This window comes from Mixophyes fleayi, chromosome 3 (genome assembly GCF_038048845.1).
Source record: "Mixophyes fleayi isolate aMixFle1 chromosome 3, aMixFle1.hap1, whole genome shotgun sequence".
Classification (NCBI taxonomy): Eukaryota; Metazoa; Chordata; class Amphibia; order Anura; family Limnodynastidae; genus Mixophyes; species Mixophyes fleayi.
Window position 1 is genome coordinate 287459899 of NC_134404.1, and position 144179 is coordinate 287604077.

The window sequence follows — 144179 nt, forward strand, 5'->3', positions numbered from 1 at the left end:
GTGCGTTCTGATGTGAAATTATTTTACATATGCATGTACGTATACTTCATTCTGTTATGCGTGTCTACGTTGGAAATTACTGTTTATACAGATTGCATTTCAACCCACATTCAAATCATATTTTTGAACTCTTATTTCCCCTCAATTCACAATCTTGATGCTCTAAATAAAATGTAATTAATAGAAATAGACATCTAAATCTGTTCTGCGGGGCTTAGCTCTCAATGAAAAGCAAATTATGGAAACCACATATTGAGCCAAAGTTATGTATCATGGGTGTCTCAGTTTTTCTGTTTCAAAATGAGTTGACTTGATCATTGGGGTTGATAATATGATCTTCTTATCACAAAAACACTATAGGAGGATGGTACATTGGTTAGTATTGCTTCATCACAGCACTGGAGCCCTGGGTTCAGTGCCAACAAAGACACTATCTGTGAGGAGCTTGTATGTCCTGCCTGGGTTAGTGGTGGTTCTTCCGGGCAGTAGGGTTTTCTGCCACAGTCCAAACCCTACTGGTAGGTTACTTGGCTCTGAACAATATTTCCTCTCGTGTGTGTTTGTGTGATAGGGAATTTAGGTCGTAAGCTTCAAAGGGTCAAGGACTGATGTGCACAGTAAACATTCTCTGTAAAGCACTGCATAATATGTTGGTGCTACATAAAGGATAATAATAATGCCTAACCAACATGACTCAACCAATTAACATGATCATAAAATATCTTTCACACAGCATACAGAAATAGAATACTACTGTTAGATTCAACAGAACGTTTGTATATTAACCAATGGGCCAAGAGGACAAAAGAAGGTTAATGGGATTTTTTTAAATGTTATGCTTGTACCTACCTGTAACTAGTGCCCCAGGCATTTAACAAGATATTACAGCTGCACTGGTAAAGGACAAACGGATAATTAAATATCTTTATGAATGTGCTTACCCTGTCTTACAAGTGTCTTTCTTTCCTTTTGTTAATTTTAACTGAGTGATATATAGACTAAGAGGTTATTGTGGGTATAAAGCATGAATACCACATTTGAAGGTAGAAAATTATATAATTTTTTTTTCTTACTGAGTAATTTTCTTCTTTTTTTACATTATTTTGGAAATGTCTCATCTTATAACCTACCATGCTAAAAAGAAAAAAGAATTGTGGCAAAGAGACATATTTGTCACAGTTCCCCTATAAGAAAATAGGTAAAAACACAGGTAGTCTGCAGCAGCAGGCTGTTAAATTTTCCCTGGGATCCTCTTTCAGTACATATACACACAGGTGTTCCTCATGGGTGTAATTGGTTTGTTTTGCTGTGATTTGTTTGTAGTGCTTGGGTGGAGGATAAAGACACTGTATTTGTGGGCGGGACCACCGATGCCAGGTAGTGGCCGGCTACTAGTCAGGGGACTAATGTTTAGGCAGATGTAGGTGGTGGGAGATTTTGTGATACTTCTGCTGGATATGACTGCTGTACCATCGCTGAAACTGTTTAGCCTTCCTGACAACTGCTAATAAACAGTGAAATGATTCAGCAAACCTGTGTGTGATTCCAGTGAATGCCGTACTGTATCACAGAATATTTAGACAAATACAAAGCACCTCATGAAGCAGATTCATCTATTTTGCTAATTAAAGCCAACATAATATTGATTATATTCTAAAGGAAAAAAAAATATTTTATTAACATTTTAAGAACATTTTATTATTATGTGACGTGTCCAATGAAATGAGGATCTCAGTAAAATAGTTTTTATACATGGGGTAACAAAGCATGTTGTCTTTTGGGCAAAGTGCCTAAAATACAATATAAACTACATCATATTATAACTATTAAAGGCCCAGTGTGAGTAGGTAGTTATTCCTCATCAACTTAGATATTTGTTGAATTTAAACAATTTTATGTTATTTTATGCAAGGCCTCACAATTAGATTTAACTATGCAACTACTGAATAAAGCAGCATTGTTTAAGTTGACTTACACACAAAGCTATTAACCCACTTGCAATTAATGTATTCCAATGCATTCTGAAGGGTTATCTTCTATTTCAAAATTGAAATGACGCACATACTATTTTTTTTAGCAGGGTAAACATCGAGAAGTAATATTACCATATCATTATATGCTAAACAAGGGTTTTAAAATATTATCTAAGATAACATCTAAGATATCGTAGATAATAAGTACTTGGTTTCTTTGAAGACATTTTTATAGTTGGAGTAACATAGTAGCACAATATGATAAAAAGATACCACAGCATATTTGAATTCTGAGCATATAAGTAGTACCCTAAAGCAAATACAGAAGAAATTAATGGAAATTCTGGAGGCATTATAATTTAGCATACATAACCATCAATTCAGTCTAGTTCCTCCAGTATAAACGGAGGATCTTCCAACATTATTCGTATTTCGTACCAATTAGTATAACAGAAATACTGTTAGATAAGATGTTGAGTAGAACTTGGCAAACTTAATAAAACTTTCCCAAGTAAGAGAATTTTTCAGCGTAAGTTTTTTTTATGTAACGATGTCTCCAGCCAATCCATCCTAAACACAAAAAATAATTTATTCTTAAATAGAGTAAGAGTGGGGTGCTGATTGTAAATCCACTAATGTAATATACACTTTCTAGCTACCACTGAAATAATCAGAAGTGGCTTCCTAATACCTACTACCTTTAGACATTTTTTAAAGAGGAGTTGGTAACTCCAAGTATCACCCATTCCTGAGTGAGTGGGCTATAATTCAAAAGGTGATCAAAGACATACTGTTGGACATTACCACATACAATGCATAAAAGAAGCATCAGGAGATCCATATTTCAGACACCTATCATTTTCAGATAAGCCCATAGCATAACGGCGTTGGGGCGACAGGTATCCCCGGTGAAATTTTTTAGAAACATCTCCCTATATGTACTGGCTGAGACTGTAATATAAGAGTAAAATAAACTTTTAAGAAGACAATTCATAGAAAGTTCTGGGAATATCGTAAGTCATTGAGATAGACCAGAAGCACTACCATGTGGTCAAATGGTCATCGAAGAAGTCGATACTGCAAAGAAACAGCCCCTCGAGCAACTAAAGATTATAGCAATATATCATCGAGTTCATTAGACCAATCATGTGAAGTTAATTGCGCATCTATTGTAAAAACATAGGGCTAGATTTACTAAGCTGCGGGTTTGAAAAAGTAGGGATGTTGCCTATAGCAACCAATCAGATTCTAGCTTTCATTTATTTAGTACCTTCTACAAAATGACAGCTAGAATCTGATTGGTTGCTATAGGCAACATCCCCACTTTTTCAAACCCGCCGTTTAGTAAATCTAGCCCATAGTGTTGAGCTTGATAAATAGCAAACCAAAGCATTGTTGGTGTCCCATATTTAAACATACATTGAGCAATCATCATGGATTTATACTCTGATTCATTAAAAAACGAACATTGCGAATGCCCTGATTACTCCACAAAGAAAAAGAATAAGAGACTTTACCACTATGAAAGGCTGGGTTCCCCAAAAATGGCAAAAACAAGGATTGGGAACTATTTATCATCATCATCCTCATAATTTATTTATATAGCGCCACTAATTCCGCAGCGCTGTACAGAGAACTCACTCACATCAGTCCCTGCCCCATTGGGGCTAACAGTCTAAACTACCTAACACACACACACACACACACACACAGACTAGGGTCAATTTGTTAACTACCAATTAACCTACCAATATGTTTTTGAAGTGTGGGAGGAAACAGGAGCACCCGGAGGAAACCCACACAAACACGGGGAGAACATACAAACTCCTCACAGATAAAGCCATGGTCGGGAATTGAACTCATGACCCCAGTGCTGTAAGGCAGAAGTGTTAACTACTGAGTCACCGTGCTGCCCATAAATACATTTTTTCCCATACTGCTTTCCAGGTAGACATCAATAAAGGAGTATCTAATATATCCTGAGAAAGATCATCTGTATATAAATGCAAAAAAAGATTAAATCTACCTTAAACAAAAAGGAATGGTCCAACTGAACATCTAAACATGTTGGCACTTGGAGTACCACAAGTGCCAACATGCCCTGACACCCACAACTGGCTGGGACCTGTAGTTCCACAAAAGAAAATGTTAAATAAACCACCACACCCTCATTAAAACCACATTCATTTAATAAAAATAATAAAACCCCAATAAAAACACTAAACACCCTCTTTTATACCCCATATTTTATTAAAAATAATAAATCCCCAATATACTCACCACTGATGTTTTCATCTGCTGTCAGCAGCTTTTAATCCTAAAATGTCTGTAAACTAGAGATGAGCGGGCTCGGATATCTGAAATCCGAGCCCACCCGAACGTTGCCGATCCGAGCCGGATCCCAGACAGAGCCGGGTATTCCCGCCAATAGTATAACTGAAACCGAGGCTCTGAGTCATAATCCCGCTGTCGGATCTCGCGATACTCATATGCTATAAATTCCCCGCTAGCCGCCGCCATCTTCACTCGGGCATCTCCCGCACTTCCCCTATCAGGGCCTACTCTATGGGCTTGTTCCACAACCATGATATAGTCAATTATTTTATTCACCAGGATGTCAGGAAGTTCATCCTGTAGTAAGTAAATAAGTCGCTGGCCTTTTAACGATTCAGGAAACCTGATAAATCGTAGGTTATTGCGCCTATGGCGATTTTCGAGATCGTCGATCTTATCCATTAAGGAATGTATGGTTTGTTTTTGGGACAAAGTAATGTCAAGGATCTCTATGTGGGAATCCTTGACATCACTAACACATCGTTCTAAAGCAGTTATTCGCTAATCATTAGAATCTAGACGGGCAATTATTGATGCCGTAAAGGTTTGTAATATAGATACTGTAGCCTGAATTCCCCCAAACAAAGGCATAACATTTAAAGACATCTCTATAGCCGCTTCAGAACCAGATGGAGCGACCAATAAGGCAGGAGCCTGCAAAATATCCTCTCTATCGGAGGAGGACATAGGAGACGGTGAATTACTGTTTCGTGGTTGAGGATTAGACTGGTTCTGTCTAGGTTTTTCCATTTTAGCAATAGCTTGTATAGATAGCGTTTCATTCCAAAGGAATATGAACATAAAAATAATTTTTTTTAAAAAAAAAAAGATATAAGAGAAAGAATGAAACAAAAAAGAAATCAGTAACAAATGGAGGAAAGAGTGATTAACTTACAATCAACACTTCGCTCCTTATCCGTTTTTCCTTCGATATCAACAAACACTTGCACCTTGACAAAACTCAAGTCAACTCAGATAAATATTTTGATATTTCAAACACAGTGACAACGGAAATCAAATTATAACATCAAAGCAAAGTAACCATACATAGAAAATAAATCACCAATTAAGTTGAGGATTTAAAAAAAAAAAAGATCTATACTAAAGATTTTTTTTTTTTTTTTTTCTAACAAAGCAAAACATTTTAATGAAGACAGTTAGTGGGTTGCTAAGCTATAAATGATTATCATTGGAGCTATTGCTGGTATGAGCAGTTTATGTGAGCAGTCTCCTGAATAATAAGCTGGTCTGCCAAATACTGAGTAAATGTACAGCTCACCTAACTGTCACAGTGTATGTCCTTTACCTGGAGTTGTAGTAATAGAATGATCAAATAAATTGCATCCTGAAGTCAACTGAAGTCGTTGGTTTAAGGTTTCCACCTTGGTTAACTGCAGTGTAAAATTGCCTTACATGTTTTGTTGTGTAACATAACTTCAACAGAGGGTAAAAAACCATAGTGTATTGTATATACACATTTCCAAGCATAAATGTGTATATACATCGCAGACATAGGTCAAACTCATATACACAAGTGCTTTTAAATTTCAATTCATTTTATATTTAAGAACTAGCACCAAAGACAGTTTAATATAAAAAAAATCCCTATCTATACAGAGATCCAATTATTATTTGATCTCATACAAAAACAAATAAACAATTCACAACCTATACAACCCCTGGTGCCTTAAAAAAATTCCATGGCAAAGGACTATATCCATTTTTCAGCACCTCATCAGATATATATTATCCACTTTTCTCAGCCCCTCAAATCTGTGACAACTCAAGTGGGTATCACCCCATTTTCATGGACCAATCGTACAGGAGTATATATTATTCTTGGCGTCTAGAAGATTCACTATGGTTGAATGAGAACTCTTTTATAGGTATTAAAGCGATCACTGATAACTTCCAGTGGAATTCGTCCTCTGAAATTGTGCCAGGAGTACACAGCATCCTTGCACCGAGTTAAATTCTCATTGCAGTTTATGTTTGCTCAAGGTCTGTGTTGGAGCATGTCCACATTCTGTGACCATTTGCATTGATCATTTGCATTTACCAATATTTGTATTGATTACTGCTACTGTTCTGGCCAGAACATATTCTTGTATAATAAAAATGCATGATTCTAAATTTTTAAATCATTCTGTTCACATATGGTATGTTTGTAATAGTAACACTAATTATTTGCACCCAGGGAGCAGATATTTCTAAGTTTGAAACTTTTATTTGCAATGTGTGAAAAATATAAAGTAAATTGAAAGATTGTCTTTCATGTCACATTTAGCCAATATATAACATAACGTCTATGAAAAATGATATCTTCCAACCCACAGTAGAAAAGTCAACAAACCCAACCTGTGTAACTATTTCCAGAAGATAAACTTCAATGAAAATCAATAAATTGAAAGGTAAAATGCAACCAGGGGATAAATGTATCAAGCTGAGAGTTTTCCGGCGGGTTTCAAAAGTAGAGATGTTGCCTATAGAAACCAATCAGATTCTAGCTATCATTTTGTAGAATGTACTAAATAAATGATAGCTAGAATCTTATTGGCTTTTCAAACCCGCCTGAAAACTCTCAGCTTGATACATTTACCCCAGGTGTAAAAATAACAATATAATTATTGAAGGTGCAAATACCTTGTGAATCATGTAGCAGTAGTGCTATCCCCATTTATCAATATACATACAATCAGTGGCGGAACTACCATTGGTGGGGCAGGTGCGGTGCACCAGGGGCCATGAAGATAATGGGGCCCACTGCACGGCAGATGCAGAGGGTCAGAACTAGCTAGCTGTAGGCCCGGTTCCCTCCTTCCAGATTCTCTAAATCGGGGCCCACAGCTCGCTAGTTCCGCCTCTTCATGCAATGTACAATTTAGGATACAAGTTAGAAAAAACTCAAATACATGCATTGGTTAGAGCAACATTTTCCTTAAGATACAATTCCTGGGTCCTTCCAGATTCTCTAAATCGGAGCCCACAGCTCGCTAGTTCCGCCTCTTCATGCAATGTACAATTTAGGATACAAGTTAGAAAAAACTCAAATACATGCATTGGTTAGAGCAACATTTTCCTTAAGATACAATTCCTGGGTAAAGAATCATAATATTTGAACTAGCAGACCTTTCAGAGGCACTAACTCTGAAACCCTGACCCTTTGCTTTGCATGAGGGAATGGACAGCAAATATGTCTCCTCATAACCTCTCATCTCTGTCTGTGATCTAGTTGTTGAGTAGTAAAAGAACAGATCACTATGGACTCCATAGGTTTACACTCCTATGATGGTTTAATCTGAAGCCAGGTAGTGCTCCTAAGCGAAAATCAATCCTTACACATGTATGGAACTTTTTATGTCTGTGTTTCATCCTCTCTATTAAGGAATGTAGAGTGGATGCTTGCCCAGGAGGAAAAGGAGGTGTGGTCTTACCCATACAGCAGCAGTTAGAGATGGTGGTACAGTTATGGCAGGTAGTGCATCGTGGATGGATTTCCTTTGCACCAACCAGAGGCTGCCTTGGTAAGCCAATCAGGGATTTCTGCAATGGACCAATCAGAGCTCACTGTGGCGAGCCAATTGGGGCATGCTGGGTCATCGGTCCACCCCCTATGCACTGGGAAGTTTGATAGTGGAGGTTTCAAGAAAGGGACCACAAAACACAAAAAAAAGACAACAGGATCGCAGACAGTGCCAAGAAGAAAAAAGATAGCTGATCAACAAGCAGCGCTGAGAACAGAGAAGATGGTGGGATCAACTTGCAGTATTGAGAGAGAAGAATATGGCAAGATGAAGAAGAGGTGGTTTGCCTGGTTGAGCAGAATGGTGACAATGGGTTCAGGAGCAGTCAAGGAGCAGATGAGGGTGAGTAAGGCGAAAATTAATCACTGTGCCCTCCCCTGACTCCTGTCAAGTTGTTAGACCAGGTGAGTGTTCTGTGCTTGTTTGTCTAGAAGAGTCTAACTGCCATTACTAGGCCCCAGGCCCTGCCATTATAGTTAGGCAGTGTGCATCCCTATCTGTGTTTTGTATTCATATTGCACTGCATATTACTATTCTGCTATTGTTGTTGGGAGCACCAGAACTTGTCCTAACGCCCGGTGTTCGGCGCACTCACCTGCCCAGGCCCCCTGAGCATCATGTTGGCTCCATGGCACGACAGCTTCCCCTGAAACCACCAGCCTAGTTTTCTGGACTGCGCATATGCAAACCCAACTTTTCATCACCTCCTCCTCCCATTCATTGGGAGACTAATTATCCCTCAGGATATTTAAGGCACCTGTTCCACAGGTAAGGTGCCTGTACTTTGAGTCAGATCTCTTTAGTACTCAGACGTGGCTCTGCTTTCTCTCCTGCGCCGCGTCCTATTGCTCCTTGTCTCCTGCAACTCTGCAGCTAACCACAGTAGTCTCCATACCTGCTGCAGACTGTCGCTCCTTGGCTCCAGCAACTCTGCAGCTAACCACAGTAGTCTCTATACCTTCTGTAGAATATAATTTCTTGGCTCCAGCAACTCTGCAGCTAACCACAGTAGTCTCTATACCTTCTGCAGAATATCATTTCTTGGCTCCAGCAACTCTGCAGATAACTACAGTGGTCTCCATACTTTACGCAGACTATCGCTCCTTGTCTCCAGCAACTCTGCAGACCATCAGGCCTTCCTCAGTCTCTATTGATCATCACTTTTTTCCATCCTCTGGGATCTCTCTACTGGTCTCACCTAGCACTCACTCAGAGGGCTGCGACCTGCAGGGCCGCAAAGTCCATACCTCCTTGCGGGGGTCCCTGGTGAAAATGCTCTGCCTCGTTAGACTCTGCACTGAGTAGCGCCTAGTCAGACAGGCTACAAGGATCTGATTACCATAGTGACTGTGACACTTGTTAATTGGTTGTGAAGTTAAGATACCCATTTTAGCAACCATTGATAAGATTTGTTCCCAGTTTTAGTGGTTGTGACATAATGAGTTAGCCTACGGTTAATCTATTCCTCAGTAGGAGACAGAAAACAGTTTTAAAAGATTCTCTCCTCTAGTTTTTGAGAAAAGTTGCTGTTATACGCAAGCTCTGGTTACAGTTACAATAAGGAATCATCATGTATGTTTATTATACATATTTATTTCTTAGTAGTGTTAATTGTAATGTTAATGCTGTTGCCTCTATGTACCCCTTTTACTTCTGGTCACATGTCTGTCGTGTGCTTAAAAATACACTACCTTAAATTACCACTTATCTGTGATATAAATAGATATAGGATACTACAGGTGCCATTGTGAATATTTTGTGTGAAATTTGTATGTTCTCCCTGTGTCTGCGTGGCCTGCGTTGCATGCTCTGTACAGCTGTGTAATATGATTGGCGCTATATAAATAAATGATAATAAATTCACATTCTTCTCCCTCCCTTCTGTAAAAGCACTATTGAGATTGTGGACATACCAAACTTGCTGAAAAGCTTACCTACTGAATAAGTGAGACTAAATGAACTGTTTAAGGAAAAACACATTTATTTAATTTATATTTAATAGATATAGATACAGATGAAAGAGATAGCACAGTATGTTTAATTGAAAAAAAATAAATCATGTATTACATAGGTAATTTTATGATCTACATAAAATATATAAGAAAAAGACCAACTAAAGATGGAGAAAAATTTTACTTAGAACACAACAATAGCACTGGATTGCATGATCAGAGGAGGGCAGTGCTATCAACGGTGTGATAGATGCTCAATTGCACCATTTACTTAAGTAAAATTTGCCCCATCTGTACATAGATCAACTGTTCTTTTCTGCCAAAATTTTTATTTTTCCTATTGTATTTCTTTCCATGGCAAACTTTAGTATTAACGATGAGTGAAAAACTTCTATTTATCATGGCAAATAACATAACATAAATGTAACTTCACATATCACTGATGAGAATAAACATATAATACACTGCCTTATTTAAGGAAACATGGATTCAGGGATCCAATTAAAAACACACATCTACAGAGTAAAATATGGTCAAATTCGGGTGTTTGTTACACTGATAAAGTGAAAAGACATGTTACCTAAAATATCTATTGTATCTGTCTATGGATTGAGTGCTCTTAGGTTGTTTGTTCCTTTGGTTTTTTATTATGCATACAACATATTGTTCATGGTCAAGTACCTCCTCTCAACTGTGTTTAAATATTTCATTATCTATTTTGATGCACAGATATTTTCTATTACATTGCCATATGCAATCAACATTATACTACGTGTTCTATTTTTGTCAATTGCAGAATAACTATGAAAACGATCTGCAAGCATCCGGATTGACTTATTCTATGTAGACATAAATTGCTGGTTGAATACTTTACATGAAATAATTGTTGTATTTATACTTAACTTGTCCACCTTGCTTTCTTGCATCCCCCTGCTGCAGGTTGTCACGTTAGGATGGAAGCGCTTCTCAAACACAGCAGACTCAAAGGGTCATTTACAAACATGCAAAAGTATAGTGCAAATACTCTTTTGTGACATCACATTCCTACTTTTTCACAAATAAAGCCATTTTTAGGCAGAAGTATTTATGGGCCAATATAGGGACTTCTGCTTCTAAACTATGAGGCTTTGGATGCATCATGGACTTTCTATGCACAGTGTGAATTAAGTGCATGAGGGTGCCTAATTTTGTATTTAGGTGGAATAAGTGGGTGGGTGCTGCCTTGAAATACACCTGGTGCACAATTATGATTTGCAGTTCACAGTTGAGCCTTATAAGAGCATACTTGACAATTTTTATTACTTCCCCTTCGGGAGTTCCCATAAGTGAGGTTAGGTTTCAAGTGTGAATGTGGGTGTGGTGACACAATGATGTCATCGTGGCCTCGCCCCCTCCTGTTCAGTGCCAGGATTCCAAGTGCTGCACAGCTGGGGGCAGGGCCTGATTACCTGACCATGCAAATTGTGGAATTAAACCCTGTCCAGGATCAACAAATGTGTCTGCATATCTGGGAGTCAAGAAGGACTCCACGGAGTTCGGGAGATCCCCAAACATTCTGGGAGAGTAGGCAACGGCAAGTATGCTTGAGAGTGACTGACAGCTTGTCAAATTTGCTTTGCAGAAATGTAAACACGTCCAGCAGTGTCACAAAATACCCCTCAAATGACTGCTCTCTAAGCAATGTATTTTAATTTTATTGTTTATATCAGAAAATGTCAATATTGAGGCTCAATGGTCCTTTAAAATAAAATACTGCATTTGACTATGCTTTCATTATGTCCCGCTACAGTATGCTAGACAGCAGCTTTTTGAACAGGAAATGAGGCGTACAAAATAACATTGCATATAGTACAAATATACATTGAAATACATATCACTGATTGTTACAAGCTGTTGTTGCAGCTAGATTTCTTATTTAAAATAAAATAAAAACACAGCATATTTTGTACCATTTGTTTCCAAGAACTTTTGTCATTGTTAAGGATTTTCACATTAAGTAAATTTCTTCCATCTTAATAGGGAGGCCACTGCATGAACCACATAAACCAATGTAGCAAGATAGGCAAACACCTGCAAAATAAAGTCAAATCTAAGTTGTAAAGAAATAATTGTGCAGTTTTAAAAAAACAGGTCACATTAGATCTTTTTTTACCATACTTAATTAATAGAAGGGAACTTTGCATAATGACATACCGTCATTTGAGGGCGAGTCCATGCAGACCAGACTCTGCAAGATGCTGCCCTATGCCACTGCACTGATGTAGCTTAATTTAAAGGAGCACTAAACACAAACTACAGGTTTCTGATATAAAAACTATACTAAAAGATTCAAACAAATACAAAATAGCCCCCATACCTTAAGAGAACTTTTGATATTTAATTTATACTTGCTATGCAGCTGAGTTTATGTTAATATTCTCTGTTATCAACCACTACAGAAAGAGTCCCATTTTCTATTTCCTTCAATAGATTTAAAACCATCCTGTGCATTGGAACAAAATCTTGGGCAATCATCATCATCATCTTTTATCTATATAGCGCCAGCAAATTCCGTAGTGCTTTACAATTGAGAACAAACGCAGTAATAAAGCAATACTGTAATACAAGCAGACAGGGAGGTAACAAGCTTACAATCTATGGGACGATGGGAGTTTTATACATGAGTTTAAGTGCTACACATTGCATATTGGTCCAGCCAGATTGCAAAGGTAAAACGTGCTTTGTGTGCTATATGATTCAGTCATGCAGCAATAACAACTTTAACTGATGTATCTTGCGTTCAAGTCCCTGCAATGTTTAGCCCTATATTTATGAATAATACCAGAAAATTTTATATAAAGCACCTTGTGTTTTTAGTTTAGGGGTCCCTTAACATAATTTAACCAAATGACAGTACAAAAGTATTTCCACTACAAAAATCAATCACTCCAAAGTACAAGTATGAATGTATATTTATTCTGCACTTAGAAATATAATATCCACATTTGGCAAATATTGAAATAATTTAGAATGAATTAAAAATAAACTGCAACTTAATGTACAGTTTTAAAGAAGACCGGATTCTCTGGGGTTCTTTGCATTTAGTTTGAGAATAGTGAAAGTCAAACTTGCAAAAGATTGCAACATAAGATATGTTAATATTCATGGTGTATATATATTTATCTTAGAGATGTTCAGGCTCGGTTCCCCGAGAACGAACCAACCCAAACTTAACAGATCCGAGTCGACTCTGTACTTTTGTGCGCCATAAGAATTGGAAACGAGGCAAAACGTCATTGATACGTCATCGGATCTCGCAAGTTTTGGATTCTATAAGTGCCGCCCTCCATGGCGATACAGCGCCATTTCACAGAGAGACACAGAAGGGGTAGCATGGTTCTTGGCAGTCTCTAGCGCAGTTGGGCAGCGTCATAGCTAGAGAAGAAAGAGGAGGGATAGCAGTGTTTTTCAAAGCCTCCACTGACATTCTACTGAGTTATAACTCACACAGAAACAGGAGAGCTCCATTGCTAATTGTTATTGCTGAAATAGAAATAATAGGGCTGGCAGTCTTGTTCTAAATCTGCAGTCACATTGTACTATGTTATCTAGCTAACACACACACTGGACAGCTCCATTGCTAATTGTCATTGCTGAAATATAAATAATAGGCCTGGTAGTCTTGTTCTAAATCTGCAGTCACATTTTACTGTGTTATCAAAATGGATTCACAGCAGTACACAAAAGACCATGAGCCCCTGGCACCAGTCATGATGATAGTAATCCCTCTACGTCATCTGCTAAAGCCTATTTTAAAGTGCATAGTGTTTTTAAGTAAGGGAAACAAAAATGTAAAAAAACACCTTTTACCTTGGTAAAGAAAAAACCCCCTGCAATTCAGGTGTAAAGGGGAGGGCACGGTGTGCGCGCACGTGGCGACCATACGTACACGTACACGTACAAGGTTTAACTGTGCAGCAGCTGATTCAGATACAGAAATATGTGTAGCTTGTAAGTACACATACTGGCCAAACAGGACAGTCTCATGTGCAGTCACTAAACAGACCCCACACTCTCCATTAACCCTTCTACCCCAGGACATGCTTACTGGTGTCTCTTAACAGAGGTTGGGGAGATGGATAATGGATTTGAGTGGGCGCAATCTCAAAGCAGGTCACAAGGCCAAATATGTATTGTCTCAACTCCTAAACACAGCAGGGACAGAACACGACTGTGGATAAATGCCATATGATGAAACAATGACTATGTTTAGACAAACAGCACTTCCGGATGATCAATTTATCTTTGTTGATGGGTCTAGGTCTCACACAGATGGGAAATATGTGACAGGTTATGCAGTCTTGGATAAGACTACAGGGCTTAAGAGTCTTGTTAAATTACCTGGTCATCTGCAGTAAAGGAAGCATTACTACTCCAACATTCAGGACCATGTACTATATATAGCGACAACTCATATGTAGTTCGGTCCCTGACATTACACTTTGATACGTGGCACAGGCGCGGATTCGTGGACAGCCAGAATAAACCCCTGGCGCCCGTTTCAATGCTCAAAGAGTTATGGTAATGGGGAATGATGCATCCTGAAGAGTCTGCGATCATTAAAGTTTCTGCTCATCAAAAATGGAATGATCCCTTTGTCATGGGTAATAACTCTGCAGATTGTCACACAAACAATGAGGGTTCAGAACCCCTGCCAGTTGTTCCTGCAGATCTTCAGGTAGAGCTGACAAGACTCAACCATCAGCTCCACGGACACCCTGGCAGAGATAAACTCATGTCCCTCTTAAAGGACAAATTATACTAGTCAGGGATGTCAAAGACAGTGAAAATTGTCACACAACAGTGTCTTGTGTGTGCACAAGTGAACCACAGAGCTCCAGCTCTCAAGCGGGTTCTACAACATGTGCCCCCTGCAGAAGGACCACCGGCTGCCCTACAGATTATTTTATAGGACCTCTACCAGCCAGCAGACACAATTGTCGGTATGCCTTGATAGTTGTGGATATATTTTCAAAATGGGTTGAGGCCATTCCAACTGTAAATGACTCTGCTACTACCACACCAAGGGTCTTATGGGAACAGATTCTGTCACGTTGGGGAGTTCCCAGGATCATTAAATCTGATCAGGGAACACACTCTACTTGCAAGGTCATGTAAGCGCTTTGTGAACTACTGGGCATAAAACAGCGATTTCATGTACCTTATAATCCCCAGTCAGCAGGAATAGTAGAACGAATGACAAGACACTGTTAGAGAAGGGCTCCTCTTGAGTTACAGCCCTGCCTGCAATACTCATGGATATTCGGGCAACTGAGGCAACTTCAACAAGGATCATTCCATTTGAGCTCATGACTGGTCGCAAAATACCACTTTGTTTCCCCAATGAACCACAGTTGTCAAACCCCATCAAAGAGGCGATTGCCAGAGATATATTCTTACAACAGGTGCAAAATAAACTGAAAGAACTGCTGCCATACGCAGCCATCGCAACAAACCCTATCTACAGGGAGAGACTTCCATGCCTCTAGTAGATTGTCTCGTAATAATTAAGACATTCCGAAAGGCAGGTCCCTGGGATGCAAACTGGGAGTGACCATATCAGGTCCTTGAAATTCTGGGTGATACAATGCTAAAAGTACAAAGGCCAATGACTACAAAAAAAGACTCTCAGAGAAGACATAAAGTTCTCTGGGTCCACATTGATCAAGTGAAAACCACACAAGCCTCCTTAACTCAATAGAGTGCTTCTGTGCTTATTGAGACGGGTGGATTAAGAAATCATACCCCTATCAAATAATATAAAAAAAGAAGAAGTTTTAACTGATCGTTGAGAACCATAATGTAAGGAAAGGAAAATCCTAGAGCCCTACCCTGATTACATCTTGCACCATATATGCAACTAACTGCGCTCAAAGAGGGACACTCCTCCGAGGAGCATATTATACTCTTTCTCCCACTCTAGGTGTTGATGTAGTGGAGGTGATGGGAAGAAAACCAGTGATCGCAGAGAAATGACTAGGTACTCATCCAGATACTACTGTGAGGCTTCAGAAAATTCCACATGGTTTTGGTTCAGAGCTCAAAAATTGGCTGCTCGACTTTGGGAAGGAAGAAGACATACTGCAGAACCTTTCTAGGAATTAAGCTACAATCAAGCTGGAACATAATGCCAAAGTATACTCTTCTCATTCATCCCATAATAATTCTCATTATATTGGTATTAGTCACGCATTTTGTTTTAATAAAAGACTGGCTAAACAACACAGTGAACTGGCATACTGAAGAACAACATATGAAGACTAAAAGACAACAAAAGATGAACTATTAAGGGAAGGGGAGTATGAGCATTATGGACTTTGCAGGCTTCAGGGACTTTGCGGGTACAGGAATTGCTTTACGTGAAAGTCTGTTTTTTTTATTCCTTTGTGCCTTTACTTTTTACTTCTCCATTCTTCTCTCTTCTTTTTTTTTTTCTTCTCTCCTGCTCTTCGCACTGTTGGGAAAAGGGTGTTTTTGCACTATGGTTTCCCCTCTAGGAGGTTTTTTCCTGTTGTGTGCCAAGAACACAAGAGGTTTTTTTTTTATCTCCTCCATAGTTGGTAGGGAGAGGAAGAGAGAGTTGAAAATTATTGGGGTCTCTCTCTCTCCCTCTTTACTTTTTTTTTTTTTTAGTTCACCACCAAATCTAGGGACAGGTAATTTTTACTTGTAGTGTCGGGCTCCCGATAACAGGGGGACTGTGAAGGGGGGTGTACAAAGTTTAAATGCACATCGCGAGTTGCGCAGGCGCAGTACATACAGTGCATGTGCCGAGATCGGTGCATGCATGCGCAATCACACCAAGGAACCCCACTGTGGGTGCAGGCTCAAGTTGGCACGCACACAGTGGGGGAAGACACCATGAGTGATGACATCATCACTCCTGGCCCACACACAGCGTCCATGTGTGTGTGGTGAATTACCACACACACATTGCCGCTGGGGAGGCTGAGAGTTTCGGGGTCTGGACTTTAAAAGCCAGACCCGGAACTCCCCCTCGGTCTCTACCTGCCTGCCTGCCCCTGGACAACGAGCACTACAGTATACTACATAAAACATACACTAAACTACAGAAAAAGGGTTACTAGGGACACACTACACTACAGAAAATATATTACACTACACTACAGAAAATATATATTATACTACAGTAGACTACAGAAAAGGATAGAAATACACTATACTACAAAAAGCCTACACTATGCTACAGAAAAGAATTCTATACTACAGGAACATTCCCTACATTGCAGATAAAGTATTGGATCCAGGATACAAGGATTTGATAATTATCATTGATAATAATAATATATATGTATCTATAAAGCTATATGTGTTTGTAATGTTGATTTGACTATTTATATACATATATTGTTTGATATCTGTGATAGTTAAATCAATATTATAAATACTAATTCTTATTAAGGATACATATGTAAAGAAAATAGTGCAAGTATAGTGTAAGGGATAAAGGTGGTGAACCTAGGGTTAATTTTATATTGATATACCATGTTATGTTGAACAACATTATGATATATGTGTGAACTGTGAAAGCAGGGTTTTCTGTATTAACAGTAAAATACTTTGATTTAAATACATACATATGTTGTTAGTATTGGTTATTTATAATGAATATATATTGTGAAGTACTGCTGAGATTCAGTGGTTATTAGATAAATAATTCTGTAAAGCTTATGCGTTATTTAGTGTGGAGTAAAGCAACATTGCATAAGGAAACGTGTATAAAAATGCGAGTTTTATAATGAGTAATTCTGAGAACAGAATAAGAGGATAGCATGCGCATTTAAAGCACAACCCCAAGTCCCTTTACACCAGGCAAAGTTATGTGCAGAAAAAAATAAAATTGCCAACATGCCATTCTACACACACAGTGGCAAGGAAAGAATGAGGCCTTCGCCTTTCTCTATGAGTGCTAGTTCTGCAACTGTCACTGAGGCATCTTCTTGTAAGGTTAGTCATGACCAAGCAAGACCTTGTCATTCTGACCCAAAAAGTGGTGTCCAAATGGCTTTTACGTGTAAATGCCAAGCTGGAAGAAAACAGTAAGACCTTTCTGATAGTGTACCCATAAAGAAGGCCCTTTTCAGCATTTCTGCAGATGTGTGCATGAGCAGCCCAAGTGTAGCTGATAATGCACAAATTGAGGATGCCACTTTGGAATTGCAACAGGATGAGGGGGATATTTGTGTAGCTGACGAGGGCGCAAATGAGGATGTTGATGAGGATGATGTTGTTTGTGTAAGTCCTGCACCATTGGAAGCAGTCTTTGCATGTGATAAGAAGAAGGCCATTGTCATGCCTGGGCATAAGACCAAAAAATCCACCTCTTATGTGTGGAATTATTTCTACCCAAATCCTGGCAACAGTTGTATAGCCATTTGTAGCGTTTGTAAAGCCACAGTCAGTAGATGTAGGGACCTTAACATCTAGGAACCTCATCCATGTTACGCCATTTGAAGCGAGTTCATGGCAAGCTGTTGGGAAAATCGGACACTTATGCTAAAAAAATAACAACAAGCAGTCCAGCATCAGCTAGGTCTCTTTTCTCAGCTGGATCCCGACACCTGCAATCTACACCCATAACACCTTCCTAATCAATATCCTCAGTAGCGATCGGAGTTAGTCCTGCATCAAAGTTGCTAAGGTTAGATGACTCCTCCACTATCCTGGATTCCTCAGAAGAATTCTAGAGCGTTAATCCCACTGCTGCTGCTGGGGTTGGATTTTCATCCCAGAAGCAGACCAAGAAGAAGACTACTTTTAGTTTACAACAATTGACTGTTAAACAATCCTTTGCAAGAGGAAGCAAGTATGAAAGCTGTCACCCAGTCGCAAAGCGGATCACAGACGCCATGGCGACTATTCTAGTATTAGATCTGTTTCCAATATCCACTATTAATACAGCTGGTTTTAGACAGTTACTTGAGGTCTTGAGTCCCCGTTACCAAATTCCATCACGACACCATTTTACTAGAAAAGCTATTCCTCACCTCTACCAGAAGGTTCGTAAAAATGTAATTATCGGGCTACAAAATGCCATTCTACCCACTATTCACTTAACCACAATATGTGGACAAATGTAATTGGGCAAACTAAAGATTATATGACTGATAGCCCACTGGGTTGGTGATTTGCCTTCACCAGCAATAACAGCAGCAGCATGTACCCAAAAACGTCCCATTTTTCAGAGGCAGGCTACTCTGTGTATCACCGGCTTCACTAAGAGGCATACAGCTGACAATCTGTTACAAAAAATAAGGGCTGTCATTGCAACATGGCTTAACGCCACCAATATTGTGAGAGCACTACAGCTGGGTGAATTCCATCACACTCCCTAATTTGCTCGCACAATAAACTTGGTGGTGCAGAGCTTTTTAAAAAATGACAGGGACGTGCAGGAGATGCTGTCTGTGGCCCGTAAAATATCTGTACATTTCCGTCATTCGGCAACAGCATGTAGGAGATTGCAGCAGCGACGAGAACAATTTAATTTGCCCCGCCACCAACTGAAGCAAGAGGTGGTGACAAGGTGGAATTCCACCCTGTATATGCTTCTGAGGATGGAGGAACAGCGAAAAGCCATCCACGCTTTCTCGCAAGCCATGACATTGGGAAAGAAGGGGGGATGTATTTTACTCAAGTTTTTTGGGAATTGGGGCCGATTCGAAGCTCAGTGATGACCTTGTTTTTTGCTGTTATTTTCAATGACTCTTTTTAGTGCATTGTCTGGACAAGATCCAATATACTGTTGTCAGATTGATCACAACCAATTTTTGGACACCTGGGCGTAAATGTATCATACCCTGGCTTTTGAAACTTCCCTTTACAAGGCAGCGCCGCTTTAAATTTAAGCTGCGAAGACGCCGATCTCCCGTGAGTTGCAAAAACCGGGGTATGATACATTTACCCCCTGGCGGATTTACCCTTCTGAAGTTTGTTTTCAATCATCCTTTGAATTGCTTGTCTCTCGTACGTGTGACCACATACTTTGTTTTTCACTGGGATCACATCTCCAACCCGAGGGGCCACCTGGATTGATCTTGATCTGATGAATGCACGCATCCCGGTCGGGAAGTGCACGTTGCCATGTATTAGCTGTAGAAATACCACAGTTATCCAAGGAACGGGTGGAGCGATCAAATGAACCATAATTGATTTCATAAGCCATTCCCGAGTTTCACTGTACCGGCCGTGTGCTCAGAGTGATGACAATCTTCCAAAGCTTAGTCTGCAGGGGCCAGTGACACACCCATTTGTTTTCTCAGGTCTCTTAGCTGTTCTTTAAACTGGACATATTTATCGTTCTGCCTCAGGGCTTCCTCTGTATTATTCTTCTGAAGCGTAGTGTATCTCTCGTGTACAAGCTCTCTAAAATCCGGGATCTCATCCGGTGGGTCACGTTTTAGCTGAAGTACGGTCTCCTCAACTGCGTCTATAAATTGCTTTAAATCTCTGTTCAATGCAGCGTATTCCAACATGGTAGATTCCATACTGCCCACATATTCAGTGTCACAGTCTGTCTGAAGCAAATCTAATGCCACTCTAGTTGTAATATCCATTCCTGTGTCTACATAAGTTGTGTGGCAATGTTTCCTAGATGTGCTATGAACTGCCGTGTGTTTGTGTCATTGCTCTGTCACTTAGCATCCAGTCAGGTCGCTGCAGTCTTTGTTTGAAAGTGTATGAAAATAATATTGTGACCTGTGAGGTGGTCAAAATTGACTGCAAATGACTTTAAATTAGTGTTATTGAGGTTAATAAGGAACAAAAAAAAGAGCAAAATTATGTGATTTTAGCAATTTTTCTTTAAAAAATACAGATCCAAAACCAAAACTAAAACACATGAGGGCGGTTTTGCCAAAACCAATACACAAAGTTAATCCAGATCCAAAACCAAAACCAGAACATGGGGGTCAGTGAACATCTCTAATACATATGAAGTACAGGAGGAGCTGAAGAAACATTTTTGTAAGTACATATAATATACAAATTAACCCGTGCATGATACTCATGCATTCTAGTCAAATCAAGCTACTTAAGGTGTTAAAAAGGTTCTTGTCATGCATTTGGGCCATAGCTCAGGCCTCCTCAGGGGAAAAGCATTACTTCCTGACGTAAGGGCCCTTTTTTTACCACCTCATCATTCTTCTCCATCACCTCATCCTTCATTTTCATCGCCACATCTATCCAGATGTCTATCCAGACACAGGGATCTCTCTCAGCGGTCCTGAGTATCACACTCCTCTCACTCTGTCACCCCCGGCAACCACCAACCACTCCCCACTGTCACCCCCGGCAACCACCAACCACTCCCAACTGTCACTTCTCCTTCAAGAAATATATATATATTTTTTAAATCTTTATAAACACTTTTAACAATTAACAAATTAAATTAACAAATTAAAAAAACATCTTTGTATACCAAATTTCAGCCCTTTCTGAATTTTTTTTCCACACACACTAAGAATTTAGTAGGTCAGTGTATAACTCCGCCCAGCAGGTGGCGCTGCAGCTTGGTTTTATTTTTTCCACACACACACAGACAGACTAACACACGCCACTAGACATTTATATTATAGATTTTCTATCATTTACATATTCTATCATTTAGATTTGTATGTAAACATTAGTATTTTGCTTATTAGGAAGCCATATGGCACATATTCAGTCTAAATTTGATAGATCAATACCTTCGATGCACCCTGCTCTTATAATGTATTTAAAATTTTGTTTGTAAGCTAATGTACTAAACACCAAAGGGTAAATGTATCAATCTTTCTTAAAAGGAATAGCTATTCTACCTATCATTTATCTAGTACATTTTAGAGAATGATAGCTAGAATCTGATTGTTTGCTATGGGCCAGTCACTCCACTTTTCATTTTTAGAAGGTGTGATACATTTACCCCAAAGATGTGTTTAGGGACTGATTTATGAAAGGGCAGAAAGTGATATGGCTCTTTTCGTTTCACCCAGTACATCAAAAGGTTACCTCTTGCCTTTCCATGGGGAAGCCTATTTAATAGAGCAAAATAATTTTAAAACGGATTTATTCTTTGAATAGATTTTAGGTTGTCTCTGACTCTGGTGGACTTGGCTTATATCTTTGACTCGCCTATTTTAGTCTAGTGTCAATTATTTCATATAATGTTATAGTGTCGTAGAATTTACACAATTGTGTTTGTTAGTCAAATAGATAGTTACTTAGGTTTTTGAATAATACTGGTCTAAATAATTCTTTTTTTACATATTGATTATAACTGTTGAAGTTTAATAATTTGGATTAAAGTGGTAAGCAATATTTTCTGTACACTAATATTAGTTGCAATGCGACTAGTATGAAATCAAATAATTATTTTAGCAAATAACATGTAAATAAGTTTAATCTGTTTATTTTAGTTAATATAAAATATAATGTGGTGAAAAGGCTAATTAATGTTTCTAACATATTAATTAAATCGAGTTTGGTCTCATTCTGTTCGCAATCACATGAGAATATTTCCGGTATTATGTAGCGTACGCACTTTGCGAACGCTAGTTATAACTAATATTACTTTTCATATAACCAATATCAACTCCGGAGAGGTCATAAAAGAACCAGTTTATGCAGATCCAGGGCGGGAGCCTGAGGAAGGACACCTATATATCTCAAGGAACACTGACCCGAGGAATCAACCAATGGCACGTAGAGTTCTTGGGAGGTCATGACCCATCGCCTTATGAATGTAGCCCTTAATACTGTAACTGTGTATCTTTGTAAGGTCACTACTTTTTACAACTGTACAGTGTTTATGTTGTTCACCTCTGGCTTTGAAAACCAGAGCATTCTGATAGAAGCTTGTGTTAGTGCTAACAGCGCAAGTGTACATATGCCAAACTTTACCTTTATCTAAACTATGGTTTATTCCCATTGTGCTTTGGAACCACAGTGATCGCATCAGAGAATCTTTAATTTATACAATACTATGGAAATAACACAATACATGAATTCCACTTTGTAATCATCACTGAAATTTAACATCTACAAAAATACTTATGTCATAGTTACCACTGCAGCGATGTTCTCTTGGTAGATCTTTACATCTCTTTTCACTGCTATCGTTGTGTAAGCCTGTAGCACTGATGCACTAAGGTAGAACAGTGCAGCAACTAAATGATAAAAGGCATCCTGGAAGAAAAAAAATATTTATATCTGTGTAAACTTTTAAAAACTATTAAGGCTTGTTACACTTACATACCATCTAAAATTTAGGACACCTTTTCCACTCAAACGCTAAAAAAACAATGAAATTACAACGATTACGGCAGAAGCTTTTATGGACATGTTCCTTACAATATGGTATGCCATCACATCCCGTGGTTAGCTGCAGATTCAGCACTATCATGTTGTGAGATTGCTGTCACTCACAAAATGGTGGTGTTGCTAATTCACAGATTTAACGACTCCCCCTGCGCACCAATTTTTCTTTCACATTTCACCCTCTGCACAATAGCTTTTCTCTCATATGTCACCTTAAATTCTTACCAGATTTTCACTCAGGTACCACCCCACATGCCCACCAGCATTTCTCTCACATGCCACCCTTTATGCCTGACAGATATTCTCACTTGCCATCCCATATACACACACCAGCTTTTTCTCACATACCATCTGCCTTTCTCTGAAATGCCACTCCATATGCCCTCCAGCTTGTCTTTCACTTTCCAGTCAATATGCAACCCAGCTTTTCTTTAAAATGCCACCCCATACGCTTACCAGATTCTCTCACATGCCATCCCATATGCCACCAGCTTTTCTCTCACGTTATCCCATATGCCACCAGCTTTTCTCTCACGTCACCCAAGCGTACCAGCTTTTCTCTCGTCACCTCATATGCAAACAAGCTTTTAGTCCACATGCCACTCCATATGCCCACCATATTTTATCTCAGGTGCCAACCACATATGCCGTCCAGCTTTTCTCTCACTTTTCCCTCAATATACTCACCGCATTTTTAACATGCTACCCGATGCGCAGACCAGCTTTTCTTCCATATGTTATTCCATCTCTTATCAGCTTTTCTCTCACATGCAACCCCAAATGCCCACCAGCATTTCTCACATAAACCCCTGAAACTAACCACAAACTATGACCACAAACTTTTCACTGGTATGCTAACCCATATACGCACCAACATTTCTGGGGTTGGCTCTGTAGGGTCGATAATTGAATAAACAATAATATTATTTTTCTTAAACGCATACCGCCCTACAAATGTTAACCAGTCATAGCGCTGCCAACCTGGACTATGACCTAGCCAGACTGGCACTTGCGAAATTGGGAAGGGGAGGGGGAAATATGTGTCTCCCTGATTTAACAGCAGTACACACTACTCCAGCCCTAACTAGCAAAGCCTAGTGCTAAACCACGTTGCAAAAATCTGCAGCATGGGGTCAACCTGCCATAATGCTGTACCAACTCCAGACTGGTCAGCACAGGGCTGGATTCTATAGTGAGATAGGGTTCACAAAAAAAATCCATCCTCCCCCTAGGCTTAACCAGCCCCATGCTGATAGCACTAGGGCTCTTCCCACACCCCTGGGGCGGTGAGGGTGGGGTGGTAATAATTGGGTTGCTTGTAGTACTGCAAGCCCCAGCATAACAAAGCAAACTTAATCTCTGGCGCTAATATGGAGCTCAGATATCTGTATAGAAAAGACACAGTACCTTCCAGGTATCAAATGCAGCAACTCGCAATAGGAGGTAGTGTTAACCCTCCCAACAAGGTACACAAAAAAGAAAACAGAGAGTTGTGCAGAAGTACCTAATCGGCATTTAATAACAAATTCTTTAAAAAATATACAGAATGCATATATCACATACAAACAACCACAAAAATTGTGCCATAACATATATTTCTGTGTATACACTTGCCCTTCTTAAAAAAGAGTTATGAACTCCAATGAATCTCAATAAAAGACAGACCACATGACCTCATAAACATACATATACATGCATATAAATGAATACAACCCAATAAACCTATGTATCACCAGCTGGTAAAAGTAATTGGGAATTTATATCTTGCAGGATATGGGAGAAAAAACAGTCTCTCTCTTCAGATGATTTGATAGAAATAGATGATTACATGTACATGCAAAACTATTGCTTTATAAAGTTGGATCCTTAAACACCGTCCTTGTTAGGGTCAAATATTGATGATATCCGATATATAGGCATATAGTCACCGAATAGAGTAAATAGGAGCAGTTTTCAACAGGATAAAATCTCTTACCGCAGCCGCGGCTGAAGTAAAGTTATAATCCCGTATATAAAACCACAGTGTGTTTGTTAAACATCCAACGGAGGCATAACTTCTTACCGCTTCAGCGGCTGTCAAAAATCAAAAGACCACATACCTCCGGGAGTTGCAGCGGTTCCGTGATTAAAGTCAGCAGATGGCAGATGCCTGTCAGCAGTAACAAAGGTAAGAACTTCTTATCGTATAAAAGAGGGTCCAGATGAAAAACAATTCCTTTGGTGCGCACCGTAGATCCGGATCCAGACACACAGCAAACATGTAAATGGAAGTCCCACTAGTAGTAAAGTTACCAGACCGGTACTAGCACTCAAAATGCTCGGGCACTCAGGATACGGCAGGCAACATAAGACAAAGGCAACGCGTTTCACATGACAAAATTGCAGAATACTGAAAAAAAATAGCTGTTAATAGCTGCTGCTGATAGACAGACTTTTTCAAGCAATATTATCCCATCTAGGTAGTTGCCCTTTTTAAAGGGAGTATTCCTTCGTATAATTACAATCATCTGTTGAGGTCTTTAGAGTCTTAAAGGTGCAGGTATCGCTTAATTCATTTAAGAGAAACATATGTATTTACCCAGTCTTTCCATACACATATATGAATAAAATCAAGAGTTAAACCCATAATTATAAAAATACAGAGAGAGAGTGTTTGTGACCCTTATATGTATATGAATGCATGTGAATTCACAGAATCATAAAAATATAATTAATAATAATACAAATGCACACTAGTTGAAATCGGTATGGGCAAAAGCAAAAACTAGTGCATATGTGCGCCCGTGTATAGCCCAAAAGAATGGTGCATATACATACAAACACACATATACATGCATATATGTACGCAAAACAGCACATATGGAATAAAAAATACCTTAATAGGTGCATAATCCCTAATAGTCCACTTTCAAAGTGGGGGATATATGCCACATATCAGGAAGGGGGGAAAAAAACCTATATTGGAATAAAAAAATATTAATAATAAAAGAAAATATATATATATTAAAATAAAATATACTGTACACCCCCATAAAAATAATAATTTTTAATATTATTTGCCACATACATTTAGATTTAGGAATCCCAGTCATTAAATTCCATGGTTTCATTCAAACCTTCTGGACATAAGGTTTAGAGTTTGAAAATCCATGACACTTCGTTTTTACATAGCACTGTGTTTTATTATAGCCCTTCATAACATTTTGGCTGTGCTCTCTAAAGCGACTCTTTAGCGAGTGGGTGGTACGGCCCACGTACTGGAGTCCACAAGGGCACTCCAGCACGTAGATTACAAATGTTGTCTCACAATTAATATATTGTGAGATGGGAAAAACCAATTAATTTACTGTGGACCTGATGGTAGTAACTGCTTTCTGGATGAAGTCACATGTTAAACAAACACTCTTATTACAACCATAGCACCCTGGTTATTTAGATGGTAGCCAAGATTGAGCAATTGTTTTTTTATTGTTTGGATCATTTTTTTTAGATCTTAATACACTTGGTGCTAATAAGTTTTTTAAGTTATTATTTTTCTTATACACTACTGTTGGAGTTTCATCCAGAATATTTTGCTCAGAATATTATCCTGATGTAAAATTGTTGGTTATAATACACTTTATCAAATGAGATTTATTATTGTATTTTGAGATATAGATAAGAGAATGGTCTTGATAATTCTTACATGTCCATGTAATTAAGAGTTTGGCTAGCATAAATCCACAATGTGGTATAAATAAATCACATGCATGGTTTATTCCTGAGCTGAGGAAGTAGAAACAAGGCTAAAGTACTGTCCCAGTACCATTGAATTCAGTAGTAACAACCCAGTGTGCAGGGTTGCCTTTCACTGAACAATAGATTCTAAATCTAGTTTGCTTTTTAGTGTTGAACTCTCATTAGATTAAGCCATTAATTGTTCTTTCTAGATTCTTTATTTTAGAGGGAAGAAGCTGGGCATTTGACTGATGGTTTATAACTTAAAATGGCATTTATGTTATACCTTCATGAGATTTCACAATTTGTGTCAATTAACCTGTACATAGTGTGTAAATGTACTGTAGTGCAGTGGCGGATCCAGGGGGGGGGGTCGATCGGGGCGATCGCCCCCCCCCCCCCTAGCAGGGGCTTGCTGCCGGCGGCTGCACACTATGTGCAGATCCGTTCAGCAGAGAGAGTTAGGGAGAGAGTCCTGCCCAACTGCTCTGATTGACACAATCAGAGCAGCTGGGCAGGACTCTCTCCCTAACTCCCTCTGCTGAACGGATCTGCACACAGGGGCGGATCTAGAATTTTTTTCTACCCCGGGCGATACAGGGAGGGGGGGCGATTTAAGCCCTGCCCCCTTCCTAACTTCTAAGGCTGCCGGCGGCTGCACAGTATGTGCAGGTCCGTTAGGCAGTGATAATGTGCTGTCCCGCTGCTCTGATTGTGTTTAAAACACAATCAGAGCAGCCGGGCAGCACATTATCACTGCCTAACGGACCTGCACAGTGTGCAGCCGCCGGCAGCAAGCCCCTGCTAGGGGGGGCGATCGCCCCGATCGCCCCCCCTGGATCCGCCACTGCCTGCACATAGTGTGCAGCCGTCAGCAGCCTTAGGTGTCAAAAAGGGGGCAGGGCTAAATCGCCCCCCCTAAATCGCTCCCGGTACAATTAACTTCTGGATCCGCCCCTGCTGTAGTGTTGATCACTGAGTCATTATTTTTAGGGACCTAGGCTGGGTGAAACATTACTTTTGATACCTACCTAACCATTGTATCATTGTCTCCCTGAAAAGGATACCAAGCACTTTTAAGAGGAGGTTACTGCAACTGGTGTGCCTGATATCTGGGAGGCTTTGCTACGAATATACTTCCACTGCAGATCACCTCCTGGTGGCTTTATGTTAAAAGACAGCTGACATTAACAGCTATCTTTTTTCAGTTTTCTGCAATTTTGTCATGTGAATCAGGAGAACTGCATCAACTGCAATAAAAACATACTGAAACACATTCACAGCCTGGACATTTAGTCATTGATAATAGGTATTAGCTCCTAGCAACATTTTGGCAAATGTCCCTCTAATAGTAATCTCAATGACTGTGGAGCCCTGTACACTAATGTCATTTGAAAGATATCCGTGTCAGAAACCAGGAACGTTTTAGAAATCCCCAGAGTACCATGGCTACCATTATAATTTAAATGTATTTTTTTTGTTATAAAAACATATGAACTGAGGTGATTGACTACTCATTACTAAAATATACTGCTTCCTCTTACCAAAGTTGCCCAGGATGGTTTTCCTCCATGGACTCCCGCACCGTACAACAGCATAAGAATGGTTGTAAATAAAAAGCAAGTGACAGAAACGAACATGACCCATCCTTGAAGTATTTCAGTGTAAGGCAATGTGGTGGAAGCTATCAAAATCCATACTAGTCCACCAAAAACCTAAAATGAAAGAAATATTATTATTTTTTGTTTTTTTCAGATGTGTCACTGTGGACTGTACCAGAGACACATTGCATCCCCTCGCCTCTAATGAAATCTGCCCCCAAATGTTGTGATTCCACAACAAACACTTAAAAAGAGTAAAAAAAAAAAAAAAAAGATATAAACAGAAAGTTTGAGCATATTTACATTGTAAAGACAAATAAAAAAGACAAATAAAAATTAGCAAAAAAGCAAAGAGAAAAGTTGGGCTAATATCACAAATACTTTGGGCAATCAGACCATAAGAGATTTGCGCTCTGAGGATTGAAAGCAAGCGTGGGCTGATTAATATAATGTCAGGAAAACTTGCATAGTATAATCTCCCTAGCCACATTCAACAGCAGCAAAGCTTTTCAGCACAGTCTGGATGCATTTATTTGGAAGAGGAAGAGCAGCTTCTATCAGAGGCAACTAGCAACTGTACTGAAAGAAACTGATTTTCTTCTAAAGCTTTAGAGCCTTGGGGTAATAAGTAATTGGGACTTCAGAATTAATCCCTGTATAATAGATTAAGGATCGGTGTGATTCCTGTCTGTTTAAAGGTATATTTAAACACAGTAAACACAGTTAATAAAAAAACATTTTATTTCTACACACACTTCTTACCCATTCTCGTTAAAAAAAATATAGCCCTAAAGAGGATCCAATGCTAATGCTTCTTTTTTATAGACCATTGTAGATAAATAAAAGGAGCTAAAGATTGAGGAAGAGGGTGTTGCTGGATTGTGCAACAATCCAACATCACAATGCTTTAATGTCACTCAAGTACAATAGACCGGCCAATTTCATTAGTTAATTCATTAACTCATTCATTAATGAAACCTGAGATCATATGATGAATTCCTGCTTTCTTATTGGCTCAATTAGAAAGATTCCAAAGTTCAGGTTAGATTAAAATATTACTTAAGCACTCAGCAAATTATGTACTCCAATAAAGTCTTTGTGCTTGAAAATGTGACTGAAATGTCATATATGTGTTATGCTAATTGTTATCTTTCAACAAAAACTGATCACCCAGAGGAAACCCATGCAAACAAGGAGAGAACAGAGAAAGTCACCAGAGATTTAGTATCCCAATTACCTGTGTGCTGCTTGTTTGTGTGTTCCCCATATTATCATATAGAATTTTGGGCTTCGGTACATTTTCATATTTTCCGGTTTACTCAGGCAATTCTAGATTTTGCCATTTTGTATCTTATTTTTTTCAACATTACTATAATACGGGTAAAGACTGGACAGTGTGTGGTGGTTTACACTACTAGTAGAGGATTGAATAAGAAAATTCTACTAAGCAAAAAAGGGTTCCATTTAAGTAGATCTGGAACTGATATTATATTGATAGACACCCAGGTCTCTGTTTCAGCCCTGTGGCAATAATCTGTACCAATTTAACAAACTGAGTATTCATATATGGATTATGAGGTCTCACTCTACACTGTTCATAAAAAGTTGGACATTGTCCCATGCATCGCAGGGCATTGACACACCCCCCTATAATTATGTATTATGATTTACCATTTACAAATCCAAGCATTGCATAATTACTCAAGGTATAAAAATGAAAATAATAAGTATGGGAGAAATGAATAAAAGGAGATTAGTGGGTATATGAATGGGACTGGTAATGGGTATATTGAATAACAAATCAAGGCTGCGTCACCAACCATGCGAATAAGAGGATAAACAAGTTTTAGGGTTAATGAAGCATAAAAATGAAAATTGATTTTAGAGTTTGTGCTTCCATGGGCAATTTATAAAGAGACTGCCAATTTAATAGTTGTGTACAACACAAGCCCATTGCATGTTAACCAAGGTCTAGTGGCATAGCAATTCAGTATGAGATATTGTGGGGGTAATTTGTGATGGTCAGGTAAATTAAATTTTGTATTAAGCATATACTTGGGGTGACAGTATGTGAGGGACAACTCTGAGGCATCACAGTGACAAGGGTGGAGAAAGCGATAGGAAAGAGTGGGATAATGCAATAGGCTAGGGAGTATGACATTACGTAAGATGGAGGGAGAGTGAGGTGCATATAATTAGTCATTCCAGTTTCTTTGCTCATACCTCCTTAGATTATCAGAATTTATTTGTATCAGTTATTAAATTTATACTTAATTTCTGTTTCCTTTTCATTATATTAGCTCTGTCATGAACTACCACACTATCACACCCAGAGGCTTCCACACCCTGCAGTTGCAGAATATAATGGGCAAAATAATTTCAGTTGTAGACTATCTGTAAGGCTTCTCATCAAGTATATATATGCATTTATCAAGAGGTGGCTAGAACAATAAAATGTTCTGCAGATATTTAATATATTAGTAAATCAATAACAAAAATTAAAAAAACAAAGGTATCCTTAAAAATAAAAATATGGGGCCTGAGTCATTAAGGCAAAAAATGGGTAAATGTTCTCTGGGACAAACCATGTTACAATACAAGGGGTGCAAAGTAGTTTATTATTTTGCGCATAAGTTACATACTGGCTGTTTTTTCATCTAGCACACAAATACTTAATAGCTTTATTACTACACTGAAATTTAAAGTTGATCTAGGACATGCCCTACCCCAACTATAAATCTGTCCCCACATTTTAAATTTACCTCCCCCTTCAATGCAACATGGTTTTGCCCAGGTGCAAATGTTACTCCTTTTTTATGCTTTGCTCTCCTTAATGACTCAGGCCCACGGAGTTTATCTATGGGATAAGTGCTTATTCTTGTTTTGTCAATAAATAAAAGGTGTGAAGATAACTTTTAAGAAAGAAATGTGATTATTATTATTTTTTTTTGGGGGGGGGGGGTTGATTTTCTCCTGTGCTCAGATAAACTGTTTTGGTTATTTTAATCTACGAGTTTCAACATTCATTATATGTACCTAGCCCTCACAAGGCAAACCAAAGAAACATAACATAATTAGAATGTGCTTATTAGATATATTTATAATAAAGCTGACACAACGATACACTCCAAACATGTAGTAGGTGAAAAAAGCAGCATGCAATAGTAATGTGCGTTGGTGTGCAGAATGCAAAGGATAGTGTGGGGAAACACCTTTCTCTTTACCTATATGTTCCCTAAAGGAACCTGTAACATAAAGAAAGAACTTTTGGAATATTGGAATATTCATACTTACAAATTCAAGTATCATTAGAAAGTCTGGAAAAGTAGACACAGTTTTCAGTCCTGATGGCAATACCGAAGGATCCCCATACACAGGTGCTGCATTGGTTGATGTCATTGTGTAAAGTCCTCTTGTAAGAAGTAACTGAAACAGACTAATCTGTACTTTTAAGAGTGCCCTGTATAATACTCATGTGACACTTCTACAAGTTCCAGACTAGTTATTCATTTATTACTCCACCTGGAAGTGAAGGTAAATTTACTACACCACTCCCTGAACAATTACAATATATGGGACAATGGGAGTGTGATGCATGAGGTGCTAAATATATTGCATAATGATCCTGCAGATTGCAATTGAAAAAGAGTTTAGTGGGCTATATGATCCAGTCACACAGCAATGAGGGTCAAAAGGTTTTTGTGTTGTGTGAACTGTGTAAAGGGTTGTAATAGGTTAGGGAGATTAAGAGGGTGGTTGAGGAATTTTACAAGATTGCCTGAAGAGGTGGGTTTTCAGGGAACAATTCAAGTTTTGAAGACTAGAGGAAAGTTTTAATGTGTGTGGGAGGGAATGCAACAAAGTGGGTGCAGCCCAAAAAAGTCGTGTAAGTGGGAATGGGAGCAGGTAATGAGTGTGGATGAGAGACGCAGATCTTGTGCAGAGCCGAGGTATCGCGTTGGCAGATATTTTCAGACAAGTGAGGAGATGTATGTTGGTGCAGTTTTGTTGATGGCCTTGTATGTTGGTAGAAGTATTTCATATTGGATTCAGCGAAAACCAGGCAACCAATGTAGAGACTGACAGAGTGGATTGGCAGTGAAAGAAATATTTGCAAGGACACTCAATCTAGCTGCTGTATGCAAAATATATTGTAGGGGCTCGAGTCTGATTCAGTGAAGACCAGTAGTGATAGAATTGCAATAGTCAATGAGGGAGATGATGAGTGCATGAATTAAAGTTATTGCAGTGACTTGTGTGAGATATGTGCGTATCTGGAAATGTTTTTTTAGATGTACATAACATGATTTAGATATACATTCAACGTAGGGAACAAAGGATAGTTCAAGAGCCAAGGATTGTCCTGTTATCAACAGTAATAGAAATGTCAGGTAAGCAACTTCTGTTGGCGGGTGGGAATATTATTAACTCTGTTTTTGAAAGATTGAGTTTTAGTTGGCAAGAAGACATCCAAGATGAAATGACAGAAAGACAGTCAGTAACATGGGCCAACACAGATGGTGAGAGATCAGGAGAGGAAGGACAAATGTGAGTGTCATCTGCATAGAGATGATAATGAAATCCAAAGGAGCTTAATGATTTTCCAAGAGAAGTGGTGTAGATAGGGAAAAGAAGAGGACCTAGGACTGAGCCTTGTGGCACTTCAACTGTTAATGGAAGCAGGCAGGAGGTGGATCCAGAGAAACTAACGCTAGAAGAGTGATTATATAGGTTGGATGAGAACCACTATAATACATCGGGTGTGACATCAGAGATGACGTACGTTTCGCCTGTTAGCTAACAGGCGAAACGTACGTCGTGAATGTGACGTCATCTCTGATGTCACACCCAGAAGTAACCACTGCCACGGACACATAGTCCGCTTCTGAGTTCCCTAGTTCTCCCTGCTGCCGATATTATTTTCTCCATGACAGCGCTGCTACTCTTATTTTAGTGCAGGTTTTTCAACCTATGCATGTTAGGCTATAGAGAGATTCTGTGTATATGTACCTAGCGTATTCTATCAGCAGGAGGCATGCTATAATTCATCGATTGTGTTCAGTAATTAAATGTATTCAACATACCGCTGCCCCTGGATCCGGGCTCTTAGGATTATTAGGCTATAGTGTACTTACTAGCCAGTTAAATCCATATATAGGAGCTTAATCATCCACGGCGGACACTTATATCCCCGCTAGCGGTGCCTCTAGTACTGAGACTTACGCCTCTACTATAATTCTAATTACAAAGGAATAATTGCGATATGATTCTAGTGATATAGGTTTATAGGAGGTATTAACATAATTATTTCATTTAGCTTCGAGACTAAAGTCCGTAGGAATCTATCCGCAGGAGTGCACATACACCATACACTTGACGGACTATGTAGCTATTATTAAAGCGCTTCAGATCTCTATAACACAATGTGAATATTCATTTGCTGAGACACTAGTTTTACTCTACAGTGCATAATCTATAGCATAGCCTCATGCAGTACATTCCATGGGAGACCTCACAATTATGACCTCATAGAAATAACGAGATAAGGGATTGAGACACTATCATATGTCTAAATCTCCAATAATACTCCTCTATCGGCTCGCTGAGTCATATAAGACAATTATCAGGGACACTAGGACAGGTACCCAGCATCATCTTGTACCGTTTCAGTATTTCTCCCTATACATACTAAATTGGAGAATATACTTAAGAACACATAACATGATTGTATGATTTACCTATACTTTAGGTTACCTATCAAATCTCGATGTATTATTAACCTATCTAGCAGTGGTTACTGAAGGGTTTATCTATTTTAAATCTATCTTTCTATCTCTCTATGTGTTTTTATCTCTATATTTCGCCGATTACCTTATATATGTTATAATAAAGGCAAATGCCCTGATACATGTGACATACTCATTAATACAATTTTGGAAACCAGAGTGCCCTTGCTCTTTGAGCTACAACTTCCTTTGTTCTTCCCTTTGATCAACAGTGTCATAAGCAGCAGAAAGAAGGTAAGACAGGTGGTTGTACACTAATCACTTATGGGGTATGGGGGCAAAGGGGAGGAGAGAAATAGGGTAGTAGTTGGAGAGAGAGGCTGGATCTAGATATTTTTTTTAGATTTGATGAGATGAGCACATGTTTAAAGGAGGATGGAAATGTGCCAGTGGAGAGAGACAGGTTGGAAAGGTGAGCAATCAGGGGGCATACAGTGGGGGAGAGGGAGTGGAGAAGTTGGGAATGGGGTTGAGATGACAGGTTGCAGGGTGAGATGATGAGATGAGAGCAGAGACTTTGTATTCAGTTACTGGAGAGAATGAATTATGGATGGATTTGGAAGTGTAGATGAAGGTAGGATGAGTGGATGGAGTGTGTGGAATTTGGCATTAGGAAATGCCTTGTCAAATGGTGTTGATTTTGTATTTGAAGTAGGTGGCAAAATCCTGGGCTCTGAGGGAGGAATTGTGAGGAGCTGCAGGTGGGCAGAGAAGTGAGTTGAAGGTGGCAAAGACTCTATGTGGGTTAATAGACTGAGTGGATATTAAAGTATGTTTGTTTAGAAATTCAAAGGCCAGTAATGAAAGATGAAAGGATGAATTTATAGTGGAGAAAATTGGGATAGGAATGAGATTTCCTCCAGAGATGCTTTGCAGTGTAAGAGCACTTTTGCAAGTAGCATGTCTATTTGGTGTGCCATGGTTGGGGTTTGGATTGTCGGAGGCTATATGTGGTAGCTGGAGCTACAACATATAGGGCTGAAGTAAGTGTTTTGTAGAAATAGGAAGCCTGATTAGGGCAGGACAATGCAGTCATAGGAAATAGTTATTTTATTGAAAATGAAAGGTGGATTGGGTTAAGAGTACTTAGGTGTCGCTGTGTACGTGTGAATTTGAGTGCAAGGCATGAGGTAAGGTGAGGCTGAAGGGAAGGAGGATGTGGCCAGAGAGTGGGAAGGCTAAATTGGAGAAACTAGAGATGGAACAGTAGTGGGAGAAGACAAGGTCAAGGGAGTGTGGGTGGGAGATGAGGTCAACCGTAGAAGCCAGAGGAAGTAAAAGAATTTTAGTGGCAGCAGAGATAGTGAGATTATCATTTTCAAATCGCCTTGTATGAAAGTAGACAGGATAGGAAATAAGTGAGCCAGGCAGCAAAGTTGTTAAGGAATTTGGAAACTGGACTTGGGAGGGAGGGGTGGCAATAAATGACAGCAACACAAAGGTGGGGGGGGGATAAAATAGATGGATAGTGTTGACTTCAAAAGAAGAGAATGAGAGAAAGGGTTCAAAGGGTATGACTTGAAAGGCACATCTTGGAATGCTTACGCCACCAACTTATCTGTTTCCAGGTCTGGGAGTATGGCTGAGGGAGATTCCCTCATAGGACAGAGCTGCAGGGGATGTAGTGTCAGAGGAGGTGAGCCGAGTTTCTGTAATAGTAAGGAATTTGAGGGATTTAAAAATGAATAGATCATGAATGAATGAATGCAAGTTTGTTACAAATCTGGTATTCCATACTAGACCGGAGAAGTGAAGAGAGGGTAGTGAAGATATGTGGATAAGGTTGGCGGGATTGGAAGTACAGGGTAGATGGAAGATTTGTGGGGGAGCGAAGAGTGTGAGCATATAGTGAGGATTCTACAGGGCCCAGGCTTGCGTGAGATACCACCAGCAGCCATGAGAAGGAACAGGGTGACAAAGAGGATTATTTGTGGGTGTGAGGTTTATTTCTGTTAATGTAGGCTCGTGATTGGGGTGGATGCAAGAAGCAAAACAGTTCATGTGTGCAGACTACCAAGGAGGGAGGAAGAGAAGGAGAAATAATAGGGGAGGGAGAACTAAGATGATGGAGAGAGCAGTAAATAGGAGAAAGAAAGAGTGTAAATTGAGTAGGTTGCTGGTGGAGAGATGTGAAACATGTGGATAAATGTGTATTAGCTAAGGTAGGTAATAAGAGAATGGAAATGAACAATTGATCCAAATTGTGCAGGGCAATTTAAGAGAAGAACAATACTTTACCATTCGTTGGCCGGGGTTAATAGAGTAGGCAGCTCTGACATGACGAGGTCCAGGATGCTGACAGTTAAGTGCAGAGGGTCCAGCAACCAAACAGACATGGCAAAAGTAGTCACAATTAAGCTCATTGGTCAGCTGAACAAATGTTGAACAAGCAATGACAGTTGACATAAGTGGCTCCAGCAGCTGTCCAGTACATCCTAAAACAGTCTTGTTTTTGCGATGAGATCTCCTTTAGCAGGTGGAAGCTAGATTAGGCCTAGACCCTGTGAGAGGAGAGCTTAGTACACATCTTGCCAACATCAAGGATCATGGCATGAACAACAGAGAGGTATTAAAGATTATATCTATCAATGCTATGGCCCTCAATATCCCAGAGAGACAGTCCCAGATTCTACAATCCCTATGATCTGATAGAATTGATATTGGTTTTATTCAGGAAACCCACTTTAAACAAGGTGAGGCCCCATATTTAGTAATTGCTACTATTAGCAAGTCTTTCTTAGCAATAATCCTGAATGGAAGGAGGTAGGGATTAGCTATAATATTATCCCAGCGTCTCCTTGTTACCGATCTTAAATCATATGTTATTGTAAAAGGAAGATGCCTCGCAGTGACTGAGAAAATTTATAGCCAACTTTTCACTTTAATAAATGTTTATGCTCCCAACCAGGGCTAGACGACCTTCTAAATGAATATCCTGGAACATGCAGAGAAATGCCAATAAGGTAAATAGGAATTTTATCTGGACTCTGGAACTGACATTAGACTATTCTTTTGTCCCTTCCAGACTCCCTGGCATGGATCAAGGCAAGGTAAGATGATTTCTCCATGAACAGCAGCTGGTTGACACATGGAGACTGTAAACCATCAAGAAAAGATTACTACTTCAACCCAAATCCACATCACATTTTTCCAGAATAGACCTTTTCCTGTTAAGCCAAAAACACTTAAACTTACTGCTCGAATCTCATATAGGGCAGATCACTTGGTCATGCCCCTGTATAAGTCTTTAGTAGTTCCTGACTCTACATCCAGAAGTAATCTCTTCTGGTTTAATGAGCTCTTAATCCAATACCCTAAATTAAAAAAAAATGCAATATTGAATCTGCCATCGACGAGTATGAGGTGACTAAAGACAAGTCTGATACTCCTAGGATCACCCTTTTGGAGGCACACAAGTGAGTATTTAGAGGGAGGCTTATTCAATTTGTGACAAAAAGCAGAAGGAGAAACAAAAAGAAGCTCTCCTGCTGAAGATCAGAAATGTAAAAACACAACTACTCTAGCTAATGTGAAATTAAAGAAAGCAAGAAAGACTGTAATGTTTTTATGTTGGATAGAGTCTTACATGCACAATTCTTTCTTAATTTTATCTCTAAAGTCAAAGATGATCAGGAAATTGAACATAACACTTCGGAAGTAATAGTTTACATCTTCCATAAATACTACACAAAACTATATAACCACGCAACTACCCTGTCCCAAACTCAGCAGGATGCTAGAACCTTGCGCATAGATACCTACCTTGCCAATACAGAATATCCATTGCTTACAGCTGATATAAGATCACAGTTAGAACGACCTTTTACGATTATGGAGCTTAAAGCAGCAATAGACTCAACCCTTTTGGGAAAAACACCGATCTAGACGGTTTTACAATTTTATACTATCTAGACTTTAAAGAACCAGGTTGCGTATATTTTTCTCCAAGCTCTAAATGAGATCTCAGAAACCCCCAAATGTTTCTTGCCAAGTGTTTAAAGCACATATTTTGGTTATCCTCAAGTAGGGAATGGACCTGGCCCTATACTCAAGTTACAGACCCATATCATTGCTTCATGTTGATATTAAATTACTTGCTGAAGTGATTGCCATATATGTATTGAGCACAACTCAAAGCATAGTATTAATATATGCACAAGATATTACATCAGAGATATATACTCTGAGCCTATTGAACATGAGTGGTAACCTAAGAATGGGTCTTGTAATATTCTAACCATTAGTGACTTGTCAATGTAGAGATCTAATAATGTCGAATACATATCAACATTGTTAGCATACAGAATTGAAGTGGATAGGACAGCAAATCAAATGAGACACTGTATGTATTTTAAACAAACCTAATATATTTAATCATGCTAATGTCTAAGACATTTCCATATTCTTTGTTGGATAGGGAAATAATCATTTTAGACAAATATGTGAACAATTGAAGCTAGGAGGAATAGGACACAATACTACACGATTGAACACAATTGAATCTATCTGTTAAAAATGTTATAATGTCCTATTAGCAACATCAATTTTAATCTGGACCTTTATTATTATGACTGCCTAGACAGAGAATATAAGATATATTTATTAACTTAATATTATTGTGAAGCAGATTTCTGTGTTCTCAGGACATTTTGAATCCCACCCAGATATACAGGATCAAATCTCCTGATTTGAATCACTTAGTTGCCATCTTTCTAACACATCTCAATCATTGTTTTAATATTTCACTATTGTTCAAGTTGCAACATTATTTTAACAGAATTAAATCAAGATTAATACATTTTAATTCATATCTAACTCCAAAGTACACGGTACATACATAAATACGAGATGCAACCCACCCTGAATCATTCTTTTATTGTCCACTTTTAATCTCCTCCAAACAATTCTGACACTGTCAGGATTCTCTCCTCTCCAAAGTGCCATGAATTCTGCTACCCACTGAAATAACCCCTTACATTTATTTGCATGTTCTTCTCTCACTCCTCCCTACATTTCGTCATCATGCAACCCTACCCTTCAGACTTTGAAAGTTACATTGTCTGAATTTACAACTCTTAAAACTTTTATACTCATTCCTCCCCTGTGTACTACTTAATTGTTTTCCAAACTTGCCTTGTCTAATGCTTACCAATGCCAAAGATTACTGTAGTAAGTTGTTGTGGGGGACGATTATTATTCTTCATATTCTATAAAAGTCTTAACAATAGCAATATGTTTTCCCAAGGAATTCTTTTACTGTATGAGTCCCCACCACAGCTGCTGGGAGACTGAATCTATCAGCATCTCACTAAAAAAGTTACCTTCCAGTCTTCCTCCCTCTAATTATGGAGTATAGTTATAAGCTCAGTGGTGACTCACTTCCATCTCATACTTTTCTGTCCCAAGCATGCAAACGTCCCAGTCTGGCGGTGCTTCCCAACAATAGTATGCCATTGGTCCAATGCTGTGTGGCCACTAATTTGTGCTAACTCATGTTTTGGTTTTTTTTGTATTGATATCAGCAAGACCAGATTTAATTATGTATCACCACAGTAGCCCATAACCCCAGCCTCCACCAAGTCATATATCTATATGAAAGAACACCAAAATTAAGGTAGAAAACAAAGGCATGTTGTCACTGCAATTCTACCACTCTGCCCTACGTGGTCTTTTTTTCTGTATTGGGCCCAGTGTGTGTGGAGTTCATATATTCTCCCTGTGTCTGCGTGGTCTACGTTGCATGTCTGTACAGTTGTGTAATATAATTAGCGCTATATAAATAAATGATAATAATAATACATACACCTACTTTACTTCTGTACAAGCACTATTGTGAATGTAGACATGCCAAAACTGCAAAGCAAAGCTACTAAATAAATGAGCATTATTGAACTGTTTAAGGAAAACACATTTATTAAAATATGAGATAGATAGATAGATAGATGAACAAAAGAGATAGAACAGTACACTTAATTAACAAAAAGCATGTAGTACATAGGTAGTATTGTAAGGTCTACATAAAAGATATAAGAAATAGGCCAACTAAAGATGGAGAAAATGTTACTTAGAACACAACAATAACCTGATTCCCGAAGTCAAGAGACTGCACCGGATTGCAGGATCAGTGATCGACAGTGCAATCAGCATAGATAGATGCTCAATTGCACCATTTACATAATAAAATTTGCTCCATCTGTACATAGACCAACTGTTCTTTTCTGTCACAAGTTACATTTTTTTGTAACATTTCTTGCATTGCTTTCCATGGAAAAGTTTAGTATTAACATGGTACATGTGAAAAACTTCAATTGATCATGACAAATAACATAAATGAAACTTGTTTTCGCATGTCATTGACGTGACTAAACATATAATACATTGCCATATTTAAGAAAGTAAGGATCCATGGACAGTCTGTCTAATTAAAAACACACCTCTACAAAGGAAATTCTGGTGTTTGTTACACTGATAAGGGGAAAGACTTGGCACTTAAAATATCTATTGTATCTTTCTATGGATTGAGTGCTCTTGAATATTTGTTTTTTTACTATGTATACAGCAAATTTTTCAGGGTTAAGTATATTGTACTATCTATTTTGATGTGCATATTTAAGCAGCATTTTGCTGCATAATCTATTTTTGTTAGTTGCAGAATAACTGTGAAAACTATTTTAAAACTCAATAAACTAAATGCAATGAAAACTATCTGCTAGCATCTGGATTGATTTATACTATGTAGATTTGCCTAACACTTGTCTTGCAACTTGTATATGATATTAGTTAGCCAACGGTGGTGGGTTATAGTATTATAGACAAAATTAAAAAGAGCCAAAACACTGGTGTAAATGCAGAGATCTCTCCAGCCTTATCCCCATTAGCAGAGCTTACCGTCCTCCCCATATACCTCTTTTTGGAGCACTACGTATTGATAATGAGAACACTGAGTTCATAAATAGACTCCTACGCTTTTTTACATGCATCAGATCCCATCAAGATATTGGCATGTTGTCCTAAAGTTGTGTGAGGATCTTCAGCTGGAATGTGGATGTAATACTTTAGTTTTTGAACATTTAAATTTTGGAGTATAATGGTCGTTTAAAGTGATATGCTGTATTTGACTATGCTTTCATCATGTCCTGCTACAGTATGCTACACAGCAGCTTCCTCAACAGGTTATCAGACATACAAAATAACATTGCATATCATCATCAGCTATTATATAGTGCTACTAATGCCACAGCACTGTACAGAGAACTCACTCACATCATTCCCTGCCCCATTGGAGCTTACAGTATAAATTCCCTAACATACACACACACACATGCACACAGAGACTAGGGTCAATTTGATAGCAGCCAATTAAACTACTAGTATGTTTTTGGAAAGTGGGAGGAAAGCGGAGCACCCGGAAGAAACCCACGCAAACAATGGGAGAACATACAAACTCCACACAGATAAGACCATGGTTGGGAATCGTACTCATGTCTCCAATGTTGTGCGGCAGAAGTGCTAACCACTATGCCCCCATGCTGCCCATATGGTACATATATACATTTAAATACATATCAATGAATGTTGCAAGCTGTTGTATTAGCTTTATTTTCTTTTAAAAATAAAATAAAAACACAGCATATTTTATGTCATTTGTTTCCCAGATCTTTGTTACGGAATTTCAATTTAAGAGCATCTCTTCCATCTCAATAGGGAGGCCACTGCATGAATCACATAAATCAGTGTAGCAAGATAGGCAAACACCTGCAAAATAAAGTCACATCTAAGTTGTGAATAATTATGCAGTTCTAGAAAAACAGATTGTATTAGACTTTTTTATTAATCATTATTATCAGAAGGGACCCTTGCTTAATGCATACCACAAATTGACCATTCAGACCAGATTCTCTACAAGATGCTGCCCTATGCCATTGCATTGATGGGGCATAATTTAAAGGATAGCTACCTGAACTACAAGTTTCTGATATTAAAGATCTAGTAAGACTCACAAATTAATAAGTAAAAGTCCTTGTACCTTGAGAGAACATTTGATATTTTATTTATATTTGCTATGCAAATATTTGTTAATATTCTCTGTTATTAGCCACTTCAGACTGAAAGATTACCACCATCTATTTCCTCCAATAGATTTAAAAGCAGGAAGCATTGGAACAAAATCTTGATCAATCATAATAACTGTATCTAATGTCTCTTCAGTTCTGATAAGTACCTGTAATGTTTACCTCTATATTTATGAATATTGTTAGAATCCTTTATATACAGCAAGTTGTGTTTTTACTTTACGGGTCCCTTAACATAATTTAGCCCAATAACGAAAGTATTTCCACTACAATAATCAATCCAAAGTATGACTCTATATTTATTTTGCAGTTAGAAATACAAAACCCACATTTAAATAATTGTTTAAATAATTTAGACAACAATGAATGAAAACGTAAACTGGAATTTAATTTATTGTTTTAAAGACTAGATTCTCTGGGGCTCTTTTCATGGGTTGGGTACTAATGATCGAGTAGCGGAAATCCGACCATCCGACTTTTTGCGACTACCAAAAAATCCGACAGCACTTTCTCCTATAGGAGATATACGACTTTGAAGTGTCCCACCTTCACCTGACAACAACTGGTTGGAAAAACTGCTGGAAACAATTCCGGCCAATGAACACACCGCCCTTTAAAAATAACATCATGCTTAAGTGTGACCCGCACATTCTTCCTATTAAGGTGGTCATTTAAAGAAGCGCTGCATCTACAATGTACAGTAAACATTGTACACGTGGCGCTCCCTTAACTGTCGACCTTTATAGGAAGAATGTGCGGGTTGCACTTTAGCATGTAGTTATTTTTAAAGGGGGGTGTGTTCATTGAATTGTTTCCAGCAGTTTTTCCAGCCAGTCGTTGTCAGGTGAAGGTGGGACACTTCAAAATCGCATTTCTCCTCTCGGAGAAAGTGCTGTCGGATTTTTTTGTAGTCGCGGAAGCGACTACCACCACTTTTCATTTAGTGGGAGAAATTTATGTTCCAATACTGAAAGTCAAACTTGCAAAAGATTGCAACATCAGATATACCAATATTCATGGTGCATTTCTATTTATATGAAATACAGGAGGAGCTGAAGAAACATTTTTGTATAATAGATTTTTATATCATTTATATATTCTTTTTTTTTTATTTTTATGTTCGTGCTAGTATTTTAAAATAAAGTTTGCAAGCCAATGTTTCAGAGTACTAAACCCCGAGCTGTATTTAGGCATTGAATTATCGAAGGGGCGAAAAATAAAACAATAGGGCTTTTTTCATTTCGCCCTGTGCATAATGGGGAAGCTTATTTAATAGATTAAAAATTTTTAAAAAATGCTCGATTCTCTGACGGAAGCAATTTTAATGAACACGTTTTGTTTTGGCTTTAATTTTGTAAATAAATTTAATCTATTTTTAAACTTTTTTATTGCTATTTTTTAGACACATTTTCTACACAAAGACTGGCCTGGCTAAGTGGTAAACCCTTACCACTATGAACCAGGATCGATGAGACAGCTGAGTATCCCTAAGCTGTCATAGCAATAGTTTTTTTTAAATTTCAGAGATATATGATGTATTAAAAAATCAGCATTTTCACTGAAGTAAGAGGCATATTGGTAAATAGGCCCCTCGGTGTCCTGTAAATGCAACTAATAAAGCTAAATTAAATTTTTATTACAGGTCCACTGGGCAAGGGGATTACAATACTGTTGTGTATGTTATTAACTGTTTAAGTTTCAAAACATATTATACCGGCCTCAAGTGAATTTAACTTTTAACCAAAGTTTACATATTGCTCTCCCTCACCCTTCTCATCAAAAAGCTTCACAGAATCTAAGTAATCTCACTAAAATAAGTTATGTATATATATCTTTCAAACAACAGTGCCCTATATTTTGTTCCTAACATATTTTTATCAGTAGACTGCTATTTTTAGTTACTTTAGTGTAAAGTTGGAAAGAGTTCACCCTTGTTGGTCTGGGAGAGTGGTTAGCAAAAAGATATTTGTCAATGGTGTTACAAGTGGCTCTTGGTCCCAAAAGGAGCAGCACACTTTGCAGAGAAACAATACATTATATTAAGCTTGTGAGCAGGGCCTCTTACCTCTTTTTTTACCCAGTGTTGTATATTACTGTGTTTGTTACCAATTGTAAAGCGCTACTAAATTTGCTGGCACTATATAAGTAAATGTTGATGTTGATGATGATGATATTAAACTGCCAGGGTGATATGTTAACACAACCAAGAGGGTAGTTTTAGCCCAATGTCTGTCCTAGCGAGGTTGTTGAAAACCATCCAATTATGAATGAATTCACTTAAGTACATTGTCTACTTTATGGTTTTTTTTTCCTTTTTATTAAGAATTACAATTATTATTTATAATGCTCATCAACAACAACAATCAACAATCACCACTGGTTTTTTTATTTGAGGCAGTCTCTGACTCTGGCGGGCTCGACTTTTATGGTTGATACATCTATTTTAGTCCAGTGCTAATTATTTTACATAATGTTACAGTGTACATATTTGTACATTATGTTTTGCAGAATTTATACAATTGTGTTTGTTAGTCAAATAGTTAGTTAGTTAGTTAGTTAGATAGATGGGCCCCCCAGCAATAGGTTATATAACATCTTTGTAATATACAGTATGCCTCATGCACAATTTTAAACATGATAATAATATAATTCTAAAAATGTCTGAAACAAATATTAAATTCTGGGTAATTTAAGATTGACATATACCCTTTTATATGTTAATTTTTTTTACACATACACTGAGAACAAATATCGTGAGAACGTCTGTACAACATTGGACACAGCAGCAGATCTAATCAGATTATACTAGTGTAAATGAAGGCTCATCATCAAATAAATAAAAAAAATGGAACGCTAAATCAAATGTTCTTGTTTAATAAACAGCAAAATATGCCTGAGTTAATTTTTTCATGTTGGTCACAAACAGATACATTTCACTGATTAATCATTACTTAAATTTAACAAGTACAAAAATATTTATGTCATAGTTACCACTGCAGCGATGTTCTCTTGGTAACCCTTTAGGCCTATAAGCAGTCCACTCGTGAATATCGTTGTGTAAGCCTGTAGCACAGATGCACTAAGGTAGAACAGTGCAGCAATACAGTGATAAAAGGCATCCTGGAAGGAAAAACATATTTATATTATGTATCCCATTTAGTGTTATTGTATATATACCAGAGTTTGTGATGGCTGCACAGAGAAGACATTGGGAGAATATTTGCATTATTGCTTTTTCATACCTTCCCTAATACCACATTCTTTCCCCTCCTTTCTCTCTCTCTCTCTCAACATCATAAACAAGTCCAGCACTGAAGCAATTCCTGCAGGTTTTTACACTTTAAATTGTATTGTGCTGTTATCCACCTTTACCAGGGAAAGGGCTGGCATATTTTGGCCCGGGGGGGCGACTCGACTAAGCAGCCTATTAGGCACATTTTAAAGAAAAAAAAAATGCAGGTAGCCCAGTGATCCAGCCCAAGGTAGCCCACTATGGGACCGGCCCAGGGGGCAAATACCCCCCTAGCCCAGCCTGCTCCTGCCCTTCACTATATTAGGAGTGTGATGGGGTCCCTAAACTAACTGCCACCATCATTCATTGCATTAAGCAGGGTACCAGAACCCACAAATAGCCAGTTTTTCTACTAATCAGCTTTAGTGGTGCTTGGGAATCTTCAAAGCAGGAAAGAACCTGCGCCAACCTGAATGCCAATTGTTGTATGGGAAGCACTCAATAGGTGGTAATTGGAGGTAATACTATTTCAAGTGCAAAATCCCTTTAAATAAACAGACAATATAAGACTACAGTAACCCATCTCTTACTCAAACAGCAGTTATCATGGATAGCCTCATCGCCAATGGGTATGAGCACATTCACCTCAATACATATGAGTCAATTTGAGCATATATGTTCTTAACCTCCCCCCAGACACTACATTCGTTTTAGATTTATACCCGTACGACTCACAGGGATTTAGATTCCAATTTACCATTAAGCTGGTTTTTATACATGAGAGAAAATGTAAAATGAAGTAGCAGTATTTTTTATGTAGCTGTGTTGCAATTCATGTATTCAATCTTTTAATTTTTTATTTTTATCTATGAAAATTTTTCTATTGGTGAAATTCTATTCTATAGGTGAAAGAGTAAAGTATTGTATTCCTCAAGTGTTGCCTGTTAATGAGGATGAGGCCCCACATGCCTGGGAAGTTTAGGGGCATATTCAATTGTCAGCGGAAACACCGAAAATCCCACGGTCTGCGCACGATTACCGTTATTACGGTAATCGTGTGCGAAAAAACAGTTAATACAGTAATTTACTCGCTGGATTTCAGCTCGCAGCTCCCTGAGCCGCGAGCTGAAATCCAGCTAGATTTTACCGTATTAACTGTACTAGTTTTAACGCAGCTGAACTTTTTAACAATTGAATATGCCCCTTAGAGCAAGCAAACTATGATATTAAATCTGCTTGGGGCAGCTGAGCTAGTGTGAGACACCCTTGGTGTATAACTTATAGAGCGAGGCAGTCATTAGCAGCCGGGTAGATTAATTCTAAACAATAAGAACATGTTATGTACTTTGCGTCTTTTATATGTAGCAGATAAAGTAATTCTGTGCAGCCAATCAATATAAAAATTTAGAATGTTGTTAGAGGTCAAAGGGTTTAAGGCAAATTGTCCTAAAATCGCTAGGGGCTATCCCTGGAAAGCAGGGTGTGTACACAACTATGATTATCATGGCATTACTAACCAGTTCTGTAGTTGCTTTAAGGCTATATTTCCGCTCACACCCTAACCCTGACATCTGAAGCGTGTTAAACTTTTTCCTAATTGGTTTTGGTCTTCATCTTCAAGTTTCTTGATCTTTATTGCTGTATTTGTAAAGCTTATTACCTGACTATTAATTTGTACAGATATGGGAAGCTTGAGAACCCACCTATACTACTTTTACTATAGTTGCACAAATAGGTAACTAATTGTGTCAATTTTATTCAGTGGAACAAACCTGTCAACGGAAATTACACAATTTGCTTTTATTCATCCTCAGATACTGTTCCATGATGGAGTGCAGGGAATGGGAAAGATACTTAGATTTTATCATGAATTAAGAAAAAAACTGTTCTTCCAAGAAACCAATACAAGTATGACAGTTTAAACACCCCCCACTCTCCCTCCCCCAATAAAAGTATCCACATTTGGCCAGTTTAACAGTATGACAATATATTAGTTAAGGGTTTCGTATACCTGCTGGACCTGTTTCAGAGACACTTTAGTGTCTGAAAACAATGCGCTAGTCTGGGCTGCCAGTTGATATGACCCAGGAAATGTGCCACATGATCAGCTCACATACAATCATATGTCATTCTTGGCAGCAAGACAGCCCCGCTAGTATCAGACATGTACCTGTAACATTCAATGATTATACTTTATCTAGGTGGTAGCCCATTGCCTTAAAACTCATGACCTTATTGTTGAGTTATTTAAGGAAGATACACGCAGGGCCTGAGTAAGGGTTAAGATCACCTTAGGCTAATATGCCTATAATGCCCCCTTGCCTTCCACAACAGGCTAATAAACGATAGAAAAACATGAACTTGTCCTTGATTTAAAATCAAGATTCCTTCAGCCCAACCTCCACCAATTATGGTTACCTTGTTATCAAAACTCAGCTCCACTTCAATTTATAGTAAAATGAGAAAGGAGAAATAAATAAGTGCTACTAAGGGTGATGTAAAGGAGATGTAAGGGATGTAAAGGAGGAGGGGCTGTCAAGTCTGGCCCTTTCACCATCCTCGTCTCTCCTACTCTCTTTTTGTCAAGCTCCCAAGGAGGACTCAATGTCTACCATGGGATTACGTAATTATTAAAACCTTACATTTTACTTTCATGCTTTTTACTCTGGAGAACAACTATTCTATAATATTTTAAAATTAATTCATTTTCTGCCAATCCCTGTCACAATTTTCAACCCCAAAATATTTTGCCCCCCTCCAAAAGCCTTGCACCCTAGGCTGCAGACTAGTCAGCCTATTTTATAATCAGGCACTGGATATATGTAAGACATATCAATGGTATGATACAACTGCTTTAAATAGATATTGTAGCCACAGGAGGCATACAAAATAAAGAAAACACCAACATAAAGTTTTAGCTTAGCAAGGTGAGCTACCTCAATTCACCAGAACATTTACCATGCTTCTTGGCATAGGTTCAAGTGCTACAAGTGACTTGAATACTATAGGATGGATGCAACACCATTCTTTCATGAGAAAATGCTGAATAGCATCAGAATCTCCCATAAGTGATAAATTGGGTTGAGATCTGGTGACCGGCCTGGCCAACACATATAGTTTATATTGTTTTTATACTCATCACAATATTAAGTTACCATTAATTCCCTGTGGCTACATACTCATGTGGGAACATTCTACTCCATTAGGATATAAATGTTTCACCATAAAATGAAAGGGACCATTTAAAATTACTTTGTATTTATTGACATTTACCGTGCCCTCTATTGGGATGAATGGACCTAAATTATGCCAGTGTATATATAAACTACACACCATTAGAGCTGCCAGAACCATTTACCATGGGAAACAAGTACTGGAGTATGTAGGTTTCTTTGGGAGTGTGCTACCAACTTGCTTGTCTGCTTGTTTAGAGTAATATGAAGGATGAACCATCTGACTCTATTAGTGTTTTCCCTTGTTCACCATACCATTTTCTTTGATCTTTTTATGATTTCACTAACAAAGTGAATTTTTAGGGATAATAAGGGGTTTATGCCTATCTACCCAACCATATCCCTTATCTTTACCCAGACTGGATTTCATGACATTCCTACTAATCTCTATATAGATATTAGCTGTATTCCATGTTGAACAAATGCGTTAACATTATATTTCAGGATTAAACATTTCTTTATTCAGTTCCCACAAATTGATGATTTATTTCTCTCAACTTCCATGCCATCTCACCTTAATCGTTGCTGTTTGTGAGAGTTACCTATAGATAGGTGTTTTCATAACAAGAACAGGTGGGTTTAATTCAGTCTACAACCTTATGGGAGTATTCCTCAAATTCCCTATCATGAGCGATTTTTGTGGACAGCACATATATTATCCATGCAACTCTAAGCTTGGCTAGCATAAATCCACACTGTGGTGTACATAATTCACATGCATGGACAATGCCAGAGGTGAGCAAGTGGAAACAAAGCTAAAGCACTGTTCCAGGATAGTTGATCTCATTAGTAAATACCCATTGTGGAGGGTTTCACTAAGCAGTTCTTTCTAAGTCCTGACTGCTTTTTAGGGTAGAATTCTTATTAGATTAAGCTTTTAATTCTTATTTCTAGGCTGCTTTATTTAAAGGGAAAAAGCTATAAATGTATTTTATACCTTCAGGAGATTTCACCTTTTCTGTTAGTTAACCTTTACATTTTTTATAGTGTATAAATGTACTGTAGTGTTGATCACTGAAGCTGAGTCATTATTTTTAGGCACCCGGAATGGGAGAAAGATTACTTTTGATACCTAGCCATCCATCTTATCATTGTACCCCTGAAAAGGATATCAAGCACAAGAAGCAAGTGGTGTGCCTGATATCGGTGAGGCTTTGCTGCAAACATACTTCTACTGCAGGTCAACTCCTGGTGGCTTTAAGGAAAAGGCAACAAAAGTTACCAATTGTCTTTTTTTCAGCAATCTGACATATTTATTTTTTCCATAAAGATGATAATTTCACCAACTGCAATAAAAACATTCTGCAACACATTCACAGCCTGGACATTTAATCATTGGTAATCAGTATAAACTCCTAGCAACATCTTACCATATGTCCCTATTATGGTGATGGCAATGACGGAGGCGCTCTTTACTTGCAAGCCATTTGGAAGATATCAAGGGCAGCAACCAGGAAAGATGTAAAAATACCAAGAGTAACATGGCTACCATTATAATTGTATTATATATATATATATATATATATATATATATATATATATATATATATATATAAACTTAGATGATTAGTTGGCTACCTCATTAGTAAAATGTATTGCATTATCTTACCACAGTTGCCCAGGAAGGTTTTCCTCCATGGACTCCCGCGCAGTACAACACAATAAGAATGGTTGTAAATAAAAAGCAAAAGACAGAGACGAACATCACCCATCCTTGAAGCATTTCAGTGTAAACCAATCTGGTAGAAGCTACCAAAATCCATACTAGGCCACCAAAAACCTAAAATAAAAGAAAAAAATACTTGTTTTTTTGGATTCATTTCAGTGACTTCTTATTTGCATTACACATAGTGATGACAGATAAGAAAAAAATTGCATGGTTTACATAAAGTGTACATAAATCCCAAAAAGAGTAAAACCAGCAACAGTTTCTACACATTATAAACAATCAAACCCTCAAAGCAACTTGTTCTGTTTAAAATGCAAATTTACATTTTCAGCAAAAAGTAAAAGAGAACCATTGGGCTAGTATCACAAATAGTCTGAGAATTAGAGCATAAGGGATTTGCTCATCTCTAGTAATACATAAAACTTATTGTGCAAAAGTATAACTCACCAATATTTTAGCAGCGTATGGTCTGTTGTAAAAGCAGATTTTAACCAAAAATAGCTCAGATTTGTGCTCTGATGATAGCCAGAAAAACTAGCAACTGCACTGAAAACTGTTAGATCTCTTCCAGAGTGTTTGGCCCTTGGGTCAGTGGTGGAAGTGGGGGTGTATATGGTGGTACGCCATACCGCCACTCCTCCTCCTGTCTTCATTGTAAAACTATCAAATTCCATTCACTTACATTCCCATTACATTTTTCATACCGCCACTTCTAAATTTCAACTTCAACCACTGCCTTAGGTAATAAGTAATTGGGACTATAGAGTTGGCAACTATGCTGCTCTGAGAGTCCCTGTATAATAAAGTAAAGATCTGTATGACTCCTGTCTATTAGTCCTTTAAAAGTTTAGTTAAACAAAATAGACACAGTAAGAGCATTATATTTATACACACACTTCTCACCCATTTTTTACCCATTCTAAAAAAAAGGGTCCAATATGTACAAATACCTGATAAGGTGGGGAATTTTATTAGTGCTTCTTTTTGTAGACCATTATAGATCAATAAAAGGTATCTAAATATTGAGAAAGAGTGTGTTGCTGAATTTTGCAACAAAAACAACTCCACAATGCTTTAATGTCACATGTGAACAGTAATATGGCAAATTTCATTAGTTAATTCAATCTGAGATCATGTAATGAATTCCTGCTTTTTGATTGACTCCTGTAAGATCCAGCCTTTCAGCACTCAGCTTTAATGGTAAGATTCTCTGGACACAGTGCAGTCAGTAGAGGACATGATGAAATGTGGTTATCATCCAACCACATTTTTTTCAGCAGTCCCAATCAACATCAGAATGATCCTGATGAGATGTTGAGAAGAATTTACCGGATCCCATTTGAACCCAGAGCAAATTTAGCTTGCAATCTACAGATTGCAGAATAGGACAGATGTCACTTCGTCATTCAAATTTCCACTTCACCCACTGTTCTACACTATATTGTATTTATATGTATTCTAACATGTACAATATGTTGAAACAAAAGAAGATTCCAAATGGTAAAACCCAGAAATGTCCTGAGGAAACTGTAAATTTTATCTGTACATTGCTGCGTAATATAATGGTGCTATATAAATAAATTATAATAAATAAATATAGGTAAAAGAAATGCAGACAAATAAGATGGTTCAAGAAGAATGTTAAACTGACAAGATCATATTATTTTTAACATTTAGCATAACATATATATGACATTTCAATCACCTTTGTCAAAGGAGTATATCATCTGTCAAGTGTTTATGTAGATTTTAATCTATCCAAAGCATTGGCATCTTTCTGCTTGGATGTCAAGAGCATGTTGATGTTGTTTTTGGAACAATCCAATGTTTTTGTGGTTCTACAAGATAGCAACATTTGTGCCACATGTTCCAGTTACGTGTGATGACCTTTGGAGACAAAGATGCTAAACTGCTCATGTAGCATTTCTATACCAGTTACGACTCCAAGCATAACATAATTGCTCAGGGTAGGAAAAGCCAAAGTGTTAAGTATAAATGAATTGAGTAGAAGAGGATTAGTGGATATATTCATGGGAATAGTAATGGGCAAATTGAATAACAAATAAATCAAGGTTGTGTCCCCAACCATGCTAATAAGAATGTAGACCAGTTTTAGGGTTGATGAGGCATAAAGCTCAGAACCGTCTTAACACATGGGCACACTGGAGAGTTGCCTGTGGGTCCCACAAGCATAGTTGCCCTACAGGCTTGCCAACTGTATGGTATATTATTCCGGGAGATTTATTCAGAACCTTCAAAACCTCTTTGTTAAAACATTTAGGTGGACTAACCACCAAAGTATCAGCTGTTATCTGTACATGTGATCTTGCTGTTGCGAATACATATCTTGACCTTGACAAAAACAACATACATGTACTCAGGTGCGGTGTGGCCAATTTTTCCCATTAGGCTAAGGGGTCTTGGGCCCGCTGAAGACGTTTTTTTTAAACTTTTTTTCCTGTTCTTTATAAATATTTACAGAAGGGACCCGGCATGGTAGTCTGTGTGGCCCAAGCTAAAGGGGATGGCCCTACCCTCCCAACATTGATTCGCTTCCTGCTGGCAGGCTCCTCCCCAAGAATCAGCCACCTTAAAGCATATGCCGTGCGGATCAGCCCAGGGCTGCTCCATCCCCCCTTCCTTATCCTTACCTCCTCGCCTCCTTCTAACATCTCTCCCCGGCTCCCGGTGAGTGCACACATCTCGGGAGACTGCCTGCCTCTAGGTTCAAAGGATCAATGACAGCTGCGGCTTCCTCCTCACGCAGCGTGCCCAGTATAAGATCAGAGCACAGGTTACTAGGTATGTTATTGTATTTTCTCGTATGTAGTGTATGTTTAATAACTCATTAACCATCCTTTCTTGTACTATGATTTGGGGGCAGTAGTGTGGCATAAAATTAACTGGAAGCAATATTGTGGCATAATATGAACTGAGGACACTACTGCGTGGCATAATATTAATTGGGGTTAATACTATGTGCATAATATGAATTGAAGGAACTATTATTTTGCATAATATGCACTGGGGGCACTATTGTAGCATAATATGATTTGGGGGTACTATTGTGGCATAAGATGAACTGGGGGCACAACTATATGGCATAATTTGAACCAGGGGCACTACAGTATAGCATAATAAATTCTGAAGATCATTAACTTCAAACCAATTTTAAAGCAATTCTCTGCAAATAAATTTTGCAAATGTTTATGTTGGACACTTTATTAATAATAAATACTTCATAGTACTTTTGTACTGTGCCATCTTCGGCTATATGATTTATCCACTGAGTAGCATTTTTATGTTAAATTTCTTGAATTTCTTATTTTTCAACTTCAGGTTATATTATCCAAACATATATGTGGCTCAATCTCTGCTGTACAGCATGTTTTTCAATATTTAAACACTTTTTTTGTTGGAGGTACCAAAATATAAGCTTAATTTTATCGATAATTTACATGTTTATTCCTGTGAGTGGCTGTATAGGTAGGCTCCAGTGCACTGCTTTGCCCTGGGGCCTATAATGCTGTTAAGATGACCCTGATAAAGCTAACACTGTTTTAAGAGTTTATGCTATCAGTTTTATATTTGTGTACAAGCCCATGGCATGTGAACCAAGGCCTAGTGGCATAACATTTCAGCATGGGATATTGTGGGGGTAATTTGTAAGGGCCAGGTAAAAAAAAAAAAATTTATGCATAGACTTTATTTTAAATACAATAGCATTGATATCCTGTTGACATCTCAATCTTAAGGGGAGACAATCCAGAGCCAAATAAACAAAAGACAGCAATGAGGTATCCCAAAACCATGAGAAACACAGAAATGCATACACAACTAGGCAGAGAGAAGAAATAGATGGAGGGTGCGGTGGAGAAAGTAAAGGCAAGGGTGGGGTTAGACAAGAGACTAGGTAGTATGACATTAAGTAAGTTGGAGGGAGAGTGAGGTGCACAGAATTATTAAAGGGGATGTGGCTGTAGGGCATTAAGGAGACTCAAGATCAGATTTTGCAGTGGGGGCACAGAAGCCTTCAACTTTTCTACTGTTAATAAGTCTCTTTTTGTCTCATAAGTTAGACAAACTAGAAAGCAGACAAAAATATATAACAAATATAAATGAATTAACATGCAATACCGACTTGAACAGTGGTGTCATAGACCATTGCACTGAATTTATCGAATGCATAGTTAGCCATTCCATTTTCTTTGCTCAATCCTCCTTAGGTCATCAAAACATATTTGTATCAGATATTTAAATTCATAAGTATTTTCAATTTCCATTTATTTATATTAGCTCATGTCTGTCATCGACTCTTACATTTAGTTGGTGCTACCTCTCCATTCTCACGTTATTACTTTTGAAAAAAAATAATTGTGTATTTGTATTAGATCTCCTTATATAAGTAAAACAAAAACTCATTGCCAGATTTGTTGTACACTTAAGGGGGAAGGGCAGCTCAAGTGACTTTAGAGAGGATTAAAGGAATCTGAAATTATCCCAAAAGTACGATATATTGTTGAAAGTTTACTACATTATAATTTGTAATATGTTTATTCCATGGAGATTAGTGAAGTGTAATATTTTTGCTGTTAAGCTATTTAGGTGGATCCACACCTGTTTTTGTTAGTGAAACTGTTTAGGTGGAAACACCCATGAAAATGCTGTGTTTGTCCCTGGGACAAGAAAGAAGTTACCTTCAAGGGATAGAAACCCCCATGCGCATTGCAATTGCCCAGGGGGCTCACCAGCATCAAGGTGCACCTGGCCAAAGAGGGCCTCCTAAGGTAACATGTGAGCCAATCATGTGACTCAAACATCCAGTCCTGGGATGCTCTCTTTATCCAGGTGCACTGCTCTGCTGCTAAGTATGGTCTATCTCAATAAATATTATGATACACCCAGAGGCTTCCACTCCCTGCAGTTATATAATGTTCAAAATCATTTCAGTGATTTGACTATCTGTAAGGCTTCTCATCAAAATATATGCATTTGTCAAATGGTAGTTAGAGAAATAAAATGTTCTGCAGATATTTAATAGATTAGTAAATCAATAACAAAAAAATTACAAAAATAACGAATTTAAAAAAAATATATATTATGAAGATCCTCTATGGTATAAGTGTTTATTCTTGTTTGTATCAATATCGAACAGTGTAAAAATAACTTTTAAGAAAGAAATGTGATTTTTTTTTCCCCCGGAGGTTTTCCTGTGCGGAGATAAATTGTTTTTGTTTTTTAATAAATCCTTCTACACAAACTTCAGCCATCATTATATGTACCTAATCCTCACTAGACAAAGCAAAAAAAAATAACATAATTAAAATGTGCTTATTAGATATATTTACAATAAAATTGATACAATAAAACGAGCAACATACAATACAAAACACTTGATTTTTAAGCAAGTGATGTACATTGGTGTACAGAATTCAAAGGAATGCAGTATGGGGAAACACCTTTTTACCAATATGTTTCCTAATGAAATCTGTGATTTAAAGAATAATACTTTGGAATATTAATACTCACAAATTCAAGTATCATTAGAAAGTCTGGAAACGTAGACAGAGTTTTCAGTCCTGATGGCAATGCTGAGGTATCCCCATACACAGGTGCTGCATTGGTTGATGCCATTGTGTAAAGTCTGCTTGTAAGAAGTAACTGAAACAGACTAATCTGTACTATTATGAGTGCCCTGTAAAATACTGATGTGATACTCCTACAAGTTCCAGACTAGTTATTCACGTATTACTCCACCTGGAAGGGATGGTAAATCTGCTCCACCCCTCCCTGAACAATTTAGGGCTTGCTTGTCACGTATGTCACAGATTAGTTAGGAGAAAACAAAACTTTATCCCCCAAGTGAAACAATAGCCTAGCTATACAAGAAGAACAGGTAACGATGCTCTGCCCTGTTTTAGAGCGGTGGTAATCGTAACACGATTACCACAATTACAATACCCAGGAGACCTACAAATAAAAAATTAATGTATTAAAAACCGATGTAAATATTAATAGACTTACCTGAAAACCGACTGTGCAGATCACCGATGGAGCAGCATGATGACCGCAAGTGATTTTGAATGAAGAGCTGTCCTGCACTACAGTATAGTGTCATCGCGACTTCTATTAATGTTAATATAAAGCGGCATATATATATTATTGCAATAAAATGGATTTACTTGCACTTTAAGATATGGGAGATTTAGAAAACCAATATTTCATTTTATGGAACAGGATAATTAAATGTGGTGGTACAGGTGGAGATTCTGTATAACTGAAGGGTGACTGCCTTATAGGATGCTGCAGGGCATTTTCAACCTGTAAAAAGGCCTGAAAAACCTGCCACCAAAAAATCCTATCCAATCACATTTAGGCAAGAAGATACAAATAGATGTAATAAGCATTACAAAAAATATATTTATTCTATGGATGAAATTACATAGCAAGTTATATTTTGCAAAAGTAAGAAGTAAACTGAGCAGTATTTTATTAGAGATTTGTAAAATGCAAAAAATAATGAGGTGGGATAATCTGATTGTAGGCAGAACTGTGAGGTTACGATTTCAATTCAACATGAAAATGGCAAAAGACTGGAAGATATATTAAGCTTCATAAAAGCTACTGACTAATGCTGCGTATATGAAATAGTAGATTTAGTGTACAGTAGGTGCCCTCAGACTTTTAAATAGGCTAGAATTCATTTTTGTTGTTTTTCTCTTTTGTTTTTTAAAGCAAGAATATTTTATGGCTATTTATCGCAATTCAATTTTACTACATCACAACTCCATAAAGTACAAGTATATTATTTAAAAGTTTTCTGGAATCTTTCAAAACAGTATCCAAAAATATTGCAAGCAGACATCTATCTCTCACAATCTCTCTCTCTCTCTCTGTCTCTGTCTCTCGTAAAGAAAGACTACAGTAACCTATTGAAGTGTATGGATAGGGAATTATTGCCTCTAAATCAACAAAGTAGATAAACAAAACACACCGTGCCATAGACACAAACAGTTCACCTGTTTCCACTTATGGCATGTGAACTTGCATGTCACTTAAATATTCTAGCAGTGCAAGGTTATGCATATGTGTCACATAATTGTGGTATAAAAACTCATAGACATGTAAGACATATGGGTCTTTTTATCAAGACCCTCTTTTAGGAATGCACTCCCAATATCCCTGATTTTGAGATGTTTACTGTATGGATTTCCGCACGATTGCAGCACTCAGCCTTACACTCACCTATCACACGGTTTATAGATTTGCTGAATCGGCCCCAACCAGTACTCTCTCACACATACACACCTATGATCTGCCGCCACCTATTGAATAAAGGCAATAGGACCCCAATATACTGTCACACACTGGCACACACTATGCTCCTTGTTACATACAGGTTAGCAATGTACACACCAGCAATTAAAGGGTTAACACATCAAAACTCTGTTACTCAAATGTACATCCTGGCACACACTAGTCATATGCATTAAAAGTTCACACTCCAGCATTGAAAGGGTTAACATGGTCAAGAAATATTCTTCATAAAAGGCTAAGGGATTCCCTAGAGCAGTGTTGGGTAACCTGTAACACTCCAGGTGTTGTGAAACTACAAGTCCCAGCATGCTTTGCCACTAAATAGCAGCTTATTGCTGTCATGGTATGCTGGGACTTGTAGTTTCACAATACCTGGAGAGCCGCAGGTTGCCTACCCCTGCCATAGAGTATAAGGAACAAAACTTACTACATTTTTGATTTATTATACAAAAGTACAGGGCATTTGGATATAAATAAAAAGGAACATATAATAAATGGCATACAATAAATAAATGTAATAAAGTTGTAAAAACAAATGGGATGAAATTGCAGAGAATAAAACTTACATAAATGACTAAATGAATAAATGAATAAATAATGAATAAATGACTGAAGGGGAGCTGATGAAGTGCCTGAAGAGAGACTAATTAAGTGGCTGAAGGGGGGCTAGTGAAGTGGTTTAGAGGGGCTGGTGAAGTGTCTGAGGGGGGCGATTAAGTGTCTGAGGGGGGCGATTAAATTGCTGAAGGCGGCATTTAAAAATAGAGTAGATTTGTTTTGGGAGGGAATAATCTCTCTATTGTGTGCCAGTTACAAGAATGCTCTCTGGGGTTTCTGTGGTCACTATAATGCTAAATATTAATTACATGGGGCTGACAGGTGTTTGTATTTGATTATAGCTCTTTGCCAACAATTTTTCACATATATTTTTATATATATATGCCTGTGATATGGGGTAGTTTTAATTGCCCATAATGGATTTGGAGTGTTGTGTTTGACCTAAATAACCTAATCATTTAGGGTTTGTTAACATTTTGTATTATGATACAATTTTTGCAGATTTTCTAAACAGGACCCCAACATTCCAGGAGCCAGCAAACCGACAATGCAGCAAGAACCAGCAAGAGATAACAGCACAGTCTGTCTAACTTTGAAATCTGGAGAATACTCTTGTATATTCATATTCAGATATATCCCTATACACCTATATAATGGTGTGTGTGTGTGTGTGTGGGGAGGGGAGGGGGTGCTACGGGTGTATTAGGGTGTCAGGTTATTACAACCAAGTCTGGCTGAAATATTAGATTTTCGCACAAAGAAAACTATGTGTTTGTCAGGAACTTTATACCATGTTATGAGCAGATACTGGGCAGCCAGGAAAAAATTACCGGCTAGTAGCAGCTATGGGCAGGAATCTGTAGTGTTGTGAATGCAGTGGGCCCTTTATGAGGACTGTGTCACAGTGCAGAAACAGCTTCTCCGACATCAAGCCTCACATAGAAAATTGGCAAGAAAAGAAGGGATGCTAGAGGAACAGGTGGTGGGCCACCCCAGGTGATACAAGTTATTACGCATAAGGAGTAGCCAAGACATTTTCTGCCTATGGAGACCATAGAAGGAATTCATGTGCATGACACAAACAGGGCCCCAGCATAGCAGCATTCTGGTGAGTACATTATTTTATTTTATTTTATTTAAATACAATAAGAAGCCATGATAATTTTGTCCAAACCAATGCAAATAGAGTGACAAACATACGTATTATAAAATGCCAGTCTAACATTATAAATTCACAACATAAACATAGCTAATATTCAAAATTTAAAACATTGTCCCATGGTTCAATCAGCAGCTTCTTAAATACAAGGTTTGCCACTCTTAACTCATCAAACACGAGGGCTGTCACCCTAAACACAGCAAAGAAAAGGACTGTGACCCTCAACACAGTAATCCAGAAATGGGGAGGTAGCCGGTAAGTGCATCTTAATAAAATGCTAATTCTGATATTGAACTAATCTAGTTTGAAGAGACTGTGGTGCAGTCAACATAGCCTCATGCATGTAAAAATGGATGAGGTTACTCTGGAGTGAAGCAGTGATATGTCTAGTAGAGGGGGGAAAGCTGGGAATAGGTAAGCCCCCATCCCATCACAAGTGCACGCCTGCAATGATACAGATACATATTAACAACTAATACATGTGAAGCAAATTAATTCTTATTGCTAGCACAGTAGTAAGCAGCAGGGCCGGACTGGCCATCTGGCACTTCTGGCAAATGCCAGAAGGGCCGATGACAGTGTGGGCCGGTCCCACTACCTGTGATCCCCCGATTAAATTAATTTTTTTTTTTCTGTGTGTACCCGTCATGACGTGTAACGTCATGACGGCTCTGTGCGCCAGCCCGGCTCCCGCTCTTCAGTTTCCTGGCCGCGCAATGTTGTCAGTGCTGAGGTCAATGTATGTTTTATTTTCATTGAGAAGGGAAACCAAAAATGTCCGTGCGGGAAGGGGGGGAGAGAGAAATCGAATATATGTGCAGGGGGGAAGGGAAATCAAATATTTGTTCAGGGGGGGAGAGAAATCATATATATGTGCAGGGGGGTGAGAAATCAAATATTTGTGCAGGGGGGGAGAGAAATCAAATATATGTGCAGGGGGGGAGAGATATCAAATATATGTGCAGGGGGGAGAGAAATCAAATATATGTGCAGGTGGGGGGAGAGAAATCAAATATTTGTGCAGGGGGGGAAAGAAATCAAATATTTGTGCAGGGGGGGAGAGAAATCAAATATTTGTGCAGGGGGGGAGAGAAATCAAATATTTGTGCAGGGGGGAAAGAAATTGAATATATGTGCAGGGGGGGGGGAAGGGGCATTAAATGTGTGCAAGGGGGAAGGGGCATTAAATGTGTGCAGGGGGAAAGGGGCATTAAATGTGTGCAGGGGGAAAGGGGCATTAAATGTGTGCAGGGGGGGCAATGGCTGGAGGAGGGGGAAAATAAAAATGGCCATTGTGTGTGGGGGACAGTATATGACTATAATGTGTGTGGGGGACAGTATATGACTATAATGTGTGCTATTAAGTGAATTTGGGACTGTTTAGGGAAAATGAGGTCTATTTATTAAATGTGATTATGAATTATTTAATGCCTGGGATGGTTGTGGGAAATGGTTATTTTTATTAAACATAAATGCTATTTAATTTCTTCCTGAGGTTGTTTGGAAGGAGGGAAATAGATTTATTTATTAAATGGGAATACTATTATTTTAATGTTGGGGCTGGAGTGAGGCCTAATTTTATAACGTGGGTGCTATATTGAGTTAACACCGGTGTTGGTTGGAGTTTTCTAAGTTTCATGTACCCATTTTTTTTTTCCCCAAATAGGGCCCCCAACATTCCAGGATCCAGACAAGCAGCAACTGATCTAAAGACACGAGCAGCCACAAGTGGTGACAATGACAAGACAGGTAGGAGAGACCAGGACAGTTTGCCAACTGTCCTGAATTTGGTGGGTGACTGTCCTGCTTAGTCAGGATTTGGTCTCACTGCAAGGACAGTTGGGAGGTATGTCCTACTTCACATTGTACTGCTTGTGAAGGCAGAACTGTGTGCACCTAAAAGTAGTGCTCAACAGTGTTGCCTGTGTATTTTTTGAAAATGTGTCTAATAACCATATAACATCATAGGATCCCCCTGTCTTAAGTGCCTAGGGCCTCCTGAGCCTAAATCCAGCTCTGGTTAGCAGGAGGGAGCGGATAGCTACTCCCAGTCCCTGGATAGGACACAGCCTGCAGAGCAAGCCGAGGAGCTCTAAGTCTCATGAGATTTATTAATCTTGTGAGACTAAGAGCTTCCCTGCTCACTCTACAGGAAGTTCCCACTGTGATGGATGTCAGCAGCATCAGAAGCATAGATAAGTACAGTGGACTGGGGGTGTTGTAATGTGTTTCTGGGGTGGGAGGGTGGCATGATAGGGAGGGCCTGATAAATCTAATGTTTTATTATAATGTATGTAATGTATGTATCAATGCCCCATGTTGACCACGCCCCCAACATAATGTGGCCACGCCCTTGGCGGCACCGCTGCTGCGCAGCGGCACACAGTTTTTTCATGCTCATCAACAGAGATGGGCCTTTATGCTTGAAAGGCCAGGGCTGATTTTTAGTCCCAGTCCGGCCCTGGTAAGCAGTATAGTATCTCTTACAGCACAAGACACTTCAGATACTTTCCTGTGCTCGTGGAGATCCTTGGATGTTTGTAATATTCTTATAACATTCAGATGGTACTACATCATCCCATTATTAAACCTCAGATACTGAAGTTCATTTGTTGCCATTGACACTCACTAATAAAAATACCTGCCAGGTATTGAATTACAGGTTTGTAGCTCTGACATTAGATTTTATCTTTAGATGGAATGTACAACAGTTATCTTTAAATTCCTTTTATATTAGATTCTAGCTAGGGGTGGAACCCATCTATATCTTTAAACATTTATACCCTGGCCAAAATGAGAACAAGATAACTATTTTTGTATGCTACTATAACTTCAAACAACTTCTAGGTCATTTTAAAATACAGAAGGCAGTCAAAAACTAAATAGCAATATATTTATCTAACTACAGTATCTATCGATATTGTGTACAGATGCGTGTTTAAATATTTTTCTTATGTAGAAAGCATAGCAAAATACAATAAACATATAGAAAGTTATATAGTTGATAAAAAAACTACAATCTCATTACAATATTTCAATATTGTTGGGCATTTCCATTAGTTGTGAGTTAGAGTAGCCTCTTGTTTGCATTTTGGGCTGGGCCTGATATATTAGCAACTAAATGTTTGCTCTGAGCCTGGGAAACATAAGCCCTATTTACCATTTTTAAATGTACCTCCTGAAGTCTAGCTGAACTTAGTGCTTTCATAGTTTTCCCAGTGTGAGCTAGTATTTTAGCTGGTTCTCTGACCTCACGGAAATCCACTTTACATGCAGACCACACCCAGGACCACAGATGTTCTGTGTTGGAACCACTTAAGTCCAAATAAATATATCTTATTTTAAATTTATTTGTGCGCGAAAAGCTAAGTAAAGATTCCAACTGATCTGGTTGTGAAATACCTATTGTTAATCTCCACTTGTGTTTAATTTGGATATAATGAAGCATTTATAGATATAAATAAAATGCTTGATATGTTTATTCCCTATTTGCTCAATGATGTTGTAGAGATGCACTTTCTTTTCTTGGTAGTTAAATTTATTGTAAGGTGTTGGTTTCTTTTTCATAGTCTGGAATGCTTCGGTAAGCTCCATCTGCGCTGTTTTATTTTATTTTTTGTAAATGATATAATTTCCCATAAGGACTGCCTTGGCTGCCTGCCAATATAAGATTGGATTAGTCAAATGTTCTAAATTGTTTTGCACAACAACATGTGTTTAAATTTTTGAAAGGAAGCCAACACAGTCACCACATTATCTGTGGTTACCTGGTCAATTGGCAGTCTCTAATTGTACCCAAATCAGGGCATGATCTGACAGGCTAAGAGATTCAATTTCAGCTATAATGGTTTTGGTGGACAATGTTTTGGAAATTAGAGGAGACATATGTATATCCCAGATCCACTGGATGTCATACTCTCCAAATGTCTACAACTTGTTTTTGGAGTGTTTGGAGAAATACTAATAGCCTAATGTCCCAATTCTATTTTTAAGGTACATGTCAAAATAGTGAACCATAAAAATAATCTAAGGATTCAAACAGTCACAAAGGTGACAATCTTAAATGCTCAAAGTCCAGTCATAACACTTAATCAAGCATATTTAGCTGTCTGTGTGCAAGCGTTCATGATATATACTGTGCATCATCAGATGTTATATATCCTGTGTATCTCCAGACTTGGCGGGTCTCTTTTACTCTTCTTCAGCTATGAATGCCTCAGTGTCTTCTGCAGAATTAAAAAAAAGTCCTTACCATCAAAGATGAGTAGGCGCGCTGGGTATAGAGAGAAAATTTGTGCCAGTTATGATCATACAGGTGACATTTATGTGCGGGTCCTGGATACCTCCTGTGACGATTATGTAGTATATCTAATGACTGATTGTTATTTCATGAGACCTATGAAAGTCTTTTGAAACTAGCCAGACCAAGGATAGATAAGGATCTTGGAGGAGTTTGAAGCCCCAAAGTTGTAAACCATCTAGCCACTTAAGCAGCAGAGGTGAGATTTCAAAGTCCTGTGAACATTCCTTATCTCAGGACATCCCTAGCTCACTTTGAAAGCCCTGTGACATTTGGGAGATCAATCTGTCCTTATTGACAGCTAAACTCCAAAGGTGGTGGGTAAGAGCTATGTGGAAAAAAGGTTTAAAATCTTCTGCCTTAGACAATAATGTGTGCATTTTCATGAGGGGATTTACCAAGACTGAAATGTCTCATAGTTCTCAATTGTATTCCCTCACACACCAGGTCTTAAAATCAGAGTCACTACTTAGTAGTTATTTCCTATTTTATTTTCTGAAACTCATTTGTGCAACATATTGCATGTATTGTTACTACTTTTTGTCATTAAGCCTTGGAAACATTTTTCAGATTAAAATAATTTAATCTAGTGTGTTCTCCGTAATTCTTTGTGAACTTGCGAAGCCCAGGGAGGCACATGCTACAGGTGTATATGATTTAAGTGTGAAACATTAATAAGTGGTCCTGGTGAACGTAAGGACACCATAATAAATCTTTTGTGGTGGTGTATTCATTACTAAGTGACTAAGATGACGTTAGTCACGGCCAGCTGTTCAGATTGCTGGATCTGGGACAGGCTGGGCATTCCTGACACCTCTGAAGAATAATCTTGAAATAGAAGAAGGTGACTGTCCATCCATTTTATTTTACCAACATGTTTTGCAGCAGTCCAAAGATGAACTTTATGAATATAATTTAACCTTTTTAAATGATAGTTTGTGGCCTTGTGTCTGTATTGTCTCTCATTGCACCTAAGCGGTGTGCCTGCTCAATTTCCACTTCTTTCAAATCTTCCAATATATTTAAAATGTCAAGAAGGTCTGTCATGGGGAATCTAAAGACAGCTGGTTCTTTAATATTTTCAGTGAGATCAACCAGACGGAAATTGTTACGATGTGATCTGTTTTCTAAATCATTGATTTTATTTAGCATCTGTTTTGCACTTTGTAAGGATGTAACTTGTTGCTTCAGGGCAGTGATATCTTGCACAATCTTTCGCAATGTGTTGTTGACCTGTCTGATGGTCTGAGAGACTTGATCTTTAGGTTACTTAAAGGCATATGTAAATTTTGTTGCTTGAATCGGCATGAGAGGCTCCATAGTCTCTTTAGTTGCGCTGACTACCTCATTATATGATATGGGTGTCATGGTGGTATTGGAATTAGATGTCAGACCTGACAGAGTGTAGTCAGATGGTTCATTAAAAATTGCGGTTCTTTAAATTCCGCAATAGCAGATCTTTCAATAGTATTAGAAGAATGATCTCCCCGACGTCTGTCAGTTTTTGTGCATTGTGATTTTGGATCAGTAGACGAGCTCATAAATTTGTTCATGTTCAAGTGGGAGAAATTGTATTCACACTGCTAGTTTTACACTAGAGACGTTTTTAAGAGACCATATGCAATTTGTCACATCACCATTAGCCTGAGCAAATGAATCCTAGTTTCATCATTAATTCAAATGATATCTGTTATGGAGAGACACTAAACAGCAGTATATGGTCTCCCGGTGACAATACTGCTTCAGAAATATGAGAAAGATAATGTTCCAATACAATTTTATGGAAACACATTATTTAGTGTAAATAATCAGATCAGTCAGTGATAATGAATTTTGTAGGATGTATGGCACAGCACTAATAGAGAGAACTGTGGAATCACTAGAATAGTGAAAATCAATAAAATAGATCGATGGCTGTGTCAACATAATTTAGAGGGTATGGCTTGTGTGTGCTCCCTACTAGAAGAGAACAGGCTGCTTAGGAAAACAGAATAAAGTCCATGTGAAGGTAGGCAGATGTAAGATGTAAATGTTGGCTAAAGTACCCTTTATCTGCAGCATGGATGTATGGCACAAAATGGCAGTATCTGGTGCCGATTATTGATCTAGGCTTGTTACAGTAATCACTCTCTGCTTGTCTGCTCCATCGATGGTCGCCCCAGAAAAGTTGCAAACTATGAGCTATAGCCAGCGAGCTGCATGGCTGGTGGGGGACCGATAGAGACAAAAGTCAGAGTGCATCAAAGCCAAGAGAGGCTACCCTGACATAGGAGCCTGAACAGTAATGGCTGCTATGCACCTGAAGTTCTGCCACCATGGGGGCTATCATTCCACGGTTCAAGCGACCAATTAATAGTGCACAGTTTCGCTCTCTTCACACCTTGGCTATAACCAGAAAAAACTTTTTTTTTTAATAAAGCATTTTTATGAATTAATGTTTTAAATTATTGAAATCATTTTTTAAATAAATGTTTTTTAAAACTTTATTTAATTTACTTCACTACATTAGTGAAAGCTGACTCACTCATGTGCTCTGCAAACTATGGCCTAGTGAAGCAGAAAGTTAACCCTTACTGCTCCGGGCCAGCAGGGCAACTGAATATTGCTCAGTGGCTGTAGCAATATTTTGTTCATAAATACCAGAAATAAATTATTTGTTATCACTACAATAAGTCTGTTTTGGTTTTTTTGCGCAGTTAGGGTTCTGATAATAAATAGATTATGTTACTGTATTATCGCTCTTTTATTCATTTAATTATAGTTATATGTTGCAAAAATGATGTAATTATTATTATTATTATTATTACTATTAAAAAAGACTAATGTCTGATTAATATGATTATAGGGTTATACTATATTTATTATATTTACGTTATAAAATAAAATATTAAGAAAGCAATATTGTATTACATTTGCAGTTTACTTCCTGCTGTTCATTTAAAAGAAAACATTGTTACAACAGGAATGTTATCACCAAATATAAAATCTCGATATTACAGGAACCACACATACCTCATAAATATTGTAGTAATTTATGAACATGGTATGATATTGTTAAATATGTATTTTTAGATTTAATCAAATATTGGTACTGATGTTTTGATGACTAATATATTTTTTATCAGGCTTGTGAATTTCTTTTACTACCTGTAACATATTTACATCTCATTCCTGCTCTCTGTTCTGTGGGATAATACTTGAATGAATGCATTGTTTTAATGTTGTGCAATAAAAACAAATCACTTGAAGGCTTATTACACACAAATCTTTCCATAGGTGTAATAGTGTGCACAGGATGAATGCAGTTTCATCAATAGGCTTAAGTCACATGAAGCTGCATTCTAGATACTCCACTCTTCATCGTTAATTTGATGATGATGCTTGGCAAGTAAAATAAATGTAAAAAGAAATCATTTTTTTCTCCCGCCAAGACATCCTGGAGGTGAGGTGAAGTGGAGTGCGGAGAAGACTGGGCCAAAATCAAATAATTTCATCACAGAGGACATGGGCAAAATGAAGTGCTTCACGGCAAAACGCATCATGGAGGCCCTCATCCAGCCCATTTCACTAGGAAGTGGGCAAAATGTTGAAGAATGGACTCCCAGGAGTCGTGGAGACCTAACCGGAATTCGTGAGTCTCCCGGAAATTCCGGGAGAGTGAGCAAGTATGTTTATAATAATAATTTAATAATGTAATGTAGGAGGCCAGTCCAGGTGAGATGATAGTGCAGTCCCACAGCTCGAGAGACAGGATATTAACATACTAGGTTCTCTAAGTTCTGTTTTTTAATTTTTAATTATGTGTTAGGGGAACTAGTATATAGTATATTATACATAAATACAGTATAGATACCTCCTAAAATGACAGGTCCAAATTAAGTTTTTTGACGATGTATGTAATAGTTTTAATTATGTCGTAAAACATATTTCTATATTGGCAGGCATTTAGGCATCAAAATTTTGCCTGCAGAGCACTTAAGAAGTGGTATATTTTTGGTGTGCATGTTGAATTTCTGGTTACCCCACAATTGAAAAATGCTTTTAACCTAATAACTTCATTTCTGTGACAACAACCCCTATACTACTGCTCCCACTATCATTGTTTTCTGCATTTTATAAGGTATCTGCGTTTACATAGATAGTCTTCAAAATTGCTATGATTCTCCATTTCAACTTCTTTGCTTCAAGGTAGGGTATTTATAGAGTGCAAACCCACCTCATTAGTATGTGCTCCTAATGTCTGCAGGGTCCTAAAAATAAATCTGCTAGAGATGATTGGTTCAGATTCGGAGAAATCCAACGAGTTCCAACGTTGGGGATCCAAGTTGAACCAGAACACAACTCGGTTTTGTGTGCCAAAATCAGGGACTACTTCATTTGCAAGGATAGTCGTGATGTGTGTTACGTGTTCTACCGTACTGCTCTTTAAGGGCCAGCTGTGTGTACTATTGTAAGATATAAGCAGCTCTGCCATAATAATCAGTACAAGGGGAAGCGGGACATTCCTCCCAACTATCTTTTCAGTCCGAACAAAGAGGGACAGTCACACAAAATTGGCTGAGAAGCTGTTGACTACCATTGCCTGTGTCTTTGAAAGAGATGGGAAGAGTTGGAGAGCAGCCTAGCACTGCCTCAAAAGATAGTCACGCCCCTTGCATACACTCTGGCAGTATGGCATATAAACCCCCACTCTATAAATCCTGCGATTGCCCCTGGCAGTGGCTACTGGTTGTAATAGTATAATATAGTATATATAGTATAGACATCTGAACTATATAATGGAGAAAAAGCAGGGTGTGGTATTACTCTGAGTAGTACACCTTAAAAAACAAATATAGATTTCTTGCTTTTAAAATCGTATGTGTTTCACTCTGCAAGCAATTGTGTGAGAGGCAGTATCGGTGACATCTGAAGTACTTAGTGGACAAAAAAAATCAGCTTGCTGTTAATGACCTGGCACTGTGTGCTAGCTCTACTATGCTTAAGGGATGAGGAGGAGGATGATGATGGAACAGGCACTGTTACTGCTGAAGGCGATACACCTACCCAGTGGGCTGTCACGGTCATGTAGTCTTTTTTAGACCAGTATTGCTTGTCCACATATCCGTGGTTAAGTGGACAGTTGGTACAATGGCATTTTCTAGGGACTGAATTACTTTTTATTTAACCTTCCGGTACAGCTGAAGAATTGCTGTTTGGGAGAAATGGAGTCGAGATGAACTTTAGTAGCGTGGATACATGACTCATCTGTTAAACCTGATGTATTGATTGTGGAAATTGAGCACACATCCAATGGTAACATAGCTGTCATGGCTTTAGGGATCCTCTGTGCAATAGGATGCTGGCTGTCATGCTTAGAAACGCTTGCTTCACAGATTAGAATATTCACCAGCAGCAGCCGTAGTGCACAGGGAGGCCTCTTGGGAGTCATGGAATTCAATAGGGGACTCAGATTGCATATGAAAATTGGATGCTGGACTACGTAATAACAATGAGGAGTTTGATGATGAAAGTGTTGACGGTGAAGATTGCATGAGTTGTCTATCCATTCTGCGGCTAGCTGATGTTGGACTGCTTGTTATTATGTAGGAGCAAAAACAGCTCAAACTACATCATTTTACCTATTTTTCACAATTTATTTTATTAAATCAGGATTTTGGGGCAAAACCAGAACCAAACCAAAACACAAAGAAGTTTGAGAGCCAAAACCAAAACACAAGGGTCTGTGCATATCTATTTGCTTCACAGTCCCCTCTTCCTTTTCTTCAGCTGGGTGCATTACCATGCTTAATGAGCCAGTTACAGTGTATGCACTGTTTTCTCATTGTATTTATATTGCCATTTAAAGTGACAATACATTCTTATTGTCATCCTTTATCTATAGCATTATATATGTAGTGTTAGTTGCATTCAAATAGTACTTCATCTTAGAGGATTGCATTGTCTTCTAATACTGCATTGTTCAACTAATATTATTCTTCAAGTGTTTTGCATTTCATTACTACCACCCATTATCCTGTTACGGTTATATTACTCTACACCTTTCCATCACCAGTGTTTCAGGATTAAAATATTTGTTATTCACTGTCCACTACTTACAAGGTTTCAGGCCATATTAGGTCTTATTAATAAATGTGCCAAAGCCTTGTCCCCTTTACTTGTGTCCCTACAAGTTGTTTAAGGAGTCAGGACACACATCTTGAAGAGATAGAGAGCTGAACTCAGGTGGAGATGTTGAGAAAAATCAGGACAACTTAACCGTGATGTCTACCAATTCCCTCCCCTCCTGGTGCGTTGAGATACCTAGTGGTCCAGATAGCAACAAAAATCAACATATTAGCCTATATCTTTGCTGGTGTGAAACTACCTTCTAGTGCATACTAGATGGTACAATTATATTATCCAGAGCAGTGGGCGAAGTGGGCTGGTATACAGTGGTATACTGTACCACCACTTCTGCCACTGCTTTTATTTTATGGATAAAATTAGTGATTGTCTATCCTCTGTTCCCTCTACCCTCCCCTTCCCATGTCGCCATCATGACCACCGGGCACCTAAGGCGTCTGCACCCCAACACCCCCCTTCCACACCAGGTAAGCCCCTAGCAGTGCGGCCACGATTGTGCCCTCCACCCCAGCAGTGCGGCCTCACATTACATAGATGTACCTTTCCTGCTCCCGTATCATGGAAATAGGAAAGGGAGCAAGCATTCCACTCACTCTCGCTAAGGAGGCACAAGTAAGAGGAATATAGAAATGGTGAATAGAGAAAAGGGAGAGCAGCAGAGAAGCAATTGTGAGTGGGACTATCCAAAGACAGAACAGTGGGAAGCAAATAAAGGAAAATATATAAATAAGATGTAAGCTCTCATGAGCAGGGTCCTCTTTCCTTGTGTGCTCCTTCTACTTTTCCATCACCCTCTGTACCTCTTGGCCTGCTTTGCTAGCCCTGTTTTCCCTGTTTTCTTAAGCTTCAGCTTTCTTCTCGCTGATTTCTACCTTCCCTTTCACTATCTGTCCCAGAAATAATCTGATTTGCTTTACCCTGTCACCTGTGTTTGCATATATTTTTGCATCATGTTGTGTCTTGGTTCTCTGTTTTCTGCATATGTAATGTACATTGCTGCAGACCCTTTGTGGCGCCTTATAAGTCAAAGATAATAATAATAATAATAATAAAAAAGATGGAAGAATCCTAAGGAGGCTAGGAAAAAGGGAAAAGAGTGATAAGGGAAAAGATGGTGCAGGAAGATAAGTGAGATGGACAGGTCAGAAGATGGTGCAGGGGAATAGGTTAGAGTAACAGGGGAGAATATAATGCAGGGGGATAAGTAAGAGGTAAAGTGTGACATGAGAAACAGCTTAAGAATAGGAGATCAGGGAAACAGCCATCATTTTGAGAAAAGCTAATAATGTTTCATAGTGATAGATAGGGATAAAAGGGAACTAAAAATTAAGTAAGAGAAATAAAAGAGATGTATATGAAAAATGTGCTTGAGCAACCTATGGCACCAAAGTTGTTTTGGAACTACAAGGTGGGCTGGGAATGGTATTCACAGATGAAAAGCTACAAGATGTCTAAATTGGTGGTAGAGGAACATATAGTTCAGGACTGGAAATATCCCATTAGCCAATGTGAATAATGGCTGCTGGTGGCAAACTTTTTTTGCATGATTTATATTGATTATTCAATGGATGCACATCTTCACTGGATGCTTTAAAAATCCTACCAGGTGCCATGTGCATGTGAAATCCAAGAGTGGGGGATCAATTCAGGCAGAAGGGGACAAGTGTTTGAAAAAAGGTTCAAACTCTTAAATTCCATCTACTTATATATTTCATACCACCACATCTAAATTTACACCTCGACCACTGATTCAGAGTAAAAATCAGTAAGAAAAAGAATCCTTAAAAAGTTTTTCACTGATTTAAGCTCGCTTCTTTCCACATACTAGTACTTTGGTCACACAATAACACAGATTTCCAATTTAATTTTTATACATAGTTCCTAATTTCTTTGGGCAGTTTCAGGATCAAGATTTGTATATACCTAACATACATAGGTGAGTTCTTTTTGTAAAATGTTGAAAACGAAGTTTACCCGCATTCTTCATCCACTACAGCACACCATCTATACTCTAGAAAGAACAATGGTTAGATTCTGTATACTGAGCAATGAGGACATGGTAAAATTTGGCAAATTAAACAACAGAAAAGTTAATAGCAAAGCACTTTCCAATATTTAATAATGATATATGTATGATTAGCTGTAATAAATAAATAATTGATTAAAAAGTTTATTTTCGTGACTTCCCTGGAATCATAGACCAGACTCAGCCTCTTTATTTCCCATGATACTGTTCACACTAGATTTATGGGACAGATTGCTAAAGGTTTATAATATCACTGATTATCCTTCGCCTCTTATTCCAACTTGCAACATACACTTTTCCCCATGAGAAATTCCATGAAATTTGCACATTTTGGGTGAATTTTCTTCCCCTTAATTTCCGGATTTGTGCAAGAAATCTGCAAAGCAAAGACTTCTACAAGTCAAAGGTTTTATTCGGGCCGAGCTTAAATCTACTAAACTCCGTAAACCGGCACTTTTGGAAAGACAGTGTATGTCTCCTTCATGTATCATGCCATTTAATTTCCCATGGATTAACCATTGGAACTCTTCAAAACGGCAGGAGAGCTCTGAATCGAGAGGGATGGTCACTTACTAAACACCGTATTGCAAAGACCTCTATAAATACGTTGATAAAAGAAAATGTCTATAAAATGTACACTAGTTGGTACATGGTCCCATCTTAACTTCATAGAATTTTACCTCTAACTTATGCTGGAGACAATGCAGAAACATGGGATCCTTCTACCATATATGGTGGCAATGCCCCCTTATTTCCACTTTTTGGAGTTTGCTGTTCTCATTGCCAAGAATGTAGGTTATTGAGTGGCTTTAGAGCCCCTTGTCATCTTGTGTTCTCCTTGTCTCTCAGGCATTATGTCCCACATTTTGGTACATAGCCTCCATGGAGTGTATTATCTGCCTACTACACAACCCTGTTGATGGCTTCCACAAAGGATGGGAACCATACTACACCTTTAACCACTTCTCCCTGTAAATTTGAATCCTGTTATTTTTTTTATTTTTTTTCACTTCAGACCTAGGTCTGTTGGGACTTCCCTCCTGCTCCCTCCTATCTCCCTTCTGCCTTATCAAAATTCCTCCCCGACAGGCCATTTAGAGGATTTAGAGGATTAGATTCCTGATCCCTTTATCCCCCTTTCTTTCTCCTTCCTCTTTCAGCAGTTGATTTATGTCTTCCTTGTATTTTCGAGAATGCTATCTGTACTGCTCCCATTCTTTTGTTTGCTATACAGCATTTTGTATTTTGTATTTTATAACAGTGTTTTTATTTTGCATTTCTTGTACTCTCTGTTGTTGTTATAAATAAAAAAAAAAAAATTTTTGTAGATGCTTATAAATTATTTACAATTATTAATATATAATTAATCCCATTAAATAGCTAAGATATATTTATAATGATAATTCATCAATGAATAATGCCAATGCCAGTGTTAGAAAATAAGTTCAGCAGTAAAAACTCAAAATATATAATTAATTAACTACTTAATAATTCATGTTAAAACATGAGTGTATTGACAAGAATAATAGCAAAATTTATACTAGATAAGCAATATATATATATAAAGGTAAAAAGTCACCCGAATCTAGAGGTGAGATTCCCAAACAAAGATCTCAGTTTTCAGATAAAGTGTATATAGGCATAAAAACAGGTTTTTCTGTCCTGAGAGGCCCTCTGACAACTGATGATGGAAAAGTACACTTGGCATGACTCGTAAGGCTATGATCCATGCAGATGATGTAAACGTCTAAAAAAAATAAAGAAAAAGAATGACAGAAGCGCAGCCACTGTAGCAAATTATCCCAATAATGTAATAAATATTAAATAACTCACGAGTTGAGTTACAGTCAAATATTAGCAAACTGCCAATTAGGTTCACTGAATAGCTGAATGACTGGGACCTCAGCACGAAGGATAGCCGGATGTAGTGGTCAACCCAAAGCTGATTAGGCAATTCATTTTAGAGCTATGGTTCTTTCATCTGGCATAGTCAGAATACATGGGAGCACTGATTAAATAGTCGCCAATATAGATGATTGAAAACTTTGAAACGGTCCAAAGACCCAAAACATATTTACAATAACATCATTTATAGAACCAAATTTGAACTTGCACTTCAAATGTGTGACTCTCGCTTGCACTCGCAGTTCAGTGTCTGCAATTCAACATTCAAGGTTGCCCATTTGAGTTTTTAGGTTTGAGGTTTGTTGTTTACAGTGAAACAGTATGTTAATATTATTTTTAAATAATATATTTACATTTTTTTGTAATGCACATTGTGAACACTGGTGTGTTCTCTGTTGTAAGTTTGTCATTCACCATTTGCTTTCAAAATTCACTGTTTGTCAAAAAATCTTTCAAAACTTATCAATTAAAGCTTGAACATGTTGGAGCCAGTTCTCACATGTGCAAATCAGCTAAATTATGTTTGAATCGGCTCTATCATGTACAAACCATTTAGACCAGTGGTTCCCAAACTGTGTGCCGCGGCTCCCTGGGGTGCCTTGGTGATCTCACAGGGGTGCCTCGGCCAGGGCCAGTGGTAAGCAAGGCAGGGGACTCATTGGTAATTATTTTGACTTAGGGGTGCCTTGAAAAAATTATGGAGACCCTAAGGGTGCCTTGAACTGAAAAAGTTTGGGATCCACTGATTTAGACCATGGTTGAACCTGTTTTTTTTAATGATGATAACATTTTGTTGTATTTATAAGATATAGGGCATAGCCATCTTAATAATTAACATTTCAACAATACATAACCCAAAGGATAGGGTAAGGTAGGGCTGCTAGACTGTGTTTAAGCTGCTATATTTGCATTCTAATTATAAACTAAGAACAGGATCTATGCTATCAATTTACACACAGGTTGTCCAGATTTTCTTAAGCACTTCCCGTAGTGACCTTTGACTTTGAAATTGATGTAGCTTACTAAAAAATGTAATGCTAGCATCTTTACAACCAATAAGATTTAAATATACATATCCTAGGGGAGTTTTGGGTTGTGTTTTTGGGAAAGGCACATACATTAAACTCAACTTAAATGTCATTAACCGACAAAGCATGAAAGTAAGATATTGTGGTGGGGATCTAGAATTAGGGCAAGATAGCATTCAATCTATTGACAACATTACTGAAGACCAGTTGTATAGGTATCATTCTATTCTTCTGCTTAACTCCTAAGGGTGTGGTATTAATGGTGTTCAGCATTGTCACCTGAGCTATATGTAATATTTTAAGAGGTTTGGCATGGAAAGGCCTCCTTCTATTTGGAACATTATTCCAAAAAGATAAGTGGAATATGCTAAATTGCAAATTTTAGTTTGCATTCATGGTGCATTCCATCCTGCAATAACTGTAATGTAGGGACTAAAACCTTGAGAGGAGTAGGGACAGGAGAGAGATAGGAATCATTCTCCTTCTCCTGCCCCTACTTCTCTCTTTCTCAGTTACTGCTCATGCACCCATAGTGAGCGGCCAATTAGAGTGAAGGGGTGGCAGTGTACAAGTGAGGCTTTGGGTGGCAGAAGAAGGCAGAACACCCCAGGAGATGAGTTTCATGTATGTAAAACTATTGAAAATTGTTTAAGAAGAGTGTTATAGTTCCACTTATATACTAAGTCAGTGGTGGTAATAAAAACTGATAACAGTAATGGTTATTCAAGACAATACTCCCTATGAAAAAAAAGGAAAAGAAATTAAGATCTATTGTTGAGTTTGTTGGCTAAACTAAATGTCAGGATTTGTATGTTCACATTTTGTAGTGATATGGGATCGTAATTAGTAGGGGAAAGAGCATCTATTGATGTTTTGGGTAAAACAATAATGTTGGTCTGATTCATTCTAGGTAATATAGGCTTCACTTACATTATATGATTGCATAACGCTATTATTTGGGAGGACAATCTTTCTTGATTGTTTATCAAATATGGTCAGGAGTCTTGGCCAGAGGCTTTATTTAAGTACAAATATTTAATCATCAAACTACTTTGTTCTTTCATAAAGTCCTTAGAAGCTCCCCATACAATTGCAAGGATTTGTAGGAATCAAGGATTGCTCAAAGGATATATTTAAAAAGAGAAAGAGAAGCAGTAATTTAGTTGGCTTGGATGGAATTGAACTATGTTGTCCAAAACAATGTAGTTAATACTTGTTTTCCTTCTTACCATAATGTTAAGAAAAAGTATTTATCAAACTGACTTATCTATCCAATGGACCAACAGAGCTAGTGACTATAGTTTAGTAGTTACAGCTTATGTTCAAATTTCTACAGTTTTTGTACTGTCGTTTTCTGCGGATCTTACAAAAATCTTCTCTGAGCATGCCCAGAAAAGGGAGATAAGAAGGAAAATCCGTTGCGTAAGCTAAGAATTTCTTAAGTTAAGATGAAAATCCTTGTTAGCTACACTTAAGAAGCTCTCCCAACACTTAAGAAAAAAGGGTTGGGGAAGGGAATGGGTGGAGATTGGGCAGAAATTGTACTGACTTACAGCACGGTGGCTAAGTGTTTAGCACTTCTGCCTCACAGCACTGGGGTCATGAGTTCAATTCCTGACCATGGTCTTATCTGTGTGGAGTTTGTATGTTCTCGCCGTGTTTGTGTGGGTTTCCTCCGGGTGCTCCGGTTTCCTCCCACACTCCAAAAACATACTAGTAGGTTAATTGGCTGCTATCAAAATTGACCCTAGTGTCTCTCTCTCTGTCTGTCTGTGTGTGTATGTTAGGGAAGTTAGACTGTAAGCTCAAATGGGGCAGGGACTGATGTGAATGAGTTCTCTGTACAGCGCTGCGGAATCAGTGGCGCTATATAAATTAATAGTGATAATGATGATGTAGAGGAGTAGGCGTTTACCTCCGGATCTGTCGGATAAATAAGAAGATATGCTCAGAGTTTTTCTTAACTTCTTGCTTAAACTTAAGATAGCTTGGGGTCATGTTTAAGTCCAAAGCAGCATTAGCAGCAGTGCTGAATAACAGCACTAAACTGTGCAAAAAGCATTGCTTGTTTAAAACACTTACAACTAAATACACACAACATACATCTTAATACACACTAATTTTTTATTTTTTTTTATTTTATAATAATATCAAACATTAAACAATGTACTCTTTGTTAAAAACAACCAGGATGTATGCACAGTTGTAATAAATTGCAATGTAATTGCAATTGATGTGTAATATCTATTAATAGTCTATACCAGTGGTTCCCAAACTTTTGCAGTTCGCGGCACCCTTAGAGTCTCCAAATTTTTTCAAGGCACCCCTCCAAAATAATTATTGAGCAGTCCTGTTTTAGAAGTAGTTGGGTCAAAAAATTGTAATAAGTATTTAGGTCAGGACAGAAATACTTATTTAGTTGTATGAAAAAATGCCCCCTCTGCATCCAGACACACTGCCCTCTCTCACACTGCCCCCTCTGCCCTCTGTCACGCTGTCCCCCCTCCTCTGCTCTGTCACGCTGTCCCCCCTCCTCTGCCCTCTCTCACAATGTCCCCCTCCTCTGCCCTCTCACACGCTGTCCCCTCCTCTGCCCTCTCACGATATGTCCCCCTCCACTGCCCCACTGTGCCCCTCCTCTGCTCTCTGTCCCCCTTCTCTGCCCCGCTGTCCCCATCCTCTGCCCCGCTGTCCCCCTTCACTGCCCCGCTGTCCCCCTCCTCTGCCCCCTGTCCCCCTCCTCTGCTCTCTGTCCCCCTCCTCTGCTCTCTGTCCCCATCCTCTGCCCCTCTGTCCCCATCCTCTGCCCCTCTGTCCCGCTCCTCTGCCCGGCTGTCCCCCTCCTCTGCCCTGCTGTCACCATCCTTTGCTCTCTGTCCCCCTCCTCTGCCCCGCTGTCACCATCCTCTGCTCTCCTCCTCTGTCCCGCTGTCACCATCCTCTGTCCCCCTCCTCTGTCCCACTGTCACCATCCTGTCCCCCTCCTCTGTCCCACTGTCACCATCCTCTGCTCTCCTCCTCTGTCCCGCTGTCACCATCCTCTGTCACCAACCTCTGTCCCGCTGTCACCATCCTCTGCTCTCTTCCTCTACCCCGCTGTCACCATCCTCTGTCCCACTGTCACCATCCTCTGCTCTCCTCCTCTGTCCCGCTGTCACCATCCTCTGTCACCAACCTCTGTCCCACTGTCACCATCCTCTGCTCTCCTCCTCTGTCCCGCTGTCACCATCCTCTGTCCCGCTGTCACCATCCTCTGCTCTCCTCCTCTGCCCCGCTGTCACCATCCTCTGCTCTCCTCCTCTGTCCCGCTGTCACCAACCTCTGTCCCACTATCACCATCCTCTGCTCTCCTCCTCTGTCCCGCTGTCACCATCCTCTGTCACCAACCTCTGTCCCACTGTCACCATCCTCTGCCCCGCTGTCACCATCCTCTGTCCCCCTCTCACCATCCTCTGTCCCCCTCCTCTGTCCCCCTCTCACCATCCTCTGTCCCCCTCCTCTGTCCCGCTGTCACCATCCTCTGTCCCCCTCCTCTGCCAAGATCCCTCTCACTCTGCCCCGCGCCAGGCGCCAGCCATAAAAAAAAACCACAGAAACTTACCAATCTGTCGGGCGCCGGGACCCAGCAGCCTCCTCTCTCCTGCAGCTTGTTACTGATGTCGATATTCAGTGACAGCTGCAGGAGAGAGGAGGCTGCTGGGTCCCGGCGCCCGACGGATTGGTAAGTTTCTGTGGTTTTTTTTTTGTCTGGCCCGCGGCACCCCAGTGACAGCGCCGCGGCACCCCGGGGAGCCGCGGCGCACAGTTTGGGAACCGCCGGTCTATACCTTTTTTGATATTGTAAAATTATGGCTAATAATACGCTAATAATAATATGAAAGACATAACAGGTTAATTTGTTAAAAATGAACGGATAACTTGTAAGAAATTAAACCAAGCGTACTCTTCTATAAGGGACACATAGGAAATCCACACAAACATGGTAAGGATATCTAAACTCCACAGAGATAAAGCCATGAGTGAAGATTTGAACTCAGGTCCCCACTGTTGAAAGATGGATTGTCTAAACACTAAGCCAACGTGCAAATGGAAACAATTTGTGCATGATAGAGACTAGAACGAAAAGCTGAGCATGAACTTCTCTCAAAACAATTTTTTATTTTTTTTATTTTTTATTAATGTCAATCATTATACAATGAAATATTAAAGCCTTAAATGCTTGAATGCACAGTTAAAATATTTGCCTATGGAAATTTATTCCTGTATAATACAATAATAATAATAGTAATAATAATAACAATAATAATGATAATATGACTTTAAATTGATTGTCATTTTTTTCCTTTTTTTGGGGGCACTTAGGTTTTTTTGGCTTTTATCTGTGAATATTTTCTATTTCTTTGGATTCAAGTTATTTTGAACAGCTGCTTGTCTGTGTTGTAGCTGCACACAAAGTTCAAAATGCAATTTAGGCATATTCCACAAAATGGGTCAGGAATCAAACTCATGAACCCACTGATGAAACGGGGATTGTCTAACCACTAAGGCAACGTGCAGATTTAGCATTACATACATTGCAATACACAAAGACTTGAATGACAACCACCATGTCTGAAAGTTCTATTAGGTAAAATAATAACATGTGAGTAAAAAAAACAGAAACCAAGGTAATAGTGCTACTAAAAATCATACAACACAACACAGGCACAAGTGGCAACATGAAAGTTTAAGAATAAACAATAATGAACTGCAAACACATTTGTGGTTGCAAAATCAACGGCTAATAATTCGCAATCATAAAGATACATGCATGGTACAATACTCTATAGACAGAGCTTGCCCCAAACACATAACACTATCACTATCACATAAACACTAGCGTACTCTTCTATAAGTGACACAGTCAAGTAATCTCACAGAGACATGGGGATATACAAAGTCAACACAGATACATGTATGACTTTGGATTTCAAACTCAGTAACCTACTATTGACAGGTGGAATACCTAACCACTGCAGTAACGTTCAGATTGAAAATTACATACACTATATAGAGTAGACCGACCTAAAAATAAATAAAAACATGTCTACAAGTTAGAGAACTGATACATTTCACATAAGGAGCAACTAAATGTTGTTTAAAACTAGAGATGAGCGCACTCGGATTTTGTGAATCCGAGCCCACCCGAACCTTTCCGATCCGAGTCGGATCCGAGACAGATCCGGGTATTGGCGCCAAATGAAAACTTGAAACCGAGACTCTGAGTCATAATCCCGCTGTCGGATCTCGCGATACTCGGATCCTATAAATTCCCTGCTAGTCGCCGCCATCTTCACTCGGGCATTGATCAGGGTAGAGGGAGGGTGTGTTAGGTGGTCCTCTGTCCTGGTAGATCTCGTGCTGTTCAGTTAAGTTCTGTGCTGTGCTGTTTAGTTCTGTGCTGTGCTGTGCTGTGTTCTGCAGTATCAGTCCAGTGGTGCTGTGTCCTGTGCTCTTTCAATTTTGAGTTCAGTGGTGCTGCTGGGTCCTGTGCTGTGTCCTGTTCAGTCCAGTGGTGCTGTGTCCTGTGCTCTGTGCTTCTAAGGGCATAGTTATTTCCCCATTATTCCCAAGTGTTTAAAAAAATAAAGGAGGATAAAGTAGGGAAAGATCCAGACCCACTTCCTCCTAATGCTGAAGCTGCTGCCACTAGTCATGACATAGACCAGTGTTGGCTAACCTGTGACACTCCAGGTGTTTTGAAACTACAAGGAGGTTGCTTCCTCATAACGTTGAAAAAATGATGTTTATAAAAATGAATAATCAATTCCTCAATGAAGTACAGCACTGCCCTCCAGATAGTACAGAGGGACCTGTGGTTGTGGAGTCCAGCGGGGACGAATTGATAATGTGTGAGGAGGGGGAAGTACACACTGTAGGGGGAGAGGAATCAGAGCTTGAGGATGAGGACTACATCTTTCCTCAGTAGAGCCTGTTTAGTTTGTACAGGGAGAGATGAATTGTTTTTTTTGGTGTGGGGGCCCAAACAAACCAATCATTTCAGCCACAGTTGTTTGGTAGGCCCTGTCGCTGAAATGATTGGTTTGTTAAAGTGTGCATGTCCTAGTTCAACAACATAAGGGTGGGTGGGAGGGCCCAAGGACAATTCCATCTTGCAACTCTTTTTTTTGCATTATGTGACCATTCAACAGTCGTTTGCCATGTTCAAAAAGTAAAAGAAAATGTCAACAAATTCAAAAAATTAAATCAAAAGTTAAATGCCCTGTCATTATTTAAAACAAGAGGTATTGACATGCTAGATTTAGTGTAGTGTTAATATGTTCTAAACACTACACTTGGAAGTTGGAGGAGGTATTGTGGCCCCGGTACCAAATTTAGTAGCGGGGCCACCCCACTACGCAGTCCAGATACTTGTTCGGTGGAATTTTGACCAGTTGAGGGTGTATTTATTATATTGTGGCCCCGGTATCAAATTTAGTACCGGGGCCACCCCACTACGCAGTCCAGATACTTGTTCGGTGGAATTTTGACCAGTTGAGGGTGTATTTATTATATTGTGGCCCCGGTACCAAATTTAGTACCGGGGCCACTCCACTACGCAGTCCAGATACTTGGTTGGTGGAATTCTGAGCAGTTGAGGGTGTATTTATTATATTGTGGCCCCGGTATCAAATTGTGTACCGGGGCCACCCCACTACGCAGTCCAGAAACTTTTTGTTTTGGAATTCAGACCCGTGGAGGGTTTTTTAATTATATTGTGGTGACCACTCCTCTACACAGTCCAGGTACATTTTTTGGTGCGATTCATACAACTTCAGGGTTTTTAAATTATTTTGTGGTGACCACTCCTCTACGCAGTCCAGGTTCATTTTTTGGTGCGATTCAGACCAGTTGATGGTTTTCTTATTATATTGTGGTGACCACTCCTCTACGCAGTCCAGGTCCATTTTTTGGTGCGATTCAGACCAGTTGATGGTTTTCTTATTATATTGTGGTGACCACTCCTCTACGCAGTCCAGGTACATTTTTTGGTGCGATTCATACAACTTCAGGGTTTTTTAATTATATTGTGGTGACCACTCCTCTACGCAGTCCAGGTACATTTTTTGGTGTGATTTAGACCAGTTGATGGTTTTCTTATTATATTGTGGTGACCACTCCTCTACGCAGTCCAGGTACATTTTTTGGTGCGATTCATACAACTTCAGGGTTTTTAAATTATATTGTGGTGACCACTCCACTACGCAGTCCAAAAAAGATACCTCGTTGCAACGTTTTGGACTAATAACAATATTGTGAGGTGTTCAGAATCCACTGTAAATTAGTGGAAATGATTGTTATTGAATGTTATTGAGGTTAATAATAGCGTAGGAGTGAAAATAAGCCCAAAAACTTGATTTTTGAACTTTTTTTGCTTTTTTCAAAAAAAATCCGAATCCAAAACCTTAAATCCGAACCAAAACCTTTCAGTAGGTGTTTTGCGAAACAAATCCGGACCCAAAACATCAAGAAAATCCGGATCCAAAACACGAAACACGAGACACCAAAAGTCGCCGGTGCACATCCCTATTTAAAACGAAAAAAAACAAAGAACACAGACACTTACTACAACTTCATTCATAGTTCTTGTAATATAAGCTATGCGTTTGGTACTTTTCAAACATACAAGGGAACTGCACTATCTTACCACACCTTTATCTGCCGTCATCTGATCCACGGCAGCGTGTACACCTGTAGAGACTTCTTTAATTATTAATCAGTGTAAATCACCATTTGTTGCACTTGTTTTCTGCTGGGAGTTTAGGCTTTGCATTGTGTTTTGAAGAGTGCTGGCAGGAGGTATTTTTTGCAATATCTTCTGTACACCGCTGATTGCTTTTCTGGCCATTAAATACGCAACTCTACCTTTCAATGTAATGTGTTGAAATTTGTTACTTTTTGTATGTTTTGGTTGGTTAGAGTTTATTGAATTTATTTATGTTTATTGTAAAATATTTAGAATTGTGAAGCTTCTTGCACTGTGTCTTGTCACTTTGACTTTGGTCTGAGTATTTATGCAAGCTTTGTTTTTTAAAAATATTTCCCCTTTTCTTGTCTCTCTTTCTCACCCCAAACAGATTTGCTAAATTGTGTTTTTGTCCTGTCCCACAGTGGAAATATTAAGTTGATTCATTAAAGGTCCCCTTTTCTTTTTCCTGTGTGGTAAGTATTGACTCCCACCTACTATTCTGTCTGTTGTGTTTCTCTTTCTGTATCTTTATGGTGATATTTTTTTCTGATGTGGTGTTTGGTCACTTTGACTACGGTCTGAGTATTTACTCAAGCTTTGTTTGTTTTTTCCCCCTCTTATTCTTGACTGTACTTTAAAAAATGAAGGCTCAATATGATGCGCGATTTTGTTGTAAGTATGATTTCCATGTTTGGAGTCTACATAGGAAATACAAAGTGTCACGAACACGCTCCCAGCTGCCGTGACTTTGGGGTGTTTGTTGTATGAGGTCACACAAGATTTCAGCCTGCAGTCTCTCTCTACCTATCACACAGGTTATAGACCTACGGAATCGCCCACAACACAGCGCTCTCACACCCCCGAACACTTCAGGTTTGCCACCACCTATTGAAAACGGGCAATAGGACCCTAATACACTGTTCCACACTGGCACACAGGTTTCTAGTTATCCACAAACCGAAAAGACCCACACCAGCACATACAGGGTTAACTCTTCACACCTCCAGACTGTTACACAAATGTAAATGCAAGCAGACACAGCTTGTTAATCAAATGTATCAACAAATCACACACTGGCATTCCTAGGGTTAACTTGGTCGAGCTCTGACTCTTCTAAACAGGCTAATGGATTCGTTAGAGTCTCAAGGACACAACTTATTAAATTATAGATTTAATATACAAAAATACAGGGCAATCAGATAAAAAGAAAATGAATAACAATTAATTGACATAACAAGCAAAAACAGTTTAAAATAAAAGGGGTTACATTCAGAATAGCACTTACGTGAGTTGCATAATCTGCGCCCTGGGGAATTGACTAGGAAGATGGACAGCTTATCAATGTAACTTGATTTCCCCAGAAAGTCTGACCATTTGTCCTTTCCAAAACACAGGTTTTTAGGCAAATTCAAATGGGATGGTCTTCACAGGGGCAGTGTTTAATGCTAATAGGGGCAAGGATGTCCCCTGGGTGTCACTATACTTTGCTCACAAATATTCCCAAAGTCTTGACCTGTGGGTAACTCTTCACAGATATTTCTCAGAGAAAAAACTCCCCCTTCAATAAACCGGTCATAATCTCCCACACATTTAAATACCAAACATGATGGCATTATGACAATGTGACATACCTTTTTCAAAGATAAGTGGCTTTAGCTGTTCACGGATACCCCCCATACCTGTCATTCACAACCCTGGTGTGATTTCTGCTCCTCAGTATGGAGGTACACCCAGATTTCCCGAAATATGAACTATGACAACATTTTCCTTTTGAAGGTCATATTTCTATATACCTATATAGGCTTTCACATGCTGCCTGCAAGGATCTCCAGCTGGGAACGGCCCCACACAGTCTATTCAAGTGTCCAAAACTCCCTCACAAGCCAGGGTGTCTCACAATAGGAGCCATTTGAAGATGTCCCAGGTGACCCACTTATCTTTTCACACTGGAATGTGCAAAGCCATCAAACACACTTACATCAGACTCTCTGTCTCTAAATTGTACACTTTAACTTATCAATGGATTCATTTGATACAACCTATTTACACTGCAGTTATGAATTATCCCTTATAAATTACAGCTTTGTGTCATGAACATAGAGAGCTTGCATTTAAGGCCTCAGCTAATTAGTTTATTTTTTTAATAATTTTTTCATCCTTTTGTCACACATACAGGAGATTCTGAAGTCTGATGAGGATCCATTTGTATAGTAAGCAGTAATTTTGGTCTTTGGATATTAGTGTTGTAAGTTATGTTGACTCAGTGTACTGATTTAACAGTATACTCACAAATAGCAATATGTTACCATTTTTCATTTCAGCATAATATTAACACAATAAACTACAAACAAACATTTTAAATTGTACGTCTAATTTTATTAGCATTAGACTTCAGGAAAAAATTTAAAAAAAGGAAATTAGCAACAAAAAAAAAATCAAAAAAAATTTTTCCCCCTGTTTTTTAGCACTTTGACAGGCAGGCATTTTACACACAGGTGTATAAAAAATCCATGAGTAACGTGAGCCCAACCACATGTGCACTGCGAACCAATCACAGAGCAGAGTATTGGAGAGTAGATTGTGGAGAAAGACAAAATGAGGAGAGAACTGAGGGTGCTGACCGAGAGCATGGATAGCATGCCCTTTGGTCGGTACATAACAAATAAGGCCAAACTGCGTGTGTACCAGAGGGTGCGCCGCTACATCTGGTGGCGATTTAACCGCTGTTGCACAATAGTGCAATTACAGAGACGCTGGAGCGATATGCCGGCGCCAGCCCCAGCTTTTGGCGCAGCTCAGGGAAGAGATAGAAAGATGTGACTTCTCTATTATTCGGATAATAAACTGTAATACACATACTTGTTTTAGTTTTAGAAACTATTTCAAACTCTTCCAAACACATGTGTGAGGTCAAATATAAATCTGCCTCCATATTATTAAATGTAACTTCCCCTCGAATGGCACATACTTAGGTTCCTCTATCATAATTTTATATTGGAACATTTACTTTCCTTATTGATTTAGGCCCAAACTCAAGACTAATAAGCCATGTTTGGGATTCAAACCCATGACCCCAGTGCTGTGAGGCAGAAGTGCTACCCACTAAGGCAACGTGCTGACATTACCTTACAGACATTTAGGAGGAGGAGGAGGAAGAGGTGGAGACAGTGATAAAGACTCAGGGGGAGGAGGAGGAGGTGGAGGCGCCTCAGGAGGATGAGGTCGCAGAGGCGATGGAGGAGCCTCAGGTGGAGGAAGTCGCGTAGGCGGTGAAGGCGGTGGTGGAGCCTCAGCAGGAGGAGGTTGCCGAGGCGGTGGAGGTGGTGGTGGAGGCAGAGGAGGAGGAGGTTGCGGAGGCGGTGGGGGAAGAGGAGGTGGCGGAGGTCAGCCAAAAGGTGGAGGCCTTGGTAGATGGTAAGTATTGACATTAAAGCCTTTACATTATTTTCTCACATTTAGACATCCATTGTATTGGTAATAAATCCCTGATTTCACACATGGTCAATTAAAGTAGACATACTTATAAATGTCACAGGTTTCCATCATGATGGCCCTACTAAGTGTTTTTTTAAAATACACTCTCCACCCCCATCTTTCCCTGACCACAACAGAAATGTGTAGACATATAAATCTGGAACCAAAAAGCCTAAAGCCTCTTTCTCCAAATGTATTTTGCATCCTATTAGACATTGCTGTAAGTCATGTAGCAGTACACGTCTCTGCTAACTCCTATATGTTTTCAACATTCGGTAAGAATGTATTCATTTTTTTTTCTTTTTCAGCTCGAATACACCTCCATAAGGCCGCACCAGCCGCCTTCGGTTCGGGAAATCTCGGCGCATCAGGCGCTATTCAGCAAAGATTGCCAAATACGAAAAAAATAAAACAAGAGCTAAAATTATTGGATGAGCTTTATGGATAATTTTTTGTTTACAAAATTACATATGTTTTTTTTTTTTTAAAAAAAATTGGTATTAATATTTTCTAATTAAACACATACATTGGTTTGTGTGTTTTTATTAATTTATTTCAATTGCACAACAGGTGGGTATTAAGACAATAAAAAATGGAGATTTCAATAATACAATAATAACATTTAAGGTTGATTGATTTGTTACTACTACATCATCATTTCCACATTTATATAGCACCACTAATTCTGCCTCAATGAACAGAGAAGGCAATCTGTCCCAAAAGAGCTTACAATGTTAAAGCCATAACACAGACAAACTCTGGTCAATTTGCTAGCAGCAAATGAAGCTACTAATATGTATGAAAGCCAGACTACATGGGGAGAACACTAACTCCACCCAGATAAGGCAAGGGGCAAGAAACAATTCATGGCACCAGCACTGGAAGGCAGATGTGCTACACACTAAGCCATCGTGGAGACCCAGTGTTGGCTGCAGTGTTTTTCTGTACAAGATGGGGACATAACATACAAGCAGGAAATGATGAAAAAAATGTTGGCAATTGCTAATTGCATTTCACAAAAAACTACCAGTGCCCTCAACCAACACCCCCCCCCCCCCAAAAGCTAGGCCATTCATAGTAATATCATACACATAAGGTACTCTGGGGGCCTGAATCATTAAGGAAGGTACATTGCAAATGCCAAACCAAAGCCATCTTGCATTGAAGGGGGAGGTAAAGGTTAAATATGATGCCAGATTAAAATTAGAAAAAGAGCATAATGTACATCAATTTACAATGTCAGAGTAAACCCACACAATCATGGAAGAGAACATACAAAAAGTCCACACAGATAAGGGCATGGTTGGGAACTGAATTCATGACCCTAGTGCTGTAAGGCAGTAGTATGAGTGACTAAACCACCGTGCTCCGCCACTTTGGTCTGCATTGATTTTTGGTAAAGCTGAGTACATAACATAACACATACAAGGCATACATGGAGGACAAACAAGGTTTCAAGACAATGTAGCATTTTACTCCAAGAAAGTCCCCTTGAAAACAAGCCTCCCCCCCACCCCTCTGAGTCTTAGGCCATTCATAGTAATAGATGTCAGCATGCACATAATAATGTGATTGTGACCTGTGGGGCAGAATCCATTTTGAAAGGAAAACATTGTAATAAATCAAAAATGCACCTTGCCCTAAGAAAGTTGCATTTGAGAGGGAGATACATCTAACATATCAAGTCAGATTTAACATTGTGGTAGACCGTATAGTAGATCACGTTTGAATGACAGAGTAAAAAAGAAGCTAACAAGTGTTAGTGTGTTACATGAAAACAAACCATTACTTTCCTTATTAGCTAAATACTATCCTAATACTAGCCCTTGCAAAAACAAAGCATAGGCTGGTTTGGTCAAAGTTCATTGTATTAATGAAGGGCCACACGCTGCGCACAGACGCTATGGCCATGCTTGGTATTCAAACTCATGATGCCAGTGTTGTGAGCTAGAAGTGCTAACCACTAAGGTACCTGTACAGATCTTAACTGGCATATATTTTTGGGTAATAAAGAAGAGTACTATTGTCTAGCTCTTACATCTGTTGCACACATGCTGTATTGTTGGGCTTCTCGCTCTAGTCAATAGAATGTATTTATATTTCGAACTGAATGTTGCCTGGTTAACCCATCCACCTTCCAGCAATGGAGTCATGAGTTTGATTACTGACTCATATACTTTTATCTGTGTGGAGGTTGTATGTACTCTACTATATAACGATTATGGAAGAGTACGCTACGTATTTTGTAAAGTTAATGACATAAACTTTTATAATATACTAATATTTATTGTAATATGCATGTTTATTTATGCTAGCGAATTATTATGAGAAGATTTTGCATCCACATTCTTAGTTCAAATCAAACTCATTATACGATCTTTCATGTAGGTGTATTAAGTTAGCTGATTAACACTTCAAAGTCATTTGTCCCAGGTTATATTAATATGTAAGTGTTAAAACGAATAATTAGGTTAGAACAGTCCTGCATAATACACTCCGATTGTGTTTTTTCATGTGTAAACAAACCCTTTGCACCTCCCACATTAGCCATTACGGAACACCTTCTTATCTTCAAATAAGAAGCGGATCTTAAGATGAACTAACAGCTTATGATCCGTTGCTTCTTATTTTCCATTGCGTAAAGGACTTAAGGTGGACGTGTCTTTGGACTTTACGATCCATTTTGAATTGCGAATTTCTTATCTCCCCATTTCTTCTTAAAATACGCATTGCAACTTCCACACAAGATAAGATCAGTAATGAAATAGGCTCGTAGAGAGGGATTTTCAAATGTATTAGTTAGAGCTGAACAGAGCAGAATTTTTTTTGTTGTTTTATTTTGTTTTCCTTTTTAATAAAACTAGCTGTGGCTAGTTGTACCCTGGCATTGGACTGCTGTGACCTTTGTGGCTGCTGTGTGGAAAAGTGCCCCGTCTTCCCAGTAATTGACATCTTTACCCTGATCTTGTGACATATGGTGGAGAATGTGAGCAGAGCACCAACATTTGCAGCCATAACAGTTGCAAGAAAAACTTACAGTGCAAGATACCCACTTATTTGGATTTGGGAAACTATTGTGCTACAGTGCCCTAAGATGGAGGATGTAATTAAAGTCATAGTACTGACTATACTGCACAGCAAGAGACCACCAGGATGCACAAATAGCTATCGATCAGTAGCAGAATGAACCGTGGCAAGACCGCAAAACCTTGAAAGAGGTAGGACAGCAGCTAACAATGGTGTCTTCAAACCTTTCCACTGGCTCCATGGCTAGCTCAAGCTTTGTTCGCACTAGTCAATTTTGCTAATTATATCTGTAACTGATGATGTTGAATCTTATTTTACCACCTTTGAGAGAAAGAACAGTGGGCAGGTCTGTTGATACATTTCCTTTCTGGGGAAACCCCAAAAGGCTTATTTTGGCTTGAGCCTTGAGGATGCTAGGGACTATGTCAAGCTAAAAAACAAAGATCTTGACCGGGAGTAAACGTATCTGTTCGAGCACAATCTGTGCACCACAGGGTGTATCTACTGTGCCTAGATGCATGACTTCATCCATCTCACCAAGCAATGGTTACAACCAGAGACTCTAACTGAACTACTGATCGTGAAATGGGTTGTCATCAGGGCCTGATCAACCACTAGGCTGACCAGGCTGCAGCCTGGGGCGCTGGGTCCCGGGTGGCGCTGCACTGTGGGTATTTTTAAAAAAAAAAAAAAAAAAAATTTTTTTTTTTTTTTTTTTTTTTCCTTTAATTTTTTTTTCGGGGTGGGGGAGGGGGGGTCGCCACGGGGGGGTGGAGGGCTCGACAATCAAAAGCAATGGTGGTCAGTGGTTAGCAACACACAGCCAATCGCCAGGCTGCCTGTTGCTGTGCAGCAGACAGGAAGCAGGACGTCTTCACTTCCTATCTGCTGATCTGAGGAGAGGAGCGACGCTGGCACAACTACAGGTAATTGAAGAGGGGAACTGCCCTGCATATCTGTAGGGAGGGGGGGGAACTGCCCTGCATATCTATAGGGAGGGGGGGGACTGCCCTGCATATCTATAGGGAGGGGGGGGGAACTGCCCTGCATATCTATAGGGAGGGGGGGGAACTGCCCTGCATATCTATAGGGAGGGGGGGGAACTGCCCTGCATATCTATAGGGAGGAGGGGGGAACTGCCCTGCATATCTATAGGGAGGGGGGGGGAACTGCCCTGCATATCTATAGGGAGGGGGGGGGAACTGCCCTGCATATCTATAGGGAGGGGGGGGAACTGCCCTGCATATCTATAGGGAGGGGGGGGACTGCTCTGCATATCTATAGGGAGGGGGGGGAACTGCCCTGCATATCTATAGGGAGGGGGGGAACTGCCCTGCATATCTATAGGGAGGGGGGGGAACTGCACTGCATATCTATAGGGAGGGGGGGGGAACTGCCCTGCATATCTATAGGGAGGGGGGGGGAACTGCCCTGCATATCTATAGGGAGGGGGGATACTGCCCTGCATATCTATAGGGAGGGGGGGAACTGCCCTGCATATCTATAAGGAGGGGGGGAACTGCCCTGCATATCTATAGGGAGGGGGAGAACTGCCCTGCATATCTATAGGGAGGGGTAACTGCCCTGCATATCTATAGGAAGGGTGGGAACTACCCTGCATATCTATAGGGAGGGGGGGAACTACACTGCATATCTATAGAGAGGGGGGGAACTACCTTGCATATCTATAGGGAGGGGGGGGACTACCCTGCATATCTATAGGGAGGGAGAGGGGGGAATGTCATGCATATGTATAGGGAGGGAGAGGGGGACTGTCATACAAATCTATAGGGTGGGAGGGGGGGGCTGCCATGAAAATCTATAGGGAGGGAGAGAGGTTGATATGTATGAAGGAGGGCAGAGGAGGAGGGCTGATATATGTGACTGGGGGAGTTTTGATGTGACGGGGGGGGGGATAGCTAGCTAGCAGAGTGGAGGTAAGGAAAATAGCTGCAAGGGGGATGGATGCAGGATGGGAGGTAAAGAAAATGGCTGCAGCAGGGGTTAAGGAAAATGGCTGTGGGGGGGTTGTGGTTAAGGAAAATGGCTGCAGGGGGTATTTAAAAAATACAGCAGCTTTGGGGGGCAGAATCTCATGATTGTGTGGTGGTCACATGGGTGGTCTCAGCAATCACTAGAATACTAAATATTAGTGAGATGGGGCTGGTAGAGGTTTGTATTTGATTGACAACAAATATTCAGATATTGCTTATATATGCCTGTCCAATGGGGTACTTTTAGCTGGCCATAATGGAGTGTTTTGTTTTAACTAAAGGGCCTAATCATTCAGGGTTTGCATTATAATACATTTTTGCATTTTCAAAACAGGACGCCAACTTTCCAGAAGCCAGCGAGAGGATAACAAAGTTGCAAGAGAGAAAAGCTAGAACAGGTAAGAGACAATGGCACAATCTGTCTAAATTTGAATGCTGGAGAATACACCTGAACATTCATATTCAGGAGTGTTCCTATACACCTATATATTCGGAGGAGGGGGGGGGCGCTGCGGCCGTATTAGCCTAGGGCGGCCAGAACCCTTAATCAGGCCCTGGTTGTCATGTACCGATATCTGAGATCTCTATCTTTTTGCGCAAATGGATGACCCACGGGGACTCTACAATAAGAGAAAAGCTGATAGAAAGGATGGAGAGGTACACAATGGCAGAATAACTATTGAGTTTATTGCAATGCCCCCTACCCCTACCTTTAGTGGCTTCTGGTAAGACTATTCCAAGGGAACAGGGAAAAGGTTGCCGGGTGGTGGAATGGACTTAAAAACAGAAAGACTGTAGTCACAGGACTTGAAAACTGGCCAGCTATGCCAGGAAGGTCCCCGTCTCGTAAAGAACTTAGTAAAAGCATGATAAAATGTTTCAGGTGTGGTGTGGACATGTTGTTGCTAATTGCCCAGTCACTGATGAACCCATGCAATATGATGCTTATGTAAATCCCAGAGTGTCTTTCTTAGCCAAGCTAGCCTGCACTCCAGTGCAACAGGCCAAGCCAGACAAAAATATGTGTGCAACTACTGTGGAGGGCAAAGGTGTACAGGCTCTGTTTGACTCAAGCAGCCTGGTTACCCTTGTGAAAGCATTATCTTATAGCTAAAATGAATAGAGAGACTTCCTGTGGTTCAACTGCTGTTACTGGATGATTAGTCCCTTTCTTAATGCATGATGCTGTTATAGGGAGAGATTTACCCCACTTCTGGAAGTTGTGGGAAACCTGTATGTTTACAGCAGTGAATAACCCAGATCCAGTTGATAATACTGTTGATACAGTGGCAGTGGGCATGTCCTCTGAATCCTCTGAGGCATTTCCTTTTGCAAGTATGTCTTGGAAAACGGAATGATGAGGCCAACAGTGTGGCTCAAAGTGATGCACCCCCTCCTAAAGAAAGAGATGTTGGTGAACAGGTTGAGAGTATGCCTGATATTCAATTGAAGAATGAGGTTTTTTGTCTCAAAACAGTTAAAAGACCCCACTTTAATAAAAGTTAGAGACAATATAAAAGTAATTAATGTGAGTCAGTAGAACCTTCCTATAAGCGTTCATTCCCTCACATGGCAATACGCCAGGATTTGTTGTACCAACTGACAAAAAAGGGAGACACATAGTGGAACAACTGATAGATTCTAAGCCACATAGGAGAACAGTGTTAGCCTGGCTCATGATCACATATCACATATAGGACATTTAAGGACAAAGCCACTGAAATAATTTTACAGTGTTTTTTTCTTGCTAAGGGTTCTGAGCTTTTTGCCTCCTGTCCTGAGTGCCCCAGGCCACATTTTATGAGTCCGCTAGTGCCATTACCTATTGTAGATATGCCATTTGACAGAATAGCTATAGACCCTGTTGGGCCGCTAAAAAAGTCTATTCAGGGTCAACAAAATATGTTGGGTGTAATGGAAGCAATCCCATTATCCAACACTTCAACCAAGACAGTATAACAGGTGCATGTCTTTTGCAGAGTTAGAATACCTAAAGAAATCCTAACTGACTAAAGAACCCCCTTTTCAAGACCCATGAAGGATTTGTGCAGATTTTGTAAAGGTTACTCACCTAAGGACCTCAGTTTACCACTCTCAGACTGCTTGGGGTAGAGAGTGTCAAAACCTTAAAAAGCATGCTAAAAAAGGTTATATACAAAGATTGGAACAACCGGGATTTTTTGTTATTCATATTTGTTCTGGCAATTAGGGAGGTTCCACAATTTTCCACAGTTTTCTCCTCATTTGAATTGATGTACGGGACCAGAACTGGATTTAGACCTCATGGGGCCCTAGGCAAGATATTGGTTTGGGCCCCCCCTCCCTCCCTGAAACAATTCATAGCACTATATTTTTTTAGCGTAGCATATACTCCTATAGTTAAGTAGAAGGGTAAGTTATGTTCCGCCACACATCACGCTGCTCCTCCTGCATCACCATGCGGCCCCTCATTATTGTCCATCTCATCACACTGTGCCCTCCTTTATCATTACACTGCATCACACTGTGGCCCCTCATTACTGTCCCTCTCATCACACTGTGCCCTCCTTTATCATTACACTGCATCACACCGTGGTCCCAGCAGTTAAAGAATAATGACCATGGACCCCATATTTTCTCAAAGGATCTAACAGAATTTTGAATTATACTGGTCATATACTCCATACGATGAATATTAAGCTCAGTGGTCGAAGTGGAAATTTTAGAAGTGGCGGTATGAAATATGTAATGGGAATGTAAATAAGTGAATGGAATTTTATTATTTTACAATGAGGGCAGTATGAGAAGTAGCGGTATGGCCTACTACCATATACACCCCACTTCCACCACTGCTTACCTTTCAATTCACACAAATTGTACCTTATCTTTAACTAAATTTAGGTATTAATCATAATTAACATGTCAAGAAACTGCAGTTCAGGGCTAGCAAGCCCAGTAATAAAAAAAAACAGCAGTCTCCTATCACTACTATTAAAGTAATTTTATCTTTTTCAAATAAGCATTGCCCAAGCGATTGTATTGTGTTTCTAACGCACAAAGTGATTTATTTTAGCAGATGTAAATAGTCAACAATTCAATACATTATTATATTATGATACAGTACAGTACAGCCAATACCAAAAGATACATACATACCGCTGCTATCGCATGCGCTTGCTGCGCTAACCACGGGCACCCCTGGACAGTCATTCATCCTTGAATACTGTGATCAGTGAAGTCTGAGCACTGGGTGCACAGCTATGATCATATATACACAGTCAGTGTTACAGAGAACAATGTAAATGACGTGGCTTGCTTCTATAGGTCCAAACATCAAATGGGTCCAGGCTAAACAGGTCATAGGCTGATTCACTCTAAGGAATCCAAAGGTGGGGGTCGTGTCTCCAGGGAATGAGCTCCTTTCTTCCCGCCAATGCTCCAGTTACAATTAGCATTCCATAGCCAGCATCATACAAAGGTTTATTCCCTAACATCAATAACTAGAGTATGCAATATGCGATCTCTTCGGCGATGGAACCGGATAGCTGCTGATGAATAGGGTTTTAATATGATACTAGGCATGATACCTTTCCTATAACCTGAACCTTGAATATCACTGAAGTGTACATATAATCAATATATATATATATAGACTAATAATAAACCAAATACTATCTGCTCATAAATTACAGTGTAACGGAACCAATATGAATATGAATTATATAAATAACTAAATGTTGTAATGCGAGTGTGTGCGTGCATATTTTACCGTGCGATCGCACCATGCCACGTGTTACATGCCGTACGGATCGCAATCGCACGGCAAAACAATATTAACCAATATACTTTTGTTCATCTAATTATACGACTTCGACACTACCACGTCACAGACCATCCGCCACTACAGTTACTGACTGCAGTCCTCTACCTACAGAAACATGAAAAAGAGCTAGAATGTAGTAATCATGTTAATATGTCAGTCTTCTGCATGAATCCCATAGTGCAAAATGTAAACAAGTCAGACCTCCTCATAATATAAATCCCACCAGATTCAGGATAGTTGGCAGACGGTCCTGCTCTCTCCTACCTGTTGTCGTCACTTTCACCACTTGTGGCGGCTGTGTCTTTAGATCAGTTGCTGCTTGTCTGGATCCTGGAATGTTGGAGGCCCTATTTGGAAAAAAAATGGGTACATGAAATTTAGTAAACTCCAACCAGCCTAAGTGTTAAATCAATATAGCACCCACATTTTATAAGTAGGCCTCCCTCCAACCAAAACATTAAATTAATAGCATACACATTTATTAAATAGACCTATTTCCCTCCAACCAGCTCCAACATTAAATTATTAGTGTTACTATTTAAAAAATAAACCTATTTCCCACCCCTCGCACAAACACACAATGTACATTCACTGACCCCTTACACACACACACACAATGTACATACATTGACCCCTCACACACACATAATCTACATACACTGGCCCCTCACACACACACATAATGTACATACACTGGCCCCTCACACACACACATAATGTACATACACTGGCCCCTCTCACACACACACACACACACACACATAATGTACATACACTGGCCCCTCACACACACACATAATGTACATACACTGGCCCCTCACACAAACACATAATATACATACACTGGCCCCTTCACACTCACATATTAAATTAATATACTACCCCCTTTTTCCATCTGCACGCGTTGTGCAGTCTTTTTTCTCTTCACACATAAGACGGCACCTGTCATGCTTGGAATGGGGAATCTATCGCTGGTGTAACCTGATACAGATGAATCCCTGTCTATAGGAAAAATACCCATTTTCTCCCGAGTTATGGCTTTTTGCTGTTTAATAAATAAAGCCCTTAGTTGGTTAATGTTAGGTTTAAGTTATAGCTTAAAATGCAATATGTTTTAGGGAAAATGGGGAAAATTTGTGGAAATATTCAATCTAGGTGGTTTGGCTTTGGATTAGTATTATTAATTTATTCTTAAGGTTAGTATATTTCTTTTCTATGAATTACTTTTATTCTCAGCTTAGCAACTCATGTTAAAAAGCACAATACACTCTTTGACCTTTGAGTCTCTTATCTGCCTAAGACATCAGTGGGCTGAAATAGAATTTTATTTAAGGTCTCTCTTATCTTATCCAGGATCTATTAATAGGAAGATTGATATTGTGTCCACTTAGTTTCTTTATTAAAACTCTAACTGCATGAAAAATTATAGTGTATTAAAAATATGCACTGATTTAGAGTTGTACTTAAGTGCATTTCCACAATGTAAAGATATCTATCACTACTACTATACAGCAGTGTGAAAAAGTTTTCCCCCTTTCCTGATTTCTGCTATGTTTGCATATTTGTCACACTTGTTTCAGATCTTCAAACTAAATTGAATATAAGACAAAAACAACACAAGTAATCACAAAATACAGTTTTTAAATGGTCATTTCAATTATCAGTTATCGAACATCAATTAGCCCTGTGTGAAATAGTAATTGCCCCCTTAATTACTCATTAAACCAATGAACCAAATTGTGCTCAATTAGACTAGACACAATTAAGCTTGATTACTCCCAGCACTGTTGAATCTAAACATCACTTAAATAGAACCTTTCCTGCAATGTGAATTTGGCTAAATTTGGCTACAAATTTTCAACAAACAGCACAGTTTGCTGTTATCAAAATAAATTTCAGAAGAGATGAGAAAGAAAGTTATTGAAATATATCAGTCTGGAAAGGGTTACAACGCCATTTCTAAGGCTCCGGGACTCTAGCAAACCACAGTGAGTGCTATTATCTCCAAATGGAGAAAACTTGGAATAATGGTAAATCTTTACAGGAGTGGCCGACCTATCAACAACTCTTTGACTCATCCAGGAAGTCACAAAAGAACCCAGACAAATATTTAAGGAACTGCAAGCCTCACTCTCCTCAGTTAATGTCAGCGTTCATGATTCCACCATAAGAAAGAGACTGGGCAAAAATTGTATCCATATGAGAATTTCAAGGTAAAAACCACTGCTAACCAAGAAGAGCATAAAGGCTTGTCTCTCATTTGCCAAAATTTACATTGATGACCCCCAAGCCTTTTGGGCTAATGTTCTATGGACTGATGAGACAAAAATGGAACTTTTTGGAAGACAAGGGTCTCGATACATCTGGTGTCAAGCTTACACAGCATACCACAATAAGAACTTCATACAAACAGCCAAACATGGTGGTAGTGTGATGGTGTGGGGTTGATTTGCTGGTTTAGGACCTTAGTGACTTGTCAATTTTTTTTGCAAACATTGGTTTAGTGCAGTGCCTGATGTAGTGTACTGGGACCTGTTTTTATTTCTTTGTTTTCATTGGTCTCTGTCAGCTGTTCATTTATCCAGTCAAGGAATATTAGCATGCTCAGTGCATAGTTTGATGTGTAGCTTATGTTTTACCAGGACAGTACGGCAAATTCATCTTTGTCCTAGTCCTATCCTGTTACTCAGCTTAGCAGTGATTATGAGCCAAATTCATTAAATCTCTTCAGTTTGCCATTGACCTAAAACTTTTGCTATTCTTTCCCTGATGAGCTGTACATGAAGGGACTAATGCAGAGTGGGACATACACCAGTTTGTGTAGCTTATCTTGTGTGAAACCTGTTCTGCGCATGCCCAGAATGTGGATGCTAGCATTTGTGTCTTTACAGACTTGCGCAATTCTGGCACTTATACCCATCTGCTCCTGGAGAAGTGGGACAGGAGAGTGAGTGGGCATGAAAACGTAGGCCGAGTACAGTAAAGCTGTGTTTGCGCAAATGTGACTCAAGCAGACCTGTAGAAACAGAAGGTGTATCTTTTGCACCTGCAATAGGGCGATGACGATGACTTGTCATTAACCAGGTACATCTATTGCCGATGCAGAGGTAGACACATCTTGAGATGTGTATGGCTCTGCACACGGGCAGGAAAACGCTATTTTTCTATGCTAATGCTAATGTTTAATAACAATTTACTCCCATTATGCAACCAACTCTGCATAAGCTCAAAAGTGTCCACACAGGTTAATGACAATTTCACTATATTTGCTGACTGTCAGTAAATTTACTGAGATTCACAAATACTAATTCACATACTAAAAAGGTATAATGTAAAAATTATAATTTTCTTGCATAATATTATATTTCCATCAGGCCTGGCACAACAGTTAGGCAGCTTAAGGCAGTTGAATAAGGTGCCGGAACTTTTGGGGTTCCACTGAGGCATAGTTGAAAGGCTGCAGCCTGAACTGTTCTACCTGCAGTTCTTTTTCTCTTTCAGTTAGTATTTCCACTTTCAAATGCCAAGTTTCCTGGTCTCAACCTGTTTTTCCTGGTCAAAATGTCAAATTTCCTTGTAGATTTTCCTGTCAAAATCTGCAATTAAAAGCTGTGGTACATACATAAAATTATAAATTTTTAAAGAAAAATAACAGTGTGAGACCTAGAAAACTAAGAAAGAATCCTGCAAGCTGTTAGGCTGACGGTCTGTTCACAACCTTACAGAACTAGTTGGCGGAGGTCTTCACCTTTAGCAGCCGCCTTTCCCATAGAGCTTTATACGCTCACCAGTACTCCGATGCCCCCAGGACTTAACTCCGGACATAGTGCAAGTTTGTAATACAAAACCGTAGCAGCAGGGCAGGAGACAGAGTAGATGGCAGCGGATGGTCAGGCGTAAGCTGAGGTCAGAGGTCACTAGCAACCAGAATGGTCAGATAACACGCCAAAGTTCAGGGTCACACGCAACACAGTGGTCGAAGGTACAGGCCAAAGGGTCAGGGTCACAGGCAACACAGCGGGATCCAAGGTACAGGCAAAGGGTCAGGGTCACAGGCAAGCAGGCAGAGTCCAAGGTACAGGCAGGGGTCATACACAGAAGTCAATCCAAACGGTTATCACCAGACACAGCACAGGAACAGGTTAGCTAACAGCAAAACTGGATGCTATAACCGGCAGGGAGGCTAAGCCCTCCCTGCCTTAAATAGTGACGTAGACCAATCAGGGCTTTGCCCTGTAACAGACCACAGGAGCAGGTAATTGGACACTTAGTTAATTAATCAGCCCACAGGCTGTACTTATTTCAGCGCATGCGCCCGGCTGATCTGTAATGCTGGGGCGAGCTGATTAGAACACTCGGCATCCGGCCGTTGCCTTGGCAACGGTCGGGCCCAAGAAACAGGAAGTGACATCCCGGTCGTCATGGAGACGGCTGAGATGTCGGGCTCCTAACACAAGCTCATCTCCAATACACATATATCAGAACACTACTGAAATCCAGCAAACCTAAAACACATCATCTGTCTCCTTTCTCTTCCGAAGTCCTTGAAATGTGCCCTTTAGAATGCACGCCACCCATACACAACATTTTCATCTCAAGCAGCCTCAACCTTCTTGAAATTACAGAGACATGGCTTACGCAATCAGACACTGCCACACCTACAGCCCTTCCACATGGTGGCCTTCATTTCACCCATATCTCCATCCCTGGAGGCAGACACGGTGCACACAGTGCACATTCACAGCTCTACCAACTGTCCGATCATTCATGAACACCTCTTTTGAAGTACATGTCATTCGGATTTGTAATTCGTTCTCTATGAGTGTTGCTGTGATCTATGGCCCCCATTGACCACACCCATCTTGGATTATCACATTATAAACTACAGACTCACTACCAGTACATTAATCTCTCTACTGTCAAACCCTACTAAGCCTTCTCATACCCGCAGACATCTTAACTCTATTAATGTTGAACAGTTTTCCACCTGTCTCCAATTTCTAAAATCTCCTCCCCTAATATGGCAGTACCTAATTTTCACCAAAAACTTGATTAAGTGGCTCCAGCGAACCTCCTTTCTCAGTGTCGACTTCAATGTCAGCCATGGCACACAAAAGTGACACAAATTTTTCAAAATCTTTCTTATAAAGCAGAGCGCCACTGGCGTAAATTTCATACCTCTAATGATTTCCTCACATAAACTTCTATCTACCACTCCTTTCGAAATGCTCTGAACACTGCAAAACAAACATGCTACCAATCTATCATCTCTGCTCAAGCCTCTAACTGCAAACACATTTTTAATACATTTAAATCTCTTTTCAAACCTCAACTACTATCAGTACCTAGGATCCCATAAATGAAGATGAAGTATTTACTCTCTTCTCATTTTCCTACTCTACCTCCTGTCCTTTTGATCATATTCCATCACAAATCGGCAGATCCCTGTCTCCTGTGCTCATTCTACCTCAAAAACTAAACTAAAATCTGTAATCTCTCTCTCTCTACTGGTAACTTTCCATCATTATTCAATCATGCAGTGATTACGCTTATTCTGAAAAAATGAAATTTTGACCCAAACTCTCCTAAATTATCGCACCATCTCACAGCTACCATGCCCCTCCAAGCTTCTAGAGAAAATTTCCTACACTCGCCTCACATGCTTTCATTCTGCAAACAATTTCTTCAGTCAGGCTTTCGTGCTCAACACTGCCCAGACACTGCATTGGTGTTAAGAACAGAGTAGCATGAGATCCTCAACTGCTAGAACCTCTTCACGAGATGTTCAACATTAGCAGCCCCCTTTCCAAGGAACTAGTTTTTTTTCCACAGTACTTGGTTGTCCCCAAGACTTAAGCTCAGGTATTAGCAGATGTTGATCCAGCATTTGCCCAGTGGAGCGGACGAAACACTGTAGGAGGTAGTGAGCAGCCAGGATATTGTTGGCAGAACTCAGAGCCAGACAGACAGGGGTTAATGCAGAGTAGTTTGGCTCTTGTCTGATGGAGTGGACAGCTCATGTTAGTAGATAGTGAGAAACCAGAATGTATTTGAACTCAGAAGCAGGGATCCAGAGTGGATAAGACAGCAGAATCCTTTAAACAAGCCAGGGATCAGGGCAGGTAGAGATATGACAGCAAATCTGTTTAACAAGAGTCAGGAGTGGAGAAGACAACAGAATCCTTAGAACAATCCGGGTCAATAACAGAGAACAGAACAGATCAGGAGACAACTGCTTGAAAAAGTCTGTCTATCAGACGAAACGCGTCGCCTTGTCTCATGTTGCCTGCTATATCCTGAGTGCCCGAGCATATTGAGTGCTAGTACCAGGCTGGAAACTTTACTATTAGTGGGACTCCCCATTTACAGGTTTGCTGTGTGTTCGGATCCGGATTTATGGTGCGCACCGAAGGAACTGTTTTTCATCTGGACCCGCTCATATGGTAAGGAGTTTTTACCTTTGTAACTGCTGACAGGCATTTGTCATCTGCTGACTTCAATTACAGAACCGTTGCAATTCAATTACAGAACCGCTGCAACTCCCGGAGGTATGTGGTCTTTTGATTTTTGACAGCCGCTGAAGCGGTAAGAAGCTATGCCTCCGTTGGATGTTTAACACACACACTGTGGTTCTATATACGGGATTTTAACTGTGTTTCAGCCGCGGCTGTGGTAAGAGATTTTATCCTGTTGAAAACTACTCCTATTTACTCTATTTGGTGTCTATATGTCCACATATCGAATATCATCAATATTTGATCCTAGCAAGGACGGTCTTTGAAGATCCAACTTTATAAAGCAATAGTTTTGCATGAACATGTAACTAACTATTTCTATCAAATCATCTGAAGAGAGAGTCTATTTTTTCTCCTATATCTTGCAAGATTAAAATTCCATGGATATCCCAATTACCTTTACCAGCTGGTGATACATAGGTTTTTTTGAGCTATATTCATTTATATGCATATATATGTATGTTTATGAGGTCATGTGGTCTGTTTTTTATTGAGATTTATTGGAGTTTATTTACTCTTTTTTAAGAAGGGCAAGTGTCTACCAAGAAATATATGTTATGCCACATTCTTTGTGGTTGTCTGTATGTTATACGTGGATTCTATATATCTTTTAAAGAATTTATTATTAAATGCCGATTAGGTACTTCTGCGCAACTCTCTGTTTTCTTTTTTTGTAGATCAGGATACAAGGCTTATTTTCAGGGCCTGATTAAGGGTTCTGACTGCCGTAGGCTAATACACCCGTAGCGCCTCCCTGCCACAAATCATTAAAGGAAAATTCAGACAGATTCTCTTACCTGTTCTTGCAGCTTTGTGGTCGTTTAGCTGTTTTCTGGAAAGTTGGGGTCCTATTTTGAAAATGTGCAAACATTACAAACCCTCAATGATTAAGCTTTTTAGAGAGCAGCCTCATGAATGCCACACAATACAGAGATCACCCCCCCCCCCCACAAGCAGCCAATTCATGAATCCCCAGCCATTTCATCACAGCACAGCAGCCAATTCATGACTCCCCTTTCTAATCCTAAAACTCTATGACCTCTCAAAGATGCTACTTTTCCGAATCCATATCTATCCCAATGGTGGCACACAGTTTGATCTATTTCTTGCATAGCTTGTACATTGCACTCTGTCACTCCTCATTACACTGTCCCCCCTTCAGCACACTCTGTCCCCCTTTATGCACACTGTCTCCTTCAGAACACACTTTTTTCCCCCTTCTGCACACTCTTCCCGTCTCTGCACACTGTCCCCTTCAGAACACATTCTGTCTCCCTTCTGCACACTGTTCTCCTCAGAACACACTCTGTCCCCCTTCTGCATGCCATCCCCCTCAGAACACTCTCTGTTCCCCTCAGAACACATTCTGTCTCCCTTCTGCACGCTGTCCCCATCAGAACACACACTGTCCCTCTCAGAACACACACTGTCCCCCTATCTGCACACTGTCCCCCTCAGAACACATTCTTTTTCCCTTCTGCACGCTGTCCCCATCAGAACACACCTTGTCCCCCTCAGAACACTCTCAGTCCCCCTTTCTGCACGCTGTCCCCCTCAGAATACACTCTATCCCCCTCAGAATACATTCCGACCCCCTTTCTGCATGCTGTCCCCCTCAGAGCACTTTCTGTCCCCCTTTCTGCACACACTGTCCTCCCCAGAACACACTCTGTCTTGCTCAGAACACACTCTGTACCTCTTTCTGCATGCTGTCCCTCTCCGAACACACTATTTCCCCCTTTCTGCATGCTGTCCTCCTCAGAACACACTCTGTTCCCCTCAGCACACTCTCTGTCCACCTTTCTGCAAGCTCTCTGTCCCCCTCTCTGCACGCTCTCTGTCCCCCTCTCTGCATGCTCTCTGTCCTTCTTTCTTCAGGCTCTCTGTCCCCCTCTCTGCACACACTCTGTCCCCCTCTCTGCATGCTCTCTGTCTCCCTTTCTGCACCCACTGTTTCCCTTTCTACACGCTGTCCCTCTCAGAACACACTCTGTCCCCCTCAGAACACTCTGACCCCCTTGCAGCACGCTGTCCCCCTCAGAACACACTCGGTCCCCCTTCCTGCACACTCTGTCCCCCTTTCTGTACCCCCTTTCTGTAGGCTCTTTGTTCCCCTTTTTGCACCCCCTTTCTGCACACTCTCTGTCCCTCTTTCTGCAAGCTGTTCCCCTACATAAACACAAATCTACTTACCTGTCTTCTTCTCTTCTGCTTGCAGCCGGCTACTCTCACTGCAGCTCCTCACTGACACTGTCGGGATGGAATAATGACATCACACCCGACAGCCAATGAGGAGAAGGGTAGCGGGGAGGGGGAGGGGAGCAGTGGGAAGGAGAGGGGAGGAGGGAAGCAGGAAGTGACAGTGGGGAAAAGGGGGAGGGGAGACTCAGAGTGCACAGTCATTAGTAAAAAAAAAAATGTAAAAATAAAAAATCTTGCATTCTGCCGGGGCTGCGCCCACCCAGAACCCAGCGCCCCAAGTTGCAGCCTGATCAGCCTATTGATTGATTGAGCCCTCCATACTTGGTCAAGCAGGAACTATTATCAGCATTGGTATGCAGCCAGGAAGAGGTTTATAAAGGAAGGAACACCAAACAGAAACTGCAGGATAATTAGCTGCATGGATGTGGTAAGTAATAGCACAGCTGCCAGACTAGGAGCTTTAGAGAAGCTTGCTGCTATTTACCTAGCAACCAGCTGAACTGCAGGATTGATCCTACCCATGGTTGCAGCAGTAATGTACAGCTGACAGCACCGATAAACAGGAGATATCCTATTCCTTAACAGTTGGTTGAGGTTGTCAATGATGTGATCACTTCTGAAACTAAAGGTCATTACTTTCATCTAATTCTCCTGGATCTCTTTGCTGCATTTCACACTGTTGACCACACTCTTCTTATACAAACGCTATAACCCCAAGGTTTTCTAAACACTGTACTAACCTGGCTCTCATCCTACATATCTAATTGCTCTTTCAGTGTTAATTTCTTTGACTCCACCTCTGCTCCGTTTCTCTTATCACTTGGAGTACCACAAGCCTCGGTACTAGGTATTCTGCTTCTCTCTTTCTATACCACTTCTCTTCAAAAACTAATAAGCTCCTTTGGATTTCAGTATCATCTCTAAGCAGATGATACCCAAAATTCTCTGTCCTTTCTTGATCTCTCACCATTTGTGTTGTCCTGCATTACTGACTGTCTTTCTGCCATTTTATCTTGGATGTCCTCTCGCCAACTAAAACTCAATCTTTCGGAGTTAATAATATTCCCACCCACCAACAGAAGTTACCTACCTGACATTTCTATTTCTGTTGACAACATGACCATAAATACCACCACACAAGCAAGCTGCTTAGGTGTGATCCTTAACTCAGAATTATCCTTTCTTCCCCACATCAACTCTATATTTAAATAATTTTGCATATATCTAAAAAACATTTCAAGACTACACACATATATCTCACACAAGACACTGAAATAGTTTTAATTCATGCACTAATCATCTACCTCATTGACTATTGCAATTCCCTCCTTACTGGTCTTTCCGGAATCTGACTCACCTCTACAATCTATTTTGCACACAGCGGCTAGATTGATTTTCCTTGCAAATTGTTCTTCCTCTGCTGAGCCACTCGGTCAGTCTCTACATTGATTGCCTGTTTTTACCAAATAGAATATAAAATACTTATATTACCACACAAGGCCATCAACAAAACTGCACCACCATACATCTCCTTACTTGTCTCAAAATATCTCCCAACTTGACACCTTCACTGTGGCTGCTGCAGTAATATGGTATAATGTGGGAGACGGCTGCTACAAATGTTCTTGTGCACTGGAGGAGAATCAAGAAGGAAGAAGGGTGTCACGGGCACTAGGAGTCTTTGCCCAGGATATCACCAGATGTAGTCTTACCAGAGTAGTGTAGACACACAGTGGTCTTTTGATAGCAGGGTGACTAGCGGAACAGGAGAATCAGCAGATGGTAAGAGGATGCTAAAGGAAAGTCTATGACTAGCAGCAACTGGTAATGGATTAGACAATATGAACACGAGGATCTTGATGGACGTGAAGACGTGAGGAAAGTCAGTGGTCTGCGTACAGCAAGTTGTACCACTGCTATAGTGAGAGGAATGTCCAGAGATAGATAGGAGGTAGTGAAGTCAGTGGTCTGCGTACAGCAAGTTGTACCACTGCTTGTAGTGATAGGACTGGTTCCAGGTGCAAGTAGGTAACGGGGAAGTCAGTGGTCTGCGTATAGCAAGTTGTACCACTGCTTATAGTGAGGAAACTTGTAACTGGTGCCAATAGGAAACTGGGAGTCAGTGGTCTGCGTTCAGCAAGTTGTACCACTGCTATAGGTGAGGATAGGCACTAGTATAGATGAGTGGAACATCAAAGGTAACACGGAGAGCACAAGGAACTTGATTCCAAATGGTATATATAATACAATAGCAAATGACAAGCGCTGCTTGAAAGATACAAAGTCACTACTGAGATCCAAGTCAAATGAGGCAAAGTCAATAGCATCTATAACTTCGTGAGATAGAGGACTCCGTAGATGAGCAGAACACAGTCCAAGTGGATATGCAATAAACTGGTAAAGTCAATAGAAGGTAAGCATACCGCGATTCAGTTGAACAGGCTGTCACGAGAGAAACACAGGGATAGCTGAGCGGCTGAACGCCGACACGAGTAGAGGCCACAGGAGAGTGGTAGCGGTAATCCGTGTCTGTGTAGCACACAGACAGAGAACTTGACACGAGTGGAGCAATGATGATTCTTGCGGAGGACAGCAGGAATAGAAGACACGATGAAACACAGGAGAGTTGAAGCGGTCTGGAAACCGGCAATGCAGCAGTCAGGAATCAGCTGGGACTGAAGACACGATGAAACACAGGAGAGTTGAAGCGGTCTGGAAACCGGCAATGCAATAGTCAGGAATCAGCTGGGACTGAAGATACGATGAAACACAGGCGAGTTAAAGCGGACACTGGTGAAAAGAGGGCATGTGGGGAATAAAGTGATGAGGAGGGAGCATGTGAGGGAAAAGCTGGTAGGCAAGATGTGGCATCTGTGAGAAAATCTGGAGGACAGATGGGAATTTGAGAGAAAAGCTAGTGGGCAGGGGGCATATGTGAGAAACACTGGTGGGCAGGGGGGAATGTGTGGGAAAAGATGGTGGACAGATGGGCATGTGTGAGAAATTTTAGTGGCCAGATGACTATATGTAAGAGAAGCTGGTGGGCAGGGTGTGGCATATATGAGAAAAGCTGGTGGACAGGGGACATGGGTGAAAAAATCTATTAGGCAGGGGGTATGTGAGGGAACAGCTAGTGGCAAGGTGGCATGTGAGAGAAAAGCTGGTGGGCAGAGGACATGCGTGCAAAAAGCTGGTGGCCAGTGGATGAAATATGTGAAAAAAAGCTGATGGGCAGACAGGTATGTGTTATAGAAGCTGGTGGACAGGGTGTGGCAAGTATGAGAAAAGCCGGTGGACAGGGGGCTGGTGAGAAAAGCTATTAGGCAGTTGGCATGTGAGGAAACAGCTAGTGGCAAGGGGGCATGTGAGAGAAAAGCTGGTGGGCAGAGAACATGCAGATCAGTCTGTATCAGGTGTGTGATATCAGTGTGAACTGTGTATAACAATCAGTGTGTACCAAGTGTGTGATGTCCTTCACTGAGCCGTATAGCAAGGTACAAGGGAGAGTAGTCAGGCAAGCCGGGTCTGCAACATGCTAGTAGCAGAGGTACAAAGGGAAGAATCCAATAGAATGGTCAGACAAGCCTGGTCGGTAAGGAAACACTGGAGAGCAGAAGGAATGGTCAGGAATAGCCCAATGGCACACTGGAATGCTGAAGCAGGATGACCCAATGCTCTGGCACCATCATGGTGTCAGGGTCTGCCTTAAATAGTACCTGTGGCCAATGAGGTGGCAGCGGCGTGATGTCATCGGCCTAGCAACGGGACACGCATGTGCAGAGGAACCAGCGGCCCTGATGGAAGTATCGCATCTGGTAGCCTGGCAACTAGACATGGCGGGGGAACTGAAAAAAAAAAAAGGAGCCTTGTGAGACCTCAATAGAGAGTGAGAGTGGAAGGGAGAATGTGCCAGAGGTGGGTACACTACAGGAGTGGTTAGAGAGGCAGCAAGTGACCCAGGAGAGAACTGTCAAGATGGACAATGGAGTGGAGGATCTGTAGGAGAAGAGGGTGTTAAACAGTGTCCAAAGCAACAGAGAGTTACAGGAGAATGAGTACTGCAAAAAAATATTAATATTTGTTTATAAACACAATTTCAGTAATCAAAATCAACCACAAAATAAAATCAAGCTGAAATGACTCCTCTGTTAAAAAAAATTTTGGAATACAAAAAACATGCATGTTGTTTTTTTCCCATCTGTTGGAAGGTAGGTCATGCTGGAACCCATAATGGCTGTCTTCTTTATCAGTTTAAAATATTAGAGAAAAAGTGAACAACCTTAGGCCATTTTGTATCAAAGTATTACTTGAATGTGTGTATTTTGTACAAACCTGTACTTTCAAGCTGTAAAAACTACAATTTCTGATGCCTTAATTGTAACACAGGTCCCCAGCATGTAAGTATCTATAGTTAACAATGTTATTCATTTTAGGTTAATGGGGGACTAACCTAAAAGGAATAACATTGGTAACTATAGATAATTACATACTGCAAAAGGCAACTCCTTCATGTCTTCTCTTACTCCATGAAATAATCCTTGCCTCATCTCCTTTGCGCTCCAGCTGACAGCTGGGGCATAAGGTCTGTTGGAATAAATTACAAATAATTAGCTATTTAGTAAAATGGGATCTGTTTCTCACTTATCCTGAATATGAAAGAGAATGCAAGGTATCTCCATAAGAAAACAGTGACAAATCAGTGCCTTAAAATCAATACACATGCAACACTTAGTTTATGTACTTTACCTTGGCAGAAAAGAAAATTCACATAGTGAGTCAGATATATGATTAATAGACTATGCTTAATTTCAGAATATTTTTCAGGTAAGGCAGACATGTCCCAGCTATGGCCTGGTAGTACATCAATGAAAATCTTTAGTTTGGTCTATTTTAAACAAAACTCTAAAAATAAAGCTCCATCATTATTTGTCTACGTGCTATGGCTATAAAAGTCACATCTGATAATCTCAGCAGGGGCAGAGGCAGCCCTTACCAGCTGTTTTCAAAATTGTACATTTCAAAGTTAAACATTTTTTAAAGTCCAAACAGTCTGGTGCATGCATTTGTATATGTTTCAAAAAAAGAAACAAGCCTTTACTTTCATTACCAAATCATTTTATTTTTAGGATGTTAGAGAATTTTAAAAGTGTGATCTAAACCATAACTGAAAAAGATTATACCTTGCAAATCAGAGTTGAACCTAAAGTGGCCAAGTAGCCTGCCTCCATGGTTTCAGGAGGGCTGGGGATATGTTGGATAAACATGAATCATGGGAAAGTGCAAAAACACACAAGAATTCTCTTAATAGATATTAGATTGAAAATCTTTTCAACACCCCCCCTCATAAAAAAGGTTAAAATTTATAAGACAAACAACACACATGTTAAAATGCACATTAAGTATGAAAATAGGGATGCACTGTTATTGAGTAACAAAAAATATCTTACAAACACAAACATTTAAAGTGTCTATAAAGGAATAAACTAAAATATAACTCTCAATTCAAATAAATGACCACTATAGAAAAACACACTATAGAGTCCTAACCAACTTCAAGTGTGCATGAAGCAGTCTTTTATAGTGGATTGTAATGAGACAAGTGCATACAGGTGTATGGGCCACTGTGGTAGCAGATGAACCTGTTTACAATTGTTCATTTAATTATGGTCATTAACACTTTAGGATGCCACTAGGTCCTGTGTTGTGTTGTATGCTTGGTTCAATCTGAAGTATGCCTTACTGGTTAGACAAATGAGTTGGCAACAGTAAGATCAGGAGTTTGAATCCAGAATCATGCCTGTATCTGTGTGAACTTTGTATATCCCCATGTTTCTGTGGATTTGCTCCACTGTGTCACTTATAAAAGAGTACACTAGTATATGTTTTTGTGCTTACTATGGATAGTGTCGTGCATAGTTATGATTGCAAATTATTAGCCGTTACATCTGCATCCACGGTTATTTTCAATTCAAACTTACAGATGACACATTTTTCATGTTGAAGAACAAGAGAATGTGTGTGTGTGATTCTTTATTGTTTATCCTTAAACCTTCATGCTGCCAGTAATACATGTGTTATGTTGAGAATTTCCATATCCAAATATTTAAACTGTGCATGTACCAAGGATTTAGGCATCTAATATTTCATTGTAGAATTGATAATAATATTTTAATTTATTGATTGTTCATTAATTACAATTATTAAAATAAAACAGTTTATTATGAGAGACATGGATGCTCAGCATTTCTTTTTAACTATCCAACGGATACGGAGGTAGCACCTACTCTTTACTCAGTACAGATAACGTCTACTCTTCTTAACTTCGTACGAATCTCCGCCCATTCCCCTCCCATTTCCATCCCTTTTTTCTTAAGTATAGGAAATCTTCTTAAGTGCAGTTAAGAAGGATTTTCATCTTAGTTAAGAAATTCTCAGCTTACGCAATGGATTTTCCTTTTTATCTCCCTTTCCTGGGTATGCACAGAGAAGATTTCGTAAGATCCGCAAAAAACGGCAGATCCGTTTGCTAATGAATCAGGCCCATGGACATGATGGTTATGAGAAAATTCTGCCCAGGGAAGGAGCTGAGACCAGTTGTTCTGATTCTCTGAAGAAAAGCACTGAAGGAATGTCTCCAGGTCCTGATTTATTCGCTCAGTTTGGCCGTTAGTTTGGGGGTGATACCCAAATGAAAATTTTAAGTCCATGCCTAGATTTTTACAAAATGCTCTCCAAAAACGAGACGTGAACTGGACCCCACGATCAGAGATGATCTCCTTAGGACATCCATAGATCCTAAAAATTTCCTTAATGAAGATAATAGCTAATTGACTAGCCTAAGGCAAACCACATAATGGGACAAAGTGAGCCATTTTAGAGAAGCTGTTGATGACAACCTAGATGGTATTAAACCCAGCACTGGAAGGAAGGTCTATGATGAAATCCATGGAGATACTTTACCAGGGGAAGTTAGGAACGGGTAGAGGGTGAAGAAGACCCACAGGAACTCTCCTGGAAGTTTTCTGTTGAGCACAGGTGGTACAAGCAGCAATAAACTTTTGAATGTCCGAATGAATAAAGGACCACCAGAAACAATGGCATAACAATGCAGAAAACTTCTTTATTCCCGTATGACCAGCAATGCGAGAAGAATGAGCCCATTAAGCTTTCAGTCTTAAATGGGCTTCCAGGAGGATGAATATATGTGTTTGCTCGAGTAAGAACTACAATACTGGAGGGGTCGATGATAGGTTGAGGCTCCAAAGGCGTCAGACAATCAGGATCGTCCAAGAAACGTGACAGTGCATCTGCTCAGCCGTTCTTTGCTCCAGAAGGTAAGGACTAGATTGAACCATGCAAAAAAGGAGCCTGTTGAGGTTTAAGACAACGGGCTTCTCGAATGAATAGAACATTTCAAAGATCCGTGAGAATGGTGACTGTATGAAAAGCACCTTCCAATAAATGACGCCATTCTGCAAGTGCGGATTTGATAACTAAGAGTTGTTTGTCACTGTTTCCATAGTTGTTTTCACTGGGGAGAAAGCATCTAGAGAAAAATCCGCAAGGAGTGTCAATGCCGATCGAAGATTTTTGAAAAAGTACAGCTCCAATCCCAATAGATGAGGCGTCTGCTTTAACGAAAAAAGGTTGTTACTGATTCGGTTGGGCTAGTACAGGGGCAGAGAAGAAGGCCTTCTTTAAAGTAAGAAAAGCTGTTACCGCCTTCAGGGCCCAGATCTTAGGATTGGTAGACTTCCGGGTTAATGCCATGATTGGTGCATTGATGGTCGAGAAGTCCTGAATAAATTGTCGGCAGTAGTTGAAAAAACCGATAAATCTCTGAAGGCCCTGGGGCGGAGGCCAATCCAAAATAGAGGAGACTTTAGCCGGATCCATTTGTAACCCCTTGCTGGACACAATAAACCCAAGGAATGGAACTTGAGACACTTTGAAAATGCATTTCTCTAGTTTACAGTAGATGCGATGTTTACGTAATCTGGATAAAACTTCTTTGACATGAGCACGATGGGAGGAGAGGTCCCTGGAAAAAAACAGAATATCATCCAGATAGATAACTACAGAAGTATACAGTAAATCTTGAAAAATGTAGTTGACAAATGATTGAAAGACTGCAGGGGCCTTACAAAGGCCAAAAAGCATCACAAGGTATTCAAAATGCCCATCTCTAGTGTTAAAAGCCGTCTTCCATTCGTCTACTCTTGGTATTTGAATCAAATTGTAAGCTCCTCGTAGGTCAAGTTTAGTAAAAATCTGAGACCCACTGATTCTGTCAAACAGATCTGAGATAAGGTGCACTGCGCACTATCCTACAGTGAGATTACCTTGGCAAAGGTTTAATAGGCCAGAAGCCGCAGAAGACACTCGCCCAGGTGCGTCAAAAAGCTTCTTATTCAATGAAAGATGCAAAATTTTCAAGAAGAGGATCATTGCGCTCCCAGAGTGGAGAGGCCCAAGCAAGAGCTTGACTGCTCATAAGAGAAATGATAAAATCTACCTTTGTCCGCTCCGAAGGAAAAGCACCAGGTTTTTGAATTGTATAGCACATTGGTTAAAAAAACCTCTGCACCTTTTAGGGTCTCCATCAAACTTTTCTAGAGGCGGGATATGCAGACAGGAAAAAGAGGAGGAAGAGGCTGTGGATACACTAGGCGATGCAGAAGTGGTAGAAACTACTGCCAAAGTGACTGCCAGGGAACCTTTTAAGCCCTCCAGTCGAGTAACTATCCCTTGAACACACTGAAGCAGGCGTGCTTGATCAGTTTCTTGCTGCTCAACTCGCTGCGCTAGGTAAAGAAGCAGATCGCGGGCAGACGTTTCACCTGTGCCCTCAGTGGTCATTGCCAGAGCATACTGTCACAACTCTGATACAAAAAGTACCTGCTAACGTTGGCGCAGCTCTAGTGGAAGGTGCGGAGTCTAACGTGCCTCCGGTCTTCTCCAGGAGCCCCTGCAAGGAGGTATGGGTTTTGCCGCAGGAGACACGCAGGTCGCGGTCCTCCACTGAGCCGTATAGCAAGGTACAAGGGAGAGTAATTAGGCAAGCCGGATCTGCAACGTGCTAGCAGCAGGGGTACAAAGGGAAGAATCCAATAGAGTGGTCAGGCAAGCCATTCGGTAACATCCAGGAGAGATAGAAGTTCACAGGGAGAATGAAATAGAAGGGTCAGACAAGCTGGGTCAGTAAGGAAACACTGAAGTTCAGGAGGAATGGTCAGGAATAGCCCAATGGTACGCAGGATCACCCAATACTCTGGCACCAACATGGTGTCAGAGTCTGCCTTAAATAGCACCTGTGGCCAATGAGATGATGGCGGCGTGATGAGGTGCCTAGCAATGGGACACTCATGTGCAGAGGAGCTGGTGGCCCTGCTGGAAGTACCGTGGCTGGTTGCCTGGCAACCAGACGTGGTGGGGGATGTGACAGGCAGCCGTTCTGAAGGGTCAGAGGGTCGGCACCTAACAGCTTTCTTCCAAAATGTACCATTTAGAACCTTCAACCCCCATCTAGGAATCCTGTGTTTGCCCCTGGGCAGCAGTGGAGCATCTTTATTGCAGCCCTGCCAGCCAGCCAGGAGGCAGTAAGTTATTACTTTTATTTTACAAAAATGAAGCATAGTTGGGGCTGTGAAGTGGGTATAGGTGGGAGGAGGGTCAGTAGGCTGGGGCTTTGCCTGGGGCACAGAGAGACCTTGTACTGGCCCTGGTTTCAATAAAATTCATCAGATATAAATTCAGCTGACATTCTCACCTTTCATCACATGCATGTATTGCTTTAAGCTATTCTCCCTTCTGCCTGGTACTAAGATTAGAATGAATCAGCTATTGTTAATGTAATATAACAGGACATGTAGATAAAGGTTCTCATGAATTCATTTTCAACAGAATGTTTTCTAAGAGATGTCACACCAGTAAGTCTGGTTTTCTATGTGTAATTTGCACAGCCACTACAAAAGTTGTGCAAACAAAGAGCACATTCCTTTCTTGCATTTCACCTGTTACAGGAAAATGAAAGAGAAGTGTAATGTTGTGAATAAATGATAGTAATAATAATTAGCACTTTTCATACATTTTTATGATTACCGTATTTTTCGCTCCATAAGACGCACTTTTTCCCCCCCAAAAAGTGGGGGGAAAAGTGTGTGCGTCTTATGGAGCGAATACTGCATGCCAGGAAGGAAGGAAGAAAATAAATTTCACATGTCCAGCGTGGAGAAGCGGGTCCTGGCCAGGCTGCAGATCCTCCTGAGCTTCCGTCCCTCCGCCTATCTTTGAGGACCTAGCTATCACATGGGACGTCCCATGTGATAGCTAGGTCCTCACAGATAGGCAGAAGACGGACGCTCAGGAGGATCTGCAGCCTGGCCGGGACCCGCTTCTCCACGCTGGACATGTAAGTTTTATTTTCTTCCTTCCTTCAGGAGGATCCGCAGCGCTGAAGACACCTGAGGGAATAAGATAAGGCTATAGTGTTTGTGTGTGTGTGCTGGAGGCTATACTGTGTGTGTGCTGGAGACTATACTGTGTGTGTGCTGGAGACTATACTGTGTGTGTGTGCTGGAAGCTATACTGTGTGTGTGCTGGAGGCTATACTGTGTGTGTGCTGGAGACTATACTGTTTGTGTGTGTGCTGGAGGCTATAGTGTGTGTGTGCGCTGGAGGCTATAGTGTGTGTGTGCGCTGGAGGCTATAGTGTGTGTGTGCGCTGGAGGCTATAGTGTGTGTGTGCCAGTGTGCTAACATGGCATGTGTGTCTAAGAGTGGGGATCAGTGTGTTAATATAGTGTGTGTGTGTTGGTGAGTGTGAGTGAAGGGGCCAGTGTATTTTGTGTGAGTGAAGGGGCCAGTGTATGTTTTCCTTCTCTAAAACTAGGTGCGTCTTATAGTCAGGTGCGTCTTATGGAGCGAAAAATACGGTAATGTCTAATTTTGGAGTCAATTTAATATGCATTCTCTTTAGTGCACTAAATGTTTATAAACTGGAATTCAGACTACACGTGTGTGAGTGAAACAGCTGTTAAAGTAGTGCTATTTTTTAACTTTAACTTTTTTCAACCTTAGTTATGGATTGCTTCTGGAATAGAAGCCACCAAATTACCTTTTATAATGCAAAGGATTTAAGCAAGGACTAAAGATACCACCATCGCGGATCACTTTATTATCTTTATATTAGAACACCAATGCATTGGCCTGAACTTCATCTATAAAAATAAACAACATATATCCTCAAATCTGGTTGCAAATACATTGAATTATGTGAATCGGTTATACGATATTCTACCTCACATGATACTGTGTGCATACCTCACAACTTCCTGATATCCACGGCTGGGAATGTTTGGGAAAGAGAGGTATGTAATGGGCAGCCTAGTGCTTTACAGTGCTAGGCAGCCCTCTGGGGGCTTGGTCACACCCCCGTTGTGATGTGGCCATGCCCCTTGTCCCGCTGCCAAGTATAAGCATGTGGGAAGATATGCTGTGTTAAGGAATTTGTCGTGAAGGGAGCATAAAACTGAACCAGGGTATTTGAATGCAAAAATTTTCTATGTTTTCCTATGCTGTTTTTCTGTCACTGTTTCTCTCCTGGGTAGAGATAGCATAAAAACACTGATAATTTACTTTACACACATAGGGGCATACTGTCAAAAGTAACACGGCCTGCGCACTATTACTAATTGCCGTTAGTACAGTAATTTCAACAACGACTGTTTGCTTGCCACTCCCCAAGCCGTAACCAGAAATCGTTGTTAAAATTACCATATTAACAGTAATAGGTTTACCGCTGCGTTAATTGAATTCCCATTATGGAGCAAAAAACATGAGGCAAAAATGCAATCTACAAACTTACAGGCCCTCTTTAAGAAACAAATGTTGGAATAAGCAGCATTTTAGAGTGGAGCAGTTTTTACATGCTCTAATTACAACATTATTTTATGTGACATCAAAGGGGTCACTATTAATTTATATGGCATCAGAGGAGGTACTATTATTATATAAGGCATAAAATAGGGGCACTATTATTTATTACGACAAGAACAGGGGCACTTTTATTTATATAACGCACATCACCAGTGGTTTCAGATTACACCTTGCAAACCTGGACGATTCATAGAAGATACAGCGGCTTGTAGGGCAAAACCAAGGGCAATATGTGGCAATGTGTGTTGGTTTACAAATCACATTGTTATTAACTCTACCCCTCTTGACTCTCTATGCTAACAACTATCAACTGCCTTTCAGGCATCTCATTTTGTTTGTCGCCATGGTCCTTAAAGCATCATTTTTCAAAAGTTTTACTTTTTCTTGTCCCCACCTTCCACAAAAAAATCTAAATTATCTTGAGCACTCCACACTCTTCACAATGGGAACAAATGTTTTTCTGCCCTTTTTTTCTCTGTTCATTTAAATAATCCATAATAATAACATCTGATATATTTGCAATTAATTTACGCAAAACACTTTTCCGTGTGATTACCAATCATTACCAAACGGTTTACACATTACATCACTTTTACATCAGTTTTACCATTTCAATCTACTGTGAAGGCGGTAGGTAAGCTAATTTACCATAATAGCACTGCACAATACACAGAAGAGCATATACTGAGTTGGATGCATATGCCATAAAAAAGCTCTAAAAAAGACACGCATAAAAATAGAGTATTTGCGTCCATATCAATACCGAGTAGGCATCTAAAACAAAGCTAAAATTAAGCGTTGGGGGGGCCCAGGCCACTTAAGACAGGGGTGGGCCCTATAAAACTAAAATCTAAAATTAAAAGCATAGTGCTTCATTCAGAGAGAGAAAAACAATTTTGAGCCACATGGTTCTATCTACTACATTATTGGGCCCCTTGATGAACTAAATTAATAAACGTGGCCCTTGATGATCTAAATTAATAATAATGCCCCTTTTATGATCATAATTAATAATAGTTCTCCCTTGATGGTATTATAAATAGTGCCCTCATTTTGATCTTAATTAATAATAGTGCTCCTTTGATTAATGTAAATAAGTGCCCCCTTGTTGATCTTACTTAATAATAGTACCCTCTTAATGATTGTAATTAATAATAGTGCCCTCTTCATGATTATAATTAATAATAGTGTCTCCTTGATGAATGTAATTAATAATATTACCCCTTTGGTGAGTATAATTAATAACAGTGCCCCTTGATGATTGTAGTTAATAATAGTGCTCCCTTGATAAGTGTAATTAATAATAGTGCTTCTTCAATGATTGTGATTAATATTAGTTCCCCTTAATTATTGTAATTTACAATACCCCCTTTGATAATATACTCAGGGGCGCATGCAGGGGGGTTTCTGGGTCTCCAGAAACCCCTCCCCTCCGCTAAAAAAGTGCCCCTACACAGGGCCGCCACCGAGGTGGCTGTGGATCTTAGGTCCTATTAATGATGTTCGCTATTTCAGGAGTCTACTGATTGCTGGTTCTATGCTTGATTATAATATACATCTGGTACGTGACACTCTCTGTTTTTAAGAAAATCTTTTATTTGGATAACGCACTATGGAAGCGCCCCCATTTGTTTGATATTCCATATATATCTAATATATAAATGTCTAGTGGCGTGTGTTAGTCTGTCTGTCTGTGTGTGTGTGTGGAAAAAATAAAACCGAGCTGCAGCGCCACCTGCTGGGCAGAGTTATACACTGACCTACTAAATTCTTAGTGTGTGTGGGGAAAAAAATCAGAAAGGTCTGAAATTTAGTATACTAAGATGTTTTTAATTTGTTAATTTAATTTATTAATTGTTAAAAGTGTTTATAAAGATTTAAAAAAAATATTTATATATTTCTTGAAGGAGAAGTGACAGTTGGGAGTGGTTGGTGGTTGCCGGAGGTGACAGTTGGGAGTGGTTGGTGGTTGCCGGGGGTGACAGAGCGAGAGGAGTGTGATACTCAGGACCGCTGAGAGAGATCCCTGTGTCTGGATAGACATCTGGATAGATGTGGCGATGAAAATGAAGGATGAGGTGATGGAGAGGAATGATGAGGTCGTGACATGTGGACAAAACCACGTTAAAAAAGGGCGCTTGCGTCGGGAAGTAACGCTCTTCCCCTGAGGAGGCCTGGGCTAGGGCCCAAATGCATGACAAGAACCTTTTTAACATCTTAAGTAGCTTGATTTGACTAGAATGCATGAGTATCATGCACGGGTTAACTTGTGTGTGTGTGTATATATATATATATATATATATATATACACACAAGTTAACCCGTGCATGATACTATATATTATATATATTATATATAATATATATATATATATATATATATATATATTAGGGCCCCCCTTAACTTACCTTTCAATCGCCTAAGTCTGACCCCCTTCATGGAAGAGAGGGCCAGGGAGGGAGCCAGATCGTGACCACAAAAGGTAAGGTTTTTTTTGGGTTTTGCTTTTTTTTCTACAGGATTTTTTTTTTCATTGCCTTGGGCCCCCTTTCCCCCTGGACCCCCAGGCACCTACCCATCGTGCCCAGTTGGAAAGATGGCCCTGGTTCATGAAGGGGGGGTCATCGGGGGGGGGGGTCATCGGGGGAGCCCTGCCTGCTTCATTGTACTGGGCCCCACGATTTCTGATGGCGGCCCTGCCCCTACATAGCGGCACTGTACTATACAGCAGCCGCGGCGCTGTCAAAGAAGCATCCGCGGCGCTGTCAAAGAAGCATCCGCGGCGCTGTCAAAGAAACGTCCGCGGCGCTGTCAAAGAAGCGTCCGCGGCGGTGCTGTATTGTATACAGCACCGCCGCAGATGCTTCTTTGACAGCGCCACGGCTGCTGTATAGTACAGTGCTGCTGATACTTACCTTACAACTTATTTCATCTGGCCCACATTGTAAGCAGAGAGGATCCCGGCACCACTATGAATCTTGGACGTGATGTATTAACATTGCTATGCGTAAGGGTGCCAGGAGTCTCTGCATACAGTCATGCGCAGGACCAAGTGCTGCCAGGGAGTTAAACTGAATGTTGAAGTGTACAGATAAAGCAACAGACATTCCAATCACAGCACACAGGTTGCAGGCAAGCAGAGGAAGCACTGTGGTGGTGGTGGTGAAGAGGTGTAAAGTATGTATGTATTACATTTGTAGTCCACCTAACAGATTAGTTTAGTTTTCCTTTTATATTTTTACTTAATTAATTTATGCTTTGTTAGTGTAAAAGACATCCCAATTAAAATATACACTGACCACCTATTTCTGCCACCTCAGAGGACGTGTGAACATCAAGTTGTTTAGCGTGGCTAAAAAGTCTTGTATCCACTTACTAATCTGGGCAAAAATAGGCACAAATGTAATAAAATATAATAAAAGTGTACGTTCTTGCAGCTTTATATATTGACTTCTTATCGAATCAGAAGTATAACTGGGGTAGGACAATAGAGGTAGGATCCTTGAGTGCAGATACCAAATTTGGAGGGTCAGGACTCGTAATTTTACATTATTAATGTGTGTGCTCCAAAGTGAGGTACTGATTTCTGATCTCTGCTGTGTGATAATTAAATGAGGATGTTCTTTTCACTACGTTTCTATTGTACATGTATGTTCTGCATGAATGGACAACTGTATAGACTAACTTCCCTAGTGTTGTTGACATTGCCATGTAAATTGGGTGTGGCATTGTGAAAAAGAGAGTGTCCTTGGATCATGTAATGTCCCCATCTTTACGGGGGGGTCTCTGTTTCAAATTTCCAGTGGGCTGGATAAATCACTCAACTGTTGAACTATATGGAGGTAAGCATTTGAAATTTCATAAACTGCTGGTTTACAGAAGATTATTCTCTACACCACACACACTTAAAAAATGTACTGTTCATGTAAAAATCACCTAGAAAGTGACTGCTTTATTTGAAACATGTGAGTAGCTCTGTAACAACTGAAAGTTCCAGGAGTGGAACATACCATCTCTGGACTCAATAGCAAAATGTGGGGTTGGGTCCAGCTATGCTGCTCCACCCTCCAAAGGCCCCCGCTCTGCTCTTCTGGGTATATGTAGGGGCCAGTGCACGCAGCCCTTAATCTGTTCTTTGAGGGCATGCTCAAAAAAAAAACTTGGATGAACTGGCACTGTTGACTACCCCCCTTACCTCCAGGCCTGAGGCAGCCATACACCTTGCAGTGGCAGTAGTTCTTCCACTGGAGAGCTCCCTGAGGTCAAGTAGAAGAGCACATACCTTGGAAATGCTTTCACACTGTGTTGGCACTACCATATACGCAGGGTAAGTTGCTGCTCATCACAGTTGGGTCCTAGCAGCCCCGGGCAGATGTCACCTCTTATTTTCCACTCACCACTCCTGGAATGATTTTATTTGGTAAGTGCTTGGAGCCAGGCAGAGCTCACCAGGGTCTTTGTCAGCAAAGCAATACTGTGCTCTTACTTTCCAAATGTTCTTGCTCAAATTAAAATATGGGGCAGTAAGCTAAAAAAAAAAGTAAATTTACCACTGTGATAGTCTACAGCACTACTTCCTCTTATGAGCTTCCTATTAATAGCCGGTTTGCCCATTTTCAAACCTATTTTAATTCATCAAATTCAGCTTGATTTTTTCATCTAAATTTCGAGAAATTCCAGCAAAGTTTATGATTTTTGCACATACTTAACAAACTAATTAAAAAATCAGTTTATGGCCAAGCATCTCTAGCCCCACGGCATGTTGTGTTGGTCTCTTCTCTGCACAACTTGACCTTGTCTAGCTTGCTTGAATTAAATGGTTATAGTTGTCCACCCAGACAACCAATGTTTCAGTGAAATGCCCAGGCTTTATTTAAAGGGTATTTTACATCCCTGTATTTAATATATCTATTTATAAATATATATGTATGTACATTGGGTTATTTTAACTTGTACAATGTACAATACAATGCTTTGCTCCTGTTATTAGTCATGGATTTGGGCAGAGCATAATTATTTTTGCTTAGGCTCCCAAAAATCCTATAGCTGTTCCTTCTTTTATGTAGGCTTCTTCTGCATCTATTCTAGGGATTCCGTTTACCATTGCACCAGCAAAAAAATTAAAAATAGTAATGCAGTTCTCAAGAGTTTTTAATGGATGTAGTTTTTCCAGCATGTAAATTTGCATAATATGCTTTGCAAAAAACAAGTGATTATCAAGGGATGCTTTCCAGTATAGGAAATATGAGGCTTATGGCGCAACATATAAAGTTGAAAAATTTTAATGTTTAATCTTCTCTAGTTAAAAAAAAAGTTTAAAATTACACTCTAGCAAAAAAGTAAATGATTAAAAGTTAGAACAAGGAAGGGTGGACTGAGTTACTGTGCTGCCTGAGCTGAAGAGTAAACTGGTGCTAGTTCATACCAACATATAGGGCTAGATTTACTAAGCTGCGGGTTTGAAAAAGTGGGGATGTTGCCTATAGCAACCAATCAGATTCTAGCTGTCATTTTGTAGAAGGTACAAATTAAATGAAAGGTAGAATCTGATTGGTTGCTATAGGCAACATCCCCACTTTTTCAAACCCGCAGCTTAGTAAATCTAGCCCTATGAGTGTTTATTGGCATACATGCAGGGTTGTAGGAACTGGGGGATGCATGATTTCTGTTGGCTGTGACTGTGTTTTGCAGCTCCATCACCTTCTACACAAAAGCTTTCATGCTACTTTCTGTTTCTGAAGTCATGGTATCTGTTCTAAACTTGTGAAACTTTTTTAAATTATAGATGGTCTTAGCATAACTACTAAATGTTCTTTAATATAGATTGCCTTATTATAGTTTTAATATTGATTGATTGATTAGTTTATTTTAAAAAAAAAAAACAATTATTAAATAACCTGTATTGCTGATGAACAACTATTCACTTTACGTTTACCCTGAATTTCATGCAGTGTGTCCAGTAACAAACATGAGATCTAGCAATTTATATTTATGGCACATACCATAACCAGTGAGGCAGTGACTATAGATTTAAAAATACTCTCAATCAAATGAGATTAGGCTGTCAACAAAATCTGAATAAAATCTAGGTTAAGGACTATGAAAAATGTAAATTTTAAAGATGAACAATTGAATTTATCTATCTTTCTGAAAGCTATTGTACTAATTGGTAGTTAATATTAATAATAATATTTAATTAATAATGTATAAATAAATAAACAATGAAACTGGGATTGGCCATCCCCCAAAACACTGACAAAAATTAACATAGGGTTGGGAGTCTTTGTATATCTTCAGTCACTGTTACAACTGTCGTAAAACGAGCTACCAAACGTGAGAAAAAGGGGCTCCAAGCCCTATAGTAGTGCTTGGCTTTTTGTTCCTACGCCCCTGTATACATGTAATAGATAACATACAAAAAATATTCCTTTCTATTTCCTCACTTACTGGGTATGATGTATAAATTCCACAATCGGGTAATATGGAGAGAGATCATTTAATAATTTCATTATCTCAACCTCTTCTGAGGAGAGAAAGCCTACATTTCCTATATTATGTTATGTAGTCTGTATTGCATTAGAGCATTTGTACGCTTGAACAAAGTCTACATGGAGAGACATAGAAATTAGAAACATTCTTTGTAAAGGTATTTTTTTAACTTATTTGACAAATTGACATTATCCGGTTTATTTAACAACATAGTACAAAGAGAAGTGTTGTACAGTAAACAATAGCAACAGCTTTTAGTAGTCAAATCATAACATGCTGTGGGTTACAAGTTACAGCAAATATTCTACTTGTGTTATAACAGGGAAAATATACATAGACATCGCATACTGCAGCCAACTCTACAGCATAGCATAGCTTACGTCACAAGCAAGAGGTGTGGCATCGAGAATGCATAGAAATGTGTTAGTCGTGAAAGCAAAAGTTACAATATCCTATTTGTACACAATATGTATTGAAGTGTCAAATACACAAGAGAGAATGTTGTCGTGACAATAAATATGACAATCACATTTACCATATAAAATATAACTAAATTTAAAAAAAATGCAAAGATAAAACACAAATATAAATTTAATTCAATTAAGTGAAATACAATCGTATGTTATTTTTCTCTTTAAAATTCCTTTCCTACCGCAGTCCGAATGGAAATGACAATTAAGTATAAAAAAATAGAAGGCTGCAACTTCATATAATAGAGCAGCTACACAAATGAATGAAGTTGTATCAGCTGAAGAGGTGAAACTGCAAACATCCAAACAGAAGCGACTAGCTAGTGCAGCTGATCATCATCATCACTGCATCTTGTTGCACCAGCCCTCCAGCACCAACAAGAGATATCCTATTGACAGATGTATATGCTTCTGTGCCCAGGTCTATGTCAGTTGGAATTATGTAAACATGTGCTTACTGTACCCACCATATGCTCGCCTGCCCCTTCCCTCCACTATTCTGCCTCTCTAGTTGTAAGGAGTTGCAAGTGTAATCTGCATACGGATATAATACGAATGTAATGCGCATACGCTGTATGGAAACACATATTTTACACAAACAAATCATACATCCAACTCCACATGAGCCATGAGCTCCATAGTTGCCAACATTTGGAAAAAAATACTTTCTGTAAAGTAAAAGGATTGTGAGAGGAATAGTCAGCAGTGTGCAATGCCCTCCACACACATTTTCTGGATTATTGGTGGGAACATTGGGACAGTGTCTATGTTTTAACATAAATAAGTAGTGAAAGGACACAATGCCCTGCAGAACATAGAAATATAGTTGAGATAAGCAAAATTGCAGTGGAAGTTAATGCAAATCAAGTTTTGTAACAAAATAGATATGACAATGACTGTCAATTCATTCAGCTGTGTGGTATGGTTGAGGTAGAACGGAGCCAAAATTTGTCTTCAAAGAGATAAATATTTACCAAAACAATTTTAAAATGTTTGCCCATTTCTATAACATTCTACACACAACAGTGTCCAACTGTATACTGACTAGTGTCTAGGATATTATGTTCCCCACTGCCTAGTATATTTTACTCATCAGTGTTACACTTAGTTTTTATATTATTAGATGCTTCAACAGGGCTCTGCACTTAATGGCTTTGGTGGCTCCATCAGCCCTAAGGTACCTTTGGTATTATGGAAATACCACAGATTTGCTATGATAAAGGAGAACTGTGGCTTCCCATTTATGTATGTCGCAATTCTGTCCACAGCATTAAAAGATTGGAAAGAGAACCAGAGAGGTGGATAGAGAGAACCATATGGAGGTGGAGAAAAGAGACAACCAAGAAGAGGAGAGAGAACAGAATTAGAACTAGAGAGGAGATAATAGTAAATATAACCAGAGAGAGGTTGGTGAGGGAGAACAAAAGGGATCTGGTGGTAAGAGTACCAGAGGGTGCAGAAGAGGAGAGAGAACCAGAGAGGTGAGGAAAAGAGAGAGAACTGGAGACAGAGGGGGGGGGAGTATGAGAGAGAACCAGACAGAGGGGGAGAGGAAAGGAAACGGGAGGGGAGAGAGAGCCACACAGGTGGAAAGAGTGATCAGAGAGTTTGGAAATGGAGAGAGCATCAGAGAAAGGTGGGAGAAGAGAGAGAACTGGAGATTTTGGGAAGAGAGAGAACAAGAGAGAGGAGAAAGAATCTGATAGAGGGGAATGGGAGAGAGAATCGGAGAGGAGGAAAGAGTAAATATAACTAAAGAGAGGTGGCTGAGGGAGAACCAAAAAGAACAGATGGTTAGGGAAACAGAATGTGCGGGAGACTTGAGAGAACTGTAGATTTAGGGAGAGGAGAGAGCACCAGAGATGGGGGAAGGGACCAGAGGTGTGGGGGAACATAGTACCAAAGAAGGGGAAAGGAGAAAGAATAAGAGGAAGAGGGAAGGGGAGAGAGAAGCAGGGAAGATGGAAGCAGATAAATAACTAAAGAATGTGGGTGATGAAGAACCAAAGAGAGGGGGTGGTAAATGAACCAGAGAGGGTAGGAGAGGAGAGAGTACCAGAAAGGATGGCGAAAGGAGAGAGAGCCCGAGAGATGTAGAAAGGAGAGGACCTGGAGAGTTTGTGAGAGGAAAGATAACTAAAGAGAGGCTGGGGAGAGGAGAGAAACAGAGGGGTTAGGGAAGAGAAAAACAATGAGGGGTAGAGGAAAGAGGACAAGAGGTACAGGAAAGGGGGGAAGAAAAGAGAGAAAAACAGAAGCAGAGAAAACCAGAGAGGGGGTGACAGGAGAGGCAATTGGAAAAAGAGGAAGGAAGCACTAATCTACAATTAATAGTATGGAATTGTGGGGACAAAAGAATGGGAGACAGCATGGGGGTTGGGAGAAGCATGGTGGAAGGTGATAGGGAACAATGGCAGTACCAATATCCATGCCCCCTCTATACGTATTAAGTATTGAGCTGTTTCCTAAGCACATAGAAAACAATCAATTAACCCTTTAGCCTCTGAGACCAGATCCTATACTTATAAAATGGATTGGCCAAATAACAAATAAAAAAGACAATAACATATGATTGGAACTCAGTCACAAGGCTATATCCCTAATACAATCTAAGAGGAAATATAATAAACAGAAAACTCACTTCTTTAAGAACATCTGACAGACATCACTACACTATTATTGTATAATTTTTATATTTAATGTAGCTCCAACTGTATGTTTGAATAAACATTTGTATTTATGGGACCTTGAAGTGGGCTGAACTAGACGCAAATGGTGCAGTAGAACGATCACAGGACTACAGTCAATTGTAGCCAATCAGAGTAATAAAACATTCACATCACAAAAATGACTTGATCCAATTGGAATAAAAACAACAACAAAGTATATGTATGAGACATATGCCTCGGTAGGAAACGTATTTTATACATATAATTTGTATGAGATTGGAATGTTATGAAATGCCACAGGTAACGTATCTTTATAGTTCTGTGTACTAAAAGACATGAAGATAAGATGAAGGGTGGAACATGGGTATGTCAGTGTAATGTTTGTTCTTTACTACCTCATATCAATATCTCACTTGCTCGCTTTAAATACCTCAGGTCACAGTCAACACCATGACAGAAGTATACACCCAAAACAAGAAAAACGCATTTTACAAATTGTTGCATTAAAGAGACATTTTCAACATAGAAGAAAAACAACAAATTTGGGATAAATATATTTTGTTTCACATATTTGTTTTGATTCTAAAGTATATATATATATATATATATATATATATATATATATATATATATATATATATATATATAAAACAATATATAAATAACATGTCACTAAATTAAGATTTTCCTAACAGGTAAAAAACTGTACACATGTATTTGCTTGCTAATTGTCAGGTGCTACTTCATATTAAAGACTTTTTTTGTGATTTAATCAAACATGTGTGGCTTTTGTGTGGTGAGGTTAAATAGTAAGTATCTGCCAACCAATTCATCAGCTTTTCCTCTGTTTGTGAGTTAGAGCCTGTTGCAAGTGAGCCACTGCAGGAATGGCATGCCACTTTTGGGGGCAGAAGGACAAGCTGGGGATGATTGAAGCTGAAAATTTACTACAGTTGCTATGATGAAGTCAATGGTGGCAGGCAGTGTTGATAGAAGGATATGAATGATTGCTTATGGCAAGCTATCACATGCCTTAATTTAACATGACAAGCTCACTGTAGATATGTAGACTTGAGTATATATATATATATATATATATATATATATATATATATAGATATATATATAGATAGATAGATAATGTCGAAGTCGGCTAATTGGATAAAGTCATTTCAATTTATATCTAACAACTTGATCGCCTTTGTCTGAAAATTATGCGTATAGCACGCTACGGCGTGGAGAAGCGTATCCAGCTGCAACACGTGCCAATAACAGGTTTTGCACATTTACACGCATTCACACTAACATACACATTTGTAATTAGTACACAATAATTGTAGTTGCAACACATAGTTATTTATGTTGAAATGTAGCAATGTTTACGGTTAATATTATAACTTATATACATGTTAGTGAAATCAAAGGTTCAGGTTACAGTAAACATGTCATGTTTAGTATCAGTTTTATTCCCTATTTATCCGCAGTTGTCTGGTTCATTCACCGTAGGGATAGCACATTGCATACTCTAGTTATCGATGATAGGGGAGAAATGTTTAAAATGATTCAGTCTGTAGTGTAAATAGACTAGTTTAAACTGGATTCTTAGTGGGAAAATCGGAGTGCATCTCCTAGAGAGCTGACCCCCACCTTTGGATATTTGCGTTTGAACTGGTCTATGACTTGCATTACACTGGACCCTCCTGAAGCCTGGACCAATAGAGGCAAGCCACATCACCTGTATTGTTTTACTGTATTCACTGACTGTATATAAGCAGGGGCTCTGGACCCAGTGGGCAGTCTACTTGACCACAGCCTTCAGACCTGAATGACTGTACGCTGGATCAGGGCGCCTGCGATAGGTAACGGTTGCACTTATTTTATTTTGCTACTTTTGGCTATTAAATCACATTGGGCTTTGGAACCACATTACGGCGATCAACAATCGTTATTGGATAGCAACTAGACGTGCATAACAATAGATAGATAGATAGATAGATAGATATGTTAATATATGCATTGCAATAGCTGTGATTGTACTGCACAAATAAAGCATTTATTTTGAGATCAGTCAGCTGCAATTGTGTGCTGATCAACTGGGTGTGAGACAGTGAAGAGTAGACAAGCAGTGGGGACTGGTTGTAATAGTATATTACTAAACTAATTAAGTGTGGACAAAAATATTATTTTTCTTGCTTTTAAAATGAAAGTGTTTCAATCTGAAGGTAGTCTTGCAAGGGTCAGTATCAGTGACATCTGAACTACTTAGTGGAGAAAAAGCAAGGTGCTGCATAACTTTGAGCAGCACCCCCCCCCCCCCCCTTGTCCATCTCATGATCTCTGTTTACTGCTTCTTCCCTTTTTTTGAACTTTGCTGTCTAGTATTTACAATACAGTGTGTCTGTGGTCTTTCTCTCACTTTTTTTCTTAGTACAGCCCACCTTTGACTATTTACTTGTATAAAATGGCCACATAGGCAAACTGAGGGGGGTTTCCTAGTGCCTGGAAGCCCCCACCAAAGCCTGGGGCACTGTATAATTGAGGTGGCTGGACCCTGCCCCCACTTAACACGGCTCTGCTTGAAAAGGGAGAGCTGCGTGCACCTAACAGTAGTGCACGCAGCATTGCCCATGTATATTATGGGAAAAGGAAGAGTTGGAGAGCAGCCAAGCACTGTCTAAAATTATAGCAACGCCCCCATGCATGCTTGTCACGCCCACTGGGGGCATGGTGTAGAAACCCCCCCTGCAAATCCTGCGTTTGCCCCTGGGCCAGCCTTTCAGTCAGTGCTCTGACACTATGTTTCACAGGGACTGTAGCTACTTTGCACATGAAACTTGGCTGTTTCGAATTTTGTAAAAGATTAGATGTCAGTGCAGGAGTTGGTGACTTTGGCCCATAACATTTCTGGCCATTTTTGACATTCTGTGACTGTATGTAGAGCATTGCAGCAGCTTAAAAAAATGACCATGCCACAAATTGAAACAAGAGGTAGTGACGAGATAGAATTCCACACTTTATGTACCATGTTGTGCCACTTTGTTTCATTGTATCTTTTATTCAACGGCCATGTATTTTTACCACTGCCATGTCACTAATTTTAGCTGAGCCGGCCAGCTCACTGCAGGCTTTGGCCAAAATTGGTGAAAATTTTGACAGTTGTGAAGAGATCATTAGAAAATTAACTGTAAATGAATGTTAATGCTATAAATAGTAAGAAATTAACAATAACAGCTCAAAATCATTTTTCAGATTTTTTTTTTTAAATCCAGATCCAAAACACATGAGGATTTTTGGTCAAAACAAAAAGATGAAGATATATATGAGAACCGATTAAAAAGATTAAGGACATATTTTGATATTGTAATAGTATATTATCTCTAATTTCCATAACAATTGTAAATACAATATATAGTTAAATCAGCCAAAATGAAGTACATGAATATAATATTATCAATCACAAGTATGGTAGCAAATAGTACAAAACCAGACATTTCAGGTGCATGACCTCCACAGGATCAACAGGCAAATAGCCAAAAAAGAACAACAGTAATAATCAGTCTACTTCAGTAATGAGCAAACATGCAAAATAACAATACAAAAAAGCAAGGTCAAAGTTAATAATACATACAGTAGTTACAAGCCAAAGGTCAGGATGGACAGCAAAATAAGGAAATCAGCAAGAAAACACAGGAATCCAGCCCTGAAATTTACATCCAGGTATCAGCAATATAAATTGTCATCAGCAATGACATAATGCAAGGCTTGGTCTTATAGGGGCAAACGCAGGATTTGTAGAGGGTGGTTTCCACACCACGCCGCCAGTGGGCGTGACCAGCATGCATGGGGACGTGGCTATAATTTTAGACAGTGCTTGGCTGCTCTCCAACTCTTCCTATCCCCATAATATGCATGGGCAATGCTGCGTGCACTACTGTTAGGTGCACGCAGCTCTCCCTTTTCAAGCAGAGCCGTGTGAAGCAGGGGCAGGGTCCAGCCACCTCAATTATACAGTGCCCCAGGCTTGGATGGGGGGTTTCCAGACACTAGAAACCCCCCCCCCCCCCCCTCAGTTTGCCTATGTCTTATATAGGAGAAACAAAGTCTATCACCGTGCAAATGGTAAGCTCATACAACAGTATGGGCCTGATTCATTAAAGAGTTTAAATGGCAATATTTTTCATATAATTCACACAATTACTCTGTGCATGCCTAGAACCAGACCATATGCCAAAGAAAGCAGCAGCTTCCAACTCATCTTCAAGTGCAAAGGACACTTTCGACAGCTAACAATTTCAGGGGCAGAACTGGGTGGGGAAGGGGTGGATGCATGTAGGCAATGTACAGTAGAGGCATTCCCTTGCAGATACATTCGATTCAAACTTCGGCGCACGCAGATGTATACTGTTTTTCAGACATACGGTTTGCAACTGCTCGAGGTCATGTCTTACTCAAGGTTGATACTGATAACCAAACACAGCATTCACATACTCATCAAGTAATGGGAGAATGGACTATTCACCTGCAAACTTGCCCTGCATCTCTTCCAAGGTACATCTGCATCTTGTGACAAGCAATGTGAGACTATGGTGACTTGTACAATGTGCAACAGAGAAATGATTAAAAGCTAATTCATATAATTTGAAGAGCACTGCCCTCTTCATTTACATTGCTTGACCCAGGAGGTCCCATTGGAAAAAGTTGTGGCAGCAACATCTTCCAATGTCCACAGGTCTTCTGTGAATGCTGCTCCACTAGCTGGTAGTTTGGATAATAAGCAATCTGTGAACTTGTTAGGAGGTAGAATACTTCATACTCTACAGAAGAAGAAGAAGGTAGATGAGTAGATGTCAGGGTAGGACTGCTCCTGATATTGCCTTGGATGCATTCAACACAACACTTAAAAATTCGAATTCAAAGCCTCTGCCTGGCTGCTGGATAGCTCCCTGTCCCTAGCTCAGATTAGCTGTTCTTCTGATGTTCCAGCATGTTCTAGTTCCACCCTCTGTCTTTCTATATAAGCTATTCCTGTCTACTTTGTCAGATTATTGGGCTCCTGCCAGTAATCTTGTTCCTGCTGTTGTTGTAACCTGCCTCCAGTTATCCATTATTTGTGTACTGACCACAGATTGGTCTTAAATTACTCTCTGCCTGAACCCTTTACCTTATTTGCTTTTCTGTATACTGAACCCAACTGCCTTTTACAGTTTTTATATTAACTAATCTTTAGTGGCCTGCTCTCCTACTTGCCACTGGACTCCAATTCAGTCTCCAGACTGGTACACAACAAGCCATTCCTCTTAGCTGTCCTACAAATAGCACCAGTCAGGCACATTGAACCAGAGGGAACCTAATAACCATAGTGAGACTATATTCTCTGGCAGTGCAGTTATATTTTGATAGATGTATCATGCACCAGTCATGTCAAGAAAGCAGAGCCTGAACATCCAGGACAGTCCTCTGGAGGCACACTTTCAAAATATACAGGCATTATGCAGTTTGTTTTTTTGTTTATTGTGGTTTCAGTCCTGGACTGCCACCCTCTTTGACCTCTTGTGCACCACATATACCTAGTCCCAATTTAGGAACACTACATTTGCAAAGTTTCCCACTCGTCTGTTCAAATTTTCTTTAGCCTTTGTGTCACGCATTTGTTAGCTCCGAAGGTTGTACCTGCTGGTATTAGTGCTGCTAAGCTAGGAGTCTAACATGCCTCTGGTCTATGCCAGGGACCCCAGCAAAGGAGTTTGGGGCTCGCTGCAAGAGACGTGCAGGTCATGGCCCTTGAAGTAGGAGGTGAATAAACATTGTTGTGCAGTCCAAGGTCAAACTGTGTGGACAATAAAGGTACCGAAGGAGCAGACAAGAGCTGAGTCAGGAAGCCAGGGGTCAAAACCAGGAGATGTATGTAACCAAAGGGAGATTCAGAAGCAGAGTCAGACAGAACCGAATCAGAATCCAGGAAGTCAAGCAGAATGCTGGGAAACAAACAGGAGCGCTGGAGCATAGGGAGACCTAGATAGTCTGGCACCTTAATGGCACCAGAGCATGCTTTAAATAGAGTAAGGTGACTCCTCATTGGTGGCAGTGGAATCGGCTGTCAGAAACAGCTGACCGCCGCTGGAAGAGGCAACAGACGTCTCCAGTGCCTGGCATGTGTCCACGCTGCCGGACCAAAAACCGTAAGAAGTGTCCCAGTACCTAGCAATGGGACGCGCTAGTAGGGGAAGAGAAGGTAGCTGTCCCTGGAACTTACTGTGCGTGCGGGGACGGTGCCTGACAGTACTCTCCCTCTCCACTGGCGTACTTCAATGAGTGTCTTTTGATGAAATCACCTATACTGTAGTTGTGTTCTGAGGTGGAAAATTTCTTAGAAAAGAATCCACAAGGACAAAGGTTACCAGAAGAGTATTCCTGCGCATGTATGGCCCCTACTCTGACTGAAGAGGCGTCAACTTCCAGAAAAAAAGGTTTCCCTTGGTCACGTTGAACCAGAACAAGTGTGGATGAGAATGCCTCTTTCAATGAGGTGAATGCAGAAATAGCCTCAGGAGTCCAGGTCCTTGGATTTGCTGACTTTCTAGTAAGAGCTGTGATAGGGGCAATCAGTGTTGAGAATTGTTTGATAAATTGTCTGTAGTAATTGGCAAACCCAATAAAACATTGCACAGCCTTCAGGTCCAGAGGTCGTGGCCAATTAATGATTGCAGAAACCTTTTTCGGATCCATTTGCAATCCTGAAATGGAGACCAGGTATCCTAGGAATGGAATCTGAGGAACCACAAAAATACATTTTTCAAGTTTACAAATTAGTCTTTTCTGAAAAAGGCGAGAAAGAACTTCCTGCACATGAGAGTGGTGGGTGGTGAGATCAGAGGAAAAAATTAATATATTATCCAGATATACTACCACCGAACTTTAGAGAAGGTATTGCAAAATGTTGTTAATAAAAGATTGGAACACTGTTGGGGCATTACAGAGCCTGAAGAGCATGGCGAGGTACTCATAGTGTCCATCACGAGTACTGAAGACAGTCTTCCATTCGTCTCCCTCATGGATACGGATTAGATTATAAGCTCCGTGCAGATCTAATTTAAAGAAAATTTTGGAGCGCTAATCCGATCAAATAATTCAGTGATGAGAGGGAGAGGATAGTAATGGCGTTTAACTGGCAATAATTAATGTAGGGGTGTAATGTTCTTTTTAACGAAAAAAAATCCATCGCCAGCCGGCGATGAAGATTCTCTGATGAAGCCACGTTGTAGATTTTCAGCGATGTTCTGGGTCATTGCCTGATTTTCAGGAAGAGAGAGAGAGAGGATAAATCCTACCCCTAGAAATGGGCTTACCCGGCATCAAGTCAATAGGGCAGTCCCAAGAACGATGTGGGCGAAAAATCTCAGATGCTGCTTTGCAGAAGACTTCCCGAAAGGAGACACACTGAAGTCCCCACAAAGTAACCTGCGCATGAAATCTGAGCCATGGCAGACCGAGGATGACAGAATTGATGGACTGGGGTAAAACCAGAAACTCGATCCATTCCGAATGCAAGACCCCTACTGTCAGCCGAATAGAAGAAGTGACCCTGTATATGGAACTGTTGATGACATGATTTCCGTCCACAGCGGTGAGGAACAATGGTTGAGGCAAAGTTTGGGTAGGTATTTGGAGTTGCAATGCGAGTGACAGAGATTAAATTTCCAGGGGAGCTGGAGTCCACGAAGGCAAAGGTTACAAAGGGACCACTAGGAGTGTCCAGAGAAATTGACATCAAGAAATAAGGTTTCAAGGTGGAATAGGGAATGGTAAATTTTACTAGATTGGCCTCCCTATCACTGGCTAGGAAGAGCCATTTCCTGGCCTCTTAGAACAGGTAGACAGTAGATGACTGGATTCACCACATTAAAAACAGAGATTTTGCTTGAAGCGTCTCTCCCTTTCTTGGGGGGAAAGCTGGGATCGTCCTATCTGCATGGGTTCGTCAGGATAAGCCGGCTTTGGGTTCTGGAATCAAGAAGAGGAACAAAACGACTAATAAAAGATGTTTCTTGAGTTCTTTCCCAAAAGCTGAGATTGATTCTGTTGCATAAGGAAATGAAGGTGTCAAGGTCAGCAGAGAGTTCATGGCACTCCAATACATCCTTAATGCGATCTGTCAGACCCTGCCGGAAGGTTGCCGCACATGCCTTATTGTTTTACTTAAGTTCTGATGCCAAAGTGCGAAACTGAACTGTGTATTGTCCAACGGTCTAGGTACCTTGATGCAGAGTCAGGAGGCTGGAGGCTGCAGATGAGACCCGGCCAGGCTCTTCAAATATTTTGCAAAAGGCTTCAATGAAATATAAGGTGTTCTCTAGTAGGGGATCGTTTCGTTCCTATAAGGGAGAAGCCCAAGCCAGGGCCTGTCCTCTAAGCAGAGAGATGATGAAAGCAACTTTAGTGCATTCAGAAGGAAAAGATCCTGAATTACATTCAAAGTGAACTGAACATTGATTCAAAAAACTCCGGCACTTCTTAGGATCAATATCTTCCGGTGGCGGGAGCCACAATGAAGAAGTGGAGACTGCCACTGAAGCCAAAGCGGATGGACTAGCACCAGAGGTGGTAACGGCCATGGGCTGAGAAACAGATAAAGAGGTCTGAAGTGAATCCAGTCGAGAAACTACTCTCTGAATACCCTGGAGTAGTTGGGCCTGCTCGGACTCATGTTGTTCGACCTTGTGGGCCAGATGAAGTAATAGATCACAAGCTGATGGTTCACCAGGACATTGAGAGGACATGGCCAGAGTATTCTGTCATGGATTTGTTAGCTCTGAAGGTTTTTTCCTCCTGGTATTAGCGCTGCTAAGCTAGGAAGCACGGAATCTAACACTCCTCTAGTCTTTGCCAGGGACCCCCACAAGGGAGTTTGGGTTCCGCTGCAAGAGACATGCAGGTCGTGGCCCTCACAGATAGCTATCAGCAAAGTAGGAGGTGAATAAACATTGTCGTGCAGTCCGAAGACAAACCATGTGGGCACTAAAGGTACTGAAGGAGCAGGCAAGAGCGGAGTCAGGAAGCCAGGGGTCAAAACCAGGAGATGTATGCAACCAAAGAGAGAGCAAAATCAGAGTCAGGCAGAACAGAGTCAGAATCCAGGAATTCAGGCAGAATGCTGGGAAGCAAAGAGGAGAGCTGGAGCATAGGAAGGCCTAGATAGTCTGGCACCCTAATGGCGCCAGATCCTGCTTTAAATAGGGTAAGGTGACTTCTCATTGATGGCAGTGGAGTTGGCAGTCAGAAACAGCTGCCTAGCGGGATGCGCTAGTGGGGGAAGAGAAGGCAGTCATCCCTGGCACCTAGTGTGTGTGAGAGTACAGTGCCTGACAATTGGCTTCCTTCTGGCCAACAATGACTACGATGAGCACAAGGAGTTACTTCATCATTAGCTTTGACAAGTTCCCTAAATTTTTTTATGTTTCAGTTTGGGATAAAGAGTGACAAGTATGGTCATGATACCTTGCAGTGGTAGTAATTATTCAGTCAGCAATAAAGCCGACAACACTTACACTGACCTAAAAAATCTGATAACTGGAAGGCCAACAAGGATTAAATATAGACATAGCATATAAGTGACATCCATCATTCTCCACACCTTAACTTGTCGTCAAAAATTCCAATTTCCTAAAATGTCTCCAGGGCGACATGTCTATATTTAAACCTTGTGCAACCTTACAGTTATCAGATTTTTTAGGTCAGTTTAAGTTTTGTCGGCTTTATTGCTGATGGAAAAACATACCCCACTTTGGGCTTTGCAGATGCATCCAACATGCTGTTCTTGCAGTTATCCTAGCAAATTCAATATACCTATACTGTACTCACATATACATGCTATATATAGTCTCCAATGTGTGAAACTAATACAAACATAGAATAAATATTAATAAGCACCACTGAATGAATATATCACTATCTGGAGTATGTTGCAAATGTTTGAGATTATTGCTTGCATCAGTCAGTCAGAGCAAGTCTCGCTCCTCTATTCCTTTATGTTACTATAATCCTTGTGCGTGTGCTCACTTTGGGCCTCATTTAGAGTTAGGAGCAAATCCAGTTGAAGGGGAAAATTCGCACATAGACAAACCATGTTGCAATGCACACAAAATATGGACAGCCTTATTTTTGAGCTAGCACACAGACCCCTCCCAACCATAAAGCTGTCTGCACATTTTAAATTCACTCCCCCGCTTTCAGTATGGTTTTGCCATTAGCTGGATTTAGTCTTTGCTCTAAATGTAAACCCATGTTGAAGTTAAATAATTGGATGAAGATGGTAATCAATCATTTCTGTAAAATACTATCGGTTGCAATGCGATTAATACACAACTGAATCATAATCTAGCAACATGAAAATAAGTTTAATCTATCTCTTTCAGCTAATAAAAAATATAATGTGGTGAAGAAGCTAATTAATGTTTCCAACATGTTAATTACTCCAAGTTCGCGTTCGCATGAGAACGTTTCCAGTCTTCTTTCTCTAGCGTTTGCACATTGCGAACGCTAAGTAAAACTAATAATACTTTTAATACACCAAATAGCAACTCTAGAAATGTCATAAAAGAACCAGTTTACATAGGTCCAGAGGTGGGAGCCTGAGGAAGGACACCTGGCCTCACATGGAAAGATGACCCCCACCTCAAAGAACAATGACCAGAGAAATCAGGAAATGGGGCATTGAGTTCTTGGGAGGTCATGACTCATCGACCTATGTATATGGACTTTAATACTGTATCTGTGTGATGGCACTGCTTTTCATGACTGTACAGTGTATACATTTTTCAACTTGGCATTGGAAACCAGAGCGTTCGCATTGAAGCTTGTTGTTGGTGCCGATGGCACAGGCGTATGCTTGCGATACTTTGCCCTGTAATCTATTTTGCAACTAAAACTGTTGTGCTTTGGAACCACAGTGATCACATCGGAAAATCTTTATTTCATACGATACACAGGATGTATCACCTATTACGTGTGTTGCTGTTCTCATTTTTGTATCTCTATTGTATGTGCATGTGCCTTAGTACAGACCCAATCTCTCAAATCTCCTTACACACACACATATGTATTCTCGGAACCCTATCAAAGTAATGCAGAAACAGCACAGACTTTTATAATCCTAGTGATGTCAAAATCGAGTGTGAGTTGAACTATCCAACAGAAAAGCGCAAAGCCACAGTTTCCAGTTCAAATTCAGCAGGTTTTTATATGATTGTAATTTCTGCACAAAACTAGATTATAACTTCTGCACAAAACCAAAAACTGCAGTTTGAACATCTACCCCTAAAGTGAGCCCTCTAAGTGCTTTATACTCTAGAGAGTGCATATAGGAAATAACTATAGGTAGAACCATCATCATCATTTATTTATATAGCGCCACTAATTCTGCAGTGCTGTACAGAGAACACATTCACATCAGTCCCTGCCCCATTGGAGCTTACAGTCTAAATTCCCTAATACACACATACAGACTAGGGTCATTTTGATAGTACCCAATTAAACTACTAGTATGTTTTTGGAGTGTGGGAGGAAACCAGACAACCTAGAAGAAACCAATGCAAACATGGGGAGAACATACAAACTCCACACAGATAAGGCCATGGTCAGGAATGGAACTCATGACCCCAGTGCTGTGAGGCAGAAGTGCTAACCACTAAGCCACTGTGATGCCCACAATAGGGCATCACAGTGTAAATTTCTTATCTAAAATAAAACATTCCACAAAAGTGTGAATTACCTTTAAAGTACTAAAACAGCAACATTTGTCACAGTGAACTGCAGTGTTGCTGCATTCCTTTTACAAATACAAAATCCAGTATACTGTGTCATGACTATTCATGATACCTGTGAACTATGACACTTAAATCAAAGACATGTCTCTTGTCACCAAGGCATGTCTGTCACTTCCTCTAGCTTGAATTATTTCCTTTGCTGACAGATGGGCAGTCACAATATAATGGTATGCGCATACAAAGAATTGTTCTGTTAATAGCAGACACTGCATATCACAGTTATAGCTCAAACAATGTCGTAATTCATATGTGTTATATATTACTAAACTTTAAAAACAAGTGGTTTATTTTAAGAGCTGTTTTCCAATCTGTTCTCAGTCTCATCCAGGGCTGCACAATGTTACCACCTAAGAATATTCTATACTTAAGACTAAAATTTTCCATGCAAACATAATTTATACAGCTACACTATTAATTGACACAAGCCTTCCCCCCTGTATTTCTCTTCCCTATTACCTAAATATATCAGATAGAGCCTGTGCAAAAATGCAAACAAGTTTTTTGGAAAAATATATTAATTGATTTGTATTGTCGAGCTATATTTATGTTAGATGTATGTTTTTTCCCTTAACTTTGTTACTCCCCTGAAAGCTCCAATGGTTCAAATCTCCACTCTTCGCTCCTACTACCATTTTCCTGTATCAAGCAGGCAGCGATATTGTCGACAAAATCATTGTGTGTTTAAAACTAGAGTGCGTTGGTAGGAGAGTGGAGTGCACATTGGGTCCCTCGGGAGACCTACCGAAATGAGAGGACACTGAATTCCAGTAGAATCTTGTATTCTAGTATTGAACTTATTGAACTGCACACAGACTTTATCATTTAAATACTACCACCGAAATCAGAGTGTGGTTGTGAACTTATTTGGCATTTCATCATCATGTCACAACATCCTGACAGATTTATGATGAATGAAAATGATATGAACAAATGCAAAGCCAGAAAATACATACAGTATCTGCTATAAAGTTCTTAAAAATAGATCTACAATAAAGTGGTAGAATCTTACTGTAAATCCCCAGCTTGTAAGCTATACCGAGGTATGGGTAAATTGAAGGTGACTACAAATACAATAGAATTATATTTTGTATGAGCTTTCTGTTTACTTCTATAATCAAGTAAAGAGAAGTACTGATAACAATTGTAAGTTCCCTCTTTCACTGTTCTCTGTATAATATGAAAAACACTCTCTTCCTTAATATACTGCTTGCTACGTCCTTGTATTGTTTAGCAAGCAGCTATTACGTTATAGAGGGTTCACATGTTAACACACACATTCTAGAAAAGCAACATTCCAAACATACCATACAATAATAATATGGCTAATTGAAGAAGAATTATTTGCCCACACCAAAACAGGCAGTTCTGCTTTACATACACCCTCTAATAATAGCTGAAAAGAAGATAATCCAGTGAATGAATAGGTAATTCATGTACAAAGAATTAAAAACTATGAAACACCCTAACACAGATTAAGTAACAGAAGACATACAGCTAAAACCATATTAGTTTCTAAGACTTAGTTACTTCCTATTCAATGTTATGCTAATCTATACTATACTATACTTTACTATACTATACAGTACTATATGTATTTGGACACATTTCTAATAATTTAATGTGACTTGAATTGTTGTTGACCTGGCTACTTTATTGTTTATAATTGTTAAGATTCAGCAACAGGGTGTAAAACTCTTTTGCAGATACTTTACATTCTTCATTTTGAAACAAAGTTAAGCTTTCCTGCTGCTGAAAGCAGTTATGCTTAACCATAAATTCATAAATACTGTATTTCAGCCATAAAGCCACCAATTATCTAATTGTTAATTGGGGTAATAAATAAAAAAAATAGTTGGATATCCCCAGCTTTAGACATGGATGTCAGCTGTTTAGTATGCATTACAATTTTGCTTCTAAAAACTTACAAGCTCAAGGGTGCAGAGCAAATCAAGAAGTCTTCATCATTGTTTAGATAGGAAGTATTTAGGTGAGAAGTCTTTGAGTTCATGAGAATGTAAAACATTTTTAGCAGTATATTGGTCAAAATAAATAGTTTTGTTTCATTCAATCTTCTCACACGTATGCATACTGAGAGGGATACACAGCTATGTGACTGAGAAATTGTGCAGTATGCCTGGGGGTGTGCAATGGGATGCTGTAATGTTTTCTGAAAACGATATACCTGTGCAATGAACAGACTACATTTGTTAGCAATGAAATATGTAATCTCTACAATATAAACACTTTGCTAGAAAGGATGCCTAGTTTGGCTCTACCATACGACTTATGTGGAGAAAGATTTGATGAATAACAGGGGGGTTTCCATGTCATGCTGCCAGAGTGTATGCAAGGGACATGGCTATCATTTGAGACAGTGCTAGGCTGCTCTCCAACTCTTCTCATCCCCTTCAAATACACAGACAATGGTAGCCAACTGTCCTGAATGTGGTGGGGAAGTGCCAATTTTGTGTGACTATCCCATTAAGTCAGAACTTGGTATTTTGTATCTACGGGGGAACACACCAGAAGATGTATGGATGAGATACAAAAGAAAGGGCTGTCTAATACAGTGAGGTGCTTGACATAATAGGCAAAATGCTGAGGGTATTGCAGAATACATGTGGGGGTTTGGTAACATGCAGTAAGGTACACAGAGGTGTAGGTATTGGTTGAACAGTGCGTAAAGGCACATAGTTGTGTTGGCACTATTTGATCAGCGCATAACATACAATAAGGCACATGGAGGTGATGGCACTGTTTGAACAGCATGTAGTATGTAATGAGGTACATGAATATGTTGGCACTGATTTACCAGCACGTAGTATTCAATGAGGTACATGGATGTGATGGGACTGTTTAAACAGCGGGTAGCTTAGAATAAACAAATGGATATAATGGAGTATAGTGCAGTGACATTATAGAACAGAGAGAACAAGTGTAGTGGAGTACACATACACAGATGACAATAACTAGCAGGCAGGATTGGTGCAACCAAATACACTGGCGCAGAGTCTAAGAACCCCACTGGACTTCACCAGGGATCCCCACAAGAGGATATGGACATCACTCAGTGAGGACCCAGGTCGAGGCCCAGTGTAGTTGGTTCCCCCATGAACACAGCAGAGTAGTTAGTTGGTATGACTGAAACGTGGATATGGGTGTGCTGCTGTCGGTGGGACTGGACACAGGAGTTGAAGAAACACAAATAGATGCTGTACTTCCTGGTATATTCCTGGAGCGGGAGTATGGCTGCTGGACACGATTGATACTCAGGCATTTGGGGAGTGCACTGAGCAGGTTTTTAGAGGATGGTTAATTGTGATCCACCCCAAGTGTTATCAGTACTGGAACTCAGTGGTAACACTTGAGAAAGGTATTATGTCATCTCTAGCCTGAGGCTGAGCTTAGCTAGGATCTATTAAGAATTTTATTTGGGAAGGCCAGCAATCAGTGGCCTGCTGAGTATTGGAAGAAGCAGTCAATGTCTAAGCAGTCAATGTCAGACTGCTGGAACGGACAAGTCCTGCCTCACACTGTACTGCTTATTAAAGGTGAGCTGCTTGCATCTAACTGTAGTGCATGCATCTTGCTCTTAACAGCAGTACAGTGTGAAGCAGCACATACATCCCAACCATCCTTGCAGTCAGAAAAAACTCCTGACTGAGAGGTTTCTGAATTAGAGAAACCTAATTACTATTACTAAAACCACAGCAAAAAAAAAAAATATTTTGGAATTATTGCTGAGAACGTAATAGCATGAAAACAAAATACAATGGGTGCAGTATGTAAAGGAGGGTGTGTTACATATCAATACTTACTGCCTTGGAGATTACCACACCTGTCTTTCTTTCTTAGTCTTCTAAATAATCACGACTTGCCTATAAACATTTTACTTATGTAACTCCACTTTTGGATGAATGAGCCTGTGTGATACCCCTGAGAGTTGTGCCATGAAAGGAACTACCTCCAGGGCTGTCCAGTAGTGTAGTGTCTGTCAAGATTGACAGGAGAGCATAATTAGAATACAGAATGCCATGATACCAGGATTGGCTTAGGAGCATATGAACCTGGATATCAGGAATAATTGAAGAGATACAAGTACAGGATGCCAGGATGCCAGGATATGAGGATACTGAGGCACAGGGAGCCACACAATCCAGCAACTGTTTAGGTCACAGGGCATGAAGATCTGGCACTCGCTAGAGAGTCCAGGTGCCTTAAATAATTGTTTCTATTTTTAAAAACTTGAGATGTAAAGACTAATGAGTGACTTTCTTTGTTGACATATTTATTATGGATTACATAACTTGTTTTCCTAGTGTTGCCAGGCGTGTGCCGGTTTTCGCGAGTTCAGGGGAAAAAGATGCATGAAGTCCCTCAGATTTCACAGAAAACAACACTAGACCAATCAGCCGGGGTTGTTGTTACTATAGCAGGGGGACATGTGGCAGTGTGTCCCCCTGCCATAATGACAAACAGCATGGCGCTGGATTCCCTAAGGAGTGAGATCCGCAAAAATAATGTGCAGGACCACCTTAAGAAGACCCAGCCCGATGCTGAAAGCACTAAGGGCTAGATTTACTAAGCTGCGGGTTTAAAAAAGTGGGGATGTTGCCTATAGCAACCAATCAGATTCTAGCTTTCATTTATTTAGTGCTTTCTACAAAATGACAGCTAGAATCTGATTGGTTGCTATAGGCAACATCCCCACTTTTTCAAATCCGCAGCTTAATAAATCTAGCCCTAGGACTCTTCCTACACCCCTGGGGCAGTGGGTGTAGGGTAATAAAATGTAATAATGTCCCAGACAGCCCAGGCTGCAATTAACAACAGCCTGGTTATGCTAGTGCTTGAAAAGCTACAAGCACCAGCATACCCATTGCATCCAGGTCAGGCTGGCCCTTGGAGAACCACAAGTACCAGCCTGACAACCAGGGCTTGCTGAGTCATGTAGCTCCACAAATTAAAATTGAAATAAATCATACCATCTTCACTAAAACCACATTACTCTATTTACTGTATGTATATATATATATATATATATATATATATATATATATATATATATATATATGTTTGTGTGTGAAGATACTGGGTTTAACGCAACCTTGTCTTCTGTGCCACACAGCTGGCCTACCCGGTACCTACCCGATGTTCAAAATCACCCAGGCAAATATCTGAAATAAAATAAATACGTTTATTTAACAAAATGGTAGCACCAAACAGCAATAAACATATTTAAATAATAACTTGAAACACTACAGTCTGGCACAGACAACATACTGGATACAATGAAAACACCTAACCAGTATCCTAGTCACTCTCAGGGACTGCTGTCTATCCATTCAAGCTTCTCCCCCTCACTCCTTTAAGGCTACCAGCAAAGATAGTTGCCCTGAGTCATTGTCACTCCACTTTTGGTGGATACACAGCTCCCCAAGACCTGGAGAGGTCGATCAGGGCACAGGCAGTACTCCAGGGACCGATTGTCCCTTTCCTGTCAGGGACAGAGTTCTATATCTCAACGCCAGCCTGACTTCAGCTATCACTGGGTAGTGAATGTCCATTTGATGTCCTCTGGAGCTCTCTTTTAAGCCCAAAAATTACCTCATCAGCAATTTCAGGACCTGCCTGATTGGTCCTTTTCTGTGTTTACCTTTTCACAGGTAAACAAAGGGATAGCAGATGAGCCACTTCTGATTTAATTAGGGACAGGTATTGTTATGTGGCTATACAGCAAAGTTTGTTTAAACAGGAGAGATCACAAACCAGAAACATTTACATTTAAATACACCATGCAGTCCTCTGTAATTAAACACAGAGCTCTGTCTGTGGACCTTTTCCCAATCTTAACACATGAGACCTCATAGCGTGATGTACATTCATACAGGACTGATGGACAATAATCCTTTTGCCTAGGTTGAGACAATGGACTAGTTTGCAAGATAAGAAAACCATGCTGGCAGACATTTTTAACTACTTACAAAATAGAATATATACAGGTATACATATGACTGAGAAATATTGGGATCCAGAGGGCTAGAAAAAGTATATGTTTTTATAGTTCACAGTTTGTGAGAAACGAGATGCAGACTGGTTGAGATGAATACCTAGTTTCCCCACAATATATATATATATATATATATATATATATATATATATATAGGCGCCTTGTGCTCCTTCTGCTTACTTTTCCAGATTCAATATTCGTGGCACCATGCAAAATTTTTGAAGAAAGGCTGCCACCTCGTACAGAGGAAGTGGTTATGGTGTCTATGAACATATGCTAAGTGACTTTCAATTTTGCATTGAGTGCCTTTGTTTATGTCCGAATTTTTGAATATATATATATATTTATTAGAGGTGAGTGATTATGTGAAATCTGATAAGATCCAATGGGGGTATTCAATTGGCCACATTACTGTTAAAAGTAATGCGGACTGCGCATTATTACCGTTATTACGGTAATAGTGCACGTAATTACCGTTATTACGGTAGTTCTAATGCCAGCTTTTTGCTTGCAGCTCCCTGAGCTGCAAGCAGAAAGCCAGGTTAAAACTACCCTAATAACGGTAATAGTTTTAGCGCGATGGTACTTCAGGGGGAATTGAATTCTCCCCAATGTTGGAGATCCAAGTGAGGTTTTGCCCGCCAAATACGGATCTCAAAACATGGCAGAACTTAATTTCCGGGAAATATTTTTTGCAAAACTCTCACAAGTTTTTAGTCCTCCCTCAATTTCTCAGGTGCCATTTTAGAACAAACAGCATGTAGGGAGGAGGTTAGCTGCAGTGCTCTGCTAAGAAAATAGCGTTCATGGTGAACGAGGGATATAGGGAAGCAATAGAATCGTGTCATTATTGTAAGGCAGTTCTGTAGAGATTAGTCGGCTAGAATAGTTTGCTGATCAACTGCTTTTAATTTCAATCTTAAATAGACTTTTCATGGGTTAGTGGCTACTGTTTGTTGTTAATGCATTGCATATATATAATAGTATTAGACAGTATATACAGACTGAGTTAGATAGATATGATTCTGAACTAATTAGTATATTTTTATTTCTTGGAGAAAAACAGTGTGCTTTTGTTGTCCTATTATTAACAGCAGAAGTGAAAAGACAAATAGATTTATTTCTTTTAAAATTGAAAGTTTTTCTAGTGAAAGTAATGTTGTGTGGAGCA

The 144179-nt window shown here is 39.7% G+C and overlaps 2 protein-coding genes across 2 annotated transcripts; both read right to left on the reverse strand.

The window, feature by feature from the left end:
- Positions 1-9863: 9863 nt before the first annotated feature.
- LOC142142973 (myelin and lymphocyte protein-like) lies at positions 9864-31922 on the reverse strand. Its single transcript, XM_075200717.1, has 4 exons — positions 31752-31922; positions 28401-28571; positions 22888-23007; positions 9864-11853 (listed from the first exon to the last, which is right to left on the reverse strand). The coding sequence occupies exons 1-4, from the start codon at positions 31854-31856 to the stop codon at positions 11776-11778; spliced, it is 474 nt and encodes a 157-aa protein (XP_075056818.1). The 5' UTR covers positions 31857-31922; the 3' UTR covers positions 9864-11775.
- An 8216-nt stretch (positions 31923-40138) lies between these two features.
- MAL (mal, T cell differentiation protein (MAL blood group)) lies at positions 40139-56154 on the reverse strand. Its single transcript, XM_075203738.1, has 4 exons — positions 55979-56154; positions 50390-50560; positions 45307-45435; positions 40139-41998 (listed from the first exon to the last, which is right to left on the reverse strand). Exons 1-4 carry the CDS (start codon positions 56081-56083, stop codon positions 41921-41923), a joined length of 483 nt encoding a protein of 160 aa, XP_075059839.1. The 5' UTR covers positions 56084-56154; the 3' UTR covers positions 40139-41920.
- Between the last annotated feature and the right edge of the window lie 88025 nt (positions 56155-144179).

Excerpts from the sequence above, each read along its gene's own strand:
- LOC142142973 (XM_075200717.1), bottom strand. The coding sequence starts at position 31,856 with ATGACATCAACCAATGCAGCACCTGTGTATGGGGATCCTTCGGTATTG. Across the intron at positions 23,008-28,400 it reads AACCATCCTGGGCAACTTTG|GATGCCTTTTATCATTTAGT; the intron begins GTAAGAGGAAGC and ends TTTTTCTTCCAG. Across the intron at positions 11,854-22,887 it reads AAGAGAACATCGCTGCAGTG|GTGTTTGCCTATCTTGCTAC; the intron begins GTAACTATGACA and ends TTTATTTTGCAG.
- MAL (XM_075203738.1), bottom strand. The coding sequence starts at position 56,083 with ATGGCATCAACCAATGCAGCACCTGTGTATGGGGATACCTCAGCATTG. Across the intron at positions 50,561-55,978 it reads TTCTAATGATACTTGAATTT|GTTTTTGGTGGCCTAGTATG; the intron begins GTGAGTATTAAT and ends CTTTTATTTTAG. Across the intron at positions 41,999-45,306 it reads AAGAGAACATCGCTGCAGTG|GTGTTTGCCTATCTTGCTAC; the intron begins GTAACTATGACA and ends TTTATTTTGCAG.